The sequence below is a fragment of the Panthera tigris genome, chromosome D3, assembly GCF_018350195.1.
Source record: "Panthera tigris isolate Pti1 chromosome D3, P.tigris_Pti1_mat1.1, whole genome shotgun sequence".
Classification (NCBI taxonomy): domain Eukaryota; kingdom Metazoa; phylum Chordata; class Mammalia; order Carnivora; family Felidae; genus Panthera; species Panthera tigris.
This window is the reverse complement of record NC_056671.1, coordinates 67580603-67722689: the sequence shown is the minus strand read 5'-3', so window position 1 is coordinate 67722689 and position 142087 is coordinate 67580603. Positions and strand designations below refer to the sequence as shown.

At 53.0% G+C, this 142087-nt stretch overlaps 1 protein-coding gene across 1 annotated transcript; it reads left to right on the top strand.

Moving 5' to 3' along the window:
* Positions 1-24871: 24871 nt before the first annotated feature.
* On the top strand, positions 24872-133776 carry ZBTB7C (zinc finger and BTB domain containing 7C). The gene is made up of 3 exons (XM_042962021.1): positions 24872-25016; positions 119842-121068; positions 131037-133776. The coding sequence occupies exons 2-3, from the start codon at positions 119858-119860 to the stop codon at positions 131686-131688; spliced, it is 1863 nt and encodes a 620-aa protein (XP_042817955.1). The 5' UTR covers positions 24872-25016; positions 119842-119857; the 3' UTR covers positions 131689-133776.
* The last annotated feature ends 8311 nt before the right edge of the window (positions 133777-142087 follow it).

The following is a 142087-nucleotide window of genomic DNA, read 5'->3' as shown; positions in this document are numbered from 1 at the left end:
TTTTCAGGTCTGCTTGACGGATAAAGATCTGAGGTGCAGAGTGGCTGAGCAGGGCGCCCTAGGTCAGCTAGAAGGAAAAGGGCAGCCCCGGGACTCAGGTGCAGAACCCTCTCCGTTGTGTGACAGGCAGTGCCCGCCACCCCCGCAGCGTGGTAGATCCCATGATGTAGACTCAAAAGGACCTAGTGGAGGTGGGGGGGAAGGCTTCCTGAAAGAGCTGGGGACCTGAGTTAGGGGCCGGAGCCGGGGCACTGGCGGAGGGAATACACAGGGCTGTACGAGCAACACCTCGGGATAGGGAGGAAGTTGCCTGGCTGGAATCCCAGGGAAGGGCAGACGGCGGGAGGAGAGGAGGAGGTGGCTGAAGAGTCCGTGGGCCCAGAATGGGGGTGAGGGGCTCTGAATATTGGTCGGGCCACCCTGTTTCTCCTCGGGGATGCAATGCCCAACGTGTTCCTCCAAGGCCTGCCGCTGGCCACCTGTGACAACACAGCCCCCATGTGCCGGAGGCACTGGGGTCCCCTCTTTTCCTCCTCTTCCTGCGAGGACTCCTCTCTCTTTTCCCCTAATATGCTGCTTCAGCAGCCCTCTGCAGGAGGCCCCTTGCCTTCAGTAACCAGGGACACTGAACCCCCCACAGGACTGGCCTTCCCCATGATGGCATCCAAGCCCCTATGCTGGAATTCACACCTCCACAATATCCCCCTGAAGGAGGCAGGCCTTTCGGCAGGTGCCAACCTGAGAGCCTGAAAAGTCGAGGAGCTGGGCTTCCTGGCTTTGCAGACAAAGGACAAATGTGGCAGGATTCCACTGGTATGAAATCCCTAGAGCAGGCAAACTCATAGAGACAGAAAGCAGATGAGAGGCTACCAGGGCTGGAGAGAGGAAGGAATAATTGAGAAGTTATTGCTTAATGGTTACAGTTTTTGTCTTGAGTTGGTGACAAAGATTTTGAAATAGCGGTGACGATCGCACAGTGCTGTGGCTAGGATAATGCCGCCGAACTGTGCCCCCAAATGGTGAAAATGGCAACTTTAGTGTTATATATGTTTTATCACAGTTTTTAAAAACTACTCTCAGATAAGGAGGTAATCAAAGAATCTCCGTCACAAAAATACAGGGGACATGCATTATGCAGGTATGTCGGACAGGTAAGCCATAAATGCACCTTTGAATCCAGGCCCCAGCAGGTGTTAGCTTTGTGGCCTTGAGCAAGCTCCTCACCTCCCTTTACCTGAGTTTCCTCACCTGTCACGTGAGGTTATTGGGAGGCTTAGACGCACTGGGCATGCATGTGGCTGGAACAGAGCAATGAACAGTGATGAGTGGCCGTCATGGCTGTGATGATCGTGTTGGTCATTATCGTGAAGCAGCTTGGGTTCACAGAGTTAGGGACGGGAGTCAGGCTGGCCAGCATCCTGGGCTCTGTTGGCAGGTTGATCTTGAGGGTAGTGAGAAGGGTGTGGAAGGGGAGGGGGGAGGGCCGGGGAGCAGCGCTTGGAAGTTCATGTGCAATAGATAGAGTGGCAGGCTTTGTCCCCTGAGGGGTCCCCCGGCAGTAGGGCAAGGAAGAGAGCAGGTCCCGATGAGGTGTGGGGGGTTTGACCCCTGAAGGGCCAGGCTCCCTCACTCTGCTCCGGTGTGCTCCCTGGAGGTCCACAAGGCCACAGAAAGTGGGGGACTCTACAGGGTTACTCATGCCCCTTCTTGAACACTCACTGTCCTCTCGAGAATAGCCTAAGGTGGAGTGTTAGCCCCAAAGACATGAGTAACTGGAATAATCAGTAACTTTGTGCTCTGGGTAGAGCGGTTCAGAGCTGGGGGCCAACAGGAGACAGGATGCTATCTGTGATTTGCTGTGTGAACTTCCCCTTGCTGGTCTGCACATGTCCACCTCTGTGAATGAAGGGCTGGTGTGTCCCTTCCACCAGGAATACTGGTGGATTTTGTGACCTTACTTGTTTGTAAGAATGTCTTCAAATAGAAAGGGTGATGCCATGGCTTGATCAGCAACAAGGTTTACAGAAGTGTTTCGGTTCAAGATTTTACTGACAAGAGATACAGCTTTGCTCCCTTTACCAACTGGATGGCTTTGGGCAGGTCACCTGAACTTTCTGTGCCTCAGTTTCTTCTAGTGCAATATAAGGACAAGAACAATCCCAGTTCGGGGGCGGGGGGACAGGGGGCAGCTGGAGAGAACTAAGTGAATGGTGCCTAGCACACAGGAGGTGTTTAACAAATGTGTGGAGCTCTTTGCATAGGAAGAGCTCTGTGCGAGCTTCCTACAACATCCAGAGAAGGCAGAGGGCCATTCTCTGCGTGTCAGGGGCTTCTTAACCTTTGCTTAGTGGTGCAAGACAATCTCCCATGAAACAATAGCCAACAAGGGAATGCATCATCCAAGTGCATGAGTGTAAGTGCTGGATGGGTTCTGGGGGGGGGGGGTCGAGAAAGCAGGAGGACAAGGAGAGCACATGGCCGGGGCCGTGGGTAGGCAGAGAACGAGAGAGGGGAGGGGACCTCTCCCTAGCGTGAGTGTATGTGTGTTTGCACTCATGTGTGTGTTTGCTGAAAGAGCATGGACGATGGTTTACCCCCGAATGGAAAGTCTGGGCCTTGAGACCCCTAGGCAGTTCCACAATTTGTGTCACGGCCACAGGCACTTCTCCTGCCTGTGGCTGTGAGCGGGAACTTGCCTGCGTGGAGCACGGGAGCAAGCCCTGGTGCATAACCCGGGGTGTGATTAATTGAATTATTTCAAAAGCCCCTTTGGTATTTCACGAGGGTCATGCCCCTAGCTGTGGGCTTGAATACAACTGCAGCAGGTTTCAATAAAATCAATTAACTTAATTTGATTTGGTTTTATGTACTTGGAGCTGGTGCCTCTTGAACTCAGTGTGAAAATTATTGCAGAATAAAAATGCATATTAGTACTCAAGCCCAGTGTCCTTGGGCTCTGTTCAGGGAGCCTGCGGCGCTGATCACAAAAGCAAACCTCCCCCCACCCCACCCCACCCCCGCCCCGCCCCGGTCTGGCAGGGACTTGTGCCCACTGCTCCACCATTCACCCCTCCAGCTTCGGACAGTGTTGGTGGAGGTTGTGTGGGCTGTTTATATGGCTCCTTCACCTCCAGAAGCGCTTTCTTACCTGGCGGTGAAGCGAATGCATTTCCATTTTGCTTTCATGAAAGGAGCTCAGAGAGGTTTGGATTCGCCTCGGTCACCAGCTTCCTGGTCTGTTGTTAGCTAAATTAAATGGAGGCAGTATGCTGCTGCGGACTGAGCCTTGGCTGTGCCCCCGAAGAGACCCCTGAACTTGGGCAAGTCTCCTCACTTCTCTGTGTTTTTGTCTCTTGTCCTCAAGTGAGAGGGTTGGATGCCTGCTTCAAGGCTCCTTCCAGCGCAGGGTCATATTCCACGGGACAGCTGCTTGTCCAGGGTGGAGCCCTGCCTCCTTCCTGCTCCCCTCCAGAGGGCTCTGAGCCAGCTCACAGAACGGTCCATGGTCCATGGGCCGGAGCCCTGCCTGCACCTCCCAGCAGGAGCGGCTTCTCCCCCACATTCCTACAGGTCAGAGCAAGTACTGTTTTCAAGAAGGGTGGAGGGTGGCAGCCCAGGGGGCCAACCCTGTCATTTCACAGACGAGGGAACTGGGTTCCAGAGTCGCGCGGCCATAGCCGCGGGCATGGACCGTGTTCAGCCACATTCACCGTCATTATAAAGGGTGGAGATTTCGCTCAGCCTGCGTTTTCCAACTGTCCTTTTCATTCCTCTTTTCCTGTCAGGATGGGAGATGGCCAAGCCATCTTTGGGGCCTCCCTGGTAAAGCAGATGCTGACACCAGCTGTTCAGGAGCCACTTTGTCCCTCCCAAACCCAGTGGCTGCCCCCCCCTACCCCCATGATCCTGGTGGGAGAGGGCTGGGGGTGCATTCCAAAACATCCCGCACCCCACCCCACCCCACCGCTGCCCGACATTCCGCCCTGCCCCTCCCACTGCCCCTTCTCCTGACCTGGAATTTGGCACTGAGCTCGGATCCCCTTGACTCAGTGACATGTTTCGCACACAAGTCCTAGCTCCTCAATACTCCTCCACGGCAGAGACTGAATCTGTTCTTCGCATCCCCATCCTCTTTACTCCTCTGCACCTCTCACTTACTGGCAGGAACCTCTGATGTGCTGAGAACTGTCCCACACATCGTCCTCACATCTCATTTAATCCCCGCACTGGCTCTGCAGAGTGAGAAGTACCGTCCCCTGTCTGGCCACGGCTCAGAGAGAAGGTCACACAGCTCCTAAGTGACAGGGCTGGGACTCAAAGCCACCATCTCACTCCCAAGACTCTTGCACAACGCCAAGTGTCCTCCCTTGCACAGAATAGGTGTTTAACAGATCTTTAATGACAGATTACACTATATTTCCCTTTGCCAACAGCAAATGCCCCCGGAGAGATGATGGTGATGATTACTAATGCTGCTACTAATAGTAATAATAATAATTGTTATTATCTATGAAGCAACTATTAATGTGTCATGCACCAAAACTCGCAACGCCCGGAGAGGTGGGGACTGTGATCACCTCCACTTTACAAATGCAACAGCTGAGGCATAGAGAAGTGACTTGTCTAAGGTCACCCAGAAAATAAGTGGGCTGGGCTTCAGTCCCGGGGCCGTAGTCTCCCCGTTCTAGTGAGATCTCCAGGCGAGCTGGAGTCTTCTGCCTTTGGTTCTGCGTGGCTCTAGATTTGAGGTGGAAGGTGCCGCTGTCAGGCCTGTTGGTGGGGTGGTGTTTGCCCTCAGGGGCGCCTGCAGCTGGCACTGCCCTCCACCCAGCTGATAGCTGCAGCCTGGCAGGCTGCCTGCCTGGCCCACACCGCTCTGGCAAGAAGCCTGGCCCGATGGGGGGGGGGGGGAGCTGGGGGGTAGGCGGGCAGGGGGAGGGGGCGGAGGGGGCGGGGGTCCGGCTCGGCGTTGCCGCCCGCGGCCCTCGGGCCCCTGCCGCACCCCCGCCGCCCCTCTCCGGGGTCGCCACAGTCCCCGCCGGGGCCGGCGCCGGCTCTCCGGCGTTAACCGCGGGCGGGGGAGGCGGGAGGGTGAGGAGGTCGGGCCGGGGCAGTGGGAGAATGCGGAGGGGAGGGCCGGAGACACAGGCTGGGGCCGCGGAGAGGGGCTCCGGGAGCACAGCGGGGAGGGGCCGAGGGCGCCGGGTGCCGGGGAGGAGAGGGTGCGAGGACGCCGCGGGGAGGGAGGGGGCGGGGCGCCGGGGGCCGGGGGCGAGCAGGGAGGGGCGGGAGGGGGGCGGCGCCCGGGCCGGACCTGGGAGGGGGCGGCGCGGGGAAGGGGGCTGCGGGCGGGCTGGGAGTCCGGAGTGCCTGTGGCCGGGGCGGAGCGGCTGTGGTTACATCACGTTCCCGAATCTGCTTTCTCAGGGATCGGGCCAGGGGGGCTGGCGGGGAGGGAGAGGTGGGCGAACCAGTCTGAACTGGCCGGGCAACTCGAGGGGGCGTGGGCCCGGCGAAATGGGGTGCTGCCCGGCACCCTCTATTCTCATGACGCCCGGGAATTTTTCTGTGAAGCCGCCCCGTTTGTTTTACAGTTCCCCCAAACCCAGCCCCACCCTCTCCCTCCCTCTCTCGTCTCCCGTCGCCCTCCCTCCCCTTCCCTCTTCTCCCCTCCCCTCTCCTCTCCGGGTTGGCTCCTCCGAGGAATCGGTTAGCCAGAGGGAGGCACCAAGCTCTTGCCCTCAGCTGGCCCCACTCCCACCCTCTCCTGGAGGACTCCTGTGCATGCCCTCCTTTTCTCTTTCCCCGCACCCCTGCCCCTCCCCAGGCTGTCTGGGGTATCTTGAAGGAGCTTAGTGAATCATCGCCAGAGGCCCTCCCTCCCATGCCAGTCCTTTACTGTCCCTTCAGGGTCCCCCCTTCTCCTGTGGCCTCAGGGGCCTAGTGCCTACAGGCTGCCAGGCTCCTGCTGGCAAAGAGGCAAGACCCAGGCAACCTTAGCAGGGTAAGAAGCTCACCCTTCTCCAGGGTGTCTGCATTTTGCAGGGAGCTTCCCGAAATGGTACACACACACACACACACACACACACACACACACACACACAGCCCAGGCCCCAGTTCCTCTCAAAGGATGGAATTACAAAGACTGGGAGCTGGATTTGGGGGAGGGGATATTTGAGGCAGGGGAGGCTTTTCAAGGGCCCTGGGATCACATCAAGAAGGCCACCACAGCCCCTCTTACACCTGCCACTGCCCTGCCCCTGTGTCTCTCCCAGTGGCCAGTTCAATTTCTAATTCATCCCCTGAGGCTGTGAGTTCTTCCATTTCCAAGTGACAAACTGGACACCCTCGGGTTTGTGACTGTGGGAAGTTTCGTGGATTGCTGAGTTTGTGTTTGTCACAAGCTTGGAACTCTTTGACCAAGATTACCACTATCAAGACTGTTATCAAATCGATTCAATCCCTGGGATCTTTAACAGAACTGGACCACAGGCACCAGCATCCCAGTCCCAGATTTTGTAGACTGAAGCTGTTGAGACCCAGAGAGGTAAGTGACCTGCCCAAGGTCACACAGCTTGTTAGTAGCACAGCTGGAACTCTAATTCACCTCCTAGCTCCCTGGCCAGCATGCTTTAATTTTAGGGTTAGCTCTGTGGTGGGGACCTAGCTTAGCACCAGGGAGGCACAGAGATTAATGGATGAGGCCTCAGTGAGGAAGCTAGAGAAATACATCACTTGGGAGAAGTGAGAAGACCCCTGCACCCCCACGAGCTTGGGACTGTAGCGTCTCCCCACTGAGTGTGCTGGTGAAATGTCTCTCCAGGGTAGTCGGAGATCCATTAGGATTCTAGCATCAGCTTTGGTCACCTCGAGCCCGGTCATTATGCCCAAGGAAACTGTGGGTCCGGAGGTAGGTATCAGCATGAGCCAAATTGGCAAGTACAGATCAGAGCAATCAATGCTGTGACTCTTTTCCTTTCATTGCCCTCAGCCAATATCAGAAAAGGTTGCAAAAGACCGAGGCATGTCTGTTCCTGCGGGGACTCTTGTCATCCTGGGGCCCTGCCAGGCATTGTGTTAGGAGACCATGGCCCCACACATCCAGAAACTCCGGACTGGAGGCCCCTGTTGTTGACTCGGAGCTGCCCCAGCCCTTGGGGTCCTGCCTGCGGGGTGTTGGCTATTTTTGAGCATGGGGTCAGGAAGAGCAAAAGGAGGAGAAATTCAAGACAGTCGGGCTACGATGATCAGTTTTAGCAAAGGATTTGCAGAGGAAATGGACCGAAATGAGTGGTTAAAATAAATAATACTTTTGGTTACAGTAGAAGCTCATGAACTTGGACCTCAGTGATTTGGAATTTCGGATAGTTGAGCTTGGCTGTGGTGAGGTTCACCTTTGCACTGCCTGTGAACACGGCCCATCATAGATAAACAGCGCACACATGACTCAGAGTGAGGAGGAAGGTGCGTGCATTATTGTGATAACGAATTTTGACTGGAAGCAGGTCAGCTCCATTCACCTTGCTAAACATTTTATTTACAAACATTTATTGGGCACCTTCTACATGCTAGGCCCTGTGCTAAGTGCTAAATTAATAAACATTAAGTTTTTTAATCCTTCTCAAAAGGATTCCTTATGAGGTAAGAATGATCATTCTTCCCATTTTACAGACAGGAAAACTGAGGCTGGTATTAGAAAACTACCAGGATTCACACCAGGGCAGTCTGGTTCCAGGGTTCATGCTTTTAATTGCCAGATTTTATGTGTTAGGGCAAAGGGGATAGGATAGGGGAAAAAGAAAAAAGAAAAAAATAGGATAGGCCATGACCTCTACTCCCCCCAGATGCTTCGGAGCTAGTGGTAGAGGTAAACACAGGGCCTGGCATAGAGTAGGTGCTCAGTAAGTGAATTCGTTAGTTAAGCGATGGTGAGGACATGGGTTGAACTGTTTGAAGGCAGGAATCTCCCTGCGTCCCCTGCCCCATTCCTGTAATGCCTGTACATAACAGACATCGAATAACCAAGAGAACCGCAGGGACTGAGGGTAGAAGAGGTCACTAGTCTAGTCCTGGCATTTTTCAGTTGAAGGGACTGGCCCGGGAGAGGGGAAGGGATGTGCCCGGGGCACAGGGGTCTCTGGTCCGAGGCTCCCTCTGCTCCACATTCTGATTGGCTGCTTGGAAACAGATGCGCTGAGAAAGATGCAGGTAAGAGCAGTTGACCCGGCCTCATTTTCCCCAGGCCCCTGGTTCTCACGCCCACCTCTGGGGACTTGCCTTCACCTTCGTGTTCCCCCTAAGACCGCCCCTTTCCCCCTCCCCCAGCACTAAAACAGGGCCTTCAAGGCCTTGAGATGGGTGAACCAAGCAGTGAGGCGAAGACCATGCTTGGCGCTCTTCCTCTGGGCCTCTCCTTGCTATCCTCTACCTTTGGAGTCTGCCTTCTTCTGTTCCCACCACGGCAGGGCAAGAGGGACAGGGGACACTCATTCCATGCGTTTGTTGAATGAGCAAACGCCCCGCCACACCGCCCACGCCCACCAGCAACCGGTCAGAGCTGTGCGGCTCTAGCCCCAGCACACTTGCTCCAGATTCATAGATGGGAGAGTCCAAAGGGCCTTCAAGTTCATTGCCTCCCCCCCCACCCCACCCAAGGCCTTCATTTTACTGATGAGAATAGTGAGCACCTGGAAGGAAGAAGTATTTGGTCAAGGACATGCAGGCCCATAGAGGCAGAGCTGGGCCAAGAAACAGGAGTCCTGCGTCCCAGTTCAGAGCCTGCGCTGAAGCGCATGGGCCTGTGGCTTTTGGGAAACCGTGTTCAGCCTGTAGCCTGTTAGGGCCAGCGTCATGAGAAAGCCAGCCACGGCTTGTTTGCCTGACACTTTTGCAGCCCTCCCCAAAGGCAAACCACCTGTCATTCCTGATGGGTGCCCTTGGCAGCAGCTACAACAAATCCACCAAAGCAAAGAGGAGAAGGAGAAGGAGAAGGGGGGCCAAGCCCAAGCCGGCGGGGGAGGGGGAGCGGGTGTCTGCCCCTGCTGGGAACCTGGGCACATTGAACTTGTCCGCTTGTCCGGCTCAGATACCATCTCGTTCCTGCTTGGCACACGTTTATCGAGCCCATGTGTTCCTCCTTGGCAAGACCTCGAAGGGAAAGGAAGTGGGACCGTCCCCAGGCGCTGGGGAAGGTGCCCGCTCCCCACCCTGATCTGGCTCCAGCCCCTCCCTCCACCCCCAGCGGTGCCGCTGGGCTGACACTGAGTAGGATTAGAATTTTCTTCTGTGGGACGGAGCACACACACTTGGGATCTTGCCATTATTCTGTCTTGGTTTGGGGGCTGCAGAGTCAGGCTTTGAAATGGGAGTTTGGGTTGAACACGCTCATAGGGCACCTGATAGGTGTCAGGACTGTTCTAAGCACTTTACCGATACCGGCTCGGGTGACCCACCCAACGCCTTTTACAGATGAGGAACCTGAGGCAGAGAGAGAACTTACCTAAGGTCACACAGTGAGTGATCGCAGAGCCAACATTCGGGGTCTAGCTCCAGTGTCCACACTCGCATCTGGGATCACAGGCTGCCTTTCCCCTGGGACAACCTGGATCTTTGATGGTTTGACAAATAATTCCACCAGCCCAGATCTGTCTCCCCATCTGTCGACTGGCGATCCCACCCGTAACCCCGTGGTCCCCCCTCAGATGGCAGCCTTGGGACGTGCGAAGGTCTCTACAGACAGGAGGGCTGGTTCTTATCTGACCACATTCCCCGAAGAGGGTGATTTATCCACCTGCTGTTTATTCTTTCACAGTGCAGCAGGCGCTGGAAGCAGTAGCAGGAGGGGCCAGTGACTTCCCAGGGAGGATGCTGGACCCCCTTTGCCCACCGTGACCTTCTCATGTTCAACCCCAAACCAAACAGACCAGGCGTGTGTTGTTTATATGACATTTCTCTTATCGTGGTAGTTGTATGGTTGTTCTTGCTGTTAGCGCCCTTGTATATTGAGCGGCTCGCCTTGGTGAGTATAACAAATGCCGCATAGAGGAGGCCAGCTGAGGCCCCTGAAGCTCTGTCCCCCGAGATTCGGTGGCCCCTCTGCCCTCACTCTCCATTTAGAATCACAACATGCCCGATCTTAAGCACTAGTCAGCTTTCAGCTAAAATGCTGGCCTGTGTTCAGAAGATGCCTGATCCCACCCCCAAAGCTTAAATCTGGGGAAACCGTCTGAGTGACGACAGGTAGGTGCCATGCCTGCCAAAGGACACCCGGACAGGCCCCTGAAGGGGCTCCCTCTGCTCTTCTCAACCCTCCTCTCTCCTCTTTATTGCCCAACATCATCCCTGAGCCAGAAAACAGGCATTTTCTAGGGTACTTAAACTTTACTTTAGAATTTCACATTCCCTGCGGCTCCCAAGTACCTTGATTTCCACCCCCACACCCCCCTCCAACTGAAGCAAGGAAAGGGGGAAAGGTGTGATGGTAAAAATTGGCATAATTGGAGCTCAGAAAGATGTTACAAGCCTTCTCATCCAGTGTTTGGACTGTGCTTATGTTCTTTTTCTTTTTTTTTTAATGTTTATTTTTGAAAGAGAGAGAGAGAGAGATGGAGCGTCAGCAGGGGAGGGGCAGAGAGAGAGGGAGACACAGAATCGGAAGCAGGCTCCAGGCTCTGAGCTGTCAGCACAGAGCCCGACGCGGGGCTCGAACTCACAAGCCGTGAGATCATGACCTGAGCCGAAGTGGGTCGCTCAACCGACTGAGCCACCCAGGCGCCCCTTGTGTTCTTAAAATGGATATAGAGTTAATTTTGACCAACCACAGCAGCTAAAATCTGGTGGCCACCTCATGTGGCCAAGGAAAATGAGTAATGTTCAATTCATTACAAGGAGGCAGCAAGAAAAGAAAATGACAGTCCCTTCTGGGCGCCATATTCTTCGAGTGCTTTCTTTTACATACGAGACTTAACTGGAGCCTCAGAACGCTTCTAGGCAGGACTTGCCCATTTGACAGACCGGAAAACCGATGCCTGAAGAGGGAATTAGGAAGTGGTAGAGAACAGGAAAAGTGGAGCCCCATGGGGCTGGTGTACCTCCCCTAGTCTTGATGGTTGGGCGTCTTGGTATGGAATCTATGGCCGTCCCGGACTGAGCACACCCGTCTTGGTGGTGTTCATTCTGGGTGCGGATCTTAAACCCAGATCTATCTTCTTCCTTATTTGCCCCTTGCTTTATTGTCTCTTCCTAATTTTTTTTTTTTTTTTTTTTACATACGTTTGCCTACAAATGTACTTGTAGGCACGTTTGTAAGCTGGTTCAAATCCTTTCCGGAGAAGATGGGCTAGAAATGCACACAGTCCTCCCCAGGATGTCATTGTTAATCATTTCATAAGGTCTCCTGTGGGGGAGATGGTTGCAGATTGGGCAATAGTTTCCTTAGTAACCTTAGACACACCCTATTTCCTTAGGGATAAGGCGAGGGTGCCGGTCTTTAGGGGCTCTGAGGAGTCTTGCAACTCTGACGGGCTGAGGGAGATCTGAAAGTCTGGTGTTTCTCGAATAGCCCTGGCTGCCATAACCCAGTGGTTCTCAGCCTGGGCGGACGAGTAAAACATGGAACCTCGAAGCATCTGTCTTTCCCCACAGAGATAACCACGCCATAGTAATGTTACGGGAGCAAGAAGGAAATAATTGGCAACTTCAAAGCAGTAAAGTCCATATAATGTAACAGAGAATATTACGAGGACAGGGAAGCATCACTTAATTGGCTTCCTCCTCTATCTGGGACGGAGCCAAGAACCTGAGTGGAACATAAAACCATACTGAACCCCAAGAAGTCACAGAACAGGTTGTCATGCTCATTTCCTGGGGCCCGTGTGACTGGGGGGCCCATCGGCTCTTGTTTCATACACAATTCTAACTTACACAGTTTTTTGGTTTCCAACCTACATCACGGAACCAGCTGGAGCAGATGAGAACACAGGATGGAGGGTGGCTAACGCAAACTCGGCTTTGCATCAGCTCTTTCCGTGTTTGGTGGCTCACGGAAGCAGCACTGCCTGATGCCTGGCACTGTCGGGCCGGGCGAGCGGCTCTCGAACTTTCTGTTATGCAAATGTCTTCAGATTGTTTAAGCAATTCCCATGAAGGGACTAGGGCTTGAACATCTTTGCAGTGACGATGTGGTTTGGAGGGTGTCTTGCTTAATCTGAATACCCAGATGCCAGCCAGAGGCACCTGCAGGTAAGAGGTGACGCGAGATAGCAAGAAGCAGGGAAGGGGCATGGGGGACGTGCGTCATGGAAGGGTGCTCACCATCAAATGGCTAGTGAGGAAAACGGGGTGAAAACAAGTGCCTTGAATAACAATAGAATCCTAAACACATAAGGTTATTCTCAATGTATGTGTGTGACTTTGAAGATTAAGTGACACAAAGTTTTATTTTCTGAAATGAAAGGAAATGCCAGAGCCGAGAGGACTGTAGAGTCGGGAGAGCGACCCTCTGAGAACTGACCAGGGTGGATTTCTTCCACCTCCATGGAAGAAAGGCAGTTGTGGGGTTGGCCTGGTTTCTGGAGTGCGGTCACTAGCCACAGTCTCCTGGGATCCCCATTCTCCCTGGCCAAGCTCAGCCCTCACGCTGCCCCAGAGGGCAGACCCTGTCTTCCATGCCTGGGTTTCCTTAAGGCTCACTGAGTCCTTTGCGAGAGGTTCCTCTCATTCTCTCCAGGGCCTGGGATCCAACCCAGACTGTTTCCTCCTGCCTTAACTGACCTCCTAGCTGTTCAGATAGACTCCTGACCCCTATTTGTGCCTGCTTGGTAGGATCCCAGGCGACAGGGCCACACGTCTGGCATCGTGCCTAGCCGTGACCTTGCTTGCTTACTTGGAACTCAGGCAGCATGCTGTGCCCAAAGACTTCTCAGATTCTGTGTCCGCTCGGCCTCTGGACTTGACAAGACTGGCGTAGTCCTCCCCTTCAGGTTTTCCCGGCCACAACCCTGAGCCGCAGCTGCGACCTCATCTACCCCCACCTCCCCGGCCCTGTCCTCGGGGTTGGCCATCCCTACTGCCCACTGCGTTTCTTGCTTTCCAGGCCCTGGGGTTTTCAGATCAAGATCAAAACCCCAGAGGGGCGCCTGGGTGGCTCAGTCGGTTAAGCGTCCGACTTCAGCTCAGGTCATGATCTCGCAGTCCGTGAGTTCAAGCCCCGAGTCGGGCTCTGTGCTGACAGCTCAGAGCCTGGAGCCTGTTTCAGATTCTGTGCTTCCCTCTCTCTCTGACCCTCCCCCATTCATGCTCTGTCTCTCTCTGTCTCAAAAATAAATAAATGTTAAAAAAAAGATCAAAACCCCAGAGAAGGGATGCACTGAAACAACCACTGATTTCAGTTAAGGGCCATGATCCCACCTGCACATGAACTTCACAAGAACATTTCATGAGGCACTGAACTTTGGCCTCAAAGACTATAGCCAAATTCCAAAAACACTTGGGTCATGCCTCTGAATGTACACTCGAGCGAGTGGCTCAGGGTGGATTGAGTCACAGCGCCAGTGGCTACTTCCCCTTTTTGTAGGACTTTTGAAATTTCAGCTCTAGATTTGGATAATTTATCATCTTGGTGCTGCCTGAGGCATAGGCTATGTTTTATCCATTCCTTCCTTCCTCCCTCCATCCTTCCCCGCTTCCTTCCTTCCTTCCTTCCTTCCTTCCTTCCTTCCTTCCTTCCTTCCCCCCTTCCTTCCTTCCTTCCTTCCTTCCTTCCTTCCTTCCTTCCCCCCTTCCTTCCTTCCCCCCTTCCTTCCTTCCCCCCTTCCTTCCTTCCTTCCTTCCTTCCTTCCTTCCTTCTCCTTTGACCATGGCAGTGAGCTCCCTGGGCCTTTTCTGTGCCCCAGTCGTCGGCAGGCCCCAACAAGGAAGCCAGCTCCTGTACCTCTGTGCTCTGCATTACCCAGCAAGAGACAGAGAAGCAGAAAAAGAGTGTGAGTGCAGTCCAGCCCCCTCCACTTCCTAGCTGACCTCCAGCAGGCTATTTAAACCCCCTTGGACCTCAATACCTTTATCTGTAAAATGAACATGCTGATACTCACTTTGGAAACTTGTTATAAGGATACGATTAAGAAAATGAACATAAAGCCTTTATATATATATATATTTTTTTTTTCTCACTCGTATTAGATGGTCAGTAAATGGGAGGGATTGCTATTACCACGTCTACTATTACCTTTTTTTTTTTTTTTTTTTTTAGCAAGTATAGACAATCAGCCTGGATAATTTCAAGTATATTCACTGCGCTATCCCTTTAAAGGCATAGAGAACAGTAGGGTTCAAGTGGTCACAGTCCAGGTTTTTTGGTGGAAGATGAATATGGGGCTGATTACTGAGGACAGGATGTGACTGCTCTCTAAGGCTGTATCTAGCCCCAGCTCCGGACCTGCCCACCTAGCTTCCAGTACCCACTGTTTCAGTTACAGCTGTTTGCTTGGGGGCTAGTGACATTACATCCCTGGGCCTCCGTTTCCTCCCTTGTAAAATGGGAGGTATGATACTGTCCAAACCACCAGGGCTGCTGAGCAGTAAACAAGATAATACTCCTAAAGTACTCAGCACTGTGCCGAACACCCACTAAGTGCTTGAGAAGGGCTTGCTGTGATTGTTTTCAAGCGCATCCCGTCTTACGCAAGAGATAGTTCTGGAAAAGTTGTGAAGCCAAATCCCCTTTTCCCACTAAATGGCTTCTCCACTTTGAGAAGGCTTTATCTTTGCCTAGGAGCATCTTTGGAGGGCAGTGACTGGAAAGTAAGAAACCTAGATGGTACGAATACTGATTCTTTACAGTCTCTGCAAAAAGTCCTCCCTCCCTCCCTCCCTGCCTTCCTCCCTCCCTCCTTTCCTTCCTCCCTCCCTCCGTCCCTCCCTCCCTTCCTTCTTTCCTCCCTCCGTCCCTCCCTCCCTCCCTTTCTCCCTCCTTTCCTCCCTTCCACCCGTCCTTCCTTCCTTCCTCCCTCCCTTCCTTCTTTCCTCCCTCCCTCTCTCCCTCCCTCCCCTCTTCCTTCCTTCCTTCCTTCCTTTCTTCCTTCCTTCCTTTCATTCATTTATCAAATGTATCCACCCATCCATCCATCCATCTATCATCAACCTATCTGAGAAGGACCACCTGTAATTATCTCCTCTCTCCTTACCCTGGGTAAAAACATATATATAATTCCTACAACAAACAGTTCTGACTTCTCCGTGACTTCCACTTTTCATCTAACTTTTATTTTTTGAACTTTTAGAGAGGGTCATAAACTTTTTTGAAAATCTGTTAAGCTCTATGGGCTGTCTTCCCAGAAAAAGGAACACACTCACATACTCCTGCAATTTCCATATGATTAGCTGGGGGGTTGGGAATCCTCTGCACCCCCAGACACCTTGGTAAGGACTGCCCCCACCCCCCGGCTAAAGCCAGAGCCCAGTTTTCTCATGGGAACAACCCACATCCCAGTAGCAGATGGAGACCTAGGCATGTGCTCAAGGCCCCCCATTTGGACTCCTTTGTCTGCCACCCTGGGCCCCAACTCCTTTGCATCTTAACTTTCCTCCTGGGGCCCCCACTGCTCTGGCCGATCTGGCCTGGCCTTTGTCCTTCCCGGGGACCGTCACCTCGCCTTTGTCCCACTCCTTCCCCGTCCACTTATCTGCATCTAACCCACGGTTCAAGTATGTGATGGCCTCCTCGGAGAAATCAGAGAGTTCACTCAGGATGTGGAGCTTGAGCAGACAAGGGAGAGGCCCGGTTTTACAGGCAGAAAAACAATGAAATGCACTGAAACGTGAGCTCCTAGCTGAGGTCAGAGCTGGCAGGGAGGGGTGGGGGACAGAGAGTGACCTGCCAGACTTGATTTCTCCCTCCTGCCTGGTTGGAGACTGAGGAAGTCGGCCGTGGCGAAACATCCTGGCCCTTGAATGAGAAATCCCTAGGTTCTTGTCCCAGTTCTGGCACTGACTGAATGTGTCACTTGACATAGGTCACAGGTCACTTCAGCAATGCAGCCTCAGTTTCCTTATCTTTAACTGAGGGGCGGAAATGCTGGCAGCACTGTGATGAAACCGACACTCTTGCACGTTGCAGGTGTCAGCCCAAATGTGCAGCCTTTCTGGAAAATGCAATTTAGTGCTATTATGGTAGGAGCCATAAAAATGTTCATACCCTTTTCATCCTTTGTTCGAGAATGGACTTTAAGGCACGAGTCCGCATAAGGGCAAGTGTGCATAAGAACGTTCACGCCCACATTATCCATAACATGGAAGAGTCCCAAGTGCCTGAGAGTAGGGACGGCTACCTGCACAGCGGTGTCTCTAGTCCTTGGCATGCTCTGCCGCTGTTGAAACCGGCTGATGCGGAGAACGTGTAAGGAACAGTCCAGCAGTTGGAAAACCTCCTCCTTGGCCCCGCCTCCCAGCACACACCTGCAGGACTTATGTCAATGACAACGTCTCTCAGATTCTGATTCAGTGGGCCGGGGGTGGGGGCGGGGGGTGCCAGGAATCTGCATTGTAACCATCCGCCCAGAGACTCGAGCAGAGGATCAGAGGTCCGCGTTCAGAAAGGCATCACCATGCCTGGGTTTGATCTCCATAGTGGCCATTCAGTTCTGGCCTGTCCTCCCGTCCATCCTGCAGCCGTAACCTTGACCTATGGAAGGTGCCAGCTTCAATGAGAAGGTCCCTGCCACCCTCACAGGATGGGGAGGGTCCCTGTGCTGACCCTCCAGCCTGCCTAGTTTGGCCCTGGGGAAGGGCTGCAGGCTGTCCTGGCCGTACCCAGCAGTCCCTGGCGATGGCATGCTGACCAGCTCTAGGGGTGAGGCCGACCTCTGCCTGAGCACGCTCTAACGCCAGTTAGAGCATCTGGAGGGTGTCAGAGCCTGTCCACTGCTTCATCCAACAGAGAAACTGCTGGTGCACACCCCTCCCCCATCAACAATCAGCCGCCCAGCCCAGCAGCCCATCCTTCCACTCGCCGGCCCCCTCGGTATCCACCCTCCCGCATCCCCCAACACACCCCTGCACACACACACCTGCATGCACACATGTGGTCCTGCCCACATCTTCCTCATACCCGACGCTGCCTTTTCTCTTCCTGGTCAGACCGCTGTGAAGGGACACATGGGCCCCCAGGGTGTATTTGTGATGCCCAAAGGGTACCAACAGCGCGGTTGGGTGATGGGGCCCTCACATATCTGCGGGGACCCAGGAGGGACAGGCCAGCTTTCGCCAGGGTCACTAAAGAAAACTTGGGTCAAGGCCAGAGTTTGCGGCCAGTGTCGCCTGGCCCTCAGCTCCCCAGGCTGTCTAGACCCGCAGGCTCCTGTCTCAGGAGTGTCATTTCACACCGCGGAGTTAGCTCTTTGCCTAGCCTGAGCTTCTTAGTTTAGTTGATTTTTGTTTTTTAGTTTTCCGGGTATAAACACCTCCTTTAAAAAATGGTATCCCTAGGGGCACAGAGTTTTGCTTTGCAGATAGGTCTGTTCGGTGGCCGTGCTAGGGAAGAGGGAGAGTGCTGGGAGCACTGAGTACTGAGCACTGAGTACTGAGCACTGAGTGCATAGCAGCCCCACCACTTCTCCTGGGTCGGTCTTGGGTAAGTCACCCCTGCCTTCACTCTGTGTCCTCACTCTGCATGGGGTGCAGTCCCAGCTCTCCCCGCTTCTCAGGGTGGGGGGCAGTGACGGCAGCCTCACCCACCTGACTTCCTGGCAGATGGTTGTCTAGGCATTGTCTTTCCTACTAGAAGGTCAGCTCCGTGAGGATGGGGAGATCTTGACGTGTTCACCACTTTATAGCCAAAGCCTGGAGTAGTGGGGGTGGGGCACAAACAGGCAATTACTACAGACCTGGGAGAGGAAGGGAGGAGGGAGGGAGGGAGGGTGGGAGGGAGGAGGGAGGGAGGGAGGGAGGGTGGGAGGGAGGAGGGAGAAGGGAGGAGGAACCTGCCTCCCCTGTCAGGTAATGCTGCCCCCTTTCCCTCCGCTGCCCCCTTGGCCAGGTCCTGGCTGAGCCCTCCTCCTCCCCAAGGCTCCCAGCTCTGAGGTGACAGGCCCAGTCACCCAGAGCCCTGGAGGCTCTTGGCACTTTCTCCTCCCCCCACCGTGGGTGCCTAACTGCGTCACCCAATACAATCCACAATCCGAGAGGAGGGCGAGGCCCTGGCAGCCCTGGGGCCGTGGGGCTGTGAGCGGCAGCTGGCTGGGACCCGGCCACTCGCTCTGTCTATTGTACAGCCGGCCAGACTCTGAGCCCTGCCCAGAGTCCCAGCCAGGTGGGGTACTTTCCCCTAGCTTCCCCAGAGGGAGCACTTCCGGGACCCCGTGCTCAGCCAGCACCTCCCCTCCAAGGGCCCGGGGTCAGGGCAAGCTCTGGCTGGTCTTTCAGCACACCTGAGAAGCAGGAGGCAGCTCCAAGTATCCGAGCCTCCCTTCTGGGCCCCACTCTCACCTTCCAGCTCCCAAAGGACAGGGCAGCCAAAGGCCAGACGGCCACAGCTCTGCTTCCCCAGATCTCCTCTGCATGCTCCAAGAGGGGGAGAGTTTGGTCAAGGAGCCTGGCCCACTGCCAGTAGGTTCTGGATGACTGGGTCTGCCCCCCTCCCAAAACACGGTGGCAGAAATATGTGTCGCATTGGCAACCGGCAGATTTGGATAACCTTTGTGACCACAGAAAGGGCTGTCAGCGCAGAGCCTAGATCCAACGTGCATGCGAGGCTCCTTCTCTGTTCCTGATGCTAAACAGCTACGGATTGTTATTTAAATCGGCATGTAACTGCGAGCAGGGAGCTCGGAATAGTGAGGACTTGGCGTGTCATTGGAACTGGGAAGCCACAGGGCCACCTAGACGGAGGCTGGCACCCCTGAAGTGCAACCTCTTCCTCTTGCCCCAGCCGGCTAGGTTGAGTTTTCTCTCAGTTTGCCTCACATTTAAGTAAACATTTGTGGAGCACCTGAGAAGTGCAAAGTGGGACGTTGGATGGAGTCAGTGTTCACTCTGGTGAGTGAACCAGAAGGGGAGAGAGGGAGAGAGGCAGGGGGAGTGAAGGAGGGGGAGAGAGGGGGGGAGTGAGGGCGAGGGACACTAAGACCCAGACTAACTGCCCTAACCTGCTCTAATGCTACAAGTATCCACCCTGTCTAGTGTGGTATGATTATGAGGGACCCTCTCTCCTCTGTTTCACGAATTTTCTCTAATATGGGAGAACTTCATATTTTTTTTCAAATATATTTCATATATATTAGTATTCTCTTAAAGTCACATGTTCGTATATGATATATGAATTACAAATTATATTTATATAATATAAAGAATATTAATGTCACTAGAGTTCTTCTTCCTTGATTTCAAAGGCCTCCTTTCTGCCACTCACTCACTTTTTTGGTCTGCGTCTCAGTTTCCTCGGTCTGCCCTCCCGGGTTGTTGCGAAGAAGACCAAGTAGCAAGGCCCAGTAGAAAGCCACTGGGAGTTAAAGCATTGCACCCACACAAGGTGACATCCTCGGAGGTCAGGCCTCAGACCTGGGGCGCTGGGGGAAACATGACTGCTGGGACCGAAAGCCCTAGGTAAAATCTGCCCTGACTTAGTGCTGGTTCTCTCCGAGGTAACTGCTTTCTCTGGACGAGCCCCAGTTTCCATGCTTGCGCGGCAGGGTGTGCTGTGGGGATGGTGGCCAGTCACGGCCCTGAGCAGGCTAAGTCCTCACAAACTGACTTGTCTAAAGTGTCAGCAGGACGGACAACAGAAGCAGAGCCTTCTCAAAGCCATCCAAGGTACAGCATGGCCAAGTTTCTCTTCTTGTCTATTTAACGGTGCTTTCAGTTTCTTGGAGAGTGAAGGCCCACCCAACTGCAGAGCACCAGCCCTCGAAAGGCTCTGGGTCACCATCTCATCCATGGCCCCCATTGACAGAGGAGGAAGCAGAGGATCTGGGAGGCCATGTGACATCCTCGAGGGCACAGATCCAGAACTAGATCCGTTCTGCCTGTCTCCCAGATCTGAGGCTCTCTCAACAAATCTTTGCCTCGCGCGTGTTTGCCAGGGGCCTATCGTGTCTCAGGTACACGCAGTGAAAAAGACACACGAGGTCCCTGCCCACAAGCAGCTTCTATTCTAGTGGGAGGGACAGTCAAAAAATAATTCCATGTAAGCAAGCAGTTAAATAAAAATATGCACGTTGCATGAGTGCTTTGATCAAAGGTCTGAAATAGATGATGGTGAGGGACGTTTCTACTTTATCTGTGGTGGTCAAGGAAGGCTTGCCTGAGGAGGTGATGTTTCTTTTTTTCCTTTGTTTTTTTAATGTTTATTTATTTAGTTTTGAGAGAGAGAGAAAGAGAGACCTGACCGCGAGGAGGGGAGGGGCAGAGAGAGTGGGGGACAGAGAATCCCAAGCAGGCTCCATGCTGTCCTCGCAGAGCCTGATGCAGGGCTCAAACCCACAAACCGTGAGATCATGACCTGAGCCGAAATCAAGAGTCAGACACTCAACTGATTGAGCCCCCCGGGCGCCCTGGAGGTAATGTTTCTGTTAAGACCTGGCATAGGGGGAGAGTATGTCAGGCCAAGGAATCCACACATGCAAAGTCCCACAACAGGAAGGACAAAGAACTCAACCAGAGGATGGGGGCAGAAGGCACGGGTGAGCTTGGAGTGAGAAGCAGGAATTTTGCTGAGCCTCAGGGGCTGTGGCGAGCAGTTTGGACTGCACTTGAAGTGTCCTGTGATGTGACCAGATGCACGTTTTAAGAAGATTACACAGGCAGCCTTGTGGCCCTGGGCTGAAGGAGCAGGACAGGAAAGGGAGCAGGAGGGCCACTTAGGCGGTCTCTGCAGAGGTCAAGGCCAGAAGGGATGGTGGCCCAGCAGAGGGCAGTGGTGGAGGAGGTGGCAGGAAGACAGTGGATTCAAGATCTGTTTTGGAGATAAACTTGTGGATGGATGGATTGGCAGGGGTGGGGTGCAGGCTGGGAGGGACGGGGAGGCAGCAAGGGTGGCTCTGAGTTTCCCGTCTGAGTAACACTCAAAACCATTGCTGTGCAAATTCTCTAGGGAAGACTTGCTCTGGTGCTTTTTACTAGTCCACCCTCCATCTCAGCCTCCTCCTGGCTAATAATAGCCTCCTGGTTTGGTGAGAGTCATCAGCAGCTGGAGAAACTGAGGCACACATCAGCAAAGCAAACCACTCCTAAGAGAATCGGCTGTAGGAGCTAGACAACGAGCCAGAGCTGAGCCCCAGAAGCAGCCTTTGGGTGCCAGAATTCTTTTTTTTTTTTAAGTTTATTTTGAGAGAGAGAGAGAGAGTGAGTGCATGAGCAGGGGAGGGGCAGAGAGAGAGAGAGGGAGAGAGAAAATCCCAAGCAGGCTCTGCACTGTCAGCTGGGAGTCCATCCGACTCAGGGCTCGAACTCACAAACCCCTGAGATCATGACCTGAGCCAAAATCAAGAGTCAGACACTTAACCCACTGAGCCACCCCAGCGCCCCTGGGCATCAGAGCTCCAAGACTCCGGTATCACGCCTGATGTTACAATTTATCAAGTCCTGTGACCTTGACCAAGTGGCAAGACCTCTCTGAGCCTATTTCCTCATCAGTAGCATGGTGGGGGGGGGGGGAGGCGGGGTATGAGAGGATCTGTCTCTTGGTGCGGTTGCAGGGTTGTAGTCGGGGGTAGACCCTCAATAGATATGTGTTATCTCTAGTTCTAGGTAGTATGGCTCATCTCTGTACCCACCTCTCTGTACATGTGTGCAAACATAGCCTGTGTGTGTGCACGCTCGTTCAGAAGCCGTCTGTGTGCTTACGTCACCGCTGATGACCAGGCATCACTGAAGTTTCAAGTTAAGACAGTAGCGGGTTCGCTCACTGGGCTTCTGTTTAGCCCTCTGAGCCATGCTGGGTGGTTGAAGAAGGAGCGTTCACCCTCCCTGGAACAAGAGAGAGTTGTGGCTTTGGAGGCAGATGTGAAAAGCAAGGCGTCTGTAAGCCAGCCTGTTTCCAAGAGTTCTTACCGACCTGACCCAGGAAGAGGGGTGGGGGTGGGAAAGACTGGAGAGAGGAGTGGGGGGCGGGGAGCGAGAGGGAGGGGTCCACAGAGGGCCCAGGAAGAAGCCACATCCCAAAAGGAAATGCACAATAACAGATCTGGAGTCCGGCCAGCCCAGAGCCCCTTCTGTGGGTGGCTTTGGTCGCCTCCTCGGTCCCTTCCCCCACCCCACCCCACCCCTCCGAGAGAGACGCCTTTATGTTTCTGTTCCCAAGAGGCACCTGGCACGGAGACTGAGAACAAGGAGGCAAGGCTGGAGGGGCCAAGGGGTAGGGCTCTCCACTTTTTGCCCAGAGCCCTTCCGAAGGGTGTGTCCCAACTGGGCACACACAGACAGTGATTAAGGAGGAGGGCTGGGGGGAGGGATGACATTCACTGTCCACTGCGGGGGCCCAGCCGGTGGGCTGGAGAGTGGCCAGCCCTCCCCCCTAGGCTCTTGGCCGCAGTATCCTCGGCCCTGGCACCACCCACTGGCCTACTCAGACACTCCTTCGGGTTGGGGCTGGAGCCCTGCTAGGAGGGGCCGCCTGGGGGCAGGCTGGGCTAGGCACCACAGCTCTCCCCCACCCCTCCTGGCAGCCTCCCTCCACCACCCCTCTGCCTACATCCAGCTCCAGCTGGGTTTGAAAGACGTGCTCCAGTCCTCCCTCCCTCCCTCCCCTGAAAGCAGTCCCTGCCCTGCACTCTCTTTCAGCCAGAAGCTGCACCTATAAACTGGGTCCATCACACAGACCCCGACCTGCTGCTGTACCCACCTCGACAGCCTTCTCACCCAGGCCAGCTGCCCCCTCCCCAAACCTTCATTCCCGCACCTGACATGCCTTCCTGCTCACGGTAGCACACACTTCCAGAGCCATCTAGCCTACCTCCTGGAGCCCTCTCCAGATGATCCCTGTCTTCCTGACTGTTCTCAGCTCCTTGTCTGCTGTGCAAAATTAGCACCCTGTCTTGATGGACCCCGCACAATGCGCTACGGGCCTTGCCCCACACTGGCCAACCCTCGGTGCTTTATCTCCCCACCAGACGTGAGGCCCACCCCACGGCACCCACCCCACCCCACCTCTGCCCAGGGCATTGAGGCAAACCCCTGTGGGTGCACGACAAACACTTCTGGACTGATACTGATTCCATCCAGGTCATGTGGTGGCACTTTTACCTACCGGGTCTGGGAGTGGAGTATGGAGTTACACATGATTGGATATTTAATTAGTGACTCTGTGGACAAAGGGATTTGCCTTTTCGTTCTTTGGCTTGGGTGTTCCGGGAGTACGTGGTTTTTGATAAAAAGCTATGGAGTCATCCAGTCTTGGAAACTGTCCACCTGCCCTGGTTAAGTGCTTCCCCTTCTGAACTTCAGTGACTGATTCCCTGATTTAGCACCCCCTCCCCACCCTACTCCACACCTCCCTGGCTCTGAGACCCTCTGTTGCCTCGCACACCATCCATGGCCCTCCCACCACAGCAAGCAGGGACTGACAGACTCATCCTTGCCCTTGCCCATGGGTATTTACAGTTTTAGAACCACAGGGAGAGACCCTTCCTGCCTTCCCGAAGCAGTTTTGCCTGCCTGGTACAGGCTTTGTACAGGGCGTGGCTCACAAAGGAATGAATCACTAACACTGGAATTTCAGGCAGGGGGCACCTGTTGGAGGAGATATTTTAGTCGGAACCATCTTCCTAGTGTTCTTGACCTTCATGGACTGACGGACCTTTGGGATTTACCTTTGACTCTGGGGTACTTTAAGGCTAGTGGCCTGGCCTTGGAAGAGGGGCAGAGGCCACAGAGGGCCAGGACCCCCATTGGTCTCCTTTGGTTTGTGGGGCTTCTCCATGAAACGCGGAGATGCTGATCACCAGGGAAGAAGAGCTCCCCTTGGCTCCTCCCATGTTTCTGAGAACTGCCAGCCTAGGTACCAAGGGGTTAACGAAGATTTCCCCCAGGTGAAGGACAGTTGCAGGGGAAAGAGGGATGACAGAGCCAGGAGCCTCCCCACTGGCAGTTTTCAAAAAGGGTGTAGCATGTGGCTTTAAGGAGCAGCTTGGGAGAGGGTGCTGTAGCCACACCTCCCTGTGATTGGTGGTTGGCCCACCCCACATGCGGACTGTTGGATCTCCGGTTGGCATTTCTGAGTCAGGCTTCGAATGGAGACAAAGCAATGGAAAGCCTGTCAGATATGTTTGCTGTGGGTGAGCCCTGTCCGCGGGTGCCCCCGCGCAGGCCCCTTGACTCCACCTGGGCCAAACCCAGGTGGACACCCTGGTGGAGGGAGCTGCCGTTCTGTGCTTCCTTCCTGCACTTCCCTCTGTTTTATATGCCCCTTGAATGCTTGCAGTGCAGTGTTTGATTTGGTCAAGTTACGTTCAAGACCCTTTGAACAGAAGACGTAATTCTGGTAATTTTATTGGGCTCAGGTTTCAGGCAAATGGAAGTAAAATTGCCTTTAAAAACAAGAGACACACAGAACTGAGTAAAACAATAATAATAAAAGGCTGCCCTGGTTTGAGAAAAGTGGGAAGGCATTTTGTGAAACATTCAGAGGGAAGAAGAAATAACAGGAGACCAGGAGAGAGGCGGGGTGGGGAGGAATCCTCTACCACCCCTACTTTCATATCTGCTTTACCTTCAGGAAAGAGCTTCGTTTGCGTGCTCTAAAGTGAAGCATAAAGCGCCAATAGTGAAGTTGGTCCTTGTCCCGCGCTTAGCAGTACAGGTGGACGGCAGGGGCTGCCTGCCAAATACTTTGGTTGGAGGGAGGGGTGGGAGTGCTCTCTTCAAAACCACTCCTGGAATGGCTTAACTCGCCCAGCGCGAATCAATGACAACCTCCCGCCGGCCGCGGCAGGCTCCCCTGAGCAGCGCTGCCGCGTGGATCCCCAGCCCGGGACCCTGGCGGCGCTCAGGACACGGCCCGGGCACGAGCGCGGCGCCCCCGGGGCGGCCAGGTGGGTGTGCGGCGACCCGGCCCGGGCGGCGGGGAACGGGGCCCGGCAGGGGGGCGGCGGGGCGGCGGAGGGAGGTAAGCGGGGAGCCCTTCGGGGCGCCGCGGGGACCCCCTGGCCCCGGGCGTGGGCTCCGACCGGCCGGATGGGAGTGGCGGCAACGGCAGCAATTTCAAACCCGCTTCGGGCCGGCCGAGCGCGCCGGGGACACGGGGGCCGGGGCTCCTGGGCTACCGGCGGGGCGCGCGGCCGCGTCCCTCCCGGCCGGACGCAGAAGAGAGTCTGGAACTCTGTAGAGCAACTCTCCTGGCTTGCTCCGTGCCCGCGGCCCTCGCGGGCAGCCTTCGGTAGCGGGGAGAGGGGACAGCGAGGCGCGAGGGCCGCTCCGGAAGGGAGTGGCGGACAGACGCGGATCGTTTAAATTCCCTCCCTCCAAAAAACCTCGGGCTTCCCCAGTGTCAGATGCAAAACTTGGGTTTGGGGGACGAGGGGCAAAAGCCGAGGCAACTCGGGGCAGAAGTCGAGGGCCGGACGGGGGGACAGAAATTAAAGGGGAGGACTGGCAGGAGTCGCCGTTGTAAGCTGGAGAGGGTCGCGTCGCGATCCTTGGGCGGGAGCCGCTGGCAGAGCTGGGTGGGCGGGGGATCCTTCCCTGCGCTCCGACCTGGGCACGGTGGGCGGGACAACTCCCTCCGGGCCCGTTGAGTCCAGCCGGGGTCTCGAAGCTCCCGGAGCCTCAGGTGGGCCTGGAGACCGGAAGGGAGCGGCCCCGAGCGCCCCCACCCCAGCCGGCTCCCGCGCGCGCGGCGCCCGCCGGAGCGCCCGGTTCCCTGCAGCGGGCGTGGCGGGGCCGGGGAAGCACTCCTCAAAGAGCCCAGCGCGGAGCATCCCGAGTGGGGGCGGTTTTCTCGTGCCTGTGGTGAGCGCTCCGGGGGGGGGGGGGGCGGGGGGCGCCCGGTGCGGTTGCCCCAGTTTCTGGCTTGTGTTTTCCTGGCTGCGGGCAGGTGGGGCAGGGGACGACTGCGCTCTTTCTTTTAACCCTTATTAATGAATTCCGAGGACTCATTGGCAGGCTGTGGGCATAACCCTTCCAATCCCTCTAAATGCAGAATTTTGAAAATGGGAAGGAAGTGGTTGAGACAATCGGGCAGTTTTCTCCAGATTCGATTGAAGATTTTGTGGGAGGGGAGGGGATGGCCCTGCTGGATTCAAGTTTAAGCTCCACTCCACCCAGTGATGTCCTGGGGGGATGACAAGGGTCAGGAACCTCCTCTGGATAGATCTCCAGGAAAGGACAGTAAGTAACCTGGCTGCCCTGGTTGACCCTCTTGCCCTTAAGGCCCAACCTGGACTGAAAGGGAGAAGAAAGCCACCCTCCCCAAAACGGCTGGGGTCTCTGTCTCTTAGGGCTAGTGCTTGGGGGGGGGGGTGAAGAGTACCACTAGGGGCAGTATCTTCAGCACCCCCAGTTTACGGGGAGGAGGGACTGAGTCCCAGGGGACCAGCAGAGTCCAGTGCTCCTTGCCCAGAACCATAGGACCCCAGTGCCGCTTGGGCCCTGAGGCCACCAGCCTAGGTTCCAGAACTTCATGAGATTGGGAGATTTGGATCACACCAAGCCCCCCCCGAGACCTTGGGGAGACACAGACAAGACTCAGGCCTGAGCCACCACTGAGGGGTGGCCAGCACAGAGAGATGAGGGTTGCAAAGAATAGCGAACCTGGGTAGCAAGTAGACTGTCCTCAACAGACCTCTAGGAGAGCCACTCTGGGATCTGAGCACAGGCATTTTGGCAGCCAGTGATATCAAGAAAGGCTGCAGATCAGAAGTGGTATTGGGGCAGGACCTGGTGAGGAGGAAGACCAGAAGAGCAAAGGCCTGGAGGTCACAGAGCTTTAGGCCTATCTTGTCATGTCAGTGCTGGGAGATAAACCAGAGAGGGTGCAGGCAGGAAGGAAAGGGACGGGGCATTGAGAGAGCAGGTGCCAGACTGTGCTTGGCACACATTATCTACTGTGATCCACGAAAGCTGTCGGCTATGAATCACCAGCCCCACTTTGCAGATGAGGAAACTGAGGCTTAAAGGGGTTAAGTGAGCTGTCCAGCTTATAAGTGACAGAGCCGGGAATCAAAGCTGCCTGTTACACAGCACATCCTTTAGAATCTTATACTCTAGTTGGGGAGACGGGAATCACCTTGACATAAGTTTTATTTTATTTTTTTATATTTGAGACAGAAACAGAGAGACAGAGAGCGAGAAGGGGAGGGGCAGAGGGACAGAGACAGAATCCAAAGCAGGCTCCAGGCTCTGAGCTGTCAGCACAGAGCCCGACATGGGGTTCAAACTCACGAACCATGAGAGCATGCCCTGAGCCTAAGTCGGACGCTTAACCGACTGAGCCACCCAGGTGCCCCAGGAATCCCCCTGATATAATTACAGCACAACACGAAATAGTATGTAAGTGTTACACACAATATTAACTGTTTTGAACCTCGGTTTCTTTCCACTCCGTCAGTCAATCATTTATTCAACAATGACTGTCTTGTCTAATGTGTGATTCCAGGCACCCTGCTAAGTGCTGGGCATACATTAGTAGCTGAAGTCCCCACCTGGTCCCTGGGCTCTATCCAGTGGGAATATAGCAACAGTACATCCTTCAGCGGGTATTGAGTGGATGAAATGCGACAGTGTGTGGCAAGGTGTTCCAGAAGCACTGCCCTGAAGGAGAAGCGGCAGGAAGCCTGGGTGAAGAGGACGGGTGGGAAGTTGGGATGATGAGCTGTCCCCAGGCTGCAGTCACAGGGACTCATCCCTGGCTCAAGAGGACGCTGTGGGGTGCACACAGTATCCAGGAAGCTATTGGAACCCCCCGTGGCTCAGATTATCAGCTTACGGTTGTGGGTTCCAGTTCTGAGATGAGCTTTTAGATTTGGCACATCCCAGCTGGAGATGACAAGAACCCTGTGCAGCCTCCAGGAGGGCTGGCCCCTCTCTGGAGCAGGGCCAGCCAGGCTGGGAAGGCCCCAGAACATCGCCCTCCTGATGCATCAGCTGTTGCTCTGTGGCCGGGGTGGCGCTTTCCACACCCACAGGTCTGGAGCTCCAGCTCTCTGACCTTCATCCGACCACCGGGGAGGCTTGTCCAAGTTCGCAGGACTTGGTAGCAAAGCCAGCACTGGACCCCGCGTCTCTCGGCCATCCGTAATCCTCACGGCGGCTTGCACTAGCCTTCCAGGGCATTTCAGGGCTCAGCTGTAAAGACCACCTGCTCGTGTCTCCACTTCAGTGCCATTTCCTGCTGTTCCTGTCCATCTCCATTGAGCCGACCTGACATATCCGTCCTCATAAAATGGTGTCAGATGAATCTTTGAGACAGAGCAGCCATAAATATTCCTAGGACATTTGGCCTCTTAACTCTCCTTCCATCTTCAACGATGTAACAGGCGTAAGATAACTACCTCTAAAATTAACTATCACTTTTGTGAGGAAGGTGAACTGATAAATCTTGCCTGGAAGCTAAGCCCACCTGAGTGATGTTCCGGGGCCTTCCTTCTCTAGAACTGACTTCCGGGAGGGACAGTTTCGATGGCGTTTTCCTTATTCCTCCCCAGCACCCCGCCCCCCCCCACCCCCGCACCTGCTTTTTCTTAATCTCTTGTGTTTGGGGTCACGAAACCATATTGCATTCCCTTTTGATGTCACGGTGCCTGAATATAGGCATTTTCTCCCGATGTTGAGATTATCAGCCTGGAAAGCGCGGCGAGCGCCCAACTGGCTGTCCTGTTTGCAGCAATTACACAGGTGTATAATTGCATGGGGATGTTTGTTTGCTTAGCTCTTTCTCAGCCGTGCAGCCCTACAGGTTGGGCCAGGGACAGAGCTGTTCAGTTTATTTTCCTTTGGCTGGGAACTTCAGAGATGAATAGAGGGAGGGGAATCTGGGGTTGAGAGATGGTTGCCAAGGGCAATTTGGAGTCTCCTTCATATTAGTCAGAGATTGTGTTTTTCCTTTCTGAAGCTGCCTGCCTCACAGCGACTTCCACGAAGGATTTTTCCCCCCATCTGTGTGTGTGTGTGTGTGTGTGTGTGTGTGTGTGTGCACGTTCATTTTTGTTTTGATTTTTCACTTGCTGGACTTCTCATGACTTAGCACAAAAAAAAAATAGCTTGGGGAATGGGGGTGATGAAATGGGGCCTTTAAACAATGCGTTCTCCATGTCATTGCTTAATAAATTTGAATACTGATAGACCCTGAGGTATCATGATGGAGTGAGATGAGTAATTCCTTTGAAGGGAGAGTTTATCTTCAGTGGATGACTTTGAAAATTGCCACATAATTTAACTTTCCCTCTGCACATCTTGAGCCTGTGTTTGGAAAAAGAGGAATGTGGGCCGTCTTTCCGTCGAACTCCCTTTTGTTCCTTTGGCAGACCACCCCCCCCTCCATCGGGGCCTTGCCTGGGAGAGCAAGTCAACTCGGCCCCCTACCCGCTCGTAGTCACCCCTGCGCCCCCTCCGCCATGCCATGCAGGAGGCCGGCTAGGGAGAAGGAAGCTTCCCCTGCGGGTTAAGAGCTCTCCCCCAGTGGTGGCCTGGCTCCTGTCCACGTGGAGTGCAGAATAGAGAAGCTGGCAGGACCGAAGCCTGCCCGTCCTAGGGCAGCACCCTGGGGCGGGATGTTCCTCATCGGTGGAGAAGTGAGTTCATTCTCTGAACAAACTGAGTGAAACAACACTGAGACTCCAAACTGGAAAAGTTGCCTAATAATAGAGTACACAGTCTATGTCGGCGTTTTCAAATTAGATACAAACCAGAAGCAAATGTACACGTGACCCACCCACATGATGTCATAGAGCCGAACTTGGCACACTCATACGCCCAGGGCTCTTGCTTTCTTGGCTATGGATTCTGGCTGACGATTCTGTTACTGTTCAGTGGTTTCTGGAGTTAACAGGTCGGCCCGTTGGTCTTTGTGAAGTTACAGGTAAAGACCACGGGAGAGGTGACCGTGATGCCAGTTTGTGTTGATGCCGGCCTTCCTTAAGCCTTAGGGAAGTCAGGCCTTAGGGAAGTCTAGCGGAGTATGCATCCGTTAAGCAGAGCTTAAATGATGGGAAACTTTCTAAGTTCTTAACAATAACACCTTTATTAAGATATAATTAATGTACCACACAATTCGCTCGTTTATAGGTATAGAATTCACTGGCTTTTAGTGTATTCACGTATGTACAACCATCACCGCAATCAATTCTGGAACATTTTCATCGTGCACAAAAGAACTCTGTACCCATTAGCGGTCACTCTTCATTTGACCTCAACTCCCCAGTTCTAGGTCACCAACAATCTACTTCTTGTCTCTAAACAGATTTGCCTACTCTGGACATTTCCTATCAACGGGATCGTATAGTATGTGACCCTTCATGACTGGCTTCTTTCTCTTTGCGTAATGTTTTCAAGCTCCATCCATTTGTAGTACGTATCCGTGCTTTATTCCTTTGTGTTTGTGAATGATATTCCTTATGGGGGGATATACCACATTTTATTTCTGTATTCATCAGGGGTGGGTGCTCGTTTCCGCGTTCAGCTCTTGTAAAGAATGCCAACGCGAACATCTGCGCACGAGGTTTTGTGTGGACCTAGGTTAGCATTTCTCTCGGGTGTTTACCTGGCCGTGGAAGTGCTGGGTCATACGGTATCTCCACGTTTTACCTTCTGGGAAACTGCCAGACCGATTTTCCCAGCGGCTGCCCCACTTTACATTCCCACCAGCAGTACGTGACGATCCCAGACTCTTCTCCACATCTTTGCCAACGCTTGTTGGTAGTATCTGCCTTTTTTTATTGTAGCCGTCGTACCTTCTAAGGGTTTATGTGCTCAAAGAAGCACCACCCAGGAAGTATTCTGGATTCAGCTCAGTCACATTCGTTTGCCATTCTTACAGTGAGAGCCATTTCGACTTCCGGATTGTCCTGCATGGTTGGGGTTTCCTCTGCGTGTCTGGATTCACTTCCGGTTTTCCCTGTATGTTTCGGTAGAACAGTTCAGGGTCCCACAGTATGACACGGGGCTTGGTGCTCTCATTCTCTTTCCCAAAGAGAATGCTCGAATGCTCCAGAGAGCTGGCGGTGGGGTCGGCTACCTCAGCCCCACTCTCTCCAGCTACAGCTGCTGATGGGAAAGCCAGGCCTTGGGAAGGGAAGAAATTGACCTAATGGAAGTGAATGTGGACAAGCTATTCAATGTTTGGGGCTTTGAATGGAGACATAACCAAGATCCTGACATTTTTACTCCATTGGATGACCCCTTTGGGACCACAAAGAAAGTTGGAGAGCTCTGACATCTTAACCAGGCGATGAAAGGCTGCCTTCTTGCTTGCTTGCTGGGGTCCTGAACCACCAGCACGGCCCACAGATTCATCCACAGTTGCTTGGTGTGGCTTAGCCCTCCATTTCACACTGGGGCTTCAGCTCCGTGATGAAATAATTTTATCCCATTTTCATACCTCTGGGACTGGCTGGGGTAACACTCTGAACAAAGATACGTTTGAGCTGAGAGAGATGGAGAAACTCACCTAGTTTGAATGACTGCCAAAGATTACAAAAAATTACCTGTTCCCCAGAACATAACTGCCGTGCTGGTCAGTGGCCATCCTGGGGCACCGTGTTCAATACAAGCAAGCCTCAGTACCAGAAATTCATTCCTGTAACTTCTGGGAAGTCACTGTCATGGACTTTGGCCGGTATGACTCCAGGAGCAGCTTGGGTCAGGCTCTGCTACGAATTTGCCCCTCACCTTCAAACCAGTGCGTAATGCAGCAGCCCCGAAACCTGATTAGAGGTGATCGCCTATGAAACCTTTGAACAGATTACAGGTGCCCCGGGCCCCACCCAGGAAGTACTGAAGAGGAAACCAGTTGTAGGAAAGATGTTTATGATGGAGGCTGAGAACACAGTTTGGCCTTTCTGGGCCTGGGTTTCCGTTTTCAAAATGAGAAACGGGACTAGATTGGTGTTCTTCAAAGGGATTCACTGCGCTGATCCAAAAACAGTTGTGCGTGTGTCTCGTCTTGCACAAAATTTTATTTGTACCAGGCGGCTTCTGCGGCTGAAGAAAAATTCAGAGGGCCCTCGAGTAGATGGTTCCTGACGTTCATCTATGACAATTCTGAGCATCACCTTCTCAGAGGACCATTGTCTCAACTTCTCAGAAGGGGGGTATAGGAGGAGGAGTTGATAGCTGCTTGCTAATGGAGTCGTGCTCCATAGGGGCCCAGGCTACCCTGGCTGGCGGAGTGCACAGCTGTGACATGGCAGAATTCTACCCAGCATCCCTTTCTTCTCCCAACCCCCGTGATGGCATCCTTCCCGCTTGCCTTGAAGCACCCAGGATTTTCCTCCCCTATTTCTACTACTATGTCTAATGGCCCAGCGTGTCCTTCACTCACTTATCCATTCACTTAACCAACATTTCCCAAATACCCCCTATAGGTACCAGATGGACTGCCACTCCATCTTGGACCTCAGTAGGCCAGCACATCTTAACCAGACAGGCAGCCTGAGGCTGATCGCCGGAGGGGCAATTTCAGGGCTCCTTGATTTGAATGTGGCAGCGTTTTGGAGAGGCCCAAATTCCTGGCACGTAGGTAGGGCGACCCCACCTCCAGCCCTGTGTACGAGCTCTGCCTCCCAGCCCTCCCCGCGCTGAGGCTCTGCCCTCATCCGGCTGCTGGGAAAATGCTTCTGTCATCCCCGGGGGCTCAGCCAAAGACGTGCCCTCCTCCTCAACTCCCACCTGCACGGAGCCTGGCAGGCGGAGGAGGGGAGGGGAGGGCTGCTTTCCTCCGAGATCTGAGCTCCGTGCTCCAGCCCTTGGCTCCCACCCCGTAACCCTGACTGGACAATTCACAGGACAGCTGTGCTCCAAGACTGAAATAATCACTGTTTATGAAAGCTGTTGCAGGGAGGGGGAGCAGGCGGAGGAGGGAAGGAAGGGTCGCATTTCTGCCTTCTAACAAGAGAGGCCAGGTGAGGCCCAGAGCCCTCTCCCTCCCTTGCGGGTGAATGCACACACCGATGACGACGCTAGGACATGAGAGCCCTGCTTTAGGGTGCTTTGAGAGATTTTTGTTTTGTTTTGTTTTCTAATGAAGAACCTTGAAGGCTCATTTGAATAGGGATTAATGTCTCTGTGGTCTGGACCCGCAGAGAAGGAGAAATTCTAGAAGGGTAGAAGTTGCAATAAAAGGAAGCAGGCTTGGTCTGCCACCTCCCACTGATCAGCGAGGCCTCCTTGGTTGGGGACACGTGTTTGAGGCAGATTTCTGGGCATTGCTGTATTTTCCTTTGGACCGTGTGTGTGCATGCCTGTGTGTGTGTGTGTGTGTGTGTGTGTGTGTGTGTGCGTGCGCGCGCGCGCGGGCGTGTGTGTGTCCCCTCGGTGAACTCCACACTAAGAATATTGACTGCCTAAGCTGTGAGCTTTTGACCAGGTGACAAGGACCAGTTATGAAGCCTCCCTGAGTGTCTTCAACCCCTAGCTTGTCATCACTCCATTTTGGCAATTTTTGTGGAGGGCAGTGAAACAGGCATTTACTGTAAACTTTTTTTTCCCTGGTACTTCCGTGCTCTTCTTTCAAAGTTCAAATTCCTCTACCTCCTGGGGTCTGCCCAACTGGAATTATTCTGTGTGCCCAAGTCACCCCACAGCCCCCATCTCTTAGCACCCCTGCAAAAACTCTCACCTTGTCCTCTCTTTCAGATGATCTGACCCAGTTATTAGGAGATAGCCAGTTTTTTGTGCTAATTCACATCAAGGTGTAGAAAACACTGGCCGCCAAGTTACCCCCTCTGCGGGGCTTCCGTCTTTGAAAGAGGGGGCTCACCAGCCCACATTTCTAATGGTGGCATGGCGATAAGGCAGAATAAATAACTCTGGGCAGAGCACGGGGCGGTTCATGTGGGAATGGGGACATCCGTGCTAGAACTACTTCAATGAAGCGACTTTGGTCCTTGCTTGTGATGCCTGGGCACAGAGGTGGCCTGGGGAGGGGGGCGGGGCATGAGTTGAGAGGAGGGTGAGTGACCAGAAGGAGGGTACCCTAGGGTGCACTGCAGGGAGAGCTGGGCAGGTGACAGTGGTTTCCCTGTCTGTAGGCCAGGCGGTTGCTTCAAGGTAACACTGGGGGTGACCCACCTGGCCCAGGAAAGCTGGGAAACAAATGAGTGAATGCAAAGATGGAGCTAAGGGGTGCTTGGGCCTTGGGGCAATGGGCCCCGTAGCTGGCCCCATGCATATCCAGCTCTGGGGTTCTCAACTCGGAGCCTCCTCCTCCCCACCCTCTTCTGTTGGGGTTCTCTGCTGAGGGGTGCATCCCTACACCATCTCTGCCCTCCCTCCACCCCACTCCCGTGGTGCACCCTCTGAGTGAACCTGGCCTCCAGCTCTTAGAAGTTTTTCCAATAACATGGCGGTGAACTCTTTGCAGACCCAGGCAGAGGAGAGAGCCTGGGCGTCAGCCAACCCAGAGCCTGAGTCCATGCTGGGTTGAAAGGCCCAGGCCAAGTGAGCCTCATGTGGAGGGAGCCAGGAGAGGATGGGTGGGGCCCTGGGAGGAGAAATTCCCTGCAATCAGAGGGGCCATGATAGGTGATACCTAACCAGCAAGGGCAGAAGTGGCCAGACCCTGAGTGGCCCTAGAAAGGACAGGGAGGCAGCTCTCTGGCCCTCACCTTTCAAAGGTGATCATCCATATACCCAGTTAAGACCAGAACTTGAAAATGAAGCAAGATGCTATAGAATCAAGTGTCACACTCAGCTGAGTGGTCCGGAAAGGCAGTGCCATTCAGGGTCAGAGCGGCGGGTGAGGGGCAGGGCGCTCAGGAGAGGTTTCACCAAGGTGCTCTGAACTGGGACTGAGGGCGAAACAGCATGGCACAGCCTTGTAGCACGTAGGCTCTGGAGCCAGGGCCGGGTTTAAGCCCCAGCTCTGTCATTTACAGGCTCTGTGGCCTTGGGCTTGTAACTTAACCTCCCTGTGCTGCACTTTCCCCATGTGTAAGATGGGAAGGAAACCTCACCGGGTTGCCGTGAGGACTGAACAAGGGAACTCCTCCGTGCCCAGCCTCTACGTGTTGGCCGTCACCATTTGGGCAGGATGAATGGCGATGCATCACAATGGCCCATTCCAGGCAGGTGGGCGCAGGTGACACGAGCATTTGGCCAGGATCTCCCCTGGAGGCGGGAACTGTCTGAGATTTTGGAAATAAGCTGAGCAGCACCCTGTGGGAAATGTGAGTCCAGAGTCGGTTTCGGGTGCCTGGATTAAAGCCACTGGTGGTCATGTTGGGCAGGGCTGGGCTCTGAGCCCTGCTCTGATGGGGACGGAGGGGACAGCACACCAGGATGTCTTCAAGTTCCACGGTGTCACGGGGTAGATTACAGATACGGTTCTTCTAGTGTATTTAATAAGAAACCCCTTAGGCTTGTGACAAAATCCTGGCCTGCTCTCAGATTCCGTCGATTGACCAACGGCGGTGAAGGATTATCATGTATTTTCAAATTACTACCAGCTATCAAATCAGAGCAGGTAATGAAGGTGCGGGGTCGGGGGGGGGGCGGTGATCAGCATGAGAGATAATAAAGGAAATAGAAAATATTAGTACGTAAACTGCTAAAATGATACCCACTGAAGACATGAAATGTTCTAAAAATGGTGTTATCACCAAAGAACGGCCCTGGCCGAGTTCACAAAGCTTCCCACAGCATGCGTTGCAATGCTCGGTGCTATTGCAGTGGCCTTGTGCCCGCCGCCCTGGCTGCCCTGTTCTTGGCAGGGCCCTTCCGGGATCACTTGCCTGAAGCGCACGAGGGAGAGGGTTCTCCCTGGTCACACGTTCTTAGAATGCACCACTGGCTATCAGAGTGCAGCCACGCCACACCACACCAGAGAGACATCTGCTGGACGGTGTCTCCCAGGGCCGTCTGGGCAGGGTCAATGCCCTGGATGTCCTAGTCCACTGGGGCCACCCGACGAGGAGAGGCAGACAACGTCGGAGTGTCCCAAGGACCGCTTGCTCCAAAAATCCTTCCCCACAGATGGCAGAGCCAGAATATGGGTCTACCTACCCCGAAGACCACACTCTTGCCGTGTTGCTTGACTGCCTCTTGTAGCCATTGAGTTGTTACGGCCAGCACCCCTCCACCCTGCCTCCCGGCCTGCTGGGACCTGAGCACCAGGATAGAGAAACCCTGAAACAAGGTGCTTTGACGGGTGGTTTCCCAGGCACAGAGAGCTCCCTGCACTCTCTGTGACCAGGGGGTTCCCCAGCAAGGTGGCCGGCAGCCAGTGGCTCAGCGGGGCAACAGCGGATGTCTGGGAGGCAGCCAAGAGGAGACACACTTTTGGGGCTGCGGAACCTCGTTCCTCGGGACGTTATTGAGTCCAGAGTCTCATTCAGGAGTACGAACCCTTCTGTGGCTTCAACAGCAAGAGGCACTTGCTGGGGGACAATCCCTTAGCCTGCGTTCTAGTCTTAGCTCATCCACCTGTGGCCGGGTCACTGTGGACTTCTTGGAAGTTCTGAGCTTTGGATTACTTCATCAGTACATGGCAAAAATTACAGCTGCCTTCTGAGCTGACGGAAGAATTCAAAAGATAAATCATGTACCACATCTCGGGACCTTGGCATTTCTCCTGTCGCTGCAGAAAAGCGAGTGATCAGATCAGCCGCCGTTGCCCCTGCCTTGACCTGGCCTTCAATTCCCTCCTGACCATCCCTATACTGGCAGAGGGGCTTGGAGAGAGGGTGACAGCGAAGGGTGACAGCGAAGGGTGACAGCAAAGGGCTTTCTCCCTAACTATCTCTAAAACCCTTCCTTTCCATTTCCCAAACAGGCGTCTCTGCTTTTGCATTTTCTCACTCACCTCTGCTCCTTGAGGAACCGGAGCCCCTCCAGGGTCAGCTTAGACAAATGGACAGACACCAACTAGTATCCCATGACTATTCCCAGTGCCCCAGCCAGTGAGGGCAAGCACCCCTGCCTCACTCCCAAGGCCCTGGGACCAGCCAGCCACCACCCCCCAAATCCTCTGCATCACTATGCCCCAAAGGGCCCGTGGTCCTTGCACAGTTAGGACTCTTACCGCCGGTTCTGTTGGCAGGCCAGCAGGGATGGGCGCACACACTCCTGTCCCCTGCACCCAGCCAGCTATCTGTAACAATGATAAATGTAATCAATAATAGCATAGGCAATAATTTAGTAGTGAAAACATCTGAAAAAGGCAATTAGCGACAAAACACCACGATTCTCCAAGGTAGTTGGTTGCATTTTGTCTGGCCCTGGGGACGATGCGGATTCTGTACGAGCATGTGCTGTTGGCTCCTGGTGAAGGTATATTCTAGGCATCTCCTAACCCATTCACATGGGGGCACCCATTGCCACCTTCTCCCATCTCCGGCTCGCTTAGGGTTCTCAGACAGGCAGACAGACTGCAGGCTTCATTTGGCTTTTCCGTCAACCCTGCAAAGTTCAACATTACTAGGTGAGGGTCACCATGACCCAAAGGAACGGATGCCAATTAAAGGGGCCCGGTTTACCTGGAGAGTGGGGGAGATAGTACCCAGCTTGTGATCCCCAGGTCGTGGGGTTAACGTGACAACTGAAATGTTTCCTCGCAGACAGCTTTGCCTTAATTGGCATTTTTCCTGGCTGGCTGAGCCCTACAGGAAAGAAACCATCTCACTGTCCCCAGGCTACCTCACCTCCTGTCCATCAGGGAACCCCAGAGCTGAGCATCATACATAAAATACGAGAGAACCATCCCTTCTTGTTAATAAACAGGACTGCAACGTGTATGTATTTGTACTTTACAAATTCATTACTAAAAAAACTTACTTGACAATTGCTAAGGAAAACTGTATTTTCAGAGTATATCTTAAACAACATTTATTTCTACATCCGCTGTTCCTCTAAGCGCTTACAGTCTGAACGACAAAATTAACCCTGAGTGCTACTGTTTGCGTTATATTCAGTGTTGCAGTCCCTGTTTCTCCAAGGCTGGGGGCTCTGGGCAGGTGGCTAGAAGGCAGAGTTCAGTATGAGGATGTCAGAGTTCCCAGGGAATCCACTCCTGCAGGAGGTGGAGGGAGGGAACTTGAGGGGCAGAGGAGACACTGATAATGAGCCCCAACAGCTTCAGCCCAAACCATAGGAACTTTGGAGCTGAAATGACCCCCTCTGGTTTGTCCCAGGTTGGGTCAAAACGCCCTGTCTTAATAGAGCCCTTGATGCCTTAGGCAGGCATTGAATGTGGGTGTCCCTGGACAGGTATGTCTTTGGGTCAGGTGGCTCTGCAGCCCAGGAAATCCTCCAAGGGCTGTTCTGAGCTGAGGGCTGACCGCTGACTGCTTCCCAGCAGCGAATGTGGAACGGGACCTGGGTGGGTCACCTCTGTGCCCTCTGCACTCTGTACATGGCTTGTCTTTCTCGTTAGTTCGTAAACTTACTGTAGACAGGAAGTGTATCCCATAAGGCCCTCTCCTCCGCCCACAGCCCTTGGCTTTGCATGGAGCCAAGCACATGATAGGTGGCCATAAGGCAGTCAGTGATCCATGCTTAGGTACCGTTATAGGCAGCAGGCTGGAGGCCTCTGTGCCTGGGGACCCATCACCCAGGCCACAGCTGCCAGGAGGGAGATGCTACAGTTTAGGGTGTCAGCCAATTTGGACAGAGCCCCAGGGACAGGCTCCTCCCAGCCTCACCCCTCCCTTCTACAGGAGGTCAGGGTCTGGTGGGGGTGGGGGTTGAGGATTACATTGTGTGAGTTACATAAGCTGCTGCCATTGTGTCTGTTCACGCACTCCTTCATTCGTTCATTCGTTTGTTCATTCGTTCATTCATTCATTCATTCATTCACGGAGCACCCCCCAGTGAATCTGGCACAGGGTCACAGAGGCACAGGGTGTGGGCAGTTTTCCTTTGTGGGGCAGACTGTATATACAGCTGGACGGGGACTCCCCACTCCCCATTCTGGAACACTCCCTCCCATTCCAGGGAATTCTTGCTCATGTTCATTTGGCCTCTGGTTCTCTCCTCTCCCTTGGAATGCCCCCGCCCTGGTTCCACCCCGTGCACTTTGCTGCCCATTCCAGATGCTTCACCGGAGCGTGTTGTAACAGATTAAGTCAGCCTGATGCCTGCGCTCCCAGCCTTCACCAGCCTCGCTCTTCTGAGCCCTCTCAGCGAAACCAGCTAGAACTGCACGGCAAGTGGGGGTAAATGGCACCACTTGCTTAGAGGCCCCTTTCACGGGGAACTTGCACATGGGCAGGACGGCACGTGTGCTCTCTACCCTCACCCCCTACACAGCCTGCTCCAGCAGTCCGTGCGCCTCTAAAGTAAAGATAAAATAACGACTTCATCTTCATAAGAGAGAGAAAGAGGAGTAACAATCGAGGTAGTCCAAAATCAGAGAATGGTGATACCCATTTTCTGCCATCCACTCGGTTGAATATCGTATACCATGAACAGGACAAACGCAGACCTTGCCCAGCAACGCGGAAGTGGATGTATGAAGCACCATTAAAAGAAGTAACAGAACAAAGCTTGTGCTGCCCACGCCGTTGTGCCTCCACCAGGCTGTGCTGGCATCCGTATCGTCCATGCAGATCCCCCTTCCCGAGCCAGACCCGATGGCGCCCAGCTCAGCTCAGCCAGCTGCGAGCACCTCCCCCAGCACAGGCAGGAAACCTCCCCAGACTGTAAGTCAGCAGGGACCGTGGGGTCTCACGGGGCCCCAGGCACAGGTCGCTTCACACTTTAATTCTCCAGCTTCGCCGCTGCTACACCATGAGAAGCCGGCCTCCCCGGGCCCCCCTGGAGCCCTCAGGACAGCAAAGCCACCGTGTGCCCGGCACAGCCCTCTCCCTCTCTCCGCACCCTCTTTGGCACCAGGGTCCCACAGTCCTCTGCCTGTCCTCTAAGCTCTAATTTCAAGGACTCCTCCAACATGCCTGCCTGGCCAGGTGCGGACTCACGGCATTGTTCTTGCTGTCTCTCCTGCCATCCCCCGCCCTGCCGGACTGCCTCTTTTCATCCAATCCAAAGCTTCCTTGAGGATGACTGCCCATCAGTTCCGCACAGAGCTAAGTCCAGAATCGCTTTTGCATAAATGGGAACGCATGGGGTGCCGGCTCCAAGGGAACTAAGAAAGGGAAACAGGTGCGGTGTAAGTGTAAGCATGGGGCAGGGATTCTAGCGCGTGCATTTCAACAATTGCCCTTGGATGTTGTGATACAATCAACAAAATAGTTTTAAGTGAGCGTGAAGCCAACATTGGAAAGGAATGAAAGGAAGGCTGGAGCAACCGTGGAAGGCTGTAGAAGGTTGACGATGCACAGCAAGAACAGCTTGGCATGTGCCAGGAAGGGGAAGGCTCTGGTGGGGGCAGAGCACAGGCCGACCGTGAAGATACAAACACATGGGAGCCTGAGAGTCGCTTATGTAAGATTTTTGTCCCTGCACGGGTGGTCCACCTTCTCTTTCTTCTCCACCCGTTCTTCCTGGATCATGGCCAGGCTCCATGGCCTGGAGCTCTGTCCCTGAGAGATGGCTCTCTTTCAGCTGGGGTGGAAGACAGAGAACAGCGCTCCCAGGCCCGGCTCTGTGGGAAGCATAGGAGCAGGCATGATGGAAAGCGGCTGCCTCCCCGGGAGGAGCCCTGGGACCGCCCTGGGAGGACCGTGCCAGCCTGAAGGTCAAGACAGAGACCCCCGAGGTGCCCACTTACTCTCCTGGAGCCTCCCAGGGCCCAGCTGCCACCTGCAGCCGTGTGCCTTCCCTTCCGAGCTGACGCTCCAGGAGGACTCAAGCGTGCAAACTTACCACGTGCCTTCCCAGCCTCACCTGCAGGCACATCAGGGGGGGTCCCGGAGCCCAGATTGTGTGTGCACGGTGCCAAAGAAGCCACCCAGTTCAGTCCCCGAGTAAATCGTTGATGGGTTGACGGGAGGATGAGGTTCGGTATGGTCCTGCCCTTTGAGGTGTGCGGACCCACCTGCTGGGCGACAGGTTCAGTCTCCTTTGCTCCCCCCACTACTCCCCTCCCCCAGAGCCCAGTCACACAGCCTGTCCTGCTAGCCCGCGTTCGAACACACATCCTGGACCTGACCCCTCCTCCGGACCTCCGCTGCCACCTCCAGCTGCCTAGTGCCCTCCGCTGGCTCCGGAGCTCCTGCTTCCCGGGCTCTGATCTGGAGCCTCCCAGATGTCCTCTCCCCCAGAATCATCTTGTTAAAACATAAATAGGATCTGTCGTTCTCCAGCCTCAAACCCTCGGTGGACCCCACTGTGATTAGATTCTAAACTTACTCTGGCCTAAGCCTTTGCTAATCAGAGGTCAGTCCTTGGACCAGCGGCTTGGACCCTACCTGGGAGCTCGATGGAAATGCAGGATCTCAGGCTCCACCCCAGACCTACTGAGTAGAAATCTCAGGGCACGGTGCAGGTTACTTTTGAGGAACACCAGCCTGGCAGACCCAGCGAGATCCGCTCTGTCCCTTTGACCTCACTGAGGGCCAACACAGATTGGCTCACTGCAGATTCGGACGGCCCCTTCTGAGCCCCCAAATAAAGGAGACCCCCTCACTCCCGTTACTTACAATTCTATTCTTCTGTTTTACTTTCTTCAGAGTGCTCTTCCCCATCAATGAGATTATTTATGTTTTTGTGATATTGTATGCCTTCCTACTAGCACGTAAGCTTCCTGAGGGTAAGGCCCGGCCAATTCTGCCCTCCCCTGGGTCCTCCCAGCCTGTAACAGTCCTTGGAGCACCCAAACAAACCATCACGTATTTCCCGAGCACCTGTGCCAGGCCCGTGCAGGGTTCCCCGAGCCCCCTGGGAGTTTGGGGTCCGACTGGGAGGACCTGCCCGTCACATGTGAAAGTTCATTCAAAGTATGGGAGCTGACTACAAATGAGAAATGCGCCCAGACCCCCCAAAGTTCATCTGCTTGTAAAATGAGAAGGCAAGGGAGGTGCCTGGTAGTTTTAGGGAAGGAATGTGTGGAACATAGGTCTTCCAAGAATGTGGGGCTGGCAGCGGGAAGGACGACGCTTGCCTGTTGGTTGGGCTTGCGGTGATGTTCTGGCTCCTTCTTGCTGGGTGGAAACAATCAATCTTCAAAGATTAAGAAAAGTGGGCACCAGTGTTCATCACCTCAATCTGGATGGAAACAAGGCAACGGAGAAAAAAGATACCCTCTAGTATAAAGGCTTGGTTCTTATAGTGTGTGGTCTGGACCAGCGGCATAGCCTAGGATCTTGTTAGAAATGCAGAATCTCGGGCCAGGAAGTCCGGGGGAGGGACCCAGCGATCTGTGTTTTAAGAAGCCTCCAAGGGAGGCATCTGATGGGCGCTGGATTTTGAGAGACTGGTGGGATAAAAATAAATCTCCTTTAAGAACAGATACGTGAGGGGCACCTGGGTGGCTCAGTCGGTTAAGCGTCTGACTTCGGCTTAGGTCATGATCTCGTGGTTCGTGGGTTCGAGCCCCACGTCGAGCTCTGTGCTGACAGCTCGGAGCCTGGAACCTGCTTCGGATTCTGTGTCTCCAGCCCTCTCTGCCCTTTCCCTGCTCGTGCTCTGTCTCTCTCTGTCTCTCTTTCAAAAATAAACATTAAAAAAATTTTTTTAAAGAAAAAATATGTGAAAAAATACATTTGTTATAGAAAATCTGGAAAGCCAGAAACATACAAAGATGAAGGGATCAGTAATTCTACCACTCAGAAATAGCTCTGGTTAATACTATTAATATTTTGGTATAACTTCTTACAGACTTTTGTAAAGCACTTGTGTAATTTTTTTTTTATTTTGTCCGTATTGGGATTATGCTGGATATTGTGCTGCTTTTTTTCATTTAACATTTTAGCTGTGAGCATTTTCTAATCATTCATAGGAAACTCACTGTAATGGCTTCACATTATTCATACACATTAATATGCAGCAATAGCTAAACATTTGGTTTCCAGTTTTCCCTAATATAAATAGCACGAGAATGAACATCTTGGCTCCAAAATCTGAATATTTTCTTCTTTTTTAAAATATTTAGTCTTTAGAATTTTTTAAAAGTTTTTTTTTTTTTTATTTAAGTCATCTCTATACCCGGCACGGGGCTCAAACTCACAACCCCGAGATCAAGAGTCACATGCTCCTCTGACGGAGTCAGCCGTATTTTCTTAGGCTAAAATGCTACAAGAAGAATACTCAGGCAAACACTGAATACTTTAGGTCTCCCTATGAACATTTGCCTATTTAAAATGTTTTAAAGCAGGTGTATGTAACACATATGGCCAAACAAAGTTAAGGTATCAACCCTATGAAGAGCTTCTGAAACCTTAAGAGAAAGTCACAGGTCTTAGTGGCATAAAAGTGGGGGAAAGGAGCTGACAGTTGACGGATGTGGGATTGCATGTGGCTAATGACCGGTTCACATATGAAGCAATTGTTGCCCCGCCTCGTTACTGGTGAAAATCCCCAAGTTAAAGCTCCCCGATGCTACAGTTTGTTTTTTTTTTTTTAACTCATCCATTTCACAACGCTGTGTCAACGTAATAAAAGCAAGGGTGAAGTGAAACAGATATTCCCCACCCAGGTCTTCTGGAAGGAATATAAATCAGTACCGCTGCTCTGGAGACCAGTTTGGTATGTTTTGACTAAAGCTTAGCTCCTCACGGATGGCTCATTAGACGTCACAAAGACTCCGTCCACAGAGCGTATGATGCCCAGGCGCCGTTTTAAGTGTTTCACTTGTGTTGACTTGCTGAACCTTCACAACCATCCAGGGAGGGGCTAGTGATTATTTCCATTCTATAGATGAGAAAATGAGGCCGAATCGGTCATGTAACTTGTATACGGTCACGGTAGGAGATTGACTGAGCTAAGATTTGAACCCGTGGAGTCTCCCTGTAACACCCATGAGCTTACGCTCCGTGGAAGGCCGTCTTCGCGTTAGGTCGGAAGCTGAGGGACAGAAAGGCTAAGTGACCCTCCCAGAGCCACCCAAGAACTTACCTACTTGGCATTCATTCATCTCTCTCGGTTACCTTTCATCTGCTGACGCTGGCCGTGGGTTCTGGTCTGCCCTGCCTGCTAGACACCCTTCATGCCTTTGAGGCACCTGCATTGCAGATAATGGTAAGGAAAGATTCATGGTTTATGAAGCAAGCTGACAACTTGCTTTGCTCATGGAGGGACTGGTATACCGTGGGATAGCCTGTTTCTGCTTGAAAATAGACCCGTCGTTTCCATGGCTGCTGGGTCCTCGGAGTGACGGAGGCAGCTGGCTAGACTCCCAGCTCTAACCCATCCCCAGGAAAACTGCATCACTGGAAAGGAAAAAATGAAATCCTTTCTCAGGTCACAGCTTTTTTCTCAGGTGCACAGAGGTGTGCTAAGTACCATGGGAGACGCGAAAGAATCAGAGAGCAGAGCCTTTGCCCTTGAGGAATGTAGCACCCTTTTTCTCACAACGGGACTGGAGAACTAGATGGACTGGGCGGTGCAGGTCCTGTGCCTTCTCTCTTCCGACACCAGCTTCTGGTGGGGTTGACCAGGAAGGCTTACTGGAGGTGTCCCCTGAACGGGTCCTGGAAGGATTTCAACAGCAATATACAAGGAATGATAGATGCAGACCCACAGTGGTGGCAGGCTCAGGTGTCCTCAGAAAGTGAGCATTCCGGATTGGCTGGGTTAGGAGGTAGAGGTAGGGGAGAGGTAGGATCCGGCCGGAAATGTAGGTGGGGTCCCCATAGAGGAGGGCTTTGAGGGACAGTCTGAGGAGTGTGGCCCTTGTGCTTATCTTTGTGTCCCCCAGTCCCCAGCACAGTCCACCAGACTGCCTAGGACTTGCCAAGGGCTCATCGGATGTTATAGCAAGTGAGCCAGTGATAAACTGAGTGAGTGACGTGGACCCTGAAGGCGGAGCCAGGAGGGTCATGATTAGAGCAAGGTCTTGTTAAGACAGGTGTTGCTTAGCTCTGCTGATATGAACAGAAGTCCCAGGCAGGGAGGTGAAGGACAGGTAAGGTGATGCCCAGTAGAAGGGGATTTTGAGGCACCAAGACTGGGAGGAGAACCTGCGAGCACTGGCAGAGGCCACGCCCCCCCCGGGAAATCACTGACAGGTGTGTGCTCATCCTTTCGCACCTGCCAGGATCTCTGGGAGAGCGGCCACACCCCTCTGGGACCCTGCCAACCCAGCTCTCGTCTCCAGACTCTGATGGGCACTAGATTGGGCCCCGGCTCCTGTCTGGGTCTCGGAGCGTTTGCTGGGCCACCTCTGCAAGGCAGCCTGTAAACACGAGGTGCCTGGGGCTTGTCCACCCTGGACAGGAATGCGCAGGAGATGTGGGCTGGGGGAGAAAGGGCCTCGGGCCTCGGCCAAGGGCAGCTTGATTGTGTTACAAGAATAGGTTCCACGTGACAGGCAGGACGGGTGCCCTGCCTGATGTGGACCTCCGCCGAGGGAGGCGTAGGGTAAAAGCAGAAGCCAGCTGCCTCTTTGTCCTTTATGCGCTGGCTCTGTCAGCTTCTCGCTGTGGAACAGCAACGCAGGAGCCATACTTGTTCAGCATCTCCCCGCGTGGGGCAACGAGAGGATGATGGGCACGTAGTGGGCCGGCTCTAAGTCTGCACTGGGACTGAAGATGATATGCACAGAGGGTCAAGGTCTGGGCAGGCAGTGGCCAGGGCAGCCTGTGGAGGTGAGGGGTCAGAGCAAGGACCCTCTGAGGCTCTGGGAAGTGGCAGGATCCGGAGAGCCACCGGCATGGAGGGAGCAGGCCACGGCAGCCACAGAAAGATGAGCACCTGGCCGGCCCCAGTGTGACCGGCAGAGAGATAGGCGGGGACAGTCATGAAAGACAGCAAACCCAGCAGAGACTGGGGGTGGGAGCTGACTTTGGACCCGACGGGCCCTGTGTTCATCTGTCCTGAGGACTGAAGAGGAGGTAGCCTCAGATTGAGCTGGAAGCATCTAGGTAGGAAGGAGCAGAGGTCCGGGAGTTTCTCCGTGCTCTGCATGAAGGAGTGGGATTGCTGGGTGAGAGGGTACGTGTGCGTCCCTTCGTAAAATAATGCCGAATCGTGTCCCAAGGTGGTCGTACCCATTTTCGCTCCCCCAGCTGTCCGTCAGCTCCTAGTTGGATATTATCTTGAGCTCCTTCCTGCCCAGTACTCCGGCCTCCTGTATATTTACATCCATCCCGGTATTGTGACCGCTGTCAAGAACCGAACTACGGCGTCTGGGTTACCGAGTGATCCCAGGAGCTCAAAAGTGGAACAGACCTTTCACGGGGCAACATAACCCTCATTTTACGGATGAGTCAACAAAGACCCCGAGTGAAGGGGGACTTGCCCAAGGTCTCGGGCGCCGCCCGGCCCGCAGTGCCTCCTCCGCAGCCACCCCGTGTGCCGCTTCCTGGTGCGGCTCCACTGATGGTTGGCCAGGAGCACGCCTCGCACGGGAAGGAGGCCGAGCTGGTTACTGATATAGCCGGGGCCGTGTTTATACCACCGGCAGCCAAAATGCAACTCGAGACCGAATCTGTGTTGGGTCTGGGTTTGCGGATGAGTTCATCATTTGCACGTCCTCCGTGTCTGAGATTCTGGAAGAAATTTAGACCTGCAGGTTTGCATGGCTTTCCGCTTGACTTGGAGCCACCTGACCCCCTCCTCGGTCAGGAGGCAGTCCCCGATGAGGTGAGAGGTCTGGACCCCACGGAGCACCTCCTGACTCTTGCCTCCTGCCAGCCCTGGGGGTCAGAGTGAGTTCCGAACCAGTTTAGCTCCAAATGGCCCTATTGAACTTATCTTCTTGTCTCTTCTGTGTCATTCCTGTGATTAATTCTTCCTGCGCCTGCGGATTTTTGCTTTTCCGTGAACACCCACAACCCAAGAAAGGAGGCAGGTCAGAGTAGTATCCCCATCTGAGCAGATGAGGAAAACCGAGGTCTGGAAGCAAGACTGCAGGGAGTTGGCGTCGCGGGTGGTCTACCGGCCAGCAGGCTCAGGGACTTCTCCCTCGGGTCATTCTCCTGTCTGCAACAGAATGCCCGTTCATAGGACTGACTGCAGGAAGGGCACCTTCAAGGATTGCTCAGGAAATATCACCCTGTCAGCTTACTGGCTTCGTGCGGGCGGATTCTCCTCTGATGGGCCCTCAAAGTCAGGTGTGATCTGCATGGATGACTGTTACCCTTTCTCTAAAGCGCTGAACCCAGTAAGCAATTAAGAGGCCACGCGGTCTTTAAGTTCAAAGCTTTTTATGTTAAAATAGTAATTTTACATAGAAAGGTTTAAACAACCGAAATACTCATCTTCCCGCTATTTAGAAAGGGTACCCTTCATCCCCTGTTACAATCCTCTTAGAATCTTCCTCTCGTTTTTCTCTGAATGTACGCAAACACACACACATAATGGGTTTCTACACATACACTTTGCAAAGCTTTTTTTCTCAACCGTCGGCAATGATCTTCTTTTCCTGGAGAAAGGACACATAGTACTAAACTTCTTTTTTAAATTATAGAAGTAACACACATCCATTGTTGAAAGACAGGATTAGGAGAATACAGACAATAAGAGAAAGGGAATGAAACCACTATAATCCTCTTGCTGAGCGTGATTATTATAAATATATATTACGCCAGGGGCGCCTGGGTGGCTCAGTGGGTTAAGCTTCCAACTCTTTATTTCGGCTCAGATCATGATCTCATGATTCGTAGGATCGAGCCCTGCCTCGGGCTCCACGCTGACAGTGCAGAACCTGCTTGGGATTCTCTCTCTCTCTCTCTCTCTCTCTCGCTCTCTCTCGCTCTCGATCTCGCTCTCTGCCCCTCCCCCACACGCACACGTGCATGCTCTGTCTCCCTCTCAAAATAAACTCTTTAAAAAAAATCTTAAAAATATACATCTATATTACTCCAGACATTTTTCTGTGAACATGTCTTAGTATGCAAATTGGGATCATTCTATACAGCAATGTTTGTACATGTCACAACAGAACATATCCCCATGCTAGTAAATTATTTATCTGCATTACTTTCATGGCTACAAGTCATTTCATTGTATAAATGTACCATCTCATACGTTAACCTTTTTTTTTTTTTGGACATTTAAAATTTTTTCCCATGGCATAGCAATACTGAGATTAATACCGGGTAATAAAACCATTGCACGTACTTAATTATTAGGATAAGCAGTGAGAAGTGGAATTGCCAGCTCAAAGAAAATGTACATAATAATTTTAGGTCCTAAATTGCTAACTTGCCTATCAAAACATTGTGCATTTGTGGGTTTTTTTTTTTCTTTTTTCTTCCTCGATGGGCTATGCCTGAGTTTCTTCTGTTTTATATGCACAGATGTTTTGATTTTTGTTTTGACAAGGTTGGTCTCTAAAAATGAATGAACATGGGAAGTCCGTCTACAAGAAGGCCCCAGAGTGAGGGTCACCGTTGTGGCTGAGCTGACTCCGCAGCCACCTTATCCTCTGTCACACCCGAGGTTAAGGAGAACTTGCCTCCTGTACCCCGGTCCTCCCAGGGTCTCTCCCCACCACCCCCTCCCCTAACAGCTGTGACAGTCTCAGGACAGTCCTGAGTCGTAGCTCACCTTGGGCTACCAAATATTTAGAAGAAGGAGAAAATGCCATCTCAGGACTCCAGTAAAGTTTCATATTGACTCTCGGATCTCGAAGTTTCATTGTTGGTGTCACAAATATTACAGGAATTCATTCCGCCCCTTGGAGAAAAGGCGAGCACGAAAACTAAGCCCCCGTTGACCTTTCCCCCCCAATCCCAATATTCCATTTTCTGTTCTTGTTTTTTGATGCGTTGAAATCTGGGCTTGTTTTTTATTCCAACTCAAATTCACAGACGTTGGTGGAGCTCTTGTCCCCGGGGGGCTGTGAGAGGGACACAGGTGTGAGTCAGGCACGGTCTTGGCCTCGGGGCGGGGGCGGGGGTCAGTTTAGGGTAGAAAGGGGCACAGAGGAGGGAGGAATCCTCCAGCTGCCAGAAAGCGTCCGGGCACTGGAGGCTGGTTTGGCCCCCAGACAGACCCCACCGTCCTTGACACAGCTCTAACTGGCAGAGTTACCCCGTGATACCGGAATGGAACCTCCACGTAGCATTCTCACCGGTTCTGTTTCTGCCCTGCAACAGTGGAGTAAACCTAATCTCTCTTATGCCTGACACGCTGTCACATGGCTAACAACAGCTGCTCTGGGCTCCCCTGCCCTGTCCGGCACCCTCTCCGCATCCTGGACCCCCTCCTTGGCCCTACCCGCCCAAGCACACCCTCCCCAGGACAGCACCCACGGGCAGGGGGAGACCCCAGCTCAGCGGTCAGGCCGGTGGCTCTCGGGTCCGGGCAGAAAGCATGACCGCCTTAGTCTAGATGTAGCCGTCCGCCCCTCCCACCGCCCTGAAGAAGAAAGACATTCAGGACCGCGTATTCTAGGAAGGCCAGGCGATGAAGGGAATGAAATCTCCGGGGTTCTGACGGGAAAAGGAGTGATTAAGAATCGTAATTAATAATTTGACGCAGACAACGAGGCTGGCAGCAAGGAGCCGCCTAGCACAATTGTTCCGTGGGTTTTGCCTTATTATCAGCCTCATGACTTAAGCCTTCCTCTAGATGCACTAATTAGGTAATTAGCTCCCTAAAGAGCATGCCTCTTAAAAAGGCTCTGCAGGCTGGAGAAGAGGTGCCAGCAATGGAGAGGCTTTTAGAGGTCTGTTCTTCCAACCAGGTGAGGGCACAGAGCGGCCAGGAGATGCAGGGCAGCGAATGTACGTGTGGTCACGGAAGCCATAGGGCGTCTACCCTCTGATCGGCGTGGTGTGGGGCCCGGAGGGGCCCCGAGGACTGCGTGCGAAAGACACACAGAAAATGATCTCTTTTGTCCTTGTGAGACAAGACTGCTGCGCCCAGTGATGATGATGATGGCTGTGATAAATTCCATAAAGCAGTATGTAGAACAGAAATGGTCACCACGCTGCATTTAAGGACCCGTGGTCTCTCCCACTAACGACCTTCCCGTGGGCCTGTGGTTAAGTCACTTTATCTCTCTGGGCCTCAGTCTCCTAGTCTGGGAAAGACAACCGTCTGTCCAGCCTGCGGTGCCACTTGAGCCGAGTGGTCCGTCCCCATTGAGCACACACGCGTCTCCCGACCGTCCTGCTGCTCGCGAAGCCCGTGGACCATGGGGGACGGGCGGAAACCAGGTTCCCCGAGCCTGGGCCAAGGCAAGGAAGTATTTGTGGGCTGAAGAGCTGCTTGTGTTTGGGTCTCTCCCTGCGCAAGAAGGCTCTTTTTCTTTTTTGAAAATGCAGTATTTTTCCTCCTTTCAATAAAGTAACGCCTGCTCCATGTAGCATGCCTAGAAAATGTAACCTACATCCACAGTCCCTGTCCTGCTCCCCTCTCTCCCGCTTTGCCGTCCTCTTCATCCAGGCCCTGCCTTGGACAACCTCGCTCAGCACTTGGCCCCGCTCTCCTTGCCAGGCAGGCACCATTTGTGTGGGTGTCTGTTGCAATGCGGTGATGCGCACACCGTTTACAATTTTGTATCCTGCTTTTTCACTCAAATTCATAAGCCTTGCAAGTTACCAAGTGGTCATAAGCATCTTTTTTTTTAGAGAGAGAGAGAGAGCACGAGTGAGCAAGCATGAGCAGGGAAGGGACAGAGGGAGAGAGAGGATCTAAAGCTCCTTGCGGAGCCCGACGAAGGGCTTCATCTCAGGATCGTGCCGATCAAGAGTCAGACGCTCAACCAACTGAGCCACTCAGGTGCCCCCATATGCATAATTTTTTTTAATGTTTTTATTTATATTTGAGAGCGCGCGTGCGAGAGAAAGTGCAGACAGGGGAGGGGCAGAGAGAGGGGGAGACACAGATTCTGAAGCAGGCTCCAGGCTCTGAACTGTCCACGCAGACCCTGACACGGGGCTTAAACTCATGAGCTGTGAGATCACAACCTGAGCCCAAGTCGGACGCTTAACCGACCGAGCCACCCAGGTGCCCCCATAAGCATCATTTGTAATGGCAGAAGTCACTTCTGCATCTCTCCAATTCCGGAAAGTGAAGGGGCCCTACAGGAAGGGGCAGGGAAACCAACAAGGGAAACCAAAACAGTGTGTCTTTCCCTGTTTCCGCTCCAAGCTCTTCTCCTCCAGGAAGTGTCCCTACTCCAGAACCTCCTGAGCTATGTCCCCCGCCAGGACTTTGTCTCCCAAAACTCAGTGCCTTCCACCCAAGCGCTCCCTCTCCCCACTTTATTACGGTTGCAGGGACGGTTCACCACTCTGGTAATCCAGTGACCCCATGGCCAGGAGCAAGTTCCGCCTCACTGAGAACAGAACAGGCAGAGCAGGGCACAAGGCACTTACCCAGGCTCCTGTAACTTGCCAGTGCTTTCGAGTGGTCAGTCCTGGAACGGAGTAAGGGGAGAACCTGTGGTCTGGCCCATCATCCTGGGCTCGCCGAGGGTCCTCCCCTCTCGGAGGCTCAGTTGCCTCAGCTACAAAATGGCGTCATTAGAGTAGATGGACCTTGAGGTCTGCACGGCTCTGTCTTTCCCCAAATCTCCCTGCTCCCGGGGTTCCCGGGCTGGGAAAAGCCTACCACCTTCGGTGTCCTGCTCTCTTTGGCCTAACATTCCTGCTTGGCCAGGCTAGCCTCCTTGCACTAACATCTCTTAAATCTCTGCACCGCAAGGTTCCTCTTGACGGCTTCTCATTTTCGTAAATTTCATGAAAAAACTCCAGGCCCTGGAGTCTGGCAATCCCTCCACATCATCCTGCTGCTACTTACTGTTCCTGGATGCTTCACCCCTGAGGGCACCCCACTGTTTCCCCTCAGGTTAAAAGAAGTTCCTCTGGGCTCTGGAGTCAGACACCTGTGACCGTGAAAAAGTAACGTCACTCTTCCAGCCTCAGACACACTGAAAGGAATGACTTTCTAATGGTGGAATTTCACTCTGACGGATATTTGGGGGGAGAGGTTTTATCTTAATGAGGGAGGAGGAAGAGGTGACATTTTCCTGGGCAGAAAATCAAACCCCAGGAACCCCTGAATTCCTTTTGAGAGCAAAAGAGGAGGGGGGCTAAGGAAATCATCTCTACCAGCTGGTTCCACAGCTGCTCTCTGGTAGCTGTGGTCCCAGGTAACTTGCCTTTTGCTACACTGGGCAGCTGTGGAGTTTTCTGAGGTTCCACGTCCACACCTGAGCTCCGACTCCAGGGATGACCCTAGATTCTGTCCTTCCTCGGAAACGAGCCCCTAGGGCATAAGGGGACCCTGTCCAGGCAAGATCCCATGTCAGTGCCATGTGTAACCTACAGTCCGGGAGCACCCACATGTCCTGAAGCACCGAAAGCCATGCCAAGCTCCCGGGTTCTCCCAGGCCCAGCCTCTGGGCCCGCCTCTGGCCTCCTCCCCAGCCTCTCGTATCTCCGGAAACATCTCCAGGCTCCCTTTTCCCTGTTGACTGCCTGAATGGTGCTGGCAACCTCCAGGAATCTTCTCAGAAAGCCCACTGTGTGACCTGCCCCTGGCCTTGCTGAATCAGCACCTTTCCTCACTGATTCTCAGCCCTCCACCTCCCTCTTCCTCCTCTTCTTTCCCTCTTCTGGGCCCTTCTACTGCCTTTCCTCTTCTCCCCTCTTCCTCAGCCTCCCCCCCCCCCACCTTTCTCAGCCTTCCCTCTTCTCCTCTTCAGCCTTCCCCCACTTCTCCCCCCTCCTCCTCAGCCTCCCCCTGCTTCCTCCTCAGTTTCCCCCTTCCTCCTCCCTCCTCAGTCTCCCCCCACCACTTCCTCAGCCTTCCCCCTCCCTCCTCCCCTCCTCCTTAGCACCCCTCTACCCTCCTCCATCATTCCCTACCTTCTTCCTATCCCTCCTTCCTTCCTCATCCTTCCTGTCTCCCAACATCCCCCCCTTCTCTCTCCTGACCCCTTCTTTCCTCCAGAGCTCCCTCCCACATCTCCACCCCTCCGCCCTTCTCCCTCCCTCTCTCCTCCTATCCCCTTGGTAAACTTTGCCTCCTGGTATTTAAATCTCTGCTCATTTCCTGGTTCAGCTGAGGCTCTGATTCCAATTATATCACCTTCATCTTCACAAACAGACAATTCAGGGCAGTCCGAGAAGCCTGCTGAGCCAGCTTATATAACCGTTTCCTCCCCTCCTCCCTTCGCCCCTCCCTGGGCCCCTGCAATCCCTGCTGTTTGGAGGTGGGAAGCCACAGAGGTCCTATCCCCTGGCCCCCAACCCTACTCCAGGTCCCCTTTCCCTAATTCTTAGTGCCAGTCCGGTCTGGTCCAAGCTGGTGAGCCAAGTAGCCCTGTCCACAGTTTGCCCGGGGGGCTACCGGCACGTAAAGTGTTCCCTTTGATAGCTCTGCCTATGAAAACATCACCACAGTCAGGAGAGTGGACGAATCCATCACCCCTACATGCCTCCTTCCCAACTACCCCTCTAAACCCTCCCTCCTGCCTCTCCTAGGACTCCCCGCCCCCAACCTGGGGGCTAGTTCTAAGTATATTTCTCCTTTAAGGGATTTTAGTTTCTTGCACACACCATCTTCTCAGCCGCCTTCCCTAACCCTCCCCGGTTGGAACAGGGTTTACCCTCCATGTTTCTTATTACAGTTGCCACCTCTCTGCGAGCTGGCCGCCCAGGGCTGCGTCTCCAGCCTGTGCCCAGGTCTGGAACCCTCTGCCTCTTGCTTTTGTTGCCACTTTTGGAAACACGAGGTCCCCTAGGAGGAGGCTCACATCAAGTCTGTACCACCTGGGGGTGAAGGAGTTTGTCAGGTGCTTTCCAAGGGGAGGCCTGGGAAGAGGAGAGGGTTCCTGCTACAGGTTGGAATGGGAGGCAAGGCGGGGAGGAAGGAGCCAGAGCCATAATCACTCTGCCCCTCAGGGTGCGGGCCGGCAGTGGTGCCTTTCCGGAAACATTTCTCCATTTTCCACAGCCTGGTTCAGGTCCCAGGATGCTATGAGGATTTTTATTAGGAGTAGGATTAGGTGGTTCTTAAATATCACCATAGAATATTCTAATTGATTTCCTGATTCAGTGTACATTTTTAATTAGCATTCAGAGCGGTACGTAAAACACTCGACATCAGGCCCTGGGATGCTGGGGCCGGCTGCTACCAGCTTGGGAATGCTCTAGCTGATTGTTAAATTTTACGAATTTGGTGAATCAATTGTTCAATAAAACCATCCTTGAAATCTGTCATGGTGGGAGTATATACTCCATGGAAATCGATGCAGTCTACACAGGGGCACCTTCCCCCTGCCACCTTGTCCTGGAGAGCTGGTTGTTAAACTTAACCAGGCTTCTATTGATCAGGGCTGGAAGGGACCTGGGAGATCACCAGGGACAGTACCCCACCGCCACGGCCTGGGGCAGCACCTCCTCCAGGGGCATCTGGAGAGCCTGTGCAGGGACTCCTTTGGGGCTCCCCAGTGGGGGCCACCTCTGGTGTTAAGTGGGTAGGGCCATGGGTGCGAGGTGTTCTGCGAAGCCCAGCACAGCCCCCAGATTGTTGCACCTGAGATGCAGCAGTGCCTCCGTGAGGAGCACGAAGATTCTTTGCTGAGCTCCTGGCTTGGTAAGGGAGGTCCGAGAGTCCAATTCCGTTCCACCAAAGGGTATCAGACACCTTGGGTGGAGCAATGAAGGTGAACAGCACTCGACTCCGCCTTCCCGCGGGCCCGCGATGACTTTGCCGCGTACAGGTCTGCAGTGGGCACGGGAAGCAAGGCTGCCCATATCCTGAATGGACACGTCAGCAGAATTGGGGGCGAGCAGGGAGGGCTTGTCTTCTGAAGAAAGGACAGAAATGAAGAGGATGAGGCCATACAGCCTCTGCAAACACTCTGGCCACAGTTTAGTGTTGCCCTGTTGGAACGCATCTCGTGCAGAGCCACGGAGTCACTGATCAGTGTGTTGCCAGCCTTGGCAAAGCACTATGGGAATGCAGCTTTAGCAGAGGTCAAGGCCGAATTATCCCAAGAGAGCTGGGCGTGGGCTCTTTTTATAGAAGCCCCACACCCAGCAGCCCAGTGCTGCAGGGCTGGCCTGCCCAGGGCTTGGGAGGCACTGCAGGTGTGCCCTCACGTTGCCCAACACACCCACACCCTGCTTGGTCCACTCCCTGTTCTTTGTACCCCTCCTGTCCCACCTGGAGACTGGACCACCCAGGGAAACCTGAAGCTGGCTGCCTGTTGCAAGACTGACTTAGGAGGGCATTTAGGTCCCCGTGGCGCTTGCCCCTCTTGCATCGTGACACCAAATAAATGAGGAGGAGAAATGATCTGATACAACCAACAATTACCAGGTAGCTTCTCTGATTAAGTCCTCCCTTATCCGTGGGGAACACATTCCAGGTCTCCCAGTGGATGCCTGGAACCACACGTAGTACCAAACCCTGTATTTACTGTGGGTTTTTCTTCCTGTACATACCGATGACAAAGTCTAATTTGCAAATTAGGCACAGTAAGAGATTAACCACGATAACCAATAATAAAATAGAACAATTATAATAATATGCTGTAATCGAAGTGATGTGACTTGTGGTCTTTCTCTCAGAATATCTGGTTGTATGCTCTTCACCCATTTTTCTTCTTGTGATGATGTGAGGTGATAAAGCACCGCGTGATGACACGAAGTAAGGTGGAGAACGCAGGCACTGTGACGTAGTTTTAGGCTATGCGGACCTTCTGCCCCTACGTCAGAAGGACGATCATCTGATTTCAGGTTGCAGTTGACCTTGGGTAATGAAACCACAGGAAGCCAGACTGCAGATAACAGGGACTACTGGGTATGCTTTTTATATGCCAGGCACTGACTGGAATATGTGTATATATATATATATATATATATATATATATATACACACACACGCACCTGCACCCACACACACACACACACACACACACATATACACATACATATGTGTATGTCATTACTGAACTATGATTTTTTTCTTTTTCTTTAAGTTTATTTTTGAGAGAGCGAGCATGAGCAGGAGAGGGACAGAGAGAGAGAGAGGGAAAGAGAGAATCCCTAACAGGTCTGTGCTGTCAATGCGAGGCCCAACGCGGGGCTCGATCTCATGAACCATGAGATCCTGACCTGAGCCAAAATCAAAGAGTCGGCCACTCAACCGACTGAGCCACCCAGGTGCCCCTGAACTATAATTCACACCATGCAGCTCACCCGTTAAAAACGTACAGTTCAAAGTTTTTAGTAGAGTCAAAGAGTTTTGCAACATCACCATAATCGCTTTTAGAACATATCCATCACCTTGAAAATAAACTTGAGACCTATTATCGGTTACTCCCCATTTCCCCCTACAGCCCCTGACAACCACTAATCGATCTTTCCTCTCTATAGACTTGCCAGTTCTGGATAGCTCACAAAAACGGAAAGCCCTTTGTGACTGGGCTTCTTTCACTTGGCATGACGTCTTCAGGGGTCATCATATTGTAGGAGGTATCGGTGACTCATTCCTTTTTATTGGCAACTCATATTCCATTGCATGGATCTACCACATTTGACTATTCAGTCATCAGGTGACAGGCATCTGGGTTGTTTCCACTTTGGAAATGACGCTGCTGGGAACATTCACCTACAGGTGGTTTTCGTGGACGGATGTTTTCATGTCTCTTATGTATATAGTGAGGAGCAACAGAATTGGTCATATGGTAACTCTACGCATATATATATATATATATATATATATATATATATTTTTTTTTTTTTTTTTTTTTTTTTTTTACCGATTTGTCCAATTTGCCAAGGCAGCTGTCATTACCCCTGCTTCACAGATAAAGGCAGCAAAGCTTTGAGAGGTAAAGAAATTGCCCCAGACCACAGAGCCAAAGAGTTGCTCAGGCAACCCCAAGTTGTGTGACTCTTCTGTGCTGCGATCCGTGCTGCTCTAGGTCAGAAGCTCCTGCACCCCAGCAGGCCAATATTAACCTGTCCCTCAGCTCAGATGTGTGATCCTTTTATCTTTGCCAGCAGCTCTGGTTGCCAACGATGCCTTTGTTGTTTTCTTTGAATCTTTGCCTTCCTGGTGGGACCAGACCTGACTTCTCATTTCTCTTTCTGGGAATATGCTTTTCTGAGTTTTGGAAGTCTTTGGCTGGTCTGTGACCCACTAGGACCCCAGCATTTTCTTCTATGGTGTGTGTGTGTGTGTGTGTGTGTGTGTGTGTGTGTGTATCTTTCCTGTCTTATATTTGCCTTTCCTGCCTCTCTTCTTTTTAAGCGTAATCAGTTGAATTGGATTCGGATAAAATTTAAAAGCAAACAATGATGCTGTGAATTGTGACTGCCTTTATATGTTTTGCGCACACCTAGTGAGGGCTGACTGGGTGAGATGTAAATGCAGCGTGGTCACGGGAGTCAAGATTTTTCCCCTCCTGCCTTCATCGTCCACCAGAGAGATATTGCTCGCATTTGGTGCAAACCTCTATCTGCTTTGGTCGCGCTATCTTGTTTTCCTGGTGTTGATAACCATTCTCAGTTGTGTCTAGGTGAAAGTAGTTCCAGATTGCTCTTTCTGGAACTGTGTACTTTCAAGCCTTGCGTTCTTTCTCCGAGAAGACCTGGTTAGCTCAATTCTTCCAGCCAGTATTTATTGAGTACCTTCTAGGCTGCAGTGTGTGGGGCGGGCCCTTTACCATTAATGAATATCATTTTGATAAGGAGGTGACAATAACCATGAGAGCAACTTCCTGTTGTTACCTTTTGCCCTCCTACCGTGTGAGCGTGGATTTGAGGGTGTTCTTCTGAAGTTGTCAGTGTCAGAAGCTTTTTAAGAAGTTGGGTTTTTTTTAATGCTGTCTTTTTAAGGATCCCCTCTGGATTTTTTTTTTTTTCTTCAAAATAATGGCTACATGTTGGCAGTTTTTCTGGGAGGAGGATGTCTTCGTGTTAGACATATGCCCCCAGACAGGCAGTTGGTGGTTACCTGCGGCTCCCGAGCCCAGGGATGTCAGCCACACTGAGGGAGGGAACCTCCTGCTCCCAGATGGCTCGGTTTGGTGGGGAATTTGTCACTACGTTTGCCAGTCCTCTAGGGCTCAGCTGAATTTAGAAGGGGCATGGGGCTGATGGTGGAATATCAAAGACAGGCTGAGCCCACACCTATCATGTGCCCCATTTGAGTGGTAGCACTCACAAGCTCTGTGTGTTTGTGTGGAACAGATTACCCAAACTCTCTGTGTCTCAGTGTGCTCATCTGTGAAATGGGCATAATAGTATCTACTCAATGGGGTCGTGGTGACTGTTGAGTGAATTAATGCACATAAACTGCTTAGAACAGTGCCTGCCACGGAGTAAGTGTTCAGTAACAGTTACTTGGAAAATCTATTTAAACCTGTTCTGTCCAAAACAGTAGCCTCTACCCCATTATGTAGTTGTTGAGCCCTTGAACTGTGGCTTCTCCAAATTGAGATGCACTGTAAGACCTAGTGTAAAAAAAAAAAAATGTAAAATAGCTCATTAGCCATTTGAAAAATATCGATTACATGTTGAAGTGATAATATTGTGGATGTGTTGGTTTAAATAAAATATGCTGTTAAAAGGAAAATTACCTGCTTATTTTAACTTTCTAAATATGGCTACTGGAAATTTTGAAATTACCCGTGTGGCTTGGATTTGTAGCTCACATCGTATTTCCATTGGACGGTAACTGGTCCAGATCAGTAAAACGTAGCCAACAGTGACTGTCGGAATCTGGAGGCTTCAGTGCGAGAACGTCCAGTGTAGACCGGAGTGCTACATGGGGGGGCACTGAGCACACCTTTTGTGGGGGTCCAGAGGAAGGAGGAACAGGGAGCTAGTGGAGAAGGGGGCCTCGCAGAGCCCGGCACTGGGCTGGGCCTGCAGGCTGCCCACATCCCCCGGGCCGCGAGGAGGTGTCCAAGAGGGGAGGCCCTTCCAGGCCAAGGACACTGTGCACAGAGCCGTAGCAACGGCTCAGAAAGCGGACACGAAGCATAATGAGGCCAGAGCATCCCGCTACCTGCCTTCCCCCTGTCCTGGACGAGGGTGCGGTTCCAGTCCCCGTGGCCAGACCGGCAGGCCCTCCTCCCACTTGGGTTCCCAGATTTGCTCATCTGCATCCCCCTTCCAGAGCTCAGTCTTGATTTGCGACCTTGTTTTCCAAAGGCAAGTCTGCCTCTCCCTCCCCCAGTCCCCGGGGGGTTGCTTCAGCCTCCATTACCAAACCCTGTGACAAGAAATGCGGCCCCCTTATTAAAATAATGTAATGTCTAACTAAAATAGAAACCCCAGATAACAGTTTTTGATGTTTTAATGACTGGGCTCATTAGACAGACTTCCCACTTAAAGTGTCTGTCTAGCAATTAAGGCTAAAAAAATCATAAATGATGACCACACCTTCTGTGGCTTAATGGTTACTCTGAAGGCTGGTCTTATTATCTCGGTGATACAGTCTGTGATAAAAAAGAATTTAAGATACTCTCCCAAGATTTATTTCCCCATTAGCAAGCTGGAGGAGGAAGGTTAAGAGTACTCTTAAGGTCAGAACTGGAAAGGGAGCGGGTGAATAATAAGATGCCTAGAATTTCCCTCCCGCAGAACCAGCCTCCTCCTGCCCCGTGGGGAGGTCCTGCACGCCGAGGGGTTTAACTTTTGCCTGTCACGGGGAAGTCTGTGAATTGTTACTCCAAGTGACCCCAAGCAGTTTATTTAGTTAATTGTCAAGCGTGCAAGCTGAACTGTAGAATCACCTACTTGCACGTAAATTATTTCCAATCCTAATCTGCTGACGAAGGAGGAAAAGTTAAAAAGGGAGCGCTTGATGAGAAAAACCTGGGAGAACGTGTCCACCTCCCCCAAACCAAATGTCCAGGGTGAGGGGGCGGGTGATGGGAGAGGAGCGAAGGGAAACCAACTGGAGAGTTTGCTGCTGCCAAAGACGTGGGGGTGTGGGCGCCCCCTTCCCGGGAGCGGCTCTGGGCTCAGGCTTCCCCGGAGGAGCCTGGAAAGGCTTACAGCCCTGCAGGTTAAAGGAGGCACAAATAATTTAAAAGTGAATTGCGTTCAGGAGTGTCAGAGGGAGCACCCTTCGCCTTTTATTTGGCTTGTCGTAAGTGATGAATGATATTTGGACAACCAGGGCCATTAATGGAGCCATTGTACCTGTCCCGGTGGGTGGGGAAAAGCTCCAGCTACTTGAGATTGGCTGGTGATAACCAGGCTCCTTATCAGAACCAACTGGGGCTGTCTGACCTTCCCCCTGCACCCCAACTAGCAAGGGAGGTTGGTTGTAGGGGGCTACATCCTACCGGTTCATTAAGGGATCACACTCAATCATCAGACTTGCCCAGTCCCTCCCCTGCAACCTCTCCCAACCCCCTGGTAAAACAGGTAGAGCTGGGTGTTTTCAAAACAGGCAGGCCTGGGTGTATATGGGGAGGGAGGGGGGGAAGTGCTGGGTGGTCGGAAAATGTCATCTAAAGCCAGAGTGACAGTGGAAGTCCACTTCAATGCTATCTACAGCATGGGACCTCTTCGGGCTCCTGTCGCCCTGTGTGGAGAGATTGGGGACAGCGCCCAGGGTCAATGGTGAAGCACGGGAGGTGTGTTCTTTCAACGACTTTTAGCCCTTGACTATTATTATTAAGCGTCTGTCCTTGGAGGGCGTGTGCTGGGCTAAATTTTGTAAAAGATGAGACAATATATTTCACATTCATTTTTCTTTGCAGAACACTGGGTGCCCCTTCCTGAAACCACTTATTGGACTGGGTGTTATCATTTACAACTAGAGCCTATTTGCTAATTGATACAGCATTTTATAGGCACTCAGTCATTCCTGGGAGCGGTCCCATGCAAAAGGATAGCGTTGCTAATCCCATGTTATTGATGAGGTAACCAACCCAGAGCGTAATCAGACTTTTTTGGATGCAAATGAGAGAAAACTGGCTTAAACGAAACAGCATGTATTGGCTACATAATGCAGTGATTCGTGGGTAGGGTCAGATTCAGATATCCCTGCATCCAGGCTCCGTAAGCTCAGGATGCAGGTTTCTTGTCTCCTGTCTTTGCTTCATTCTCAGGTCTGCAAAGAGGCAAGAGGGTAGCGGCAGGGACAGCCTCACACCCTCTCCAGCTCAAGCCCAGCAGGAAAAAAAGAGAACACCTCTTGCTGTTTGTTAGAGACAGAGCCTTAGGGTTCGTTTTGGTAGGGCTGATTGGCTGTCTTGAGTCACATGTCTGTCCCTGAACCAATCCCTGCAGCCAGAGCATGGAACTCTGATTGGCTTATGCCCAGTCACACACTTCATCTTGAAACCAGTTATGGAGTCCTCTCACACCGCATGGTCCAAAGTGGGAGCCAAAACACGCACAATTGGAAATCAGAAGCTGTGGCTAGGGGCCCCTGGGTGGCTCAGTTGGTTGAGCGTCTGACTCTTTATTTTGGCTTAGGTCATGATCTCATGGTTCATGGGTTCCAGCCCCACATCTGGCTCTATGCTGACAGTGTGGAGCCTGCTTGAGATTCTCTCTCTCTCTCTCTCTCTCTCTCTCTCTCTCTCTCTCTTTCTCTCTGCCCCTCCCCTGCTCTCTCTCTCTAAAAATAAATAAACTAAAAAAAAATTAAAAAAAAAAAAAAAAAAAGAAGCTGTGGCTAAAACAGGTAGAATGAATTCTGGGAAGCCAAAGCACAAGATTCAGGACAGAGAGTGCAGTGGTGATAAAGCCAGACCTGGAAACCAACACGTACCAAGTCATGTGGTCCTTCCTCCAAATCCCACAGGGAACTGGGAAACAGTGGGAGAACAAGCATCCCTACTGTAGCTCAGGCCAACTTTTGGCTTTGCTTAGTGCTCCTTTTCCAAGCAGATCTTTCTAGAGCATCCTAACAACATCCTAAGCAACAAAAAACTAACAAAAAAGGTATTCCCAGAACCAGAGACAGCCTGGTAATCTGTGATTAGGAAGACACAAAGGTGAATATTGGGTCCTTCCACCATACTGTGACTTGATCCACAAACGCTGCCCATGTCCTCTCTCGCCCAAAGTGTATCCTGTCCACCTCTGCCTGGATAAATCCCACGCAATGGTCAAGTCCATGCTCAGAATGAATCGTTCCCTCCCATGTTCTTCTCTTGTACTCTTTTTGGTCCTCAGCCCATCACAGACTGAGTTAGCCAACAGTTTGTGGGGTTTGTTTGTGCCAGTAGATTTTTATCTTTATCTACTAACTTGGCTCAGTTGGTAGTGGTTTGCAGACAAAGGATTCCGAGGCTTGCTGGAAGACTGCTGTGATTGAGTAGTGATGCCTGCTGAGACAAGTACGGTGGTCGTAGTCACATGGTGTTAGTTAAGACACTGGGTTGCGAGTAAAACGGGGCACCTGGGTGGCTACGTTGGTTGAGTGACTGACTTTGGCTCAGGTCGTGATTTCATGGTTTGTGAGTTTGATCCCCGCATTGGGCTCCGTGCTGACAGCTCAGAGCCTGCAGCCTGCTTGAGATCCTGTGTCTCCTTTTCTCTCTGCCCCTCCCCTGCTCGCATTCTATCTACCTCTCAAAAATAAATAACTTAAAAAAAAAAATTTTAAAGACACTTTGGGTTGCAAGTGAAGAAAACCAACTCAAGGTAGCTTAAGGTGAAAATACCATTTGTTACAAGGGTACAGGGATAGGTTATAGGTCTTAAACTCTGGGAAAACACTACAGTCACCGGACTTCATGGAACCAGGAAAGCCATTGGCAACCAATTATTTTCTCAATATTTGTCTTTCTGGGCCATATGCTGTCTCATCTTGGCTCCTATCTATACAATTGATTAATCTTTTCATCTCTACAGATTATCTGTCTTTGGTTTTCCTTGCGCATGAGAGAAGAGGGTTATAGGAGATCCTCATTTATTTATTTTTTTTTTTATATATGAAATTTATTGTCAAATTGGTTTCCATACAACACCCAGTGCTCATCCCAAAAAGTGCCCTCCTCAGTACCCATCACCCACCCTCCCCTCCCTCCCACCCCCCATCAACCCTCAGTTTGTTCTCAGTTTTTAAGAGTCTCATGCTTTGGCTCTCTCCCACTCTAACCTCTTTTTTTTTTTTTTTTTCCTTCCCCTCCTCCATGGGTTTCTGTTAAGTTTCTCAGGATCCACATAAGAGTGAAAACATATGGTATCTGTCTTTCTCTGTATGGCTTATTTCACTTAGCATCACACTCTCCAGTTCCATCCACGTTGCTACAAAGGGCCATATTTCGTTCTTTCTCATTGCCATGTAGTACTCCATTGTGTATATAAACCACAATTTCTTTATCCATTCATCAGTTGATGGACATTTAGGCTCTTTCCATCATTTGGCTATTGTTGAGAGTGCTGCTATAAACATTGGGGTACAAGTGCCCCTATGCATCAGTACTCCTGTATCCCTTGGGTAAATTCCTAGCAGTGCTATTGCTGGGTCATAGGGTAGGTCTATTTTTAATTTTCTGAGGAACCTCCACACTGCTTTCCAGAGTGGCTGCACCAATTTGCATTCTAGGAGATCCTCATTTAAATGGCTGTCGGGTCTAACCACATGTGGAGAAAGTCTGGGCTAGCCTAGCCTAAGTCAGTTATCTACCTTTGATCTAGTCAACAATGGTCAAAGAACAGGGTTCCTTAGTATGAGGAACCTTAGGAGGTGAGAGAGGAGCCAGATTTCAGGAAAAGAGGGTCATTGAGGGCTGGCCAGACACTCCCAAAGGTGGCTCCTTTCTATTTATTCTGTGTATTTGCTGACCACACGTTGAGAGTCGTGATGGACGCCACAGTGGTAATGGTTGTAGCAATAATGGCAATGACAGTAGCCGGGGCAAAGATACAGACGTCAGTAAAACTCAGCCTTCCCTTGAGGGACTGGCAAATCTAGTAAGGAAAAGTGACTTTGACCCCACGCTGACTCTGATACCTGCCAAAAAGCAGATCCCGGGGGCAGGATCACTGTATTGACTTGGCTCACCACACCCCCTTGCCCTCTCTCCACCCATTTCTCTCAAACTCCCCACAAGATGAGACAACATTTATTCATAGGTTTCAAGGTCATGTCAAGATTCAGACTTCTGACCTCAGAGGGAAGCATCCCGTCAACTGTCCCTTCCCTACTGACCCCCGTCCCTGGCCGAGCAGTGCCCTCAGCCCCCCCAAACAACCTGTTACCATCCAGCCAGACCCTGTCCTCCCCTTTCAAATATTGTCCCATCAAATATTGTCACATCCTGACAATATTGTCTCCCGTCAAATATTGTCACATCCTGACAATTATTTTAAAAGAAAAGAAAAAAATAGGGATAAAGTCATGCCAGAGCCCAGGAAGCAATTTGCAACCACGCTGATGTCATTAGGAGTCCCATTTCCTTTCTCCGTAAGGATCCTGCACTGCGAGTACATTTGCAGAGAACTTAGCATTTCAGAACTTTCATAAGAAGCGACAGCTCAGCTTGTGACCTGTGTGTAAGGGATCAGGCCTGTGATTCAGTTTCCTCTCTTCCGCTCTGGCTTGCTCTCACACACTCTCTGAAGGAACCCAAATGCCGCCTACTTTTTTAGTTTTCTAATCAGATTCTCGCACGTGGCACATTCTCCTTTTCCTCTGTCCTGCTAATGGAAGGCAACCGTGTTTACCTGCCTGAATTAAAAGGCACTTCCAGAAGAGGGGCGGGAGAGCTTTCAGGGGACCAAGGATCCGAGCTCCCAATAAAGCCAGAGCGCTGGGTGTCAAGGGACAGTAACTGAAGTTTCCAGGAGAAAGGGCAGCTATGAGGAGAGGCTGGGTGATTGCCTTGGCTGTAGTCCACCCGCCTGATTGAAATACGGCTTTCTGTGCATCTCCGGGTTCTGCATAGGAGTTACCTGCTGTTTGTCAGCTTGTAGGCCATAGGCTTTTCTCCATCTGGATACTCAAGGGGAAGCAAGGGTAGGAGACAGCCATGTGCGGGCTGCAGGAGGACAGCTCAGCAAGGCCCATTGGTTCATTCATTCACCTAATAATCAGATACAGAGATCCCGACTGGCGGACCCTGCCCCAGAGCTCTCCTCGAAGCTTACACCCAGGTCTTTCGCTTTGACCACCAGATGTCTGGCTTGAAGAAGTGTGCAGGTCTATAAATGGCTTTGCTTTTGCAGACCTCTGATCCATCTCTGTGTAAAATGGCAACACCGCTGCCTGCTACAGAGCCCCTTATGTTTCTCCAGACTCCCGAATGCCCGAGTTCTGATGCACAGCATTTTGACCGTATTGAGATAATCTGTTCACATTGCTTAGCCAGCTCAAGTTAAGTTATGGTTTTGGAGTACCAGGAAGGGGTTGGGGGAGATTTTTATACCAAATTTACCTGCCCCAGAGCGAGAAGAATAACCTAGGAAGGCCTGGCCAGGTTGAAAAGTGCTGTGAAGTGTGGTCGAAAATACAATCAGTGCCTTTCAGGCAGGGTGGCTAATGTATGGGCATGGTTGGACGCTGCTTTTCATCACCTTGACTGCTGTTTCCCCAGAGCTGTGTCCAGGTGGAACCATTCCGCTCCATGCTCCCTTTTTCGTTTCAAAGTGTTCAATTTTAATGAAACAGATATGAGGTCAGGGAACAGAAGTCACTTAAGAAGTTACCGCATATGCAAACCACTGTGTAACTCACTGCAATTGGAAATGCAGCAAAACCCTGATTAATTGCACCCCAAGTAACCAGAACCCTCAATTAACTAGGATTTATTTCGTAGAATTCCGCTTTTAGGGGGGAAAGCGTATGATAACGGGGGGAAAAAATCTCATCTGAGGAATTTTTTATTAGACGTCCTCCAAAGTCTGCCTGGACTCCATCTACCTTCTCCCTAACATCCCTTTTCTTCTTCGTCTCCATTTAGAGGCCCGTATGACAAAAACTAATGTCGGAGGGATGACCCTAAAATGTAGAAGGTCAGTTCAGCCCCCTCTTTCACAGACGGGGACCCTGGACCCAGGAGGCGGAGTGACCTGGCCCTAAGACACCCGGCTGATGGTTGCCAGCGGCCAAGTCTCTTCAATGCTAGTCAAGTGCCACAGTTAGGACGTGCCACCCCCCCCACCCCAACGTTAGCTGCCTAATCCTGGTGGTCCCCAGAAGGTCTGCACGTGCAGTAAAAACATGAGGGGAAAACGAGAGGGGCCCAGGCAGGTGATAGCATCATTATCCAGGCAGCCAGGACTTCAGGACAGCAGTTGGACAACAGCCACGACGGAGTGCCGCGGCCGATTAAATTAGCCCTACTTTGGATTTTGCTTAGCATCAACAGGAAGCCTGTGAAACCTAAAGAGCTTTGAGGAAAGAATTTTCAAAAGCCAGGTGCAACGTGGTGTTGCCTCACGGTGAATTCTCCTGGTTTCCCCGGGCAGTTTGTTGCTTCCTCTTCTGTGAACTCCTAGGCTTACATCCGAAGGAATCCCTGCCACTGTTTTTCCTGCTGTCCGGCCAGCCTCAGGACAGGTAGTCACTTGTTATAGAGCCATTGTAAGGCACCAGGAGGACAGCCCTGGCCCCAAGTCTTCCCTTTTCCACGATCAGCCTTAGATTCCACGCCGATTTCTTCAAGGGGGACTTTTTGGATTTCGGGAGATCTGGGCCAATCCTGGGCCCGTTTGTCCTCAGATGCGTTTCTTCCCTGCTCTGCACGCGGGGAGCCTGAGCACTGCTCCCTTGCCAGCCAACAGGGTTCTGGCTGGGTTTGGCCCATGGGAGACCCCAGCTTGGGCCAGGAGGGCAGTGAATCTGGTGGCATCTCCACCATGCCTGTGTCCTGTTTGTGGCTCCAGCTCCTCCCAGGTGACCCACCATGGCTCTGGCCTTGGAGTCTGCTGCACTCTGCTGACACCATCTGCTCTCTGGGTATTCTAGCAGCTTCCCACCATTGTTTGTCATGATGAGTTCCCTCACACTGAATGCTCTCCGTTGAATTACCTGGTCCAGACTGGTCCCTGACCAATAGGAGCCCCCTGTATTAAAATGCAAACCCCTGGGGCACCTGGGTGGCTCAGTTGAGCAGTTGAGCAGTTGAGCGTCTAACTTCGGCTCAGGTCACGATCTCAAAGTTCGGTTCATGAGTTCAAGCCTCGCCTTGGGCTCGCTGCTGTCAGCGAGGAGCCCACTTAGAATCCTCTGCCCCCCACCCTCTCTCTGGCCCCCAACCGTGCTCACATTCTTTCTCTCAAAAATAAATAAAACATTTTCAAAAATTGCAAACCCTGTATACCTCCAACCTCAATGTTCAGTGGAGACCAGCTGTGTTTCATGGGCTCCTCCCCTTGAGCAAACATTTGGCCCCATCAACTTTTATCTAGTTGATCAGAACCTGTAGTCAATCGGTCAGCTGCCCCCACTCCACCACCCCCCACCCCCAAAAAATAAAAAACAAAAAACAGTTAAGGCAGGCATCGGAAACTAAAGGCACATGAATACCTTGAATGTCTTATTTTAACTTAGACCATTTGAAGGTGCATTTCCTCACCAATCTTTTGAGGCCAAGTCAAGTCCTTTTATTTGATTATGAGTCTACTAGTTCGGGTTCCCCACTGTTCCTGCATAAACATCCCCATAAATAAGGCATCTTCTGAGGTTTCTCGAATGGATGTATCAAAGCGAAGAACGTAAAGACACACGCAAAGCCTACGTGCGCGCGAAATCCTTCTAGGTTCCTGGTTTGCTTTCCAATATTTTCTTATCGCATCCACACCTCATCCAACAGCATTTTTGCAATGACTCACCTTTGAGACTACCAATTTTGTTTGTGTGAAAACTTCAACGTGCTTTCCTTTTGGACTTCCATTTCATCTGTTTACATTACATTAAATTGTGAAATAATAACTAGCTCGACTGGCATAAACAGGCTTGGGCACAGCTGCTCCCTGCAAGGTGTGCACTCAGCTGAGGGTTCCGGAGGTGCCCGGGCTCACCCAGGGGGTGCCCAGTGAGCCTCCGGTGTTCAGAGTGTGGAGGATGCTCAGGTTTGCAGCGGGCATGGGGAGCACTGATTGACACGACAAGTCTAGGGCGCCTGGGTGGCTCGGTCGGTTCAGTGTTCGACACCTGATTTCAGCTCAGGTCATGATCTCACCATCTGCAAGATCGAGCCCCGCGTCGGGCTCTGCTCTGACAACGCGGAGCCTGCTTGGGATTCTCTCTCTCCTGCTCTCTCTGCCCCCCCTCCCCGCTCTCTCTCTGTCCCTCAAAATAAATAAATAAACTTAATGAAAAACAAAACAAAACGGTGAGTCTAGTAAGTGGAGGCGGCCTCTGTCCTTTCAGCCAGGGCTCAGTGTCTGGAAGTGTGGACCCGCTCTGGAGAAACAGGCACTCAGGCTGATTCGATGGATGGTCCCCTAATTATTACAATAGCGGCGCCTTAATGATTCCCAGGATGCCTTCTGTTGCCAAGAATTGTGTGATTGGCATCCACACTCCGCTTGCTTGCCAGAGTCTCTTCCTCCTGAGTACTTATCTCTTCACGGCTTAACCCAGGGTTGGAGTTGGGGGTGAAGGGAGGCACTGGCTTGAGTGGGAACACTCAGAGCGCTGGACTGTGCCACGTGGCTAAACGGAGGCCCCCTGAGTGGCCCCTGAGGTATCAGTGGGCACCGATCAATGGACACCTTTCTCGGGAACCCACAGTGGGCGAGGGGGTGGAGTCTCCCGGCACCGGGGAGGCCACGCAGCCTGAGACGGCACAGCACCAAAACGATCGTTAGGGTTCTGTTTGCAAGATTGGAGCTCTGGCCTGGCCGCAGCCTTTCGCCACCCTGAGAGGCAGAGCCAGCCACTTTCTTCGTGGGCTGAGGCTGTTCCCATACGTGCAGAGTGCAGGAGTTGGACCAGGTAGTCCTAAGATTTCCTTCAGCGTTCACTTCCAATGTGTCTGTGAGCTCTCATAAAATGATTCCTGCCTTCAGGGTGCATACAGGCTAGAGATGTCCGGCACAATAGTCATGAGCCGCGTGTAGCTACTGAGCACTTGAAATGTGGCTACCCCAAATGTATATATTCCCCGCGACTATATAAAATACTGGATTTCAGGGCTTCTGGGGGGCTTGGTCAGTTAAGCATCCGACTCTTGATTTCAACTCAGGTCTTGATCTTGGGGCCGTGGGTTCAGCCCATGCGGGGCTCCGTGCTGGGCGTGCAGCCTACTTAAAAAAAAAATACTAGATTTGGATGGCAGCCCCCTTCCTCCCTCCCCCCCCCGCCTCAAAAAAAGAAAAAAAAAAGGGACTTACATCATGATCGATACATCTTGAACCAATCATATCTTGGACATAGTCGGTTAAAATATATGGCTAAAATTTGTTTGTTTACTTCTTTTTATGCAGCTGCCAGACTATTTGAAATTGCATGTGTGGCTTATACTATATTTCTGTGGGCTAGCACAGCTGCAGGGAGAAGCTGCATAAAGAGATAAGGGTACCCAGGGCACATCTGCAGCAAGAGCTCAGAGAGGAAAGAGCATGATGGGCTGGAGTCCCCCGACAAGACATGGCAGGAAGGGGGGTGGGTCCGCTTCAGATAGCAGAGCAGGAAATACTCATCCTGCAGCCGAGGTGCCTGGTTGGCCAACCTTTCTGGAAGTGAAGGCTTTGGGAGGGGATTGGGGGCATGAAGGCTCAAAAGACCGGCCAGGACCATGCTGAGCATTCCTAGGGCTGACCTATCTCCACTCCCCCGACGCCGCCACCCCCCCCACTCCCCCCCACCCCCCCCCCTCCCGCTTGCTCATCAACCATCCTCTACTCCTTTTTCTTTCTCAGTGCCCCCCACTGAGCATGCTCAGCTCAACCAGGCCCTTTAAATGAGCGGGAACAAAGAGAGGGTCCTTCTTGCTGCCTGACTCATCTGTAAGGCCAGCTCAGCATTGTGCCTAGAGGCTGTGATGGCTCAGGAAAGGGCAGAATGGTGTCCAGAACTCTCTAGGTGTCATGGCAAGCGGCTTTGAACTCCTCAGGCAAGAACTCCCCTTGCTAGAGATTCACACCCCAGGATCAGGAACGGGTAACCAAACCCCAAGAGCCAGCCGCCCCTGGCCGCCAGCCAGCCAGCTGGAGGAGCTCCCCGGAGCACACATTTCCTCTCCGCAGGCCGAGCACCCCTGCTTCGAAGTTGGCACACAGAGACGGGCCATGTGACTGCCTCGTGCGAGCCCCCGCCTCGCCTTCCCCTTTTATGACCTGACAAAATCCAGGGGCTTATAGGAAAAAGCACATGCTGTCTCTGGATGTGGGTGTTTTCCCGTCACTTTCCACGCCTGCGTCCCACCCCATGTGAACCTTCCTGAGTGCTGGCTGTCAGCCAAGGGCGGGAAGGGCTCAGGGCTGTCCACCTCACTGCTCTGCTTGCTGGCCATACTCCTGCCGCCAGCACCCAGCTCTGAATCGGGGGACTACCCTTGACGAGGCTTACCTTCCAGAGTTAGGGATGGAGAATCTCAGCCCTGCCTGCTCTGGATGCACGCGGGGACCTTTTATACTATACCCAGGTCTGGCTGCAACCTCAGCGTCTGATTAATTAGGCTGAAGTACCCAGGTAAAAGGTTTTGGTTATTTATTTATTTATTTATTTATTTATTTATTTTAAGCTTTGAAGGGTGGAAAACAACTATTTAGGGTTAGGGCAAAACTTTGTCTCCTTGCTGCTCAAAGTGTGGCCCTTGAACTGGGAGCATCAGCACCCGATGGAAGCTCATTAGATATGCAAACTCTTGGGGCATCTGGGTGGCTCAGTCAGTTAAGCATCCGACTCCGGTTCAGGTCATGATCTCACAGTTCATGAGTTCAGGCCCTGCATCAGGCTTCCAGAGGCTGGTTTGGGTTCTCTCTCTCTCCCTCTCTCTCCCTCTGCCCCTCCCCCGCTTGCACACTCTCTCTCAAAGATAAGTAAATACACGTTAAAAAAAAAAAAAGAATCTGTCTAAAAATAAAACATTAAGGGGCGCCTGGGTGGCTCAGTCAGTTAAGCGTCCGACCTCAGTTCAGGTCATGATCGCGCGGTCCGTGAGTTGGAGCCCCGCGTTGGGGTCTGTGCTGACAGCTCAGAGCCTGGAGCCTGTTTCAGATTCTGTGTCTCCCTCTCTCTCTCTGACCCTCCCCCGTTCATGCTCTGTCTCTCTGTGTCTCAAAAATAAACAAACGTTAAAAAAATTTTGATAAAAAATTAAGAACTACGTTTAAAAAAAAATAAAAAAGAAATGCAAACTCTTAGGCGCCTCCCTAGGCCTCTTGAATCAGAATCTGTATTTTAATGATTCTGGGGTGGTCGGCGTGCACAGTGCAGAGTGAGGGTACTGCTTTCATGTACATCAGAACCACTTAGCAGAGTTAGAGGAACGACAAATGCAGGGTCCCCGCTTTCTGAACCTGACCCTTAAGTCTGGGCCGGGCATCACTCTTAAGCAGTGAGGAAGATTGTCCTACTTAATTGAAATAATGGGTTTAGGTTATTGCATCTTTTCAGAGCCCCTTTCCTCCCTCTGTGACGGGTAGCCCACGTCCAGGGACATTGCACACATGCTACCACCAAACGAATTGCTTTTCAACGCATCACTCTTGCATCCAAAAACCATCTGTGGCTCCCCATTGCCTTATCCCTTAAGGAATCAAGGCCAAATTCCTTAGACCGGCATTGCAGAAGCTCCATAATTTCACAACCACCACCCGCCCCCCCCCACCCCAGCCTACTCTCAGGCTCGCATCCACAGTTTCTTTCTATCCATCACATGACCAAAATGGAACCACTTGATAGGCCGAACACACTTCCTGCGTTCATTTTGTTGTTGTTGTGCCTTTGTTTATACAGGTCTGATTTTTGTCTTGTGTTTGATAGACCATCTGCCCAGCCCCTTCTAGGGCTACAGCTTCTCTGTCCCTAAATGTTGTCCATCCTTCAAGGTCTAGGCTCTCTGACAGCCCGACCTCAAGGCGGTGGGTCCCTCCTGTAAGCTCCTGTGGGGCTAACTTACGACTGTATCATTCATTTGGTGGAGCCCAAGGTAATGGGAGCCTAGGGGGCATTTGGGGGGTCAGTGTTCCTCTCCTGTTAGACTGTGAGACTAAGGTGAAGGCCCAGACCAAATCTTTATGCTTTCATTGTAACACTTCTCTCTTCCTGAGTCCATTTAGCACTGTAGCCCGTGCATGGCCTGGTTTCATTTAACCGAAGGTGTGGATGTTCAGAGTAACATCCCGAACTGGCTGAGGAGGACAGCACGGCTGCTCTTCGTCACATGTATGCATGTATGCGTGTATGTATGTACATACGTGGGGGGGGGGTAGGTAAATCTGCTTTTAGTCTTTTCAGAAAGTAAATGGTAGCTTTAAAGAGTAGAAAAGAAAGAATGAAGTAGAATAAGGTGAAAAGGCAACAGCAGTTAACCGAGAAATAAGAAAAATTGGGGAAAATACCTTCCCTGGGATGGGATCCGTCACTGGTCCCGAGTCTGGTATTAGCAGGCATCAGATAGCAGCCACTGGGCAGCTCCCAGGAGCAGGGCAGGGTGGGGGTGTGGCACGCATGAGCCCAGCTCTCAGCTCTGACCACTTCGAATCAAATCTGAGAAGTGGGAGAGCAACTAGGAATAAGAATAAGGACGTAGCCTATTTTTAAAGCAAACACATCCTGAAAAGGGATCTGTAAGACCCCCCACACTCAGCCGGCAAGAATCATATTTTAAGGTTACACCGTATTCAACTCTTTGACTTGGAGACTTCACCTTCTCATAGGAACCCCAGCATCCCCCTTGTCACCCGAATACACTGGCACTTCCTCATATCTTGCCTTTGTTCATAGAACTCAGATGTCGTCCTTTTGGGACGCCCTCTCAGTGCCTCCTCCAGACCTGGGAGGATAGTGGATCCTGGGTAGCAAATAGCCAGGGCTGAGGAACCAGCACTGGAAGACGCAGGGGTGGCCCTCCAAGAATCTGCTGGGCAAGTCCCTTGGTATTCCTGACCCTTAGTGTTCTCATCTGGGAAATGGGGTAATTGAAGCTACTGCTCAGAATAGTTGGAAACAGTTACTGAGAAAATATATGGTAACCCTTTAGCACAGTACCTAACAGAGTAAGCATTTAATAAATGGAACCTAGTATTATTATTATTGTTATTTTTATTGTTATTATTTACACAATGGGGACAATAATACCTACTCCAACACAGAACTTGATTAAATGGGAAGTATTGGAGTGCTTGCCAAGTTTAAAACCTGTTGCACATCATATATTCATTCACATCATATATTCATCATATATTCGCTCATTTATTCATTCATTCATCATATATTCATTAACAAACAGTTCTAGGCCAGCTTGGGCTGCTGTAGGAAGACCAGGGATGCACAGACGAGCCCTTGGAACCCAATAAGGCAGATACAATGGCATGTGCATCTCCAAGACAGCAAGCAGGGCAGGACGTGTTCTGCCTGAGCAGTGGGGTGCTCAGCAGGACCATGCACAGGTGTTGGGGGAACAGGACGTGATCCAGACTGACAGATCCCTGGGTGTGGCCCCGTGGGACCGCAAATAGGAACAGCAGGTCTGAAGCCTGGCTTACTGGGATTCAATCCCAGCTCCGCCAGCTAGCTAGGTGACCTTGAGTATGTTTCTTAACTTCTCTGTGACTCAGTGCCCTATCTACGCAATGAGGGTAATAATAGTACCTACCTCACGAGGTTGTTTAGCAGTTTGGAGCACAGCCTCAGAGCTCAGCGAGTGCTCGCTGGGGCTATTAGGTGGGAACAGCAGTGAGAAAAAGAAACGCCCAGGAAGCAGGTAGGGGCAGAGTGAATGCCAGCTTAAGGGATTCTCCTTCATGCCATGGGTGAAGTACTAAGTACCAAGTACCCATAGTCGGTCCAAAGTACCAACAACCTATTGAAGGTGTTGGAGCTAGAGGATGGCATGATCCAAGTTGTCTGCTGAGAAGGTGAATTGGCCAGCAATGTTCAGAGTCCCTAGTGCAGGGAGAGAAGAGAGGCAGCCTAACTGCCCAGCCTGCCCCTCTTGGGACAACCACAAGTTGCCTGGGACAAGCGCTAACCCATCAGTGGCCTGGCCTCTGATCACCTCTGGCTGAGACGGCCCACACATGGTCAGCACAACAGCCGGGGATCCTGGAGAAGGAGCCAGAGCCCCTCAGAGGCCTCCCACCTGGGCCAGAGTCACCGAACCTGCCCTGGACACTGGCCAGGGCAGGGAGGGGTCTCTGAAGATCCCAGACCTCCGTAAGAGGTCCTAGCATCTGTCCATGACCAGCATTCCTTACACTGAGCCCGAAGCCCAGCTCAGCATAGCCAACACTCGGTTTCCCCTGAAGAGATTTACCAGTAGATACTAATCCTGGCTAATGTAGACTGAGCACATCCTCCCGGCCAGGCCGGGTACTCACATTATCAACTCCTTTTTAACAGGAATTGCCTTTAGGAGGTAGCAACAGAGGTGTCTATTTCTTTTTATTAACGTGATTTTTTTTTTTTTTTGCTTTCCAAATTTTATTCACGGACGTGTATACATTTTAAAATCAAACACGTATGTGCCGATAAAAATAAAATTCTATGTTTAACAAGGTAGCATAATTCAGTGAAGGGAGCATGGGGTTTAGACTCTGACCTGCAGTCACATCCTAACTCTTGCACTAAGTAGCTGGAAAAAGAATGACGTGATACCATCCCTCTCCTGTTGGGACAACAGGAAAGGGGCTGCGCTGCCCCCACCCGCCAGCCCCGTGCTCACACTCTGGACTGCTCTCTTCCCTCTCTCTTGGAGGACCTACCGCCTGAGAGATTCAGGTCTGGCTACATTCTCTTAGAGACTGCCAACTGTCGCTTCCCCCTGATGACACAGTTTCATGCTCTGGGAGCCTGTGGCAAACCCTATTCCCCCATCCATTGGCCCCTTCACCTTCTTGAGATTCTTGAGAAGTATGTGGTCTATTGCTTCCAGACCGAAGCTGCCCTCAGCTGCTACTACAAGGCCCACCCTCTGTGCTTGCTGTCCTCCTATCAGAAACTTCAGAGGGGCCCCTGGGTGGCTCAGTCCGTTGAGTCCCGGACTCTTGATTTTGGCTCAGGTCGTGATCCCAGGGTCATGGGATGGAACCCCGCATCGGGCTCTGTGCCGAGTGTGGAGCCTGCTTGGGATTCTGTCTCTCTCCCTCTGCCCTTCTCCCCCGCTCACATTCTCTCTCCCCCCCCCCTCTCTCTCCCTCTCTCTTAATTAAAGAAAGAAAGAAGGAAACTTTAGAGTCTTTCCCAGCCTTTGCTGCCTCTCCTGCCTTGTTATAATAAACTGGGACATGCATACCAATGCCTCGATATATGACATCTCATTACCTTGTCCGTGATCTTATCTGGGAGCAAGCAGCATACATGGGCCCACCGTTGAAGCAGGAGACAATTACATCTCTTTGCAGTGATTCTGGAAGTTACTAGGGAATGATAAGTCCATCAGGCTTACCAACTCTTTCAATCCTCATAACAACCCTAGAAGGTGGGTATTGTTCTTCTCCACATTTGACAGATGAGAACGCTGGGGCATAGAGAGCTTGTTAGGTCACTTACTCCGAGTCACGGCTAATACATAGCAGAGCAGAAATGCCAACTGTGGTCGGCTCACCTTTGTTTAGGGAGCATGAATTCCCGTCTGCTATGCGCCTGTGCCAGACTTCTCTGGTGAGAAAAATTCTGTGGGGGAGGGGGGGAAGTGACAAGTCCCTTGGGCGTGCATCACACCATGCTTGGGTGCAGAAATGGGTCTCTTCTTTCCCTCTCCCTCCTCCTCCTTTGTCCGGCACATTCCTATCCCTTCCTCAAAGACTGCTTTCAGGAAGGAGCCTATGGGCCTTGGAAGCAAGGACTATGTTTTCGCACCTTCCCATCCCCCCGGAAGGCCCAGCAGAGGCCCAGACACAAACGAGGCCCTTGAGTTCAGCTGAGTTTATTTGAATGAACTTATTCATTCTAAGAGATAAGTGACTGATAAGATTTTAATGACGCCACTCCCAGGGATGGGCATTTTAATATGGGCTAAAGTCCAAGTTTGGCTTGCCCCAAAGGAATGAAGGTTTGATTGTGGAATTATGGGCATCAGACAACCAAGGTGGCTTGGGGGTACAGTAGGAAAGGGATCGGGGTGAGAGAGGCTCTTCCCGGCTCCTGAAACCACACCCCATGCAAGCAGCCGTCCTTTCTGCCTGTGTCCTGCCAGGTGCTGCAAACTAGGACCTCTGAGGAATCCAAGAAGCATGGGGGAGTGCTCGGCCCTGGCCCAGAGGGTCCCAAGAAGCCCATTTTGTCCATGCTGGGTCTAAATCTGTATAAGCGCAAGCCAAGGCCTGGAGCTGGGGCCTGAGCAGTTCACTCATCCCTGGCTCACAGCCCACTGGGGTCTCCAGGTGTATGTTGAATGCCGCCGTGAAGTTCAGATTTGTGGCCCCCACCGGAGTCAGCCCCGAGGGACACAGGAGTGGTGAGGGAACACTGGCCAGGACCGGAAGAATCACCTGATGCCACGTCCAAGAGTTAACCCAGGGCCGGGATGGAATAGGTCCTAAGAGAACAATTGAAATAAAAGAAATGAAACACAGGCATTTACCCAGTCGAGGCAACAGGTAGAGGGAGGGTCACCAAAACAGCCAGCAGTCGGGAGAGAACGACGTGTGTTTGCCCCCCACTGAGCTCCGCTCCTGGCCGCCAGTTCCCTTCCCTGCCTTCTGAGAGCTGAGCCTCTGCTGGGCTCCGTCCTTCCCTGTCCCCCCGCCACCACCACCCTCCTTAGCTGCCGCTTGCCTCCCAACACCACACTTCATAGTGGGACATCCCCCCAGGGGTAATGGATGCAGAGGAGGCCTCACACCCTCAGAAGCTTCTAGAATGCTTGGGTGTAGAGGCTTTCCACAGGCACTTGGCAGCAAGGAGGTTAAGGCTGTCCCCGCAACAACCCCCAGACAGATATCTCGGCTGTGTTTAAAGGTCTGCTTCTGCCAACACAATTCGGCATCCGCTGTGCGGGATCAGGGCACATCCAGCTGCTCGTCCTGGGCCACTGAAGCGACAAGGTAGGAGGAAGAAGAAGTTCCTGGAAGGGGTTGCTAAAACAAGGCACTTTATAGCCTCATGATCGGAAGGAGTAACTGGACTGCCTTCCACAGGCACCGTTTACAATCAGGAGAACTTCTCAATGTCATCTTTTTTCTGGGCTCTGGAACATGTTTTGCTGCTGGATTGGGCGGCAAAGCCCTGTTCCAACAAAGTCCATTACGGAGAAGCATTCCGTTGGAATAGAGAGATTTCCATGTCCTGGCAAATGGCCTCCAGAAAGGAAGATCTGGGGGTCAGAGGCACCGTTTTGTAGAGCGGCCTCCTCTTGTCCCTCCCTGGTGCCAGGGTGCCCTTGGGCGGAGAGAAACGTGGTAAATTCTCTGCTTAGCCTGTTGAGGAGGTGGGGGTGGCGGGAGCACGAGAGGAGGGGAAAGGGAGTTGGAAGGGAAGGAGGAATATTGAGAAGGAAAGAGAGACCGAGGTGCTTACAGATTTTCAGTCTGGCGTCAGTTACAAACCCTCAGGTTATTAGTTCTGGAGAGGTGCTTGGAAATCAATCATTTAGAACCATGTTTTTCAAACTGTAGGTGGCAACCTCATGTGGGTCATTTGATTCATCTAGCGGATGGCAATCCACCAGCTGAAAAAGATACAGAGAGATAGAAAAACAGAACAGAATAGAAAATATCAGCCTTCCTCATGTGCACTTAACGTAAATATTCAACCAAGCTTTTCGTTCAGTTTTACACACACACAGGTTTATTTCCTGGTCACGACAAAAAAAATGCTATGGTGACTTATAGTTTTCACAAGTGAGAGAAACACTGGCCTTGTCCACCAACAGCTACATTTTCTCTTTAAGGAAACTGAGGTTTAAGAGGGGAAAGCACTTGTCCAAGATCACCTAGTTCATGAAATTTGAATCCAGGACACGTGGCCTGATTTCTCGGCCAGGCCCCACCCTCCAACAATTTCATGCGTCAGATCCTTTCTGTGGGGAGCGTTCTGTGGGGAGTGCACCAGGCTGGGTCACTTAAGCCTCTGAGCCTTTGTTTTCTTGTCCATAATTTGAGCCCACACCCACCTAGCAGGGTTGTGGGGAGGGTAGTGGGATTACATAAAAACCATGTCCGGCCTGTGGAAGGGACTCAGAGCACGCGATTTGTCTGTACTTCCTCTTTCTTTCCAAGTATCTGGTCATGTGGTGCACCTCCCCCCGACCAGTACCTCGCCACAGCCAAATGCCCCAGAGGACAGCCAAGGAGCTGAGACTGCTTGCATGGCCCTTCCCTTCTCAGCCGGATTCTAGCCCTTCTCTGAGCTTGCTGCTTCTCTGCTGAGAACCTGAGGGATGGCTCCGTTCCGTCTTGGGTCCCTGAAGATAGGTGACGTGATTGGTAGTCACGGAGGTGGGTTGGGAAAATTACAGCATGACCAACAATGTGCTCGTGTCCGGAGACTGGTGTGGAAGACTTTTACCTGTTGCCTCACCTGCAGAGGAAAATGATGGATCAGACCCCACATCTGGCCCCAGATACCTTAACGCTCTGTTGCCCTGTATGAAATTTGGTGTGTTGGAATCTTCTCCAAGCAGGTGGTGCAAGAGGATCGTGCATAATTATGTGGAAAACAAATGCCTTGTGGGGCTGTTTCATTTCATTTTATTTTTAAATTTTATTTATTTATTTTGAGAGAGAGAGCGCACACGCACACACACACGAAAGTCGGGGAGAGGCAGAAAGAGAGAGAGAGAAAGAGAGAGAGAGAATCCCAAGCAGGATCTGGGCTGTCAGCACAGAGCCCGACGTGGGGCTCAATCTCATGAACTGTGAGATCTTGACCTGAGCCAAAATCAAGAGTCAGACAGAGTCATGACTTAACTGACTGAGCCACCCAGGTGCCCTGGACGCTGTTTTCATGTCAACTCATTTGGAATACTCCAGGGCCCCAAACCCTGGTGAAGCCTGAGGGTGAGGACCAACTTTCTTCTCCTGGCATCCCTGGGTATATAGACCAGCACTGTCTTACAGAAACATCTTGCACCTTAAAGTTTTCCTAGTGGTCATACTGAAAAAAGAAAAAGAAATAGGTGAGGTTAATCTTAGTGTTGTATATTAGTGAACCCAGTCTCCTCAATAATATCATTATTATTTCGATATATAATTCATATAAAGTTATGAATGCTGTCTTCCACTCTTTTGGTGCCAGATCTTCAAAATCTGGCATATATTTTATACCCACGGCCCATCTTCATTGGACTAGCCAAGTTTTATGTGCCAGTAGCCATGTGTGGCTTGCTGCTCCCATGTGGGATGGCTCAGGTATCGAGTCTTTGGAACAGAGTAGGAGTTCAAAACGTTTTGCTGAGCTGAACCTGACGTCGGACACCTGTTGAACTGCGGGCAGTATGCCGAGACTGGGGAGCAGGGACTGAGTGAAGAACCTGGGAGGAGGACCCTGCTGGGGGTGTTGGAAAGAAGTCCTTAGAATGAGCAGAATCACAGCCTTCAGATCAGCCACAGAACCGCCTCCCTTTCACAGCTACATCAGATGTGTTTGCCCGCCATGACGTGGGGCGTTCCAGAGGTGTTGAGCGTCAGAAAACCAGAGTCGCAAGTACAGACTCCGCGCCCCTGTGCTGTGAGCTTGCAGGGCCCGTCTCTCGGGGCCGGGAGCCTTGCCAAGTCTCACCGGAAGTGAGGCCGTTGAGTTGCCCTGGGACTGAGCGCTGGCCCCTGAGCTCTCGTGTTCATTGCAGGTAGGTTTCTACTCTGCTTCTTGTATATTTGCATTAAGAAGATCCGTAATTTTAGCTGTTGTTGTGCACGCGCCTCAAGGACCTTACCCCAAGTAAGAGGAGAAGCTCTGTGGTATCTCTGTAGGGGGTCAGTCCCCAGGGCAAGCTGGAATCCCGCTGTCCCCTGCTGCTGCTCCACGTGCTCGAGGACAGAAGGACCGCCTGCTTGGTGGAAGGACCGCAGCCTGGAGCACCATTTGCCAGCTGTCCCATGATCAGTGTCCCTGATTCTGGAAGGCACCGGAATACGAGAGGAGGTCCAGGGCCTCGGGGGATCTGTCGTAGAAGGGCAAACCGTCAGCATCAGGAGTGGCGAAATGCTAAGTGTGGATCTGTAGAGACAGGAAGGAGAGAGCCACTGTAGGCCAGGGGGCTGGGGACTGGCTGGGACTGGGGTGGGAGTAGGAGGGTGCAGGGAGCATGTGGCTTCTTACCTGCACTTCAGGTGTTCCCACACGGCCAGCCTGTCCAGGGCCTCTAGGCATTTGTCCTCTCTGCTCCCCAAGAGGCCACGTCCTCTAAGGTGCCTCTGATCCTCTCTTCAGCCCCGCCCAACAGGCTTAGCCATTCCTTTCTGCTGCCCCATTATTCTGGATGAGCATCCTTGTCCTCAGATGTAACCCTCCAGAGTGCATTTATCCGAGCGCGGGGCTGCCTGGCTGTCCCCGCCGTGGGCTCCCCAGGGAGGGCTGTAGGTCTGCCGGTGTCTGACTCCCAAGAAGGCTGCAGTAATACTGGTGAGAGGTTACACAGAGCACGAGTGGACGAAAGGAGACACGAATCCGAGTGGGAAAGGAGGCGGGAGTGAGCCCGCGGGCTCATCCGGACTCTCTGAAGTGACAGAGGCAGGAGAGGAACGGTGGACAGGGCGACAGCCAGTCTGAGAAAAGCGTGGGCTCTGTGGCTGCTCCGGCCTTGTGGGCTCGGAGGCTAGCTGTGTGCATCATGACGGGGACCGGCCCAGCCCACGGCAGCCTGTGAGTCGGGACAGCTCACCACGCTTTACACGGTGCCGCGTCAGCCACAGCCTGCTGTCCCACATCCAGTGTGAGGTACACACCTGCCGGGGTGTGGAGGTCACTGCCAAGGGCCCTTCAGAGCTTAAAGGAATGGTACAGAGACAGTTCCTTCCCTTACGGATGCAGGATCAGGGGCCCCCAGACGTCAAATGACCAGGCCAGGGCCAGTCAGGGACAGCACGGGGAATAGAGCAGGGGGTGGTGAGCTCCGAGCCCCTCCCTGCTCCTTAGCAGCGCTGTCCTTAGGGTAGCTTTGTTGTGCAGCTGACCTAAGTTTCAACAGTCCCGCTGATGGAGGAGGTGAAAGGGCAAGGAAGGAGCTTGACCGTGCCCTGTAACCCTTGGCCACATGCTCACTGGCCAACAGACTAGGGTCTCTTGCCAGTGGTGTTGCCTTTGCCTGGTCCCCTCTGAGGTTCTACTACCACAGACCCTTTGCCCAGACCTCCTATCGCCTCCCAGGCAGGAAGTCCTGGGGACCACATCATGCCCTGCAAAATGGAATCGTTTGGTACCATGAGAGCCCGATAGAGCCCAATGGAACAGCAGCTGGCCTATCGAGTGGGCTTGAGCCCACTGGCTCTGCCCAGTGAGGGCATTCTTCCATGAGTATGACTCCTACAAGGCTCTGGCTGAGGGGTGAGCTGGCCCCCTTCTCCTTGAGCCACGGTGACTCACTGAGGCACAGCCAACTTCACCCCCTACTGCGGGAGGTGACGAGGAGAAGCCGAGGTAGCCAGGAGGGGACAGGTTAGGGAATGGAGTGACAGGCACCCGCTGATCCCACTCTGGTTGCGTTTGTCTCTTCCAAGGGAGGTGGTTGCTGGGCTCATTTTATTCCGACCTCAAGATCCTTTGAACCTTTGAAATGGGATAAGGGGCACTTCCCTTTTCCTAGTGGGTAATACTTTTAGAAACCAGGGGTAAATGTTTTCTTTCATTCACCCACCCCATAAACATCACGTGCAGGTGGCACCTTGGAATCCATACTGTGAGCAACAGACAAGGGGAGAGCCTCCGATACCTTGGCTTCTGGCCACACCTCCTATCCTGACACGGAGGTGGCCCACAGCAGGGCAAATAACGGCCTCAGTTTCCCTGTGTGTAAAATTGGAAGAACTGACCTTACAGTTCATTCTAGCTCAAAGAGCTATGATTTCCCTTCAGTAATCCCACTCCAAAAAAAAGGGAAAGCAGGGATTCAGGCAAATGCTTGTACACAAGTGTTCATTGCACTCCTCACAGTGGCCCAAAGGGAGAAACTCCCCAACTATCCATCGACAGATAAACGAATCGACAAGTTGTGGTATATCGATGGAATAGTGTTCAGCCGTAAGAAGGGAGTGAAGTGCGGAAACATGCCCCCAAGTGGATGAACGATGGGAACATTACACTAGGTGAGAGAAACCAGACGCAACAGGTCACACATTGTGTCTCAATTGTACGAAATATTCGGAAAGCTGATGGGTGGTTTCCAGGAGCTGAGGAAGAGGGAGCGGAGAGCAAGTGGTAAATGGGTATGGGGCTTTCTTTTCGGATGTTTGAGAAACTGGGTACAGGTGGCGATGGCACAATATTGGGAATTGTTCGGCTTAAAATGATTTCGTTATGTGAATTTCACCTCAATTTGAAAACTCCTCTGTAATCCCCTTTAAAAAATGTTTTATGTGTTTATTTTACTTTTGAGAAAGAGCGAGAGCACAAGTGGGGGAGGCGCAGAGAGAGGGGGGCACAGAGCAGGCTCCATGCTGACATCAGAGAGCCTGATGCAGGGCTCAGACTCTAGAACTGAGCCGAAGTTGGGCACTTAACTGAGCCACCCAGGCGCCCCCAACCTTCTATAATTCCTAACAACCATAATATAAGTATAGCCTGTGTCTCCCACGCCATACTTGCTGGGTATAAATTAGGGCCGCAATGGAAGCAACAAACACTATTTTCCAGGTTGTTTCTGCCACTCTAGTGTAAGAACACTGGGTTTCCAGCAGCTAAGCTTCCACATGGTCTGGGACTGCACTCACCACCACCCTTGGTGTGCCCCAGGGTGTCCCATGACTGTTCCCTTGTGCACCTGTGAACTTGCTTCCCCGTGCTGGGGCCTGCCACTCCCTGTGGAGTGTGGGCCGGGGTCAAGGGTGCCCTGCCACACTGTGTGCTCCACAGAGGTGGGACAACCCCCCTCCCCATCTGTGTGTTGACGCCTGTACCATAGGCCCCAAGGGGACTTGTGTTCCCATCTCAGAGATGTTAGAGACACCGCCCCCTTTCGATTTTCCTGTGCCTCCCCCTTTAGGACTCCTTCCCTGGTGCGGAACCTGGTACATGATAGGTACTCAATACTTGCGTCTCAAATGAGTGAATGAACAGGTGAACGAAGGGATATTGGAACCATGGGAGAAGAACCAGAGGGCTATCTTAGACACAAAAGCCAGCTGTACCCAAATCTCCTGTCACCTCCAACCCTGAGGGAACCATCTGAGACCCTTTCAGGGCTTCAACTCCATCTGCCTTAGAAGACTCATGTTTGGTGGGCAGCTTGCTCCTTCAAACAACAGATGCTTGGCCACCTGTTCCCAGACTCTCCTGAATGCACCCTGACACATTCTAATTCTGGGTAGACACAGCTTATGCTCAGGCTGGAATCCAGCCATGTGAGCTGGGGAAGGTTAAGGGATGGAAAGAGCCTTGTGAGGAGTGCCCCCCCCCCCACCATCTTATGCTGGCAACCAGGGAGGCAGCAGTGCGGCAGACAGGACTTGAGTCCTGGGCATGGAAAGCACCTGGCGTGGTGCCTGGGCACTTACCAAGTGCTCATTAAGTGTTGTTTCTGCTACAGTTAGCTGTCACACCTTCAGAAGTTCACCTCCTGCCACTTTCACACATGCATCTGATGCTAAAGCAGCTAAACTCCCTGGTGTCCTTTATGCACGCCCTGACTGTAAATTCTCTGCGTATTCCTCCTTCCCTTCCTCCCTTCCTCCCTCCGTCCACCCATCCGTCCATCCATCCATCCACCCATCCATCCAACAAGCTATCTTAAGCAGCGACTCCATGCCAGGCCCTGTACTAGGCTCAGTCTACCTGGGTGGGGCGTGATATGCTCCACACCTCCTTCCTCATTCCCTGGTTTTGTGCATTAATTGCACAAAAAGAGGCAGGAGGTTTGGGGTGTATGAGGAGGGTGCCATATCAGAATCACCGGTGCTGTGTTTTCAAGTGTCGCCCACTTTGTTCTCCTAATTGTCACCCCCATTCGCACAAGGGAATTGGGAGCAGATTTCCTGTATTGGAATGTTCATAGACACAAGACCAAGAGGCCTCTGGGACATTCCAAAATACCTTTGGAACTTTTTTGACCTTTGACTTTTGATTTGTTCACACTATGCTCAGCTGTGGGAGAATTAGCCTCCATGGTTCTATGGGGGCCAGGCCTGATTGTTATCTGGTTAATTCAGCCACACTTAAGAGTTCAGGTCCAAAACATTTACTTTCAGGTGGGCATGAAATCAGACCATCTGCTTTGCTCAGTTGACTGAGTAATTACCAGTTTTTCCTTTTATTCCCTTGGGAACACAGACTTCAGCAACTGGGTCCTTGGTGACCAGGGCACAAATCTCAGGGAATCCCAGGAAGACAAGGACTTCCTTCCACTCACAGTTGCCCTCTGAACATCCAGATATCCAGAAGACCCTCCTTATTTAGAGGAGATGGGTGCTGGAAACCCAGAGGTTGGAGAATTCTTCCAATATTTGTTCTAGAACAAAATTATTCAAGATGGCTACCAGTGTACATTCATAGACTCTCTTTTTCTTTCTAATTCTCTTTCAACTAGTCAAGTTAAATCGAGGAGGAGGCATCAACTAGCAAATAAGTACGAACCTTTACACCCGAGGTATCTTAATTTTTTTTTAATGTTTAATTTTTAATCTTAATTTTTTTTATTTTGGTGGGGGTGCAGGGAGAGAGAGGAAACACAGAATCTGAAGCAGGCTCCAGGCTCTGAGCCATCAGCACAGAGCCTGACGCAGGGCTTGAATTCACAAACCGTGAGATCATAACCTGAGCCAAAGTCAGATGCTTAACCAACTGAGCCACCGGGTGCCCCTAACACCCAAAGTATCTATAATGGCCCCTAACCAAGAGACCAGCTAAATTCCCCTCTAGCAAAGGCAGTCAGGACAGCATAGAAATTTATGAATATTGTTAAGCAGGAAAAAAAGGCATATTACGAGGCAGTTTATAATATATAATCCCATTTTTAAAATACCTATATGCACAAAAATATAGATATTGCAAAGTGTGCATGGGGCTGTCCCTGAATAGCCAGGATAGATGGTGGTTTTTGTTTTCTTCCTTTTCCTTTTCTGTATTTTCTGGGTTTTTTTAGGAATGAGCCTGTATTGCCCTTACAATAAGAAGACCATAGAGGAGAAAATGTTTTCTTTTTAGTTCACTCATTTTCCCCCCGCGAAGTGGATCAGTAATTTCTTTCCACTGTACCTTCATTGCCTTTGTTAGAAGCGAGCTTGGGCATTCTCTTGGTTAGAGGCTGTCAGCACACACACGTAGGATGCTAAGGAGAGGTATTAAAGCCAGGTTAGCACTTAGTTGAAGCTTCCTCCTTGGTTTCATTAGATTACTGGAAAAGGTGAGCATGGTCAGGCCTCTGGGGCGGGGGTGGGCGTGCAGGGACCATGTGTGCCTGGGCTACTGTGGGTTCTCAGTAAAGCAGTGCATCATGGGACCCCTGGCTCTGGCCTGCAAGTCCGGAGGGTAGAGTGTGGAAACCCTGTAGTAGTCGCTGTCCTAAGGCCTCGGGTCAGTGAGGGTGCAGGTCTATCAGTAACTTGAACTAAGCTCCTGCCAAGCCTGGGCCCATTTCCTGTGCTTCCTGCCCCTGGGGTTCTTGTGTCTGCTCTGCTTGGGAGATCAGTACTTTCTGGGCATCAACCTTGACCTCGGTTTCAGAGCAAAGTGCTTGGAAAGCAGGGAGTGTTTGGAGTTAGTATCCTGGATGTGGAAAGACTGCTGGTGAGCCTTCCCCCAAGGGAAGCCCCAGCCCCACCTGACCTCCTCTGGGCCACCCCCAGGGCACTTTCTGTTTTCCTTCCCCAGGCCCTTACTACATCGACCTTCATGGTTATTAATGAAGAGCCCGTTGCACTACTCGATTGTCAGTTGGTCACAGAACTGTTGTGAAAAGGAAATCAAGTCAGAGGATGGGGGTCTAGCCCTTCGCAAAGTACTTGTGACATAGAAGCAACTCATTAAGTGCGGTCCTGTCCCCCACCCACCTCCTTGCTTTTCATCCCACCGCACCTAGCCCAGGTCTGTCACACAGAGGGGCTCTTGCTGAAGGTGCCCAAATGTGCCCTGGGGAGGAAGATCGGGGAAGGAGGGGCGAGGGAGCAAACATTCCCTCCGTATGGAGCCTGGGTGCCAGGCCCTGCCTTAGGTGCCCATAGACAATGTGTTCTATTGGGAACATTCAGGGAACGGCCGGGGTCTCTGGGGAGGCTGGGGCGTCTTCGACCCGCGTTTCTGATTTCTGCCGGTGCTGGGGGATTAGCCAACAGAAAGGTGGGTCCTCTCTAGCACTTCTGTTTAACCTGAACAGTCTCCCATCCAGATGCAGGAAAGAGAAAACCACCTCTGGGAAAAGATGGGAGGGATTTATGTGCCCCTCCCTGAGAAGAACCCGAAGCAGGCCCGGGGTTCTTGCTATCCCAAAAGCTGCAGGTTACGCCCACAGATCCCATCCTGGAAGTGGGGAGATAGGGGTGGAATAAACAACCCAGAACAGCGTGACCATCATTGATCTCAGCCAAGTCCGTGGTGGAGCAAGAAGGGCCACTACTGGGCTTCCTGGAGCCTCAGGCCCCAAACAGGTCCCTGGAGGTTTGGACAGGTGCCTCCTCTCTGGACTGGCTGTTGACACTTCAGTCTTGCTTCTGTCTCGCTTCCGGCTCAAGGCCCTGAGCTAGAAGCCCTTCCGTGTCGCCGCCCCTTCCCCTGCCACCACCAAGCAAGGGCAGCTAAAACCCGACGGCCCCTCTTGGGCCCCTTGTCTCCTGTAGAACGAGGTGGGCATTTGGGCTGGGAGACGGTGACAGGTGGAAACCAAGTCTGCCGAGTAGTCTGCTTAGCAGTGTAATCGGAGGAAGCGCGCATCCTGATGAAAACTCATTTATTTGTTACCGATGATCCCTGTCGCGTTGTGGGGTAGGGAAAGCAGCGCTTGAGAAAATACACAGAGGCCTGTATACCAGGAAAACGGTAAAGCCCCTCGTTTCTCCTTTCCCTCATACCTTTTGCCACCTCTGTCTTCTCTGTGCACTTTAAAAGATGACCTCTTTTGTGGCACCTGGGTGGCCCATTCAGTCAAGTGTCCGCCTTTGGCTCAGGTCATGATCTCACCGTTAGTGAGATTGAGCCCTACATCGGGCTCTGTGCTGACAGCTCAAAGCCTGGAGCCTGCTTCGGATTCTGGGTCTCCCTCTCTCTCTCTTCCCCTTCCCTGCTCGCGCTCTGTCTCTCTCAAGAATAAATAAACGTTAAAAAAAAATTTTTTTTTAAAGATGACCGATTTTGATCCTGGCGAATGTGAGTTTAATTAACTAGAGGAGTCCAAGGGTCAAGGACAGCTTGAGAATTAAAAACAAAAGGTGCCAGAATGTTAATAACCACGTGACCTGTCCCCAAAACATGAGTGAATGGGAAAGGCTTTGGATGGCCAGAGACCTAGGTTTCCATTCCTCTGATGAGCCAAGTGTTCCTGATCGCGTCATTTCCCTCCCCGTTCCCCAGGCTGCAGAGCTCTGAGACCTTCCCGCGAAAAATGCTTCCATTCTGTTTTCTGTGCATCTTTGAAGGCAGGCCTTGATTCCTCTCTCCTTTCTATCACTGGAAGGTTTGTGAGGGCCGGGAAAACCAAAACACTCTGTCCCAGGCTGAGTTCTATGTTTAATTGACTCAAGGATATCATGAAAACCCTCCTTTTCATACAAGGAGCCACTAAGCTGGCCTCAGAGGGGTGCTGGAATGTTCTAGAAGCCTTGATGCCCAGTGGTACTCATCCATTCAGGTGGCGGACACTTGCTGAACCCTGCTTTGTGCCAGGCCCACTGCCGGAGGGCCGCCAAGACAGGGGATGTCCCTGCTCCTGACAGCTCTCGTTCCAGGGGACAGTGTTACCAGGTCCCCCACTGTGGGCTGAGCCAGTAGCCTGAGAGGCTTCACCCTGGAGCTTGCGTCTCGGGACCACAAGAAATGCATTGCAGAGCAGAGAGAAAAGGGAACACTGAGGAGAGGGGGTAGAGCCTGATCCAGGAACGGGGTCCTGAGCAGAGCAGGAGCCCGGGCAGGGCCTGGGCCGCCCACGCCAGCCGCAGGATGGCCTGGCTCTTAGAGAAAGCGGGCGGGGAAGCAGGGGCGGAGAGCGGCCAGCCGGCCGCAGCCAGACTCAGCCCTGCCAATGGGACATTGCAAGGTCTCGTCGCGTGGGGCGGGGAGGAGAGGCCTTCTCCCCATTGGGATGGAGGGCCTGTTTGAATTCTTTGGCTCAGAAGAAGCAGCCTGCTGGGAACCTGTCTATACCTGCCTGCCACACTGCGCCAGTCCCAGCCCCGAGGATTCTTCTGTTCTATTGTTTCCTCCACCCCACACCCCAGCCCAAGAATAAAGATAACCGCCCCCTGCCCACTGCCGCCCGCCTTCCACACCCGGGTGACTCAGGCTGGTGTCAGCCGTGCTGCTCGGCCTGGCTCCGCTCAGCTGCCTACATCTGCTGCCGATTTGCCGGCCGAACCAGTAGCCCTTTCTGTCTCTGCGGCCTAAATTAGGGTGGGGTTTTTCTTGGATTAAAAAAAAAAAAAGAAATGGTACCTTTCCCCCCTGTGGTGTGCAGATTATTATAGCGTCTGCTTGCTGAAGAGGCACAAGAAAGAAAGTGACCTCGGACAAGTCCATTTTAATTGTGGCGTTCAGCTGCCCGAGGTCTCCTGTCCACTCTGGCCAGTTCTGAGCCAAACCAGTTTTCCATGGCCAGACCGGGCCCGGTTTCCACAGCATTTCCTGTCAGGAAGTTCCCCCGCCCAGTATGTGCTGTTAAATGGGATCCTTTTCGTTCCTTTTCCTCTTATAAACTTCCCTTTCAGGTGATCCTGAAGGCAGAGTCGGGATGTGGCCGCGCAGGGGGAAGGGAGCTCTAGGCCCCGTTCCCAAAAAGGAGGCTGTTCTGGAAGGGAGGCTGGCCGGGCACTGGCCGGGGTCAGCCGCCCCGGGGTCCCGGCCCCAGGACCAAGCACAGGATGACTTCCTGCTCTGCCGAGGGTGCCGGCTGCCTCACCCCTCAAGCGAGGCCCCTGGGAACCCCCTCTTCTCCCTTCCCCGCAGAGGTGGCTCTTCTCCCTCTCGGTGAAGGAGGATTTGAGAAGTAGTGGGAAGAATACCCGGCCCTAAAAATACCTTCTTCCTTCTCCCATCCTGAAAATATACCCACCGCAAGCTTCCCACAGAGGGTGAAATTCTACCTTTCCCACTTCAGCCTTCGTTTCCTTGTCTCCAGCACTCTGGGGGGAGGGAGGCCACCAGTAGGGCTCCGGGGTCCCCCCCCCCCCACAACCCAGGAAGCTGGCAGCCATCCTTCAGGAGCGGGCCCGGGAAAGATGAGCGGGATTTGGGCGCCAGAGGCAAAGCCGGCCAGCTGAAACCACTGCCCAGGGGCCGGTAGGGAAGGAGGGTGACAGGTGAGAGGTCAGGGAGGGTTAACACCTGGCCCATCTCCTTCAGTCTTTGAATCTGTTTCATAATGTGGGTAGTTTTTTCCCCCTTTTGGGTGTGACAGACAAGGGACTTGAAATTCAGAGAAGCAAAGTGTCACCCAACCTCACACAACTGGAACTAGAAATTATGGCTGTCTTCCTCAGAGAGGCATCCATGCTTCTTTCCTTCCTTCCTTCCTTCCTTCCTTCCTTCCTTCCTTCCCTCCCTCCCTCCCTCCCTCCTTCCTTCCTTCCTTCCTTCCCTCCTTCCTTCCTTCCTTCCCTCCCTCCCTCCTTCCTTCCTTCCCTCCTTCCTTCCTTCCCTCCCTTCCTTCCTCCCTCCTTCCTTCCTTCCCTTCCTCCCTCCCTCCCTCCCTCCTTCCTTCCTTCCCTTCCCTTCTACCCTCCCTCCCTTCCTCCTTCCTTCCTTCCTTCCTTCCCTTCCTCCCTCCCTCCCTCCTTCCTTCCTTCCTTCCCTTCCTCCCTCCCTCCCTCCCTCCTTCCTTCCTCCCTCCCTCCCTCCTTCCTTCCTTGCCTCCTTCCTTCCCTCCCTCCCTCCTTCCTTCCTTCCCTCCTTCCTTCCCTCCCCCCTTTCCTTCCTTCCTTCCTTCCTTCCTTGTCAAATATGCATAACATAAAATTCACATTTAAGTACATAATTCAGGGGCATTAAGTACATCCACAGTGTTATGCAGCCATCATCACCATCCATCTCCAGAACTTTTCATCTTCTCAAACTGAACCTCTGTCCCCACTAAACACTGACACCCCAATCCCCCCTCCCCACAACCCCTGGTAACCACCGTTCTGTTTTCTGTCACTATGAATCTGACTATCCTAAGGACCTCGTACGAGTGGAAGCATACAGTCCGTGTCTTTTCATGACTGGCTTTTTTCACTCAGCATGACGTCTCTAAAGGTCGGTCATTCATAATGTAGCAGGTGTCAGAACTTCATTCCTTTTTATGGCTGAATAATATTCCGTCCTGTGGAGGTACCGTATTTCTTTATCCAGTCATCTGTCTATGGACTTTTGAACTGTTGGCTGTGAACATGGGTGTAGAAATATCTGTTCAAGTTCATGCTTTCAGTCCTTTCGGGTATATACTCCAGAAGCAGAATTGCTGGGTCAGGGGGCACTTCTCTGTTTACTTTTTAAAGAACCCCTGGATTGTTATCCACGGGGACTACATCATTTCACACTCCAACCAGCAGTGCACAAGGGTTCCAATTTCTCCACGTCCTCGCCAGCCCTCGTCATTTTCTCGGTTGTTTTGTCTGTTTTTGATAGTAGCTACCCTTGTGGGTGTGAGATAGTACCTCATTGTGGTTTTGATTTGCATTTCTGTAATAATTAGTGATACGGAGCATCTTTTCTTGTGATTATTGGTCACTCAGGTATCTTTGGAGAAATGTCTATTTAAGTCCTTTGTCCATTCTTGAGTTGGGCTGTGTGTGGTTTGATTGTGGCTGTGTCATCCACGCGTCTTTACTCAAAATTACAAATTGGGGCGCCTGGGTGGCTCAGTCGGTTAAGCGTCTGACTCTTGATTTCGGCTCAGGTCATGGTCTCAGGGTCATGAGATCGAGCCCCATGTCAGACTCCATGCTGAATGTGGATCCTGCTTAAGATTCTGTCTCTCCCAGAGCGCCTGGGTGGCTCAGTTGGTTAAGCATCCGACTTCGGGTCAGGTCATGAAATCACAGGTTGTGAGTTCGAGCCTGGCATCAGGTTCTGTGCTGACAGCTTGGAGCCTGGAGCCTGCTTCGGATTCTGTGTCTCCTTCTTCTCTGCCCCTCCTCCACTCGTGCTCTGTCTCTGTCTCTTAAAAATAAATAAACATTAAAAAAAATAGATTCTCTCTCTCCTTCTCTCTCTGCCCTACACCTATACTCACTCTCTAAAAAAAATAATAATAATATTAATAATAATAATAATCAGGAGTTATTCAGAGCATCTAAAGTCATTTATGTTCATAACCAGGACCCCTGGGCAAGTTGCAGTGTTCTCTGGTAAACAGCTCGTGCAGTGCTGTTGTATGTCTTGCTGCATTTGAAATACCTGAAAATCCATAGCTCTTGTGAAATTTTCATTCATTTACCGTGCATGTGTTAAGTACCTACTAAGTACCCACCAAGCATTGTGCTGTAGGCATGACGGAATTATCCTGGTCCCTGCCCTCAAGGACCTTAGACCCGGCTGGGGAAGGCAGTGGTAACACAAAGTGACACGTGCACATTTTCTGAACGAGAAGTCTGGTATGTCATCATCTATGGGAAATTTGGTGTAGGAAGCTGGGCTTAGACTGGCTGGGAGAGGGAGGAACCCAGGCTCCGAATGAAACTAAAGAAGGAATCAGCACGTCAGGAAAAAGGAGGGTTGCAGGGCTGGGGGGTGGGGGGAGTGGCTCTGGATCTCTAGGTGCTTCGCATCCAGAGGCTACCATGATGGCACATTGACATCCTCTTTACCCAACATGCACAGATGCCTTGTCCCCCTTGATGGCTGCTCTGGGCTTCTCGTCTGGTAATGGGGTATACGGATGCGAAGTCTGACTCAGCAGCAATCTCTGACCTCTGGGTGCTGTTTCAGGGCGGGGGATTGCCCTTCTCCAGTAGAACACCGTGTGGGAGAAGGTGTGGCCCCTGCACTGAGATGGGACAGGTTCTTTCCAGCTTTGCCGGGGCTCTTGGCTGGCATCCACTGGGTTAGGGCACAGCCTTCCTCCTTCTCTTCCTCTTGATGCCTCTGGACCTCAACCAGCAAAGTGGCACCAATGCTTTACTCCAAAGGACACCATCTATTGAGAGTGTCTTCATGGCTTTCACAGTTGGAGGCCAAGTATCAGTCTGCAGCCGGGGGCTTGGCATGGAAGGTCCTGGTGGGGATGATTCTACAGCCAGGCAGGCTGGCTTCCAGGATGCCATGGTGTAGAAGCATTCCGTCTCTCATTCACTAAACCGTAAACTCATTACGGACTTTTGTTCACTGCTATATGCCTAGCACTGCCTGGCACATCACACATATTTAACGTGTATTTTTTTTAACGTTTATTTATTATTGAGAGACAGAGCATGAGCATGGGAGGGGCAGAGAGAGGAGACACAGAATCCAAAGCAGGCTCCAGGCTCGGAGCTGTTAGCACAGAGCCCGACGTAGAGCTCGAACTCACAAACTGCGAGATCATGACCTGAGCCGAAGTCAGATGCTTAACGGACTGACCCACCCAGACGCCCCCATAACATGTATTTTTGAGTGGAGGAAGGAATGGAGCCCCATCTGCCTCCCTGATATTCGCTTAGTGCCCCCTGGAAGTCACACAGACCCATCACACAGGTCCTGACCCTACCACACGGGAGGGCTGACGCCTTGGGTAGGTGACTTCAGCTCCGTGAGCCTCTGTTGCCTCGCCTAGGAAATGAAGTAGGAGCCTCAGGTGCCTCCAGAAGCCTCATGGAGGGAATGTGCAAGGACCTAGCAGAGGGCTTCCCTCCAGACACCAGACCTAATTCACCTGAAGTGACTTCCCAACCACTAACTGCCCAAGCCTCTATCAGATCTTCTTTCTTTATTTTATTTCAATTTGTTTAACATTTTATTTATTTTTGAGAGACAGAGAGAGGCAGAGTGCAAGCGGGGGAGTGGCAGAGAGAGAGGGAGACACAGACTCCGAAGCGGGCTCCAGGCTCTGAGCTGTCAGCACAGAGCCCGACGCGGGGCTCGAACCCACGAACCGCGAGATCATGACCTGAGCCGAAGTCAGACGCTTAACCGAATGGGCCACCCAGGCACCCCTATCAGATCTTCTTTCTAATCTACCTCCTTGATCCACATCCTGCTCTCCATTCTTGCCTTTTTCAGGGACAATAACTACCCTTTGTCTGCTCTACCTACAGGGCAGTGGGAAGGCCTTATGGTCTAGTGGTTAAGAGCATAGCCCCAGAACTGGAAGGAACAGGGTACAAGACAGTGCACGTAGGACTCAAAGCCTTGTTCCTGATAACAGAGGCTCCTCGAAATGGCGGGTGGGGTGGTGGGAGAGGTTGGAGTGGCCAGCTGGCTTTCTTGAGCCTCTGTTGATCACAAAGCACGGATTTCTTCTGCCTGTGCCGTGCATTCTCACGACTGCATGCAGCATGCCAGCCCTGGGTAGACCCTGGAGGGTGGCCCGTCCTCTCACTGCCCCCAGTCGGAAGATGACACGCAAGAAAGGCAGGCGAGACGGCTGGAGAGCACCATGTGACAGCTCTCAGGTCTGCCCCTAAGTCCAGTCAGATTCAGTGATGGGAAAGAGAAGAATGGCAAAGATCTTTCTAAGGGAGGGGTGTAAGCTGGACCCTGGAGAATGGCCAGCTGCTGAGATGACAAGGAAGGGCAGGGCCTTCTCAGATTGTAGCAGGGGAGGCTAGCAAAAGGGCAGAGGCGTGCCACCCACAGAAACACCTGGACAGGGATGAGCCCTGCGGTGATGGGACAATGCGTTCATTCAGTCGATGATGCAACAGAGACATATGAGCACCTCTTTGTGCCGTGCCGTGCCCTGCATGGGGGCTGGGGATACAAAGATGGGTGGAACGCTGGGTGCCCTCCACGAGGGTAGGTGACCTACCTGGCAGGTGCCACGTGCCCATGGTGGAGGAAGGGAGGATGCAGAATTTGTCCCCTTTCCAAATGATGGTGCCCCACTGCTTCCCCGGGTGCGGTATCCTTGGCCTGCACCTGAAAGGGAATCGTGGGTTCCAGCCCCAAAACCCGGACTGCAGAATATGGTAGATTGTCAAAGCTAAGAGGGCCCCGAGAGGCGATCCATACCCAGGGCTCTCAAACTTTAGAGGGAAGCTGACCCATGTGCCTGGGATATTGTTAAATCTAAAGATGCCAGGAGCCCACCCCCAAAGTTCTGAATCATAGCTCCTGGGTGGAGCCCAGGGAATATACATTTTTAATAAGTTCCGGAGTGACTCAACCGTGGTTCTCAGCCTTGGCTGCACATGGGGAGGCCCTGAGGAGTTTAAAACACTAATGCCCAAGCCCCATCCCTGGAGAGTCTGATTCAACTGGTCTGGAGATAGGGTGTGGACACTGGTGTAAGTTTTAACAGCTTCTGCAGTGATCCTGACGTGCAGCCAGGGTTAAAACCCACAGGACTCGAGTTTGAGGACCACTAACTCATCCAGTTACCTTACATTAGTCAGACTTCTCCAGGATGTGTGTGTGTGTGTGTGTGTGTGTGTGTGTGTGTGTGTGTGAGAGAGAGAGAGAGAGAGAGAGAGGAAGAGAGGGAGAGGGAGAGGGAGAGAGAGATTTATTTTAAGGAATTGGTTCATGTGATTGTGGGGGTTGGCAAGTCCCAAGTCTGCGGGGCAGGCTGGCAGGCTAGAGACCCAGGGACGAGGTGATGTTGCAGCTCGAGTCTGTGACCATGTGAACCAGCCTTGCGTCTCTCTCCGGCCTGCAGGCTCACTCTTCAAGATCCTGGGAACAGAAGAGTGGAGGGTTGACTGTCCCTCTAAGTGGAGGGGAGAACTGGGAAACCCCCCCAATGGTTGCCAACTCCTTGCACGTGTATCCAGGCCCCGCTGCTGTCTTTAATTTCACGGCTGCTGCATTTATGCTTGGGTGCGCACACTTAATGTCATCAGCCACAGAGATGGTGTCTGAATATTTGTGATTTGTTCAGTATTAAATATGTTGCATGACATAGAGTTTGCCCAGTAGTGATGGTTGATCTTGTAAGTGGCAGGCCACCTCCATCCTTGCCCCCCAAGGGTCTGACAGCACCCATATCAGTGGGGTGTGTGGACCCTCTGAAACCCACGTGTGATGCTGGCCAGAGATTGTGATCCAGACAGAGCCTGGATGAAGCAGGCTGTGGGCAGACAGAGGACTCAAGGGGGAGGACGAAACCCAGAGCTCAGAGAGCCACAGTGGACACCAGGCTAGGCCCCACCAATCCCCTGTAACGATTGTGGGGCCTCCGCAGGTGAGTAGCTTTGAAGCCAAAGGTTTGGCCAGCCAGGAGATGATTCCTGGCTGGCAGGTGAAGAACAAACAGAAGAGACACGGCATGGGCATGCCGGGGCAGGGAGCCTCCAGAGGCACGGCTGCCTCCCACAGGAAGCTCCCGTAAGCTGCCTGCTGGGGCTGGATCCAGGCACTGGTTGCTGAGGGAAGGAGGGGGCTGATGGCAGAGCTGGCCAGCCCTGACCCTGAGCCAACACCAGGGGTGGAGGGTGGGTTGGAAGATGGGCTGCCCTCCTCATCTGATGACAGAAAACAGATGTCCGTGGGTAAGACCACTCCTCCAAGGGCTCTGGACAGGAAGCTGTGTGGGGTGGCCCCAGGCAGGGCGTCCAGAGACCCAGGCTGGGCCACAACTGCCTATGTGACCTCAGGGAGGCTGGTTCGAGCCAGAGCCAAGGCAGAAGGTCAGATCTCCAGACTCTTATCCCTGAGACTCTATTCCAGGGCTTCCTAACCCGTGTAGCTTTGTGCCCACACACTAACCCCCTCGGTCCTGCCGGCTGAGCAGGCCAGCAGTTCCATAAGAGCCCCCGTACCCCTGGGCATCATGAAAACAGTATTCCTGGATGTATTCTGTGACTGGAAAAGTCTGGGAAAGCCCAGCTTCATACTAGTGTCCCTGCAGGGGTCCTTGTCGCACCAGTCCCGCAGGGTATTGAAAGCTGTTAGGCGAAGCAGAAAGAGTAAACAAGTTTGGGAAATGCAAAGTTAAACAGGTTTCTTTACTCTGGGCTCTCTCAGAAGGGTGTGTGTGTATGCGTGTGTGAGATGTCCGTGTGTTTCTCCTACGGGGCTCTGGTATTCAGGTGTCCCAAGCATACTTGTGTCGTTCAAGTTCACAGTTGCAAGTAAGAGGCAGGAGCCAATGCTGCTAGCTGTCCCTCACTTAAGACTCAAAGTCCTGGCAGGGCAGCTGCGTCCGATGAGCTGAACCTGGGTTATGGGCTCATGAGCTCACTGCTGGGGGATGGGAGAGGAGGGAGCCCCCTCTTCCCCAGCACGGGCTTCCCAGCAAGGCTTTCACAATGGAAGAGACATGCCGGACCAAAGACACATGTCAGGTCTTGGCAGTTGAAATCTTTGACCACGGAGTCCTTCTCTCGGACTGGTACTTAACAACACCCACGGTATCAGGAGAAGCCCACTGCGGGCTTTGCCACTCAAAACTAGGCTGTCCCCTGCTAGTTTCCTCTAGCACAGAACTGTTAGGTCCCACCTTAGAGTGCCCCTTCCCCCCTTTCCTTCCCTTCTCCTGGAGAAGCGCCCTCGTCCTCAGTCCCCCTCCTCTCCCTGCTCCTATCACCCTTCTCTCCCCTAGCACACCTCACACAGCTAGCAGCATGGACAATAGGCCTGGGGTCCATGGGGCAGGCTCCCTGGGTCTTCCAAGGAGATAAGCACTCGATCTGATGAGCTCACATCTACTACCCTTGGGCTAATCCAGAAATCCTCAAAAACCTGGGTGTGGGATAAAAACGGTTTTGGTGGTTCCCACCCACAGAATTCCTTGTCAAAATGCCCCCCTGGTGGGAATTCCAGGGGTGGGAATGGCAAGCTGGGTGGCATCGTATGGGGCTCATGGAAGAGATATACACCAGGATGGGTAGGGCTTAGCGAGGTCCTTCCAGTTACCCCATCCAGCAGCTGCCCACGTGTGAGGCCAACCCTGCTTATTTCCCAATGGATTAGAGCCACCTTCCCATCCTTCATGGCCAAATTGCTCAAATTTCCAAGATAATTATCCAGCCTTATGTTGACATTGATTTGGAGAGACCTGATTAAGAGGTCTGGATTACCAGAGATAAATATCGCTATTGTCACAGTCCTTAGTAATGAGCACTTAAGAACCTGCCACACACGCAATACCATGAAGGTTCTGGGTTGGGTACCAAAAAAAGAGCTTGGCATGGCTTCTACTATGGAGGCTCTTATCCTCCAGTTACGAGGTCTCAGCTTTCTCAAGATTTGCAGAATGGAGACATCAAGCCAGGCGGTCCCCACAGCCCCACATAGCTCTAAATACACCCCTGCCCAATGGGCATTCATGGAAACCTGGACAACAGCTGGCCACTGCAATCGGTCATTCCCTTGGCTATATGACCCATTTTGCCACCTGTCCTTCTTTCTGTCCCTTCTCCATGCCTCCCTTTGCTCCCTTTTCTCCCTATCTCAATTTCATTACCTCCCCCTCCCTCCCCTCTTCCCACCCCCATCACATCTGCCTCCCTGACATCTGCCCCTTCCTTCCCTGTGTCCCTCTGGGAGCCCAAGACAGAAGGCTGTCCTCTCACAGGTAAAGCAGAAAGGTGCCAGGGTTGAGCAACCCATGATGATGGCAGGAATTTTTCCTGTGCCATTGATTAGGGCTGGGTCGTGCCTCAAGAGCGTGGGCTAAGGCCAAAGCCCAGCACTGTTTTCTAGTGCTGCTGGGTCGTGTGATCATCAGAGGTGGCAGCGGGGGTCAGTGGAGGTGATATATACAAGAAGGTGGAGATTGTCTAGGGTGACCAGCTGTCCCACTTTGAGGGTTACTGAGGGGATTCCCAGAATGTGGGTCTTTGAATGTTTAAACCAGGCAAGTCCTGGTTGGTCTCTCCCTTCTGGGCTTTGGGCAGTGAGAAGGAGGGAGGGTACCTCTGGGGTGAGAAGCATGTGTTCTAATCTTTTCTGGAGTGCTGGATGGCAGAGTTACAGACTTGTTCCCACCCACCATTGCCTGGGCCTCTATCCCACAGTGGAGAGCTAAGTAGCCGGGAAGCAAAAGGTGGGCCCCACGTGGTCACTACAGTCCCTGTGCCAGAGCGATAGGATGGCCATGACTAGGAGTTCACAATGAATTTGCTGCCATAACTAAGTGGCGAGTCTCTTTTCCCCTCTGGGCCTCAGCATCCTCAACTAGAAAAATCTTGTCCAGCCCTGACACCCTAGGAACCCTCTTCAGATGTTTGCACACAGTATTTCCAGCTTGCCCCACCATTATCCCAGTTTGAGGCCTTTGGATGCTCTCCGATGGATCTCCTAGAATAGAATAGTCCACTCCTGACTGGATGCCTGGGACGTGTGACTTCACCCCTGCTCGCTCAGTCTCCTCAGAGGAAAACGGGGGTAGAAACAACCAGCTCACAGGGTTGTCATAAGGATTAAGCGAGATAATATCCGTAAAAGAGCCCACTCAATACCTGGCTCATAGTAGATGCTCAAGAAATGGTGCATGAAATTAAAAATGCTCTAGATCTGTTGACAGGCTCAGGGTTCAGTGGTTCTGTGGGTTGACATGGTAGGATGTTTAGCACAGAAATGATATTGTGAACCATCCAACATGATGCATGCCTGCAGCCAACCCAGGTCCTTCTGGGAGAGGGAGAGAGGGAACTTCTCTTGTCTCCTCTCCCGAGGATCAGATCTCTCCAGGAGCACCAACCAGATGCTCCCCTCACCTCTCTGACTACTCAAGAACAAAATGGAGTGTCTCAGTGGTGGTGTTTGTTGTGTTGGGGTTGTAGCATTTGTAAAGCTGGAGGTTTTCAGAGGAAATCCTTTTTATCCCTAGGCAGTATTGTTGAATCCGAAGAAATAAGAGTCTCACTTTTTTGTTTTTTCCTCGGGAGATGTAACTCATGTAAATATTCTGGTTTAGCATTTTGCTCTCCTTGGCTACACAAAAGCACGGACGCACAGTTCGTGGCCGGGCCGGACGTTACTAGAAGGGTGAAGCATACAGAAGCATACAGTGCTGCTCACCGAGGGCTTTACCATTCTTTATTATTCTTTACTATTTATGTTCCCAGGCGTTTCCTCCTTAGGAGAGGCAAGGTCATACCACTTCAAAGTAAACCGGCCCCCACGTGCTCAATGAGTCACTCAACAAACATAGGCCAAATGCCTGCTGGTATGAAGTTCCGTGTCCATCCTGTGCAGGGTCCAGAGAAGCAAACCTTACTGTCAAGGCCCTCATATTCCGATCCTGTGGACCCATCCTTTTAAAAATGAGGATCCGGGGCGCCCGGGTGGCTTGGTCAGTTAAGCGTCCGACTTCAGCTCAGGTCATGATCTCACGGTCCGTGAGTTCGAGCCCCGCGTCGGGGTCTGTGCTGACCGCTCAGAGCCCGGAGCCTGTTTCGGATTCTGCGTCTCCCTCTCTCTCTGCCCCTCCCCTGTTCATGCTCTGTCTCTCTCTGTCTCAAAAATAAATAAACGTTAAAAAAAAATTTTTTTTAAATAAAAATGAGGATCCTTTCAAAGCTCAAAACATTTCTTGGACCTCCACCTGGCTGTACCTGCCTCTTGTAATTCAGTAATGTTTTTCTGTGCATTTGTGTTGAATTCCTTACAATCCCATCTGCATGCATTGGAAAACTAACCGTACGTGTGTGCGTGCAAAATCATTTGCTCAGCATACAATGGAGTTGGGGTTTTATGGGCTCTGAAGACCACCCCCCACCCTTGACTCCAGCAGCCTGGGGGGCTTACTCAGGACCCAGGACGATTGGAGGGAGGGACACGGGGTCTCAGGCTGGAGAGGGTAAGAACATGCCTGACAAAGGAGGGGGCCAAGAGCTCCAGGGCAGGAACGCACCAGTTGGCTGGCCCTCTCAGTTGCAGACCATGGAGAATGTTGGGGTGAAGGGGAAAAGGAAGGAATGACACTTTCCTGGGGGAATATGTAAGTAATCCAACTTTTGCCCAAGCCTACTGTTGTCTGTTTTAGGAAGCCCTCCTCCCTAACCCTTCTCTCTGACAAGCTTTGCATCTGGGTACCCATTGTTCCTTTCACAATTTCAATAACTGAAGCTTTATAAATCGCCTGTAGCGTCTTCCAAGATGCCCTGCCTCCCTCACTACCTGGAAAATTCCTCGGCTGGACAGGCTGGAGCAGGGTCATACATACTATACCCCTGTCCAGTCCCGCCCCAGCCCCAGCAATCCATGGCTGCTCGGTCACCACCTTTCAAGCTCCTGGGGTTGTACTGGGACGCATTTAGCTCCCTCCTGGCAGCCCCTCTCACTCAATGGGTTTTGGAGATCCCTGACACTCCTATGCTCATCCTGCAGCACCCACTGTGGTCTGTCTACCCCTGTCCTGAGCCCCCACCCCCAGCACCTCACATCAATCACGGTAACACCCATTTTCCAGTTATACCTCCATGTGCCAAGGGCTTAAGAGACAGGCAAGGAACAGAACATGGAAGGCAGGCACCTAATTCAGGAAGGCTTCCTGGAGGAGGTGACGCCTGGGCAAAGTTTCAAAGGATGAGCGAGAGTCAACCTAATAGAGGTTAAGGAGGGTGAGGAGGTTGACAGGGTGGAGACATGGTGGAAGGAGGCAAAGGGTGACCTCCTCAGTCCCTGCTCCGTCTGCTCCCTACGTTTCCTTTCCTCCAGGGAACGGTAGCGTATTTGTTCGTCCCTCCCCTCCTCTGCTTCCCCCGCTGGCACTGGCTCCCCAGAAAAGCTAAAAATTCATCTCATCTGACCCAAATCAGAGGGTGGATGAGCTGGGGCTTTATTACACACTGGTTAAAATGGGTCTCGTGGGAGAGGATGGGCTCCATTATAATTGTATCTTTGGTCACCTCCACCCACCCGGCCCCCAAAATGGGGGGGGCCGCGTCTGTTTAGACACCATTTTACAAAAGAGCTCTCTTCCTTCCTTCAACTTTTTTTTTGATCAGCCTTGGAAAATCAGCCCGTTGGCCTGGGAAAGATGGGTGGCGGGAGGGAATTCGGGGGTGCAGGTCGTGTCCTCCCACAGGCTGCCTTTAGGGAAAAAGAGCCTGGGTGGTTTTGGAGATGTGTCTCTGGGGACAGGGCAGGCAGCTCCAACTCTTTGAGGGACTGGGGGGGGGGGGGCGCTGCTTTGAAAGTGGTAGTTCCCTTTACAGTATTTTTCTTTATGATCCTTAAACTCCAAAACTGTTCTTTGGGCTTAAGCACACCATCTATTTAGAACTGAGTGTCAGAAATGCTGAATGGAGGCTGTTACTCTGGCTTTGAAAGAAATATTTTTGGAAAGGGTGTGGAACAAGCAATAAATCACCAGTAGCATTCAGGGTCGTAAGTATGAGACAATAGCCCTTTCCAGGCCCTCTTCTCCCCCCACCTCCCCCTCCCGCCCTCTGGGACACCCCTAGAAGTGGATTGCAGGAGGCTCCTCCACGAATGCTGCGGTGTGTGGGTGAGTTGTGGGTCTCGGGTGGCAGGTTTGCGGGTGTTCTGTGAGTTGCTTGCATACTTAGGTGGGTACCAGTCAAGCAGGAAGCATTCCACACCTGTGGGCTGTGGCCTTCCATCTACTCACTTGCCTTCTCTTCACAAAGAGTAAGCCAGAAAATCGCTGCGGCTCTGTCTGTCTCCAGTCCCCCAACTAGGCATGACGGGAGATCTAGGGGAATTTTTACCCACACACGTTTACTATTTTGCTGGGCAGCTGAGAATACATACACGGAAAGCTAGGCAAGGGAGTAAATGCATGAGGACCAAGGGGTAAGGTCCCGACCCCCAAAGGCGTTGAAAGATACGTGCATGAGTTAGCTGTTGCTGCATAACAAAAATGCTGCATAACCCATTTTTAGAAGCTTAAAACAACAGCATTTATTATCCTTATGATTTTTATAGTCAGGAATTCAGAAGCTGTTTAGCTGGGGAGTTCTGGGCCAGGGTTTCCCAAGAGGTGGAAGTCGAGATGTTGACTTATTGGAGCTGTAGTCATCTTAGGGTTTGATTGGGACTGAAAGACCTGCTTTCAAGATGCCTCGCTCACATAGCCGGCAAGTTGGTGCTGGTTGTTGGTAGGACGCCTACCTGTCCGAGGGCCACGAAAGTATCTCCCAACGTGGCAGCTGGTTTCCCCCACAGCAAGAGATCCAAGAGAAAGGAAGGCAAAACTGGCAGTGTCTCTTCTATCCTAGCTTTGGAAGCCGCACACCATCACATCCAGACCAACCCTGATGACAATGTGGGTGGGGGAGGGGAATTCACTTCCTGAATACCAAGAATCAAGGATCACTGGGGATCGGAGGCTGGCTGCCACACAGGGGAAAGTCACCTTGGGTTAGACATGAAAGAGTGAGATTCAAACAGGGTCTTGAAGAGACTGGGATGACAGGAGAGGTGAGACTAGATTAGAGATGTGAGCAGGCTACAGGAACAGGTGCAGAAGCTGCAATGAGCATGGTGTGTCTGGAGGACAATGCAGAGAATCTAGGTTAGACAACTCTGGGCAACAAGGTCAAGATTGGACTATAAAGGATCATGATGGGCAGACTGGGATGGTGAGATCCCCCAAAAGGAGTCATTGAAATTTCTGTACGGAACAGGGACCATGGGAGGCTCAGACTCTTACTATCTGGGTATCTTGAGTGGGTCACTTCAACCCTTTAGAGCTCAGTGGCCACATCTGTAAAATGGACATCATGAATGAGTTTATATGTGTAAGATAGGTGGTTGACAAGAAAGCAGTAGGTTTTGATTATCGAGAGATCACCATTTGCAGCCAGCCCTTCCTAGGAGTCCTGACACTCAGGTGGTGCGAAACACATCAGGGCTCTTCCTCTTCCCTGTGTTGGAATAGCAAACAGCCTCCTGAGGCTGAAACCAGGCGCCCTTCCACTACTGAAGAGTCTCACCCACGGCCTGCCTTTGTAGCCGCAGGAATTATGGCACATGGGTGCTGGACAGAGCATGGACCACCCCTAATACCCTACAGTCGTATCCTGCCAGACTTGAAGGCAGCCAAAGCCTGTCCTCAGCCAATTCTCATCTGATCCACACAACCACCTACGAGATAGACACCCCAGGGTGGTTAACTCCATTTTACAGACAGGAAACTGAGATAGGATAGTTGAAAAGCCCTACAACGAATCAAAAGTGATCAGACATTACAAAAAAAAAAAACCCCACAGATTTGGGAGTTTGTGAAAGAAGGGAGAGACTCCAGATCACTCAATATTGTTAATAGGAATGGCTTTAAAAGTCAAATATCATCTATATCAAACAGTGTGTGTAGGGAAATATATCTGTCTTCCACCCCACTGGCAGATCTCCAACCCCATCTTGGAAAGAACCAGTAGCCAGTTTTTAGAGGGTGTCTTTCCAAAGATAGCCAGGCATCTGCGAACAGATATGTGGATGTGGTCATCCTTTGCCTTCCAAACATGGCAACAAACCACGTGCTCCGTAGTATGCTTTGCAATTAAATCGGAGAGACGGTTCTCTATATTGCCGTACACAGACATGCCTCATTCGTTTCAAGGGCTGCGTAAAACTCCACCATGTGTCTAGCCAGCCCCCCATGGCTGGACATATTGTTCGCTTCTAGTCTTTGCTTTTAGAATCAGTGCTGCAGGGATGATCTTTGTACATAAGTTGGACACATGGGATAATAGAACTATAAGATGGGGGCACCTGGGTGGCTCAGTTGAGCATCTGACTCTTGATTTCAGCTCAGGTCATGTCCTCACGGTCATGAGATGGAGCCCTGTGTTGGGCTCCGTGCTGGGCATGGAACCTGCTTAGGATTCTCTCTCTCCTTCTCCCTTTTCCCCTCTCTCTCTCATACTTTCTCTCTCTCCACTCCCCCCAAAATATATATATATATATATATATTTATTTTTATTTTTATATATATGATGAATATCTATAAGGGAAATTTCTCGGTCATCAGAATTTTTTATTTTTGCCCATCTGACACGAAAATTAAAATCTCTTTATATTTCATCTTTATGTATTTAATGCTGAATGATATTGAGCACTTTTCACATATTTAAAAACTGTATTTCCTTTCCTGTGATCTTCCTATTCATGTTTTTTTTTTTTTTTTTTGCCAAATTCTCTAGCAAGCTATAGAGAGCTTTTGCCGATTTAATATACTCTCTCTTTATAAAGGAAATTAGCCCTTCATCATGTTTTGCAAATATTTTTCCCAGTTTGTGCTTTGATTTTGTTATGGGATTCTTTTTTCTCTTATAAGTTTTTATTTATTTATTTTGAGAGAGAGAGAGAAAGAGAGAACACGAGCAGGGGAGGGGCAGAGGGGCAGAGGGAGAGAGAGAGAGAGAAAGAGAATCCCAAGCAGGCTCCGTGCTGCCAGCTCAGAGTCCGATGGGGGGGCTCAAACCCACAAACCATCAGATCATGGCCTGAGCTGAGCTCAAGAGTCAGACGCTTAACTGAGCCATCAGGCACCCGTATTTTGTTACGGGATTCTTGATGTGCCCAAAATTTTAAGTCATTATTTCATCAAATTTACCAATCTGTTGTGGCTTCTGGAGTTTCTGTGTTACTTAGACAGGCATTTCCTTTTGAGATTATAAACTCATCCTCCAATATTTCCTTTTTATTTTTTTTTTTAACTTTTAAGTTGTTGCCGTACCTGTCATTTATCTTGGCATTAAGAGTGAGGAAGAGATCCAAGTTTTGTTTTGTTTTGTTTTGTTTCCCATATGATTTGGCCAAGTTGTCCCAATCCCTTTTATTGAAAATTTCATCTTAAAATAGACATTGAGCTGCCCCCTTTATTGTATGCTTAATTTATATAGATATGAATTTATATGAGTCTATTTATGGACTGTCTATGACTTGCTATTGATCTGTCTCACTGTTCAGGATCCAGTACCAAATATTTTATTTTTATGGCTTTATCATGTGTTTTCCTATCTGGTAAGGTTAGTCTCTCTCCTCCCGCTACTCATCCTTTTCAAAACGCTCTCAGCTATTCTTAAATGCTTATTTTTCTGCATGAACGTTAGAGTCAGCTTATCTCATTTCAATCGAAATTCTTGTTGATATTTTTATTGGGATCGTATTGCATTTATTGAACAATTTAGGGGGCAGTGGCATGACTCCAACATTGTGGCTCCCTAGCCAAGGGCAGCGTATATCTTTCCACTTAAGTACTTCTAAAAAGCGCTTCAGTCATGGTTTTAAACTTTCTTTGTATGGATCTTGCACATTTCTTATGAGCTTATTCCTAGGTGTTACATCTACTTTTGTTGCCAAGTAAATGGGCTCCTCTAACATATTTTTGAACTTGTCCATTGTTTATATAGGAAAGTATCCAATCGTATCCTCTGCAAATAATGGGGGTTTTTGCCAGCTCTCTTCTAACTTTTTAACCTTATAATTCTTATTCAATATGTTTTGATCTTGAGACTTCAAAGGGGGACCAGACTTCCTTAGGTGCAAGAAAATCACTGAGCCCTTTCCAGCTCATCAGTAGGTCAGCCAGGCTTCTTTGGGCTGGGGGCTGCTTGGGAGGGGTGTGGGGGGGGTGCGGTGAGGATTCTTGTGCCTTGAGAATATTTTCAGTGCAATTTGTGATATTCTGGAGATCAAAACTCTCAGTGCAGATGGAGAACGAGTGTTGGTGGGTGACGCAGGGCAGGGTGAGTGTTGGGCTTGGGGCAGTTACTCTGGAAGGCTCTGGCAGGGGAGGCACCTCCCCAGAGGCTGTGAAAGACCCCAGTCCTTAGTGCCGGGCTCCTGTGGCTGAGGACGAACATGGCGGAGGGGAGAAAGCCTCGTGTTCCTTCAGATTTGCATTGGGGAAACCAAACCTACGGGGAAGGCTGGACTCCCGGGGCTGTGCTCACAGCCTCACACCATTATTTAGTCTCTCTGTCACAACAGCCTGGCACTGGGCTCCTGCCCAGACAGCTGTGTGGCCTGGACAGCCACCTATCACTTATTGGCCTCACATTCCTGATCGTAGGACCCAGACCACACTGGGTTCCTTCTTGGTTTCTGTTTCTGTCTGATATTTTGCTGTGGGTTAGTCTCACTGCTCGGTAAGGCCAGAAGCCCCTCAAAAGTAGGTGTGAGGTCTTGCTTAAAACCCCACGCTGTGTGAAGCCCAGGTCAAGCACACGGTGAGTAATCGGTGACCTTTGTGACTTGATTAACTGATGTTCCACTAGGAAACCACTCATGACAAATGATTTCCACTCACCTCCTAATTGTCCTTGCTTTGGAAAGGGCTCCTGGAACCGAACAGCCATCAGCTTCTGCAGCGGGCAAGGAAGCACATTCTAGTAGAGGAGAGACTGGGCTGGAGAATAAATAGGAAAAGGAAAGGCTTGGACTTTCCCAGTGCAATAAAAGTTCCGTATAATAACATTATATGTAACTGTGCAATTAAGCCTGAAAATTGCAAGCTTCCAGTTTGTTTTTCCCAGCCAAACACCAGGCGGTTCTGGTGGTGGATGCCGTCTGCGTAGAAGAAAGGAGCGAGATCCGAGGCAAATCTGAGGTTTCACTTCCTTTGGAAAACAGAGGCAGGGCTGGGATCCTTGAGGCCATCCAGCTGGGCGGCCGATCTGGGCCCCGTCTGCACATTGAAGCGGACGACGGCAGGGAGGCAGAAGGCATAACTAGGACGTCTTCCACCTGGGCCGAGGCCTGGCAGTGTGATTCTGCCCTCCTGCCTCCCACAGCCCCCACCTCCGCTGGAGCCTCTCCCCACCCAGGCTCACCCGAGGTCTGGTGCACAGAGAAGGGCAGGCACGTGCCTGTGAGTGACGGGAGCTGCCTCAGGGGTCAGAACATACGTTCTCCTAGCTGACTTCCTGCTGCCCTGTCCGCTCTGGGACTGCCTGTCGCTGACACCAACCTCAAATGCGGTGGCGGGAAGGTTCCTCTCCCTTCCAGAACCTTCTCTGACTTCCGCCCCATGGCCTCTTACACAGTCCAAACGTTTGTGAGGCCTCGCCTCCCTGCCCCGCCACCGCCTCCGTCCCCCCAAGACCCCCGAAGAGTGAGCAGCCGCCACGGAACCCACCGCCCCGCTGCGCGTCGCTCCTGCCTTGATAAGCTCCAGCTTCGGTGCCCTCACTTGCCACACACTGTTCTCTCTGCCAGAATGTTCTGCTTTCCCTGCCCCACACCCCGGCTGCCCGGGGCCTCGGAGCTCAGCGCCCCCACTTTGTTGCTGGAGTACCCTCCCTGACCCCAGCCCCCAGGGGACCTGTCCACACCTCTGGGCTAGCACTCGGCACTGTCCGGTGTTCAGTATTAGCGTTAAGTCTGTACTGTGAGTTCTTACTGCCAGGAAATCCAGCCTTCCCTCTCTGCCCTCGGCAGAACAGGCAAACTCCACCAGCTGCGAGGCAGCCTTGCAGGCCTGCTCAAGACACGTGGGGCTCAGCTGCCTGGGTTCACATCCCAGCTCTACCTCAGTCTCCCCGTTTGAAAAATTGGGTAACGATGATGGCACCGGCTCCCTCGTGGGGTTTTTGAGAGGATTAAGTGAGAGAATCGTATAAAACATTTAGGACAGCGACTGGCGCCGAATGGGCACTCTGTACATCTCAGTTACGGGTTTGATTCCCTTGATGTCAGTTGGAGGGAGCTCCGAATTAACCCCTTGTCTCCCATAGACTGCTTCTCTGTCAATCTGCCTCCCTGTCTGTGCCCCGGCGTCCTCCCACAGGGCCCGAGGGGTTGTTGGTAATGAATTAGTGAACATTCTGGAGACGCAGCTTCCATTCTCTGCCCCGGCCACTGCACAGCTCCGGAACCATCGTTGGCCACCTGTCTGACAGTCAGGAAGATAAATACAGTCAGTCTCCTCGCCCTCCCTTAGCGGCAGGCTGAGGGAACACAGCAGGCACTTTTTACCAACCTGTAGAGTCTCCTCTCACTCTGGGCAGAGGGGGAAGGTGGACAGAATCCAGAAACAGTTGGGCGCAGCAGCCCCAAGATGGCAGAAGTTGAGCTGTCCCTAACCTTGGGATCCAAAGGTCAACCCCAGAGCCGAAATATTTAAGTGGGTGAGCCGGAAGACAGCACAGAACCATCAAGTCTGAGGGCAGCAGCCTCCTGGGCTTCCGTTAAAGAAGAAGCTGACGCTCAGAGAGGGAACTTGGCTGGTCCAAGGTCACCTGTAACTCAGCGGCAGAGCAGAGACCAATGGTAAGCGCAGGCTTGAACTGGACTCCCTCCCCAAAAGGGGGCCAGCCCCGCCCTGCAGACGTCACACCTGCGAACGGCTCAGCCCTAACTCCTCATGCTCTTTCGAAAAACTGACTTTGGCCTTTCTCTACCCCAGCTATGTCCCTCTCGCCTGCCTCCAGCTTTCCTTCTTTCCCGCCCTAAGTCCCCTGACTCAGCGGCAACGGCGCAGCACGGGGGGCCCTTGGCACGTGGGTCAGGATGATGTACAGGCAGAGCACACTCAGAGGCCGGCCACCTCGGCGGCCACCTTGGTGCCTTCTAGAAGAGACACTGAAACATCCCCAGGAAGGGTCGAAATCAGGGCTCAACCCAAGAATCCACGCACAGCCCCTTAAATAACTAGCAACATCTAAATCATTCCCACCCCACCCCCCCACCCCCTCAGGAGACAGCCTCCTTGGACAGAAATGCTAAAGACAAGAGCGCTCCCAGCGTGCTCGTGTGTCCCCACCCCCCCCCCATGTGTTTGTCCCCTGCTGATGCCGGTTTCAGGGAGCCAAGCAGACCAACCAGCATACCTGAAAAGGCAGCTAGAGGCAGCTGAGACTCTGAAACTCCGTGACACGGGGCCTGGAGCTGTTTAGGGGGGGACAAGTGATTTATTTTATTATCTAGATTTTCAGTAGTTTAATAAGGTTTAATAAGCCTCCCAAGGAGTTTTCTGGCTCAGGAAATCGCCTGTAATAAACACAAGCTGTAAATCCCTTATTTTGAACATAAAGAGGTGTGCAATTTTTCTTAGAAGAAAACGAGTGTTCCCTGGCCCCCCTTCACCTCACCCTCTAGTAAATAAAGGATGAATAAATAATTAAAGAACAGCAGCTTGAAGGGGCACCACTTTGTTTGTCCAACCCAGACTCCCCCGGGCCAGCCAGCCAGTGCTCGGCTGTCAGCAGGGGACCCTCCTGCTCTCCCGACCCTCAGCCCCTCCAGCCTGCCTCTCTCATTGTGTTCCTGAGGCCACACGGCCCCTTAGAAAACCCGCCCTTTCGATCTTGTCAGCAAGGTTACTGCAGAGCAGTAGAAGTGGCCTTGGGGGGGCGGGGGGGGGCGCGGAAATATGTGAGTTCTTCAACAGTCTTGTAACCACATTGCTTTATGACCTGGACCTAGGTCTACTTCTGTCTCTGTATCCGCTAAATGGGTACAGCACCAAGGAGGTGAATGTACTTTGCAAAGTAAAAGGCCCCTCGGGCGGGGGTCTGTGGGCTGTGGCCCCTGCAGACCCAGCTGCTCACAGGCTGCTGCTGTAAAGACGAGGGGGTTCCTCCAGGGAGTAACTGAACAGCTCTGACACTCATATACCCCTGTCCCCCCTCCATCACCGAAGTCCAGTGCAGAGCCGCCCCTCGTTCCTCCTTGCCCATCTCTCAAGCCACCCTCCTGGTTACCCCTCAAGTCTGTCCCTAGAGTATGCTTCACGTCTATAAGAATTTAAGGGACGAGAAGCCCACCCTGGCTTTTGTCCCTACTCCAGCTCCTAGGAGGGGTCCTAGACTTCGTTCTGATCAAACCAACGCAGGGGGCAGGGGGAGACGGCGGTGGTGAGAGGGGGTCGTTGGCAAGGGATACAGCCTGATACAGTGGATGGAGTCCGGGCTACGAGGCAGGAGGTCTGGGGTCTCTGTCACTCACCTCGCTCTGTGACTTCGGGCAAGTGTGTTCACCAGCATGAGCTGGGGTTTCTCATTAGCAAAATGGGCCGAGTAATTCCTTCTGTACCAAGGATCCTAGGGAAACGTATGCAGAAAAGCAGATGTGGACAAGCCTCTCAGAATACAGAACTCAACAGGCCTGAAGCTTTGTTAACTCGGGGGCTTCAGCAGAGTACTGTGAAACAGGGCAGGTGGGGCCGGCTTCTCCTCCTGGGGTGCTCCAGCAGGCTGGAAGTTGAAGTAACCCTTCCCAGCCTCCCAGCCCACATGTCTGGCCCCAGCTTCTGGGGCAGCCGAGGCCCCGGGGCATCCCGGGGCCATGGCTGTGGCTGCCCCCGCTCAGGGGACCTGCCAAGGGCTGGGTGGGGTGCGCCCAGCACAGGTCTGCGGGGCTGGCCAGCTGCTTGGGCCAGGCCTCCCTGTGCCTCTTTTGCCCTGGCCCACCGGCCCCTTGCAGAATTCAATGCCTACACAGACCACAGGGAGTAAGAACCTGCTCACAGGATGCAGGTGTCCACTGCCCAGCCTCATTCCCAGGTCTGGAAGAAAAAGCCACATCCCTCCTCTGCCCCTGTACAGCCCCCTCGCCCCCACCGCAGCCACCAATTCTGCCAGGTGGCTTTGAAGCTCCATGCCCAGGCAGGGGAGGAGCTGGGACTGGAGACCAGTGGGGCCACTCCCGGGGCAGCGGCAGTCTGCCACTGCTGAGGCCAGCCTGCCCTGGGGGGTTGGCAGATGGAAGCATCATCCTGAGCCCCAGATTTGCTGAACCGAGCTTTGTGACTTAGGGCAGGTCACATAGCCTCTCTGATCCCCATCAAATGGGGATCATAATAAGGATGGAATGAATGAGTATACGAATGACAGGGCTCTGATCAAATGTTAGATGTCCCCAAGGCAGAGGGTTCGAGCCACCCCACTGCCGTTTGTGACTTCAGGTCTGTCCCCACTATGTATTTGAACTGATCTCATTCATTCAGCATCTACTATGTTCCCATTTGATGGCATCCTGGGAATGATACAGACATATAAGGATCAGACCCTGCTTGGAGCAGGTGAGATCTAGGCAGTTACTTCCCTCCAAACCGAGGGCGGCAGGAGTGTGTAACCTGCCTTCCACGCACCTCACGTTCCTAGTAAAACTAGTCCGAGAACGTGGGTCCCCGACTAGCTGGGCAACTCTGCACCTCGCAGGGGGCACTGTAGCCTATCAGGGGAGTAGAGGCTGGGGCATCAGAACACCCTGATGCTAGTTCTGACCCTGGCACTAATTTGCTGTGCGACCTTGGGCAAGGCTCCTGTTTGTGCCTCATTTTTCTCATCTGTAACATGGGCATATTTATGTCAGCCTTGCCTGCCTGATGGCTTAGAAGTACGAGACAGGAGGCATGGAAGGACCTTGGAAGGTGATGATGCCCTCTGCGTGCCAGGAGTGGCCCTGGGAGCACGTAAGTGTCCTTCTCAGAATATCTTTAGGAGAAGTGCTTAAATAGTGTGGACTTCTAGGAAACTATGCAGAAGGCAAAGTAGTTCCCAGTACGGTCCTACTTCCCTTTGCCAAGACATCAGTGCGAGGTCCGTGTCCTTCCTGGACTTCATAATTGTTGACACGTAATTGTTGAGCCCCTACTATGTACCAGGAGGCCCTTTATGTGCCTCACCTCATTTGACCCATAGGATGAGTCTGTGAGGTAGACAGGACTATCATCCCCATTGTACAGATGAGGAAACTGAGCTCGAGAAGGGTCCTACCAGGTCCCAGAGGCCATCAGTGGGGAAGCAGGGACATGGACCCAGGTAGTCTGAGAACAGGGCCTCACCCCCCACCACTCCGAGTAGGCCTCCTATTATCAGGTGGCCATCAGTCAACTTCAGGCGCATGCCTGGCTGAGAATAGCTTCTTGTATGATCCCACTTGGACTCCAGGTTAAACACTTTCAGAGGGGATTCTGGACATCCAAAGCCTTCCGGATCCAAATAACATTGCCATTGCCCCTCTGCCCAGTGAAATCCTTTCTATCCTGTGCAGCACAGACAGGCCCCTCCTCCTGAAAGCCTAGCCTGATTGCCTGGTGTGTGGAGCCTTCCTGTCCATACCTTTCATTTGTACTTGGTACCGAGACTCCTGATATGCATGCAGCCTTCCCCCCACCCGCCCCCATGTACACATCCCTCACCCCGGGCTCCGAGAAGTCTCTAAAGTGAGAGACAACCGTTGGGGAGAAGGGTTCAAATCCCAAGCTGGACTTTGTGGGAGGCAGTGTGTAAAGGGGAATGGATAGGAGTGTTGGCACCGGAGGCAGCTGGGCTCCAATCCCACATCACACTTGCTGGCTTGTGGCATTGGCAGGCCACTGACCCCCTCCATACCTGTTTCTTCCTGTCTTAATTGGAGGTGATGATATGAAATATGTACCTCTCAGAACTGTGTCAGTTGAGGAAAGATTAGAAGTGCAACGGGTGACATGTTACAAGCAGTCCATAAATGGTCGTTGGGATCGATCATTAGCGCGAATGCTAGCTGGCGTGCTTGACTGATTGGGTTATTAGAAGAGGACACAGAATAACACAAAAATTCAAGCGCCTTCCGATTGCCCTACCCCCACCACTTCTTGGTTTCTCTTGGAGGAGCACCTCCTCCCCTCTTCAGAGGGCATGACCGCCTCTCCTGGTGGGAGTGGTGGGGGGGAGCAGGTGCGTACCTGGGGTGGGTAATGTTCTCATTCTGCAGTTGAACAAACAGAGGCCCAGAGGTGAGAAATGCTGCTTTGGTCAGACAGGGCTACTCAGACATACCTGAGCTCTAGAGCCTTTCCCCGAGGGCAGAGGCCCAGGGGAGGTCCTCTGGGATAATGACCGCACTGGAGAAGGTTCCGCCCACCCTGCATTCTTCCTCTTTCACCTCCTCCCTCCATCTCCAAGCCCCTCTTGCCCCCTCTCCCACCCCTTTCTTTCTGGCCTGTGTGTGTGTGTGTGTGTGTGTGTGATTGTCTTTCCTGAGTGTGTTATTCTTGGAGACAGGACTGCCCTGTCTCCAGCGATGGGAGGAAGAGGCTGGAGGGCCTGGCCGGGAAGGTGGGGGTGTGGCGTGGCCTTCCCTTGGGGACGGTGCTGTCTGCAGGCCCTCCAGGGCATGGGAATCTTAGGGTCACCAGGGAAGCTCCCAGGGTGCATGGAGGGGGCACTTTTTCCCAAAGAGACAATGAAACAGCAAGTGGCAGACCTGCCTCCTGCCTGGAAAAACAGCCCCCAAGACAGGATTACATCCGCCCCTCCAGGAATGCGATGGGATGAAGGCTCAGAACCCAGGCGCGGCGAGAAGTCGCTGCTGGGCAGGCCTGCCTTCGTGCCCAGGGTCACCCGGGCCTGTTACCGCCTCCTCATTTCTCCATTCTGCACCTGTAGCTTCTCAAAGTCATGACAGCACTTATCAGGTTTTCCATGACTCGTCGAGGACGAGATGAAGAGGCAGAAGCCCAGAGAGGCAGAGGGGCCCCCCAAAGTCACACAGCGATGGGTTCCTGATTTCTAGTCCCAGCAGACATGCTCCAGGAGCACACGAGATGGGACATTTAGCATAGGGACGGCCACTCTGCTCTCCTCGGTGGGCTCCAATGAGACACTGACCACCGACCCACAGTTCCATGGGTCGCATCTCCTCTGTTTTAAAAGGTTGGGGGAAAGCTTAAAGAATTGTAAGAATTTTCTCTGGAAAACATTGAAAACATTTTTCGTCTTTAGAGGAATAAGCCCTTAGCAAGCAAGAAAACTTGGCTCTCCGTAAAGAACCGACTTCCTGGGGTTTTACTGATTTGGACATTTTACTTAGCAGTCGAAGTTTCATTTACAAACCATCGTCTGAGATGAGAAGGTGTTTCTAAGCGCGAGGACCCTGCTGCCCATATGGTGCTTGGTGGGAATTTGGAAAAGGTGCCATTTCCTCAATATGTCTACTTGCATCTATCGAAATCATCTCGTAATACGCTGGTTTTGTTAGACTGGAGCATCTTAACTGCCATCTGCCGGACAATTGTCATGCTAACGATCACACGTCTACAATGCGCGTGACGTCAGCGGGGGGGGCCCCCTGTGTGGTGACCTGTTGCCGCGTAACAAGTCACCCTAGAATTTAGAAATTTCAAACGAGAGTAAACATTTGCTGTCTCACAGTCAGGATCTCGGGAGCACCTCTGCTAAGGGACACTGGTTCCGTATCTTTCAGGGAGTTGTATCTCCCTGGATGATAGGATGTCAGTGTGGCTGCCGTCATCCGAAGGCTTGACTGGGGCTGAGTGGCCCGCTCTCGCCGTGGCTCGTTCACCCAGCTGGTGAGCTGGGGCTGGCTGCTGGCAGGAAGCCACAGTCTTGCCACGTGTTCCTCCCCATAGGGCTGCTTGTGCGTCCCCATCACACGGCAGCTGGCTTCCCCCCCACCCCCCACCCAGGATGTCTTTCACGACCACACCATCAGGTCCACAAATCTCATCGGTTACACAGGTCAGCCGTATTCACGTGGAAGGGGGCCACACGAGGGTACGGATCTTGCTACCAGGAGGCAAGAATCATGGGGTGGGGGGACATCTTCGAGTCTGCCCTTAGAGGGGGTGCCACTGTGTCGTGAACCACCCGCACCGTGGTAATTTCAGCGCCCGGAGCCCCTGCCCTAGACCTTCACCAGCTGTGTGCCAGGACTGTGCCGAGCATTGTAATGACAGCCCGCCCTCCAGCGGCTCACAATCTAGCAGAAATGGCAAGGCGCATAACATAAGTTATAGCACGAGCAGCATGAAATAAACGGTAGGAGGCATCAGGGGTCCGGGAGATCTAAAGGCGGGAGAGGCCTGGCATCTGAACTGAGGGACGGGGGAAGTCTTGAAGTGCGGGTGGGATGCGGCCCCCTAGAGGTGAAGGATGCCAGAGACGCAAGATGTTGGGTGTTCTCCAGCCGGGAGCTCAGCGTGAGCAAAGCCATGGGGGCTGCGAAGCAGGATTCGTGTTGGGGGATTAGAGGGAAGGGGGTACCGGGGAATGACGGGGGGCACATTTGAGAACAGCGCTGTGGGCGGTCAGCATATCCAGGTAGGCGGTGCTCAGAAGACGGGATGGGAAGGCCTGATGGGGCCTCAGCTCCATCACCTCCCCTCGCCCTCTCCCCGTCCCCTGGCGGAGCTTTGCCAGAACCACCAGGGGAGGCTGCCCGGGGAGCAAGTAGGCAAGCCACTGAACCCACTCTGAGAAAAGCCACGACCTGGGGCTTGCTTGGGAAGTCTTCCTGACGCTGCAGTTCCTGAGGCTGGCCAGGCTTTCACCTGCCCGCTGCCCCTGCCTGCTCGCCCCCCGTGGGGAGGCAGGGCCGCCCTCTCCTGCTGACCCAAATCCTTCCCACCCTCCTCCCCAAAGGCACCCCTGAGCATCTCTGAACGCCCTGAGTCTGGGCCACTCAGGCCACAGCAAGGACTGCTGGCCATGCTTGGTTGCCTTTGTGAAGCAGAGGCAGGAGGTAGATTGGTTGTGGTCGAGAGCATGGCCCGAGGAGCCAGACTTCAGACTCAGATCTTTACACCGTAACTTCGTCTCTGTGATTTATCCTTTTGTGCCTTCTTTACCTCCTCTGTGAGATAGAAATAGTGATAATAATAGGAGCTATACCCCAGTGATCGTGAAGATGAGCAGGCCTGAGGGCAGATGATGACTCTGATCCCTCATTTGGGAACCCCATTGTTTAGGGCGGGCACTTGGCCTGCAGAGAGAAGGTGTTGGCCAAGGTTGGCCCGGCCCTAAGTCCTCCCAGTCTGCCCTATGAGGCCTGAGTGTCTGAAGCGGAAGGCTGGGGCCAGGGGGATGGGGAGCAGTGTCCTCAGGTCCCCTTACTCACTGCACGGGAGGTCATGTTGCACCTGGCTGCAACAAAGCATCCTTCCTGGGACCGTAATAGAAATGGCAGCCCCGAAGAAGCACCTAGCCTCAACGCTTGCCCTGGCTTCTCAAGCTTTCCCTCTGGCTTCCACCATTACAACAGGAAGGCCTGGGGTGTAAGGGAAGGAGGGAACCTCAGAACACTCTCTGCAGCACAGATAGTTGAGGCCTGCGGCATGGGGATGCCCTCCCTGGTCAGAGAGGAAGAGGGGAGTCCTACACAGGACCGCCGAGGGATCTGAGCCCCCCCAAAGGGATGCAGCAGTGAAATGGTTTTTCAGTGGACAAGAACCACGTTAAATGGGGCCATTCAGAGCAGAACTTGGCCCCCCAGACCTAGAGCACCTTGATGGGACTGCCTACTTTGCACTCACTGTTCCCTACAGCATCCTATGACTGGATCCTTCTTGCCATCCAGGCCTCAGCTCAAATGACACCGCCCAAGGAGACCTTCTCTGACCACTCTGACTAAAGTAGCCTCCCTCTTCCCACCACCTCACCCACTACTATAGACAGATGATAAGAGTCATTCACTAGGGTGGAAGGAGATCTATTTATTGGTCTAAGTTATTTCCTACCATTTGACTTTTTTAATTAAACTTTCTCGTTTTGACATAACTTGTCGACTCACACGTAGGTTTTTTAAAATAGAAATCTAGCTTATTTTAAAGTTTATTTATTTGTGAGAGAGAGAGATAAGCACGAGCAGGGGAGGGGCAGAGAGAGGGAGACACAGAATCCGAAGCAGGCTCCAGGCTCCGAGCCGTCAGCACAGAGCCCGACGCGGGGCTCGAACTCACAAGCTGCGAGATCATGACCTGAGCCCAAGTCGGGTGCTTAACCAACTGAGCCGCCCAGGCGCCCCAATTCACATGTAGTTTTAAGAAATAATCCAGACATCCCATGTACACTTTACCCAGTTTGCCCCAACGGTAGCATCTTTCAAAATCCCCGTAAAACATCAACCGAGATATTGACCTCCATACACTCAAGATACAGAATGGTCCCGATCGCCAGGAGGGTCCCTCCTGTTGCCCTTTTATAGCCACGCCCACCTCCCTCCTGCCCCCCCCCCCCAGCTACTAGCAACCACTCCTATGTTCTCCATTTCTGAAATTATACCACCTCAAGAACACGACGTAAATGACATCATACAGTATGTAACCTGTTGGTGCTGCTTTTTTCACCCTGGCTTATCCAGGCTTTTTTTAGGTATCAATAGCTCATTCCTTTTGTTTGCTGACTAGTATGCCATGGTGTAGGTGCACTACCACTTGGTGAGCCGGTCACTCGTTGAAGGACCTCTGGACCCTTCACAATCATTGACCGCTACGCGTAAAGCTGCTGGGAACATTGGCGTTCGGGTCTTTGCGTGCACCTGCCTTCTTATTTCTTGGGGACAAATGCTCAACAGTGCCTGATCAAGAGCGCTGCGTCATATGGTCGTTACACATCTCGTTTTGTAAGAAACCACGAGGCTGTTTCCAGGGAGGCTCTACCGTTCTATATGTCCACCAGCAATGGATGAGTGATCCAGTTTTCCCCACATGCTCCCCAGCATTCGGTGTTGTCTCTCTTTTTATCTTAGCCCTTCTGATGGGTGTGCGGGGAGCCCCCGTTTCTCTTTGGTGAATCTTGATATTCCTTTGTCACAGTTATGTCTCTGTAAGCTCTGTTAGAGCAGGGACCTTCTTGGTCTGCTTGCCGTGCATCCCCAGAGGTCAGGGCAGTGCCTGGCACAGGGAGAGACCCAGTGACTATTTAGGGGATGAATGCGTGGCCTGTGGGGGTCCCTGGCCCTTTTGAAGATGAGGAGGCAGGGCAGCAGCAAGGCCTTCACTCTGGGAAACCTCCTGAGCACCTGCACTCCCCGCCAGGTCCCTGGGGCCTCCAGTCCCCACCCAGGGCACGTATCGTGTGAGTGGCCCTTCTCACTCCTCCACTCCCATGGCACCTGCCTTCCCAAAGTGGAAATGTCCAGAAGATAAATGTGTGGGAATCCCCAAAGCTCTTCCCACTGGGGCATGAGGCTTTCAGGTTTTGTTTTCATTTTTATTTGCTTTTCACCATCATTGCACCAGGGTTAGGACCAGGCTTTTGCTAGGATTTACGCATGGGCCACAATCAAGCTTTGCCCTAAGCAGAGGGGGTCCTCGATGCCATGGCACAAAAACTGAAGTGGCTTTTTGTCCAGGTTGAATCTGTGGACTTGGGCGATGAGTCTGGCTCCCTGAAGGGAGGTGATGTCCTCTGGTGTCCTCTGTCCTGCACTTTTCCCTCCCGGTGGCTGTCACTGGCCACACTTCATCCTAAGGGGTCTCAGAAGAGGCTTCTCCCTGCAGGCGATGCGTTTCCCTGAGGGTAACAGAATACAGACATGATAAGTTAACTAATAGTGTACTCGAATTTAATACTGAATTTAAACGTTTACTGACATGTGAAACAGCTCACCGATGTACATATATAGCAGGTCAATATTCAAAAGGAAAAAAAATAAAAGATCAAGATTTGCAAGTGAATAGAAATGCCATCAACTAGAACGAAGCCGGAAGTAAGGTCAGAAGGCAAGACATATGCCTTTAGGCCCCCATTCCTGTGCCGAAAATGGGCCACAAAATTTGGTTGTTAAGATTCCTAGAAGCTGTTATCGGTTTGCTCGGGCCGCAGTTAGCAAGAGCCACAGACTCGGGGGCTTAAACAGCAGAAACCGATTTTCTCACAGTTCTGGAAGTTGGAAGTTCAGGGTCACGGTGTCAGGCCGGTTTGGTTTCTTCTGAGGCCTCTCCCCTTGGCTTATCTTCTCCCTGTGTCTTCACGGGCTCTGCCCTCTGAGTGTTGCGTCCTCCTCCCGTCTTATACGGATACCAGTCATGCTAGATTAGGGCTGACTCACATGACCTCATTTGATCTTCAGTCACCTCTTTAAAAGTCTTCCCTCCGAAGGGAGTCACATTCTGAGATCCTGAGGCTTAAGTTTCCAGCATACGAGTTGGGGCAGGCAGAGGGGGGACCACAGCACCGCTCAGAACAGTAGCCAATAGTAGCAACATATTAATCCATTACCCGAGTCAGAGGCTTTGTGGAAAACGAAACAAAACAACAGAGCATTTACCCAGCAGGAGCCCTGAGTGGCGACAGAACACTCCCTTGCTTGGCCCTCGACTGAGGGCCACTCCTGTAGTGCCCAGAGCAGGAAGCGAATTCAGTGGAACCGTGCCCAAGAGAAGCTTCCACAGCCTTGGCTAAATGGCGTACACTACCTGCCCATTGAGAAGCCTCAGGCCAAGGGCCTTGGGGGTGCCGGGAGAGGGCCCCGGGGATACAGTGAAAAGCCCGCCTTGCGCGCTGGGCTCTGAATCGCAGGTGGGGTTTGGCCAGGCCGAGAGGGAGGAGGGTCGGCTTTCTGGTGGAGCGGGAAGCCTTAAGCCAAGGCAGGGGTGCCGTGGCCAGCGCGCCCACCAGCCCGGCGGCCCCCCTCACCGGCCCCAGAGCTGGGTGTCCCCTCCCGGGACTGTGCCTCTAACCCCGGCCTCCTCTCTGTGCGTCCCTGCAGGGCTCTGGCTGAGAACATGGCCAATGGCATCGACGAACTCATCGGCATTCCCTTCCCCAACCACAGCAGCGAGGTCCTGTGCAGCCTGAACGAGCAGCGGCAGGACGGCCTGCTCTGCGACGTGCTCCTCGTGGTGCAGGAGCACGAGTACCGCACCCACCGCGCCGTCCTGGCGGCCTGCAGCAAATACTTCAAGAAGCTGTTCACGGCCGGCGCCCTGGCCAGTCAGCCGTACGTCTACGAGATCGACTTTGTCCAGCCCGAGGCCCTGGCTGCCATCCTGGACTTCGCCTACACCTCCACGCTCACCATCACCGCCTCCAACGTCAAGCACATCCTCAACGCCGCCAGGATGCTGGAGATCCAGTGCATCGTGAACGTGTGCCTGGAGATCATGGAGCCCGGCGGGGACGGCGGGGAGGAGGACGACAAGGAGGACGACGACGACGACGAGGATGACGACGATGAGGAGGACGAGGAGGAAGAGGAGGAGGAAGAGGAAGAAGACGAAGATGATGACACCGAAGACTTCGCCGACCAAGAAAACTTGCCCGACCCCCAGGACATCAACTGCCACCAAAGCCCCTCCAAGACGGACCATCTCACGGAGAAGGCCTATTCCGACGCACCCAGGGACTTCCCCGATTCCTTCCAGGCCGGCAGCCCCGGCCATCTGGGCGTCATCCGGGACTTCTCCATCGAATCCTTGCTGAGGGAGAACCTGTACCCCAAAGCCAACATCACTGATAGGAGACCCTCCTTATCTCCGTTCGCCCCTGACTTCTTCCCGCACCTCTGGCCGGGGGACTTTGGTGCCTTTGCCCAGCTGCCTGAGCAGCCCATGGACAGTGGGCCGCTAGACCTGGTCATCAAGAACCGGAAGATCAAGGAGGAGGAGAAGGAGGAGCTGCCCCCGCCCCCACCGCCCCCCTTCCCCAACGACTTCTTCAAGGACATGTTCCCCGACCTTCCCGGGGGGCCGCTGGGCCCCATCAAGGCGGAGAACGACTACGGTGCCTATCTCAACTTCCTGAGTGCCACCCACCTGGGGGGCCTCTTCCCGCCCTGGCCGCTGGTGGAGGAGCGCAAGCTGAAGCCCAAGGCCTCTCAGCAGTGCCCCATCTGCCACAAAGTCATCATGGGGGCCGGGAAGCTGCCGCGGCACATGAGGACCCACACCGGGGAGAAGCCATACATGTGCAACATCTGTGAGGTCCGCTTCACCAGGTGCGCATCACGGCCCTCTGGCGGGGGGCCGGCGGGGAGGAGGAGGAAGGGCGGGGGGGGGGGGTGGCCCGTGACGACAGCAGAGAGGGACACGGAGGGCTGGGACGGAGGGGAGGCCCAGCTGGACCCCGGATGCATGGCAAGTTTATTCACTAGAAGGCATGCCAGGCCTTCCCTGGTGTAGCGATTTCCAAACTCTTCCTAAGGGGCTAAAATACTGTCTGAGATACACTCTTAGGCGGAAGCACAGGATATAATACAGATGAGGGCAGAGGGGTTCAAGTTCGGTCGGAAGCGAGGGGCCTCAGCTCCTCACTCGCTTGACCTCTCTCCCCCTTCCCCACTGTGGATCCACAGAAACTGCTCTGAGGCTCCCCTGAGGAGTGTCACCTCTTTATCTTATTCAGGATGGGCCAGGGGCTGTCCTAAGTATATTGCATATTGTCACCACGGCCAGGTCCTGGGGAGATGGGGAGGTGCTCTGGCCTTTGTTTACAGATGAGCCATCCACCGCTCTAGTAAGCACATGCAGAGGAAGATGCCAGAGCTGGGACTTGCAGGACAGCAAAATCTGTGACCAGGAGACTGTAGAGACCCCTGGAGCCCTTCTGATCTTCTTTTGGGAACCGAGCTAAAGGATAAGCCTCTTGTTTATGTTCTCCGCCTTGACTCTCCGTGTTGGGAAGAGGGTTAACTTCCTGCGGTTGTATAATTTGAAATTTGAAATCAATACGTGACAAGCCTTTCGCCTTTCACAGACTCCATGCCGTTCAGCAAGCGTGTGTTCCGTACCCCCTCTGCGCGGCAACTTTCAGGTTCAAAGCTGATTAGTGGGATGATGTGGGTCAGATTGGTTCCCTGCTCGGTTTGGACGGTCCTCCTCTGGGGAAAATGGGATCTGTCGGGGCTGTTTGTGGTCACTGGTGTGAGGCTGACCCTCCCAGCCATTTTGACGGTGGAGAAAGTTCTGGTGAGTGGCGTTGCCTCAGGGCTTGCTCGTTTCTGTGTGTCGGATGTGGACAGAGCTCTGTGACCGTGACTGACCGGACCAGGTCCTTTCCTTTGAAGATGTGCATTTCTATTCAAATCATATGCACTGGTTTGTTGGAGTCGATGATGTCCTTCTCTTCCAGGTCCTAGGCTTATTTGGAATGAAAATCCCCTGGTTATATAAGAGAAACCCAAGCACCCATTGTCTTACCTGCACTTCTTTTTTTTTTTTACTTTTTTTTTTTTTTTTTAGCGTTTACTTATTTTTGAGACAGAGAGAGACAGAGCATGAACAGGGGAGGGTCAGAGAGAGAGGGAGACACAGAATCCGAAACAGGCTCCAGGCTCTGAGCTGTCAGCACAGAGCCCGACGCGGGGCTCGAACTCACGGACCGTGAGATCATGACCTGAGCCGAAGTCGGATGCTCAACCGACCAAGCCACCCAGGCGCCCCGCTGCACTTTTTTTTCACACGGCCCCCGTCCCTGGCAAAGAACCCAGCCCGAGACCCACGCTTACGCCAGTGGAGCTGCCATTACCCCACATCCTCTTGGAAATTTCTCTTTGGGAACTGCTGGGGGTGCCTTCTCCTGAGCTTCCTCAGTGGGCCCAAGCTTTGGCCTTTGAGCACAGAGTGAAATTGTTTTGCGTCAAGTTGAACAGCATATCAGGGACGGTATTTTTCGGGCGTAAAAAGAAGATGAGTCTTACAAAGTCATGAGACCCGCTATCTTGGGTGGCTTGAAAACTCTGTTTGAAGTCTCCAGAGAAGGGTGTCGGAAATGTGTTCAGGTGACCGTGGCATTGCTGAAACGGCTCTGCAGCAGGCTCCTCTGGTGACTGTTTCGAAGGACGATGCTGACGGTTTCAAAGGTGGCCTTGGGGTCCCCGCACAGCTGCTTCTGGGAGGGAAACTCCACACCGAATCTCTCCCAGATGCTTTGAGCTGACAGTGGAGGGAGAGTCCCCAGGTGCGGAGGGGCAGGGCCCCACCCATATCCCGCGTGCATCCCTTTCCGCCCTGCAATGCTGACCTCAGAGTGTTCTGCTGTTATCGCCGCATAGCAGCTGGACCGAAAGTTCCTGGGGATCACCTCCCCTGGGATATCCCTCACTAATGCCCCTGCCGCTCTGATGCCCCACCCCCACCACCTTCTCCTGAATTCACCCCTGTGCGGGGCCAGAACACCTGAACGAGGTGTGTGACAAGAGCACAAGGACACAGGGATAACACTGGGGAGATAAACTAGGGCACAATCTACACTGGAGTGCCGTTCACCCATCTCCAGCCTGTGACTCCCAGTCCAGGACCCCAGGAATGACTTCAAAGACGAGCACACTCTTCACAAAGCTAGGCCCCAAGTCTGCCAGAGTGCCCCCCTCCTGCCGTCCAGGGTCCGTGTCCCTAATTTCCCATACCTGTTCCCTTCACAGATGGCTGCCTCCAGGGCACCTCTCCCTTCAGGGGAGCCCCAGGTCTGTGGGTTCAGGGTGATGCACGTCTCAGCATGCCACATAGTGAGCCTGCCCAGGACCCCAAGTCCCTTCCCTCCAGGCCCTTCCCACACACAGCCTTCTGTCCAGGCCACGCCGGTCTGTGGGCCCTGCCTTCCCTAGGGAGAGGGTTAAACTTGCTCAGTCACTGCAGACAGACTTCTCGCCCTCCTGACACGAGAACATTCTCTGAGTTGGCCTCCTGGTTTGGGCAGGATATTGGGTTGTATAGGAGGGCTGCATTCCAGAACCCTCCCTCCCAGCACATTCCTGATGATCACTTAGGGGGCCTCTGTGCCTGCAGCCTCACCAGCCCTCCAGGCCAGACCGGCCGCCCGCGGGGCGGCCTTGCGTCTGCCCTGCCCTCCCTCCGGTTTGCTCCTGCTCTGCTCTGCCACAGCCATCTGGCCCCTGAAGCAGCTGCGTTCCTGCCTCCGTCAGCACCTCCCCTCACCCGGTTCCCACTGGACCCGGACCCTGCTGACAAAGATCAGACTTGCTCTTGGGCACTCCCTTCCCGGGGGCAGAGGAGCCCCAGGGTGGGGGGAGGCTGGACATTTTCTTGGCCTCCTCCCACAAGGGACCCTGGGGACTTTATTTCGTACCCTGGGCTGTGGCCGTCCACCTGGAACGCTCCCCGACCGCCCTCCGGGTCACATTCTTCAGAAGAACTGGCTTGGTGCTTCCCTCCCACCCCTCCCGGAGCTGCCCTGCAAGGGTTCTTCTCTGTCTCCCACCAGCCTGTCCATGTAGGGCTTCCCGTACCTCTCCCTGCAGCCAAGTCCCCTTGCAGCCTTTCCACGGGGACCTTCTTTGTGGTTGACTTCCTGCAGCCACCACCCAGAACACCTTCCCTCCCTCTCTCCCTCCCCAGATGGAGGCGCTTCAGCGGCCACTGAAAGCAGCGGCCGCCTTGACTCAGAATTCCCAGACTCCCTTGCAAGGCCAAGCCGCTCCTTGGGACCCGGCCCCCCAGAGGCTAAGGGAGCCAGGACTGGCCGCCCTCAACTCCTCCTCCTGGACACTATCTTCCCCTTCTTCCCTCGAACACAACTGGGCTTCTACTCTCTAGTCAGGCCTCCTTTCCCTTCTCCTTGATGTGACCCCGCTTCCCGTCTCCCTGAGGGATGTTGGAGCGGCCTACCCTCTTCTTGCAAAGTGGCCCTTTGGCTCAGGCTCCGAGTTACGGCCTCAGATGCTGACTCCCAGAATCGCCACGCCCATGGGGACATCATTCCTAATGGCTTCAGCCACCGTGGTGGAAGGACCCAGGACTCCTTCCCACAGAGCCCATTCTGCCCCCAAAGCCTGCCTGTAGCTCTCATTCTGTCGTTCTCCAAGAAGAGAGATGAAGGCCTTCCCCGCCATGATGTTGTCTGTCCCTTGGCATCAGACCCTCCCCTCTGAGATGGTGCTCAATTTCCACCGGCCTTGGGGACCGTTGTCCTACACCGGTTGTTTCAGATAGGACACACCCCCGGAAACCGGGCAAGGCCTCAAAGGCTCCAACCAGACTATTTCTTTGGCCCCACGCTGTCCCCTCCTAGCTCTGGTCACCCCGCAAGCACTTGGGAGTCCTTCTGCCTATGCCTCACACCCTGAGCACCACTCTCTGGCCAGCTGTGACGTCCCCAGTTTCCACGGGGTCTCCTGCCACCGTCCCGTAAAGGCCGCAAGGTCTTGCCTCCAACAGCTGCTGCCGGCGTGAGCCCCGTGCTGGTCGCTCCGCACGCCGGCAGCAGTCTGCTCCCCAGACCAGGCCAGGAGCCTGGCTGCTGCTTTCTTCCCGTATTTTCCTTTTAGCCCTCCCACTCCTGGCAGCCCTGGGGACCTTATTAAGATAATGCAATGTCATTAGCAGTGGCAGCAGGAAGAGGGTTTGTCTCAGACCATCAGGTTACCAAGAAGTCTGGGCGGATGGTGCTGGGAAAGCATTATCGTGACCGGGAGCCCTCGTGGAGGCCGAGGCCCCCGGGCGAGACCCCGCAGCCCTCGCTTTCACTCAGGGGAATGAGCTCATGGGGACGGGCGCATCTTTCCCACGATAAGCTCTCCGGGCTGGAAGGGGGAATGCAGATCAAGGCTCGGGCACACGTGGCCGGGGCTGCTCCCAGTGCAGAGTAAAGGAAGGGGGTGGCAGACAAGGGAATCAGGGTGACCAAGAGCACGTTGGAACTGGAGTAAGGGGTCCTGAGAGCCGATCCGGCAGCTGCAGGCCAGCGGTCAGTCGACAAACGTGCCATGAGCCCCCCGCTGCGTGTTCAGTGCCATGCGCCATCCGCACAGGATACAGAAGCGTCTGGCAGATCCTCACGCAAGCAGATCCGGTACCTTCAGTGCCGCAGACTGAGCGTGAGCGGGGGCTGAGAGAGCAGTGCCAGCCAGGCTCACGCTAAGCGCTGCTCCAGGAGGGACCGGAGGGCTCAGGGTCTCCGCGGACTGGGGCACCTTGGAAAGGGCACCAGAGTGGTCATCAGGAACCCCGGGCTCAGGGCCCTGGTTCTGCCTCTCGTTGCCTGTGTGACTTTGGCCTCCTCCCCTCTCTGAGCCTCAGCTTCCCCACGTGTAACGTGAGGGGCTTGGAGCAGGCGCTTCCTAAAGTTGCCCCCAGGCCCCTGATTCCGTTCACATATGGCCCGAGATCGGGGAAGCCGTGGACGCATTACTGCAGCCTCTGTGCCCCAGTTTCCTCATGACAGTGATGGCGACACGTCCTCCATAGGCTTCCGCGAGATAAGGCGTAACTGCCGGGTGCCCAGCAAGCACCTGGTCCGGGCTACTGGTTAGTACGGAGAGCCTTGGTTCCTCATCTGCAGTAGCCGGGACCAGTGCTCCTCGCCCATCCATGTGCTCCCCCTGCATCATCTTCCAACGAGACAGGGCTGCAGGAGCCAGGGACAGGGAGGTGGCTCTGCAGAGGGACAGCTCAGGAAAACGGCACACGTGATGGCCCCTGCCCTGGAAATAACACGCACAGAAAATAAAAGCAGCAAAGGCACCTCTGAGCACTGTTTTTTCATCTGCCGAGAGTACCCGTACGGTCGAAAGGGGCCACAGTACGGAGAGAGAGGCTTGGCTCCCGGAGCTCACGCCCTGCAGCGGGGGCAGGGAAGGGGAGACAAATCTGATACCTATGGGGTCATTTGGGAACAGGAGACGGTGATGCTGACACGTTGTCTTCTGTTGCTCCCTCCTTGCCCCTCAGTGACCTAGCTTGAGGTACAGTACTCAGGTCGCAGGTGCTCTGGAAGGCGAGGGCGAAGGACGGGGCCTGGGCGGACAGGGAAAGGCTTGTAGAGGATTGCCCTTGAATTTGACCTTGAAAGGTGGGCGGGAGCGGGAGGGGGGGGGAGTTGGGAGTGGGAGACATTTCAGGCAGGGCCGTTTGCAAAAGTAAACTGAGAAAGAGGTGCAGGGAGGAGGGGGGCCGGAGCCAAGGGCTCACGGCTGGAAAGGAAGGAGTGCACACGCTGACATCCGGGGTCGGACCTCTGGTGGGAGCCCAGAGATGGAGCGCTGGCGCGGGAACACGAGATCTGCGCAGAAAGGGAAGGACACAGGGTGTACCAAACATCCACGTCTCACAATATGGCAGGCTCCGCATTGGAGGGAGGGAAGCCTGGAAGCCCAGCTCGTGCCTGCGGGTGGCCGGGGTACAGAGTGACCAGAGCACAGCCTGCTAGTGGAGCAGCATATCCATGCGCTGTGCGGGTGCAGTACTGTGGGGGCTGGGGGCTAGCAAGTAAGTAGGTGGGTGATCTCTTTTTTCCCAGCTTCGTTGAGATATAACTGACGTCTAACATGTAAGCTTATACAATGTCGTGAGACCACAATAACGTGGTGGTGAACACGTTAACACATCCATCACCTCAGATAGGGGTAAAACCACCATAATGCGTGAAGCCAACTAGCGAGAAAGAGATTCAGTGTAAGCCCATTACCCAGAACACCCAGAACATCCGAACACTTACAGAACACCAGAGGTCGCAATGGTGCAGCCCAGGGTCCCCCCCGCCCCATTGTAGAGGTCAGGAAACTGGGGCCCAGGGCAGCTAAGGACCTGGTCCAGTTCTTGGAGTGTGGCTGGCCCCGGGCCTCTCAATGCGCATGTGCATTATATCCACGCGCAAAGGTCGTTACAGGAATAAGGAGGAGACGTGACCTTAGAAAGCCATTCCCTCTCTGTCCTCGCTTTCCTCATCTTGAGAGTTAAGGGACTGAATGAAATCAGTATTTTCAAGGTCCTCGCAAATATACTGCTAAAATGCAGGTTACTGGGTGCACTGACTCAGACTGTGAATCACAACATGTTAATGGGATCCTGGTAGACTGGATGATCTCTAACTTTCTTTTCCAGGACTAACATATCATAAGCTTTGCAGCTCTACCCTCCACTGCTCCCACGAAAGTCTCCATTAGGGACAGCCAGCTCCTGCCCAGGGCTGAGCCCCTCCCAAGGCATGCCCCGGTCTTCTGGCCCCAGAGTCCCAAAGCTGGCTGCAAATGCCCTGTTTTGATTGTCCTAGTCTGCACTTTCTGAGGCAGCCCTGACTCCCTCACAGGCTGGAAGTCCCCGGTTTGAAAATCTACCCTTTCTCAACCTCAGAAGAGCTTGCAAACAAACCATACCTCAGACTGCTCCCCACGCTCCTTGGCCCCTCGTGCCTGGACACCTTTGGGAAAGCTGCTTGACTTCTCTGAGCCTCAACTCTTCCTCTAAGTGACGAAATTATCCTGGGTATGTTGAATCTAAATCATACAGACTCAGCTTCTCTCATCAGTCCTGGACAATAGGAACTGATGTCTGGCCCCAGGTTCAGTTCTGCACAGAGAGGTTAAGTAACTTTCCTGAGGTCACCCAGAAGGTTAGTGGTGGGTCCGCAGCTGCAGCAGGGGCTCCCAGACCCCTAATGGGGGCCCCACTCCTACACTACAACTTGCCTCTAAATAACAACCTCCCAGGATCATTGAAATGGTGTAGTCATCTGCCCATAGCAGGTGCTCAGTAAAAGAAAGTCACCTTCTCAGCACTTCCTATACATGCCAGCTAACTGCTGCTAAGATGTGACTTAATCTGGATGCTCTAATGAAAAGCTTGGGAGACGTTGTGGATATTTACAGTAGGCCCTTAATATCTAAAGATTTACCATTTGCACCGTCCATTATTTGAGGGTGACCCTCAGCATCAATACTAATTATGTGCAACAGTGATTTTGAAAAATATCCACCTTATAAGGTTATGGTGGGATTAAGTGAGTTGATATACTTAAAGCCCCACTGATGACTCCAACGGAGTCCTCCACCGGGCCCTGGTGAGGACACAAGTCCCGTAGCCAGTGAGCGCGCCCAGCTGACCACCTGGCATCGGCATTTCCCTGAGCGCCTAGATGAATGTGTGAGTCCCAAGACACGTCCCTCATGACTAGATCGCGTTGCTGTTGGGGCACAAAGGGCACTGTGCACCCCACTTCTGCAGCGGTGAGGAAAGAGGCGTGAGTTCTAGCCTCGGCTCTGCCATTACTCTCTGGGTGGCCCTGGCGAGGTCCCCTCCCTGGGCCCCAGTTTGCCCACCAGCAAAGGTGGCTCTCAAAGTGATGCGTGGACCCATGGACCCGCAGCACCAGCAGCGGCATCTGGCAGCTTGTTAGGAACGTGTGTTCCCTGCCCTCTCCGCCTGGGGACCTCCCAAATCACCGTCTCCGGGAGTGGGGCCCAGCATGCTGCTTCATCAAGCCCTGAGAGCCGTGCTTAGGCAGGCTCAAGTTTGAGACCCACTGGCCCCTATGCTCGCTTAAGCCCCTTCCTGTTCAAACCCCCCAGTCACCTGGATGAAATGTGGGTTATAGACACCATAAGGGCAGTATGCTGTGGCTAGGGAAGGGAGCGTGGGATGTCACAGCAGGGTGCCATGCAGTCTGGGCGAAGCTGGTGGCTCGTGGGAGGGGCAGGGACGGAGAATGTGGAGGAGAGGAGGGTCTGGTGTGCAGGGACACCTGCCGGCTTCGGAAGCTGCATTCACTTCCTCCTCCCTCCCCCATATCCATCTCCCAGGTGCCCTGTGCCTTCCTGGTAACACAGGTAGAAGGGGTGGACCCGTCCTGGTCCTCCCCTGCTCTCTGCCAGTGTACCTAAGAATGTCCTTTTCTCTCCTGCCCCGCCCCTGGGGAAGCAGTCCAAAAATGAGAGCCAGTGAGACCTCTAGCGGCCAGGGGACACCAGGAGACCAGGACCTGCTCCTGCTGTCCTGCGGTTGGTTATATTGAGCATGGTTTAAATCTGGCCATTTCAGGGCGAATGCCTGGGCTCTGCATCTGTTCCGACCTCAAACCCGAGGCAAAAATTACAGACAGATGCCCCACCCCGGGGCCACACCTGCGGGGAGGAGGTAGGAGACAGGACGCAGAGCTCGTTGGCCTGCCAGGCCTGGTGGGGGAAGGCTGCGGAAAGACCCCGAGAGGGGTTCTTGCAGCCCACCTGACTCCACTTCGGCCAGGCTGGAAGGCTCCTCTAGCTGCCTTGTGCAGTGCTCGGTCTTTAGGAAGACAGCCCCGTGATGTCAGTGTTCCTTGCGAGATCACCAGGAGGTGTGTTGAATCTAGTCTGACACGAACCCGGATTCTCTCCGTCAGCCCCGGACAATAGGAACTGTGTCTAATGCTAAATTCAGCTCTGTGCAGAGACGTCGAGTAACTTGCCTAAGGTCTTTCAGCATGTTCGCGGTGGGTCTGCAGCTGGAGCAGGGGCTCCCAAACCCCAACGGAGCCCCACCTTTACACCATACCTTCCCTCTGAATAATCGCACGTAAATCCTAAAAAGCTTTGCCCTAGATTAGGCTACATTCTTGTCGCACCTGGCTCTTTTGTAAACCCTGGAATTCTCTGCAGACAAAGAGGAAAGCCCACAGCTTGGGATGCGAAACCACAGTGCAGGAGACTTGAACGAGGTGTGCCCGGCTTCTGTAGCCTCCCAGATTAGTGCCGAGGACAGACAGATCTCCAGAGCCCAGGGGCCAGGATGGGGCAAAGGCACAGGAGGAACAGGAGGGAAGACCTGCCTGGAGACAGTGGGTGCGAAATTAAGGCGCAAGGCGGTGTCAGAGGTCGCCACACCGCGCAAGGGCTAAGGACAGGCTGCTGACTTGTGGGGAGAAGTGTCCCCGACAGGCGCATTTTCCAGCGTGCCAGCCAGGCCTCCGACAAAGGGTGCGGCTTCCTTACTCGGAGCTGACGAGTAAGCGGGGTCCTGGAGGGAAGGAGGCCTTTCGGGACACCGCTCCTTTTCCAGCCCTCTGATCCAGGTGAGTAGCCACACCCGTTTGCAGTGAGGCCGCGTTTGCAAGTAAACCCTAGCACGGGGCCCGTTTCTGGCGTTGGACGCCACGGCCGTGGCCAGCTGGAGCGGGTTATGGAGGAAGGGGGAAGGGGCTGGGGGGCGCGCTCCCGGGGTTCCCCGCGGGGACTGACCGCTGCCTCTGCGTTTGCAGGCAGGACAAGCTGAAGATCCACATGCGGAAGCACACGGGGGAGCGGCCCTACCTGTGCATCCACTGCAACGCCAAGTTCGTGCACAACTACGACCTCAAGAACCACATGCGCATCCACACGGGCGTGCGGCCCTACCAGTGCGAGTTCTGCTACAAGAGCTTCACGCGCTCCGACCACCTGCACCGCCACATCAAGCGCCAGAGCTGCCGCATGGCCCGGCCCCGGCGCGGCCGCAAGCCCGCCGCCTGGAGGGCCGCCAGCCTGCTCTTCGGGCCCGGAGGCCCCGCGCCCGAGAAGGCGGCCTTCGTGATGCCGCCCGCGCTGGGCGAGGTGGGCGGCCACCTGGGCGGGGCGGCCGTGTGCCTCCCCGGCCCCAGCCCCGCCAAGCACTTCCTGGCGGCGCCCAAGGGCGCGCTGAGCCTGCAGGAGCTGGAGAGGCAGTTCGAGGAGACGCAGATGAAGCTGTTCGGGCGCGCGCAGCTGGAGGCCGAGAGGAACGCGGGGGGCCTCTTGGCCTTCGCGCTGGCCGAGAACGTGGCGGCCGCGCGGCCCTACTTCCCGCTGCCCGACCCGTGGGCCGCGGGCCTGGCCGGCCTCCCCGGGCTCGCCGGCCTCAACCACGTGGCCTCCATGTCTGAAGCCAACAACTAGGCTGGTCTTTGTCGATCCCAGTCCAGCGGCCCTTGCCCCCTCTCCCACCAGGCGTCCCCTGCCCTACCCAGTGGGTCTGGACTGTTTCTTTCAAATCACAACGGAAAAGAACGAAAACGTATTAGCAGCAGCAGTGGTATTTTCTAGGCCTCCCAAGGCCTCCTGCATCCCTTTTGGTGGTGTCTGAGGCGGGCATCTCCTCCCACAGGGCCTGGAGCCCAGGGCCTGGCCTCTACCTGGCTGTCTCTCCGGCTGTCACACACAAACTCACAGGGACCCGTGCCCCGAGGCGGCCACACCCTGGGTGCCCAGGAGCACTCTGGAGCTGTGTGTGGGGCTCGATGGAGGAAGGTAGCTTGGCCAGAGGCAGACCAGGTGGAACAGGGACGAGGCCTACCGAGGGGCCTGGGGCGCCCATCCTAGCTGAGCCACCATTGTACGGCAGAGTCCCTGCTGACCCTGCTCTGGTGGGTCACTTTTCTCGTCTCCAGCCATCCCGGGATCCTTGTGGGAAATGCCCTATTGGCAGGGAAGGCTCCTGGAGTCCGGGCCCATTATTCCTCACTGTCCTGTGACCTTGGATGGGTCGGTCGTCTCTACCCTGCTCCGAAGGGGAGCTGGCAATTTAGTTTCCCCTCTTGCACCCACCCCCACACATATACACACCTGTCCCGCCCCCAACCCCCCCACCCCCACACACAAAAGAACTGAGAAGGTGGGAGCTTTGCACGCCTAAAGTCTCTGGTGAAACCGTCTATCTTGCCGGATTTAGTTTTCTCACATCCACCTCTCTATTAGCACAGGTGAGGAATGTGGCCACCCTAGACAGGAGTGACAAAGAAGGGCTGAGATGTGCCATGTCCACAGGCAGCTGTGGGGAACTCCAAATACTCCCCGCCTCTCCAGGCAGGCAGGCCACCGTGTAAGCCAGGGCCCCTGGGGATGACTAGTTAGCATCGACTCCCTCTCCAGGGCTGTACAAAGTCTCTTGGGACTCCTGGGGCCAACACGGAAGGGCCGAGAGTCACCTCTTAACACCTGGCGGCTGCCCCACCTCTGCCCTGATTCCTAGAAACAGACAAAACACCCGGTTACCCAGGGTTTATGTTTGTTGTGGGTTTCTCAGGGCTCCGGTATTGCTGGGGATTGCCCCCTTTGCTGTGTTTGAACACCCTCAAGCCCTCCCTCGTGGCTCGGGCAGGAAGCTGGGTGGTTTGGCTTCCCTCGGTGGTGGGAGGCGGGGCCCGGCTCCAGTAGGGGGCTCTGTGAGTCACAGCTGCCCACACGCACGCACGCACGAATGCACGCTCTCCCTGGTTCATAAGCTTGCAGTAGGTCTCGAGAAGGAAGACAGCTTTGCTGGCCCTGTGCCTTCCTCTTCTCTCCCCTTTCCTGCCCTCCATCCCTTCTCTTGCTGAGTTTGCCTTTGTTTCTCGGTAGTCCCGACGGTGGGAGGGTTCACCTGCATGGATTACCCAGGGCCGGTGTCCCCAGTCCAGGAGCTGCGGGCACAAGAGACTTCGGCTCTTCCTATCGCCTTGGCTTCTTCCTGAGCAAACACACACACACAAAAGAACAAAAAGGCCAGAGAAGACCACAGACTCTGTCACTCTCCAGCTCCCCAGCAGAGGACCCTGACTCCACACCCCACCAGACGCCATTCCGACCAGAGGAAACTGGTCCTGACACCCTTCTGTCTTCAGACACCATCCTTCTGGGCAGCCACCTCTTAGAGTCCTGTCTCTGTTTCTGACACTTGCTTCTGGGACCCATCAGCCAACATCCCCGTGTTCCCCCCCATCAGCCAAGGGGTTGGGGCTGACCCAAACTTTAAAAGAAAACAAGGAAAAATGAACAAATTGGAATCCAGTGGTGTTGGGGCTTTGTTTTTATTTTGTAAAGGTAATGACTTCTTATAAACTCCGTTTTTCAGACAACTGGTTAGTTCTTTTTGTTTTCTCTTGGCTGCAGTTTGGAGTTGTATATTGTAAAATATCCAAAGATCTTGAGTACTGTATGATCGAGGAGAACTTGACGCAAATGTTTTGTGGGGGTAGGGGTGGTTGGGTTTTGTTTTGTTTCTTTTTCTTTCCTTTTTTCTTTCTTTCCTTTCTTTTTTTTTTTTTTTTTTTTTTTTTTTTTGGTGTTTCAATTTCCCTGTCCCTCTGTGGGGAAGCTTTGGAATTTTTTCCTATTTATAACTCTTTTTTATGTGATTGCTTTCTGTAAAATGACACAACAGAGTTTGCCTTAGTGATTCAAAGGACAATCTTCCACAACTTTGGTCGCACGCCGCAGCCCGCCGAGAAAAACTCTCAGCTAATTTTCTGGCCTATTTATTAAACAGTATTAACTGACTTGATTAAATTGCCGAGAGTTGCACTTCTGTGAGAGGTGACCAGCCGCTAGTCGGTGGGTAGGTGCTCGCTGTAAAAAAGGACGGGACGCTCGGGTGTCAGGAGCTTACAGTAAATGTCAAAGACACCTTGGCAGAAAGCACAAACCCGTATGTAGTCGCCTGAAGGCCGGTGTTCCGAGTGACAGAAAGCTGTGCCGGTCCGTTTCCTGGTTCAGGTTGACGTCCTCCTTCCAATTCTCGTTTCAGTTGTCAGTGGGCAGCTGCGTGGTAGGGAGGCCAGAACGTAATTCCTCCGTGTCTCCTGCCCTGCAGACGTGTGAGGCACTATTTGATCGTAAGCTTGCCTGTTGGGGATCCCCTTCCTTGCCATGGTAAACATGCTTAGGCACCGAATGCAGCACGTCTCCGGACAGTGCTGGGCAAATCTGGGTTTCCAGACTCCTCCGAGCTGTGTGTCCTCGGGCTAACCACTTCCCTACTCTGGTCTTCCCTTTCCTCACCTCTAACGACAAAGGGGAGTAAGCACCCAGAGCTTCTCCAAGTGTTCCACCCGAACACCCTCCAGCAGCCGGGGGCAGTCCGTTGGGGAACGGGGCCTGAACGCCACAAAACGGCCCGAAGCCACCTTCCCACAGTGTAAAAGTCTGCAGCTGCAGGTTGTGGCTTCGAAAATCACGCGTCCACCTTCTATCGCGTAGTATAGATGCATTTGCCTTAATAGAAAAACATCATCTTGCACTACTTGCCAGTTACACTACTTGTCTTTTCCCCAGAATCTTCTAGTAAAGTCAGAATGTTCCTTAGCGACCCTGCAGCTTTGAGAGGCCTAAGTTCACGGCTGAGGGCTTGGGGGCCAGCCCAGCTCAGTGCAAGAAATACGAGGCCACTGAATGCTGTAGGCAAACATGGAGAAAGGATAGGGAACTGACTCCCAATAGGCCTTGGCCCTTGGGGGCTCCTAAACTCATGTGAGTAAACTCTCCTCTAGTCCCGGCCGGGTGGGCATTCCATAGAGCCCTGCCAGGTATGGCCTGCTCCCTCGGGCTCCAAGGAGGTTAGGGAGTTGGGGTTCTGTCAGCAAAGGAACTCCCAACACAGGGCGGGAGGGAAGGGTCGGAGAATGAGGCCACTGAGGACAGGCCGAAGAAACGTGTGCCTCTTAACCCACAGGGGAAGGCTTAAGGGAATACGTTCGAACAGACCTTGGAACTTCTAAAGCCCTGTCAGGTAGAGGGAGGGTTGGACCAAAAGTCTGGCCAACTCAAACGGATAGGAGGGAGATTCCAGGAGGTAGCTGGGTGTCCAAACAAAGGAAGATAACTTCTAGCATCTGGAGTTGCCCTAAAGAGGCATGAGGTCCCTTGTGAGGCAGTGAGCTCTTAGTCATTGGAAGGCTTCAACACAGCCTTTCAAGAATGCCAGAGAGGAGAGTCTCCTCCAGAAGAAGGAGGGCTGCTCCCTGGGTCCTTTCCATCTGATTTGGGAAAAGGCGAATATGTATCCTCACGTGAGCCTGGAAGGACTGTGCCAGAGAGAGTGGGTGACACGTGGAAAAGATGAGCTGGGAAAAGTTCACCAAACTCAGCTCGGTGGCCCAGGGCTGTCCGCCCTCCCCCACCCGCAGCCCTCCTCCGGCCACCTCCAGCAACGCGGGGCCAGAGAAACGGGACCCTGTACAAAAGGCCCTGACTTATTTTGAGGCCCTTCTGTGACCAAACAGTAATGAACCAACAGGAATGAAGACCGTCTCTCATCCTGGGCCTTTATCTGTCCCCAAGGCCCGAACTTACGGCAGAGAACAAAGGTCTCCACTTGGCGGGCTGCAGCGGTCGGTCCGTGTCACATCCCGGCAGCCCTCTCCCCAGACCCCGTTCCTCCTCGTGTCCTGCGACCTGGCCAGCTCGTCCTCCCTGAGGGTTTTCCAAGCTTACCGCAGTGGACAGGCGGGCATTTCCAGAAACAGCCCAACTGTGTGTTGCCCTTGTGTGTGTGTACTTGCCCTTCTGAGCGCCAAATGCCGTTAGGGCTTCGTAAGGGAAAGAGAAAGAGCAGGGCCTCCTGGCCACAGGCTCCCTCATCCGACAAGTCTGTCACTCTCCAGGAGTGAAGGGTCAGGAGGTCCTGCAGGATGGAAAATGCCACCTGCAGGCAGAGGGTCAGAGGCCCCTCCAGGGACCCGAGACAAATTCCGGAATCAAAAATGTTTGTAACCGGTGGTCTACTTCCCAATCCCCCCAACCCCTCCCCACCCCCCTGCCGTGTCACCCTGTCCCCTTCTCCGGGTGCCTCTTCCTATCCCAGCTGTCTTTCAGGACGGAGGGAAGCACTCTGTCTTCTCTTCCCTGCCCTCTGTTGACACCCTGATGGGAGCCTCGAGGGTGAACGTGACTCACAGGCTCCCTCTCCCGGCCTTTACACACCCCTGCTCCTCGTTCAAGGTGGAAAGAAAGGCCCTGGAGCAAAGCGGTTTCAGGCCTCAAGCAGCCAACAGGGATGGCTGACTCCGACCGACAGCCTTGAAATCACCCCTGGACCTCCCCCGCCGCCCCCCACCTCTCCCCTACCCTGCTGAGGGGTGCAGGAGTGGAGGGGGTTGCAGGAAGCAAGCAGATAGCCCCTCTCCCTCCTTTCAGCTTTGAAGCACTGAGGACTGAGTCAAACACGCATTTCCAGCAATTGATGGGGAGAGGATTCCCTGGGGAGGCTTTGCTCATTCTTTCCTCCTTACCACATCCTGGGCAGGGGCTGTTGTGACCTTGAGGGACAGAGCCCACACGGCCTAAACCAAAAACTCTGGGCCCAGAAACGGACTGACAAATAAGGACAAAACATCTCAAATCTGGACCATCCTGGAAAACCTGGAAACTGATCACTTGAGCTGCAGCCAGGCACGCACGCACGCACACCCACACATGCACGCGCACACATGCACGCGCACGCACACACGCTCACGCACACAGAGTCGTCAAAAATGATACGCAGGCTGATGTCATCCCTCCTTGTGACGATAGGAGACACGGCAGTGCATGGACAAGACCCAGCAAGGCCATTTTCCCCACAGGCCTCCCTGCTGGAATATTTATAACGCGTACTCTCATTCTCATCCTTGGGATTCCTCTATTCAACCATGAACTTTGACCCTGGCCATAAATGCAAAAGAATAAACAAAGGGGTTTCTGGAATAAGGAAGGAAGATAGAGTGAATCAGACCCTTTCCCGTGTTCCTCTGAAAATGAATACACTACGCACACAACCTCTGAGTGACATTAACTGCTTTATGTTTCCTCAGAGGACTCTTACATCCATCGGTTGACTGGATTTCAGCCCAATGCGGCACATATCCTTATCCCTATTTGTAGCAGCTGAGATTCTTAGCCAAACAGCAGAACCCATCCAGGTAGCTTAAGTAGAAAAGGCATTCATTAAAAATGAGAAGTCTCTTACAGAATCTCCACAAGGGCCGAAGAGTCAGGCTTGCAGTCACCAAGATCAGTTGCGCAGGTTGCATACTGCACAACACCAGGACTCTTGAAGAGGCTCTACTCACACCTAGACAGACCTGTATGTTTGTTGTAACAGACATTCGGTTTGTATATCACAGCCATTTTCCAGCAGATGGCAGTAAAGTGTTCAGAAGTGGTGCCCTTGTCAATATTGCACATAGTCCAAGGCCTGGAAGCCAGGAACAACCCCAGGGCGCGCTGTGCCACATTGTTCCAGCGGAGATCTGATTGCTGTCGCTGCTAGGCGGAGACCCCACCGCTCACCCTACTAACACCGGGCCTGTGACCCCGGAGCGCCACCCCGTGGCCCACTCCCCACCACCCTGCTGCCCGAAGAAAACAGATCCCACACAGCTGGACCTCCTCACCTTGTTCCCCGCCGCGTGGCACCTTGCGCCGGTGCATCTGACTAAGACAGCTCACGGCCCATGCCTCGCGGCCTAACCGCAGGCCGCCTGGGAAAGTAAGCCTCCGGCTTCCGCCTTGAGAGGGAAGGATTCATGATGCATATTCTCCAAATAGGAAAAGAGTTCCAATAATGTGGCCTCAAAACACGCCACATACCAAGCGGTTTTCTGCAGATGGGGGGCGGGCCCGAAGCCCGAAGCGGCCAGAGGGTGAGGACAAGGGGGCAGGGCCGGCGAGCTGTGGCAGAGACGGGGCTGGAACCCGGATGTGTTGCCTCCTGGCCACTGCACCACGCTGTCCCCTCAGAAGCTGAGGCCCAGAAAGAGCCAAGGAACAGAATTCAGACAATTTAGACGAATTTAGACAGATTTAGACGATTCAAACAAAGCTCGTACCGGCCGTTTTCCGCCCCCCCAACACGCCAAGGGCTCTGCAGCCCTGGAAAACCCTCGTTCAGAGCTCCCCCACCCCTTGTCCCGGAGACATACAAGCTTGCCACCCCGGAGTGTAACCGTCGCCAGGCTGGGTCCCCCTTGTCCCCCTCTTCCTCCCTGCAGGGACCCAGAACTTTAACCCACATTGCTCTCCCAGTGCCGAGATTCAGGCCCAGGCTCAGGCTCCCTCCTCAAAACGGGCTTTTCTAGTTTAATCCGCACAGCAGAGCCCGAGTGTGGGCTTTACTGACAATGGCTTTATTATCTTGCCATTTCGATATCATTCCTTACAGGAACGGCATTCTGAGACGCAGAGATGCATTTTCATTTCCTAAAGGCTGGGGTTTCCCACGGAGGTCGGCCTTTGCGGGGTGGGGTGGGGGAGGGAGGGCAGGAAGGGTAGGAGGGTGTGGCATAGCAAGAAAGAAGGGAGCAAAATGATACGGGGCTCGCCACCTTCCTTCCTCCTCCAGATGGAGCTGCTAGTGGCTGGAGAGGATTCCAGAGTCTCCCTCCCCATCTGCCTGCAGCCCAGCCTCTGCCCTGGGGACTGACCCAGAGCCTCTGTCGGCCCTGGAGCCCCCGTGTTCCCGGGCAGCCTTGCTCGGCGCCATAGAAAGAAGGAGGTGACATCTCAGAGAGCTGTCCTGGGGCTGGAGGAGGCCTGTGGAACACCAGCCCCGCCTGCCACTTAGTAGGTGCTCAATCCACATTGGTTTCCTTTTTTCTTTCCTCTCTGCCCCTTCAACGCCACGCAAAATAATTATGCTTATTTCTGTTTTTCACCTTTTTTCTTTTGTGTTGCTTTTATTCCTCCAATGGAAGATGAAGGAGGGAAGGGGAGAGTGTCCGAGGGAGGGAGGAAAGGACCAGCGCACACGGCTTATCCCGGTGCTTGTCTGAGTTGTTGTTTTGGATAATCCAATGATGGGGGTTAATCGGCTGCTGGTTCCTGTGGGAAAGCTGGGAGAAGGAAACGACGAGGACATCCTCTTTTTAAATTAGACTATGGAGCTGGTGATTTCTCAGGGTTTGCCTGGCATGGAAAGCTGTTTGAAGACACCCAGGGAGACCCATTCAACAGCAGAACTTTGATGACCTGTGGCTACGGCCTCCTCTCCAGATGCTGCCCAATGATAGCCCAGCCTCCCTCGGTCCCCCCGGGCACCACAAGGACCGCTCTGGGGCTGACAGCGGCTGCCACACACCTGGAGGGGAGGGAGGCGAACAGAGGCATGTGCCTGTCCCACATGCCAGGAAAGGAGTCGTGATTTCAGAATCGGAGCCTAGGGGCGCCTGGGTGGCTCAGTCGGTTGAGCGCCGACTTCGGCTCTGGTCACGATCTCGCGGTGTGTGAGTTCGAGCCCCGCATCGGGCCCCTGTGCTGACAGCTCAGAGCCCGGAGCCTGTTTCAATTCTGTGTCTCCCTCTCTCTGACCCTCCCCCATTCATGCTCTGTCTCTCTCTGTCTCAAAAATAAATAAACGTTAAAAAAAAAAAAAAAAGAATCAGAGCCTAAAAATTTGGCTCGGAAAAATGAGAAGGGTTCTCAGCACAGCCCTTCGGCCTGGAAACCAGGCCCCCGCCCCTGGCTCCATGTTTTAAAGGGCTCCCCACGGGTCCCAGAATCTAAGGAGCCTGTGCCCTTTCTGGATGGCACATGCTCAGAGTACCTGAGACCCCCCCCCAACCCCCACAACTCCCAGCAGACCCCTCCCCAGGCCTTTCGGAGGGCAGGTTGCTGCAGGAGTCCCTCCCACTAAGCTGAGGGACAACCAGGGGCGGCTGTTTATTGGGGAGGATGGACACAACTCACACCTGCTGACTGGGGCGCGAGCGAGCGAGACCTCTCAGCGTTTGGGACAGGGAAGCAGCTGGGGGGTGGGAGTGGAAGCCAGGACGTGGCTGTGGGCTGACAGACCAGCTCTGCCCCACCAGAACCCCAAGGAACCTAAGGATCTAGTGAACCCAGCTTTCTAGGTTTTTCTGAAGGTATGCTCGGCAAGATTGGAGACCACAACTGAATTTATTTAACAATTTGTTAGCTTGATTTATATGTTTTGACATAAGACATGGGGACCTCTACTTGTCTCCTTGCCCAGGCCTGCAGGTGTTGGGGGAAAGACCAAGGGAAGCCATGGTGCTCCCAGAAGTTCTAGAAAGGAAGGACGTGGGTGTAGAGGTCTGGCGGGGCTGGGGTGGGTCTGTCGCTGAATCGCATGGTGACTTCCCGTGAAATTATCTGCATTTTACTGAGGGAGCAGGACCGAGTAACCTGCCGGAAAGAAGGGGCTCCATTTTCCCCCACCACTGCCCTTCACCCCCCTCTGCTGGATCTCCCTTCCCTGACTCCATGTTTTGAGAAGGCCCTGGACATTTTCTGGTCGTGCTCAGATATAAGAAAAGTGTCATTCTCAGTTATTTGAACCGGTTTGGCCAGCCCAAACCAACAGCAAAATGTCCATCCCTCTCCCGTCTCTGCACCCCTCCTATGCTGCCCTCCACTCCTGCCACACCTCAGGCTCCTTCCTATAGGGGGACGGGAACAGCGGCCCTCTGTAACAAAATGTCACACGCTGGATGGCTTAGACGCAACAGGAACGTGTCCCTCGTGGTCCTGGAGGCTGGAGGCGGGAGCACAGTAGCGTTCAGCTGAAAGCCCTCTTCTGGGCTGCAGACGACCATCTCCCCGCTGTGGGCTCGCAGAATGGAGAGCAGAGAGAGGAAGCCAGCTCTCTTGTGACTCCTCTAACAGCACCGACTCTATCACGGGACCCCATCCTCATGACCCCGTCTCATCCTAATCACCTCCCAAAGGCCGCACCTCCCAAGAGCATCACGTGGGGGCAGGGGCTCAACATCTGAATTTGAGAAAGACACAAGCACTCAGTCCCTAACAGGCGCCTGCCCCTCTGTGTACCACGTTCCCACACACCCACTAGCTACTGGTCCTGGCTCCTCTGGGAGCCGGCAAAGAGGGGGCATGTGGGAGAAGGGCAGGACGGCACCGCAGGTGGACGGTGCCCTGGGAGTGGCCGATGTCCGAATGCTGACTCGTGCTCTCCCCATTCGGACCCCCACCCCTCCCCCGTTCCCTGATGGAGAAGAGCACCCCCCCCCCCACTCGGCTGATTTCCTACACCACCTACAGTATCCCTGCAAACCAGTCGGAGTCCAGAGGAAAATGACAGAGGGGGCGATGGCTTACGCTGCATGAAACGTTCCCCTGCCTGCAGGGGTCTCTTCCTCCGTGTCCGGGCGTCCTGGCGTTGGTTCCTCCATGAATGAGGGGCAGACGACAGAAGGGGTTCCTGGCGCCTTACTTGCAAGTTTCTGCAGGCTCCACTGGGTGACCAGCTGGACACTGAGACGTTCCCACCCTCGAAATTTCTCTCCTCAGGCCAAGGCTGTAGGCCCTGGTGAAATGTACTTGTAGCCTCCAACTTGATTTTATTGGGCCATCCAAGACAAGTGCCTCTCTGATCTTTATGGCCAGACATACAGAACAGCGGGTCAACAGAAGCACTAGGTCAGGGACCAGTGTAGGCTTTCTGTTCTCCTTCGAATGCAGCAGGCGAGGGGTTTGTCCGCGAGCCAGGGGAGACCGACAAGGAAGCAGAAAACAGATTTGTTAAAAGGATACTGTAGCTCGGGCGACTGAAGGGAAGTTGGAGTGCCAGCCTCAGAAAACAGGG

Excerpts from the sequence above, each read along its gene's own strand:
- ZBTB7C (XM_042962021.1), top strand. The coding sequence starts at position 119,858 with ATGGCCAATGGCATCGACGAACTCATCGGCATTCCCTTCCCCAACCAC. Across the intron at positions 121,069-131,036 it reads TGTGAGGTCCGCTTCACCAG|GCAGGACAAGCTGAAGATCC; the intron begins GTGCGCATCACG and ends CTGCGTTTGCAG.